At 42.0% G+C, this 144,179-nt stretch overlaps 3 protein-coding genes and 2 long non-coding RNA genes across 9 annotated transcripts; 4 read left to right on the top strand and 1 right to left on the bottom strand.

Annotated features, from left to right (window-relative positions):
• The first annotated feature begins 2,322 nt into the window (after window positions 1–2,322).
• On the top strand, window positions 2,323–18,401 carry tmem170b (transmembrane protein 170B). The gene is made up of 3 exons (XM_026156867.2): window positions 2,323–3,039; window positions 10,731–10,901; window positions 14,590–18,401. Exons 1-3 carry the CDS (start codon window positions 2,877–2,879, stop codon window positions 14,718–14,720), a joined length of 465 nt encoding a protein of 154 aa, XP_026012652.2. The 5' UTR covers window positions 2,323–2,876; the 3' UTR covers window positions 14,721–18,401.
• Window positions 18,402–43,159: 24,758 nt separating this feature from the next.
• Window positions 43,160–50,180, top strand: LOC145423710 (uncharacterized). 2 transcript variants are annotated; one of them, XR_013904758.1, is made up of 4 exons: window positions 43,160–43,333; window positions 43,594–43,682; window positions 43,807–43,860; window positions 47,813–50,180. It is a non-coding gene; the product is annotated as an uncharacterized LOC145423710 (long non-coding RNA). The 2 variants fall into 2 exon arrangements; XR_013904757.1 differs by having other exon boundaries at window positions 43,160–43,375.
• A 7,464-nt stretch (window positions 50,181–57,644) lies between these two features.
• Window positions 57,645–59,326, bottom strand: LOC145423810 (uncharacterized). Its single transcript, XR_013904853.1, has 2 exons — window positions 59,065–59,326; window positions 57,645–58,962 (listed from the first exon to the last, which is right to left on the bottom strand). It is a non-coding gene; the product is annotated as an uncharacterized LOC145423810 (long non-coding RNA).
• Window positions 58,926–126,159, top strand: hivep1 (HIVEP zinc finger 1). 4 transcript variants are annotated; one of them, XM_080296676.1, is made up of 10 exons: window positions 58,947–59,066; window positions 59,333–59,429; window positions 61,193–61,327; window positions 111,889–111,942; window positions 116,057–121,833; window positions 121,930–122,063; window positions 122,151–122,326; window positions 122,848–122,949; window positions 123,646–124,169; window positions 124,408–126,159. In XM_080296676.1, the coding sequence occupies exons 3-10, from the start codon at window positions 61,288–61,290 to the stop codon at window positions 125,503–125,505; spliced, it is 7,905 nt and encodes a 2,634-aa protein (XP_080152802.1). In that variant the 5' UTR covers window positions 58,947–59,066; window positions 59,333–59,429; window positions 61,193–61,287; the 3' UTR covers window positions 125,506–126,159. The 4 variants fall into 4 exon arrangements, with proteins under 4 accessions (XP_026012559.2, XP_080152802.1, XP_026012560.2 ...); XM_026156774.2 differs by lacking the exon at window positions 59,333–59,429 and having other exon boundaries at window positions 58,926–59,066; XM_026156775.2 differs by lacking the exons at window positions 58,947–59,066; window positions 59,333–59,429 and adding an exon at window positions 60,002–60,190.
• Window positions 126,160–130,165: 4,006 nt separating this feature from the next.
• edn1 (endothelin 1) lies at window positions 130,166–133,691 on the top strand. Its single transcript, XM_026156859.2, has 5 exons — window positions 130,166–130,386; window positions 130,592–130,742; window positions 131,023–131,172; window positions 131,340–131,444; window positions 132,654–133,691. Exons 1-5 carry the CDS (start codon window positions 130,326–130,328, stop codon window positions 132,790–132,792), a joined length of 606 nt encoding a protein of 201 aa, XP_026012644.1. The 5' UTR covers window positions 130,166–130,325; the 3' UTR covers window positions 132,793–133,691.
• Window positions 133,692–144,179: the final 10,488 nt, after the last annotated feature.

Genomic DNA, 144,179 nt, shown 5'->3' with positions numbered 1-144,179 from the left:
GCTGACATTTCCACAAACAGTAGTAATCCACTCAGGCGGTCTCTAAAAGGGAGAGAAATATTTCTTAGCATCGCACTGAATTAAACAAATGTGTATCTGATTACTGAAAGGCTGAGAACCAACATCCACACACACACACACACATATATATATATATATATATACATATATATTGCATTGGACTTTATTGGTGCCTGAGACCAATTGCAAGTAGTTGCTGCAATCAGTTGGTTGCCTACAGGTTGAGCATGCAACTCCCTCAACTTTTGTGCAACCATGTACAACTGCAACTGGGAGTGCACAGGTTGTCTGGTGTGAGACAACCTGTCTCCAAACAATTGTGGTCCAACTTCAACTGATATCAATCACTCTGTGACCTGTCTTCCTCCTCTTACCCCACCGGTTGCAGCAATGGCCCCCTCCCTGACCTTAGTTCTGCTGGAGGTTTCTTCCTGTTAAAAGTGAGTTTTTCCTTCCCACCGTTGCCAAAGAGCTTGCTCATAGGGCGTCATATGATTGTTGGGATTCTCTCTGTTTTCTTGGTACTATTGTAGAATCTTTACCTTGCAATATAAAATGCCTTGAGGCAACTACTGTTGTGATTTAGCACTGTATAAATAAAACTAAATATTATTGAAATTAATTACTGTCTAACTTAGAAATGCAGACAGATTGCCAAGATATTGCAGCAAGTCTGAGTCAGTAAGCAAATGGTTAAAGGCTAATACATAGCACGCAACTTCTAGGTGGTAATAATGAAAATTTGTTGCTGACAAGCTCCGCCTTGTTGCATCAGTCTGTATTGTTGCACATCTCTTTGCAGTAGGGACTCAGCATTAACTCGTTGCCAACTGTTTGCTGATCATTCCTATTAATTCATATGAATCATTCATATTAATTTTACAGTTAAATCGCCATGTTGTAGAGGAATTTCTGTATCAGATGTATGAAGTTCTGGCTGGACTCTGAATGTAATGTGAATTTCACTTTACTATGGTGACATCTCCAAAGCTCCCAGGCAATACAAAAGTCAGCAAAAGCAAGCGTTCTTTTATTGTCACTGGTCATAGAAGTGAATTTATAGTACACTGTGCACTATAGTACAGACTCGGCGAACCAAAAGGATAACTTGTTACCTTTCAAAAACCATCATTTAAAACAAATATATCCAAAAATGTGACATGATTAGATTTAAAGAAGTAATGTGACTACTTATTTTGGCTTCATTTGAAATGAAACGACTTACTGTGCTTTCGTCATACCTAATCACAGCTGAAATTGCCTGCTATGACTTGTTAATTTTGAGTTTTAGTCTTGTCCTTATTTGTGGATGCATAATAAACATATAGACTGATTTAAGCTAGTACACTTATGTGTATCAAAAAGATTGCTGTTTTGGAAGAAAGTGTAAATAAAGTGTTAAACTTGCCTCCTGTCTCCTCTACAGTGAACGTTCTTTAACAGTACCCGTAATTGTATTTTCTTTTGTTCCACGAATCTCCTCGTGATCCAGCTGTCTGTTTATTCCCCCCTCTGTTTGCGTTTAGAGAAAGATCTACAGATTTAAAAGATGTCAGATGTCAGACGCTTCCTCGCCCTCGTACCTCTGAACTGGGCCAGTTCGTCTTAAAATACTGCGCTCCTCAGAGAAATGTGCCAGAACATTCAGCGTCTACGTAACACCTTGTTCCCTCCCTGCCTCCCCATATCACACTGTTATCTTCTTCTTTTTTTTAAACATCTGATATGAGATGATGATGAGGATAAAAAAAATTATGTAAAGGTTCACACTTTTTAAAATAGCTTTCACCTGCTCTGATTTCTGTCTTACTGGGTTTGTCAGACTGGCTCGCCACAGAGTTTTCTGAATATTTTATTCCATCTAAGTTAAAGCTCTAAATCAGATTTAAGCATTTAGGGGTTCTTTCTTCATATTACCAGATAACCCTGCCACTAATACCCTCTATTCCTCTGCTTACTTTCATCCTGTCATATTACTTTTTTATATCAGGTGTTTCGGGGTGACCAATAAGCGCCACCTTCCACTGACGTCATGACCAACGCTGCTTCTAAGGTCATTTAATTTTAATGTAGACTTAATTTTAATATCACAACAGTTGAAATAAAATAAACATTAAGAAATCAACAAATAATACTTTTAGTGTATATGGTATTTATTTATATATTCTCTGTTAAAGTAGTCTTTAGCATTAGCATTGATTTGGTTATTCGTTCAAGAGCTAACGTTATTACGTTGCCTAGCAACCACTCTTTCGCTTTCTGCTGGCAAATACTGTATAACGTAAAATAAAAATTAAAATAAAAACATTAAATCTTTCCACAGCGTCTAAAATGATAGTTTTTATTTAGCTTTTGTCAAAATATTGCTGTTGTTATTATTAGTATTTTATTAATATCCTAATATTAGTCACAGTGCGTCGTAATTACGTTACAGCGTCCCCGTCCCCCTCGTAGCCGTCCCGAGCCGCCATGGCCACTACGCACGCTTTCTGCGCACACGCCACCGTGCTGTCCTTTGTTCCTCATTCATAAAGCGGCTTCACGAGCACGGGGATGTGTCACCGTGAACCCCTCGCACGGAAAGGACCGCTGGCCCTTTAAGGGTTATGTAGCAGGGCTAGCTGATGTAGGACGAGCCGACCGTGCGTTTCTCTGCTCGAGCTCCCGCTGCCATCCTCGTCATGGCCTCCGTACACCCGCCACCGACACCACCACCGAGGATGAACCGACCAGCCATCGACCCTTCCCTTCCCGGAGCGGAGACGGACGTCAAGCCGAAGCAGAGGCACCGGTAGAGGCGAGCCGCCCCGGGGAGAGCCGCCTCACATCCAAATGCCACCCCGGTTTCCTCATCCATGCCTTCGTTTAAAGCCAAGTACAGCTATACGATAAAGAGGGGTGCGAACCCGGGCGGCGGCGGCGGAAACATGACAACGAACAAGGATTATTCTCTTAATCTGTCGGTGCAGCAAGTGCTGAGCCTTTGGGTGCAAGGCTCGGCGCTGCACCACTTCACAGGTATGCGGAATGAAAGGTGCCGCTATTCTGCTGCTTCATTTTTTTTTTTTTTAAATGTGTTCAGTGAAAAAGTCATCACCACCAGCAGCATGTGCAGCTTCCTTTTTAAAGAAGAATATATATAAATATCATTCAAATATATGTGGTCATTTTTCTTGTAGCCAGCAGGAAGGGCATGGCTGCTGTTATGCATAGGGGGCATCTGTGTGCCACCTTTCCATCCCACCTCCCCATCTCTGTCTCTGCAAGCTGGTGTGTTTTATTGGTGATGCTGGGCCTGAACCACAACATCAACAAAACAAAACAAAATCTCACTCTTTTATTCAGGAGTCCGTCAGGAAAAATAATGACAACATTCGGCTAATTAATCTGTCTGCTTCGTGAATGCGTAGTAAATGTGGCCTCCTCCCCCTCCTTTGTCTTTCAGTAAAGGGGCAATTAGAGGGAGGGTCCTCTTAGCGGGCAGGGATGCTGTCTGGGATGGTCCTGACTCTAGAAGTAGTGAGGCTGAGTTCTATTCCCTGTTTTATTTGAATGCAGTTGAGCCAGAGCATGTCTGCTTTGATATTGAAGGTAATATGCAGCTGTAAATACGAGATGAGGGCATCTCTGCGGGCTGATGGCTGAACTGTCACTTGTTGATACAGATGATTGAGCTGCTGCCATCAATTATGTGCTTTGTACCAAAACAAAATGCTTACAAGATGACTTTCTTCCTCCTTTTTTATTTGTAAGGAGGTTTAAGAAAAGTGGAAGAAATGCATGAAAGTTCCTATGACACAAAAACAGATCACGGGGCACCAAAAAAGCAATGTGTGGGCATTTTATCTCTTCTTTCCAAGCAGAATGAACTTCCTCAGCAAGAAATATTATTACTTGCCAGCTGTTCAAAGCATTGTCATCACTTTTCTTTTTTCTTTTTTTGAGGAAGTGGACGGGGGACCGTGTGTGTTGCACATTATAGAAATTCTTGCATTTCACTCTGCAAAGTGAGGAGCCGGACGTGTAGTCATGGCTGGCTTGGCACAGACCGGTTGTCTAATATGCAGCTGACATCCTGTGTTGAGAAACACATCATGCAGGGATGGAAGGGAAAAAAAGGCACAGTTGATCACGCTGACTCAGCAGGAAGTTGCAGTGCAATGTAGAAGTTTGTGGTATCTGAGCTGCAGCGGCGAGAAGAGAGCTGTGAGGAGCTAACGCCCCGGGGCTTTACAGAATACTGTTCACAAATCTCACACCTGACCCCCCAGACAGGTGAAAAACGACCTCCTGAGACATTAAAGAAGGTCAGGGGGGACAGTTGGGGAGCCCTGAACGGATAGATAAACTTTTATCTGTGCCCCTGGGGAGTGCTTCCTGTTTATGAGGCGTGCGCAGCAGGCGGTTTCACTTCAGAAAACCAGTGAAAAGAACATATTTAAATGTGAACAGCTACTTTGAAATTGTCTCACTTTGATGAATCACAGTCAATAAAAACATGCTGTTCTTGTCACTCATTTATTATCTATCTGTGGGATTTGTGGTACGATTGAGATGCATTTAAGGAAGTGCCATTTACACACAGACCTTTCCGATGTCAGAGTGTGTAACTTTAGAAATCTGATGATCAGATAAATATCCAATTCTTAATCCAGCATGCACCAGGTGCTGTTAATCTGCCGATTGCTAATTGTGTGGCGACACAGGCAGAACAGCAGAGCTGCTCATGTGCAGCTCATGAGGAGAAAGGAGGAAGAGCAGAGAGACGCCAGCGTAATGCATTGCATATGCATAGATATTTACCAGCTGGAGGGCACTGAAATGTATTTAACCTCATTTATTACAGCAATGAGTGCTTTAGCCTGTCTTGATTAGAATAAATAAGTGTATGAATATCGGTTAAACAGGGAAACTCATACAACATCATGTTTATTTTGCGCTTTTATCCCTTTTTTTGTTTTTTTTTACCTGCTTTGGTCTTAGAAAATGAAAAATATTCAATGCATTAGCCTACTTGGGGGGTGGTTAATTGACACCCAGCGGGTTAATGAACTTGTAATAGACTTGCAGAAATCCTGTATTATCAGTTCACAATAATAATGTCAAAAGGCTTTCTTAGTTTTAATTGTTTGCCTGCTGTGATTACGCGGTGATCAGATTGCTAAAAAGTCATTTTATTATCTCACACAGTAACATGTTGTGTAGCTGTTCTTCGTGTAAAGCTAATCAGTTGTGTTCACTCTGCACGTTCCCTGATCTGCAGCTTTTTAGCTCAGCATGTCTGGTGTTTAGCTGTTTGCTTTAGCCTTTATCTCTTTGCAAACAAGCACACAAAAGCAAAAAGAGCTCAGGTGAAGCTGTAAAACATACACACAAAAACAGAAAGCGCAACTTGGCTGCTCAGTTAAAGGTCCAGATATTTCTGTCAGGAGTTGGCAGACAACTAAACAGAAGGTATAGTGGAGTTTAGCAGGTTCAGATAAAAGCATCGAGTCTATGTATGGGCACATGCAGCTATATTAGGAGTTAAAGCTTTGTGTGAATGCCAAGCAGCAACCTTCAGGATTTAAAAACATTGCACCAATGCTGAAGTGGCAAAAGCTGCAGTTCCTCCAGTGGCCACTTGAGGCTTTCTCCTAAAACAAGTCAATCCCCATAGACTCCTGTGTTAAAATAAACTTTAAAGCATTAAAAGCATCTTTACAGCCTCAGTGGATGTTTTCCCACATCATAACTATCAACACAGGCTTAAATTTTCTTTTCTTTCTTTCTTTTTGTAAATAAATTTATGCATCTGGATGCTAAAGTGAAGATCGTGGTCGCTTTGAGTGACAGGCGTTCCCAAGGCACCTGGATTTGATCACAGTCTGCTGGGCCTCACCTCCACTGCCATGTTTGTGCTGTTGGTGCCTTTTGGAGCATTTGCAGTGGCATTATCTTATTGGTCTTTTACTTTGCACTAATTAGCAGGTATGCTTTTCTGTGTGGTGTATGTGTACAGTTTAACGATACATCACGTCATAGTAGCTCGGTTCTCCGAAAAAGAAGAAGCATCATCCGAAATGGAATCAACATTAGCATAGTCCTCTTCTTGTTCTGCATCACGGGACAGAGTCACTGCCAGATGTGTCAGGCTGGCTCTCCCTCTCTCCACGTTTGGACAAACCCATCCTTCGTCGTCTTGAGAGGTGAACTCGGCAGCCTTCTGCTTCGAGAAGCTGCGGCTTCAACACGGGAATGGTTCATGTTCTGCAGCCGCCTGTGTACTCCAACCTCTGACGAGGCACCAAATACACGAGCCCCTGCTTTTTTAAAATTCTGTCCTGTTGACAGGCGAGCTCTAAAGCCGCCGTGCTGACAAAGACCTCGGCCTGTAGTTGCGGATTAGCAGAAGTTAATACTGTGCTCTCACTGTGTTTTAGCCTGTGTTCGCTCCTATCTCTGAACATGACACAGCACTTTACTGCACTCATTTCTCACCCTATAGGTGCTTCTTCATAGCCGTGACCACCTGCGCTGCCTGCTGTCCCCTGAAACTAAATGTGCACCTCACCTTCCAGCATCTGCTGCAATGCAAAAAAAATTAGCTGCCATGGATAATTTTAGTCGGCTGAGATAAATAACGAGCCTCGTGTCTCCACTGAACATTTCACCCGACCCATTTTCTCTCTAAATCGAGCTTGTAACTTATCAAGAAATGCAACAGATTTCCTCCAGCTATGCTATTAAATATTATTCTGACCAGCATGACAGGTTACTGTTACAGAAGAGAGATCACGCTGACATTTGGTCCTCAGTAGGTGTCCGGGTCAGGCTCCATCCATCAGTGATGGTGGAAGACTATACGGATTATTTTATCAGTAAGTAGAAACACAGAGTATCCCAGCTGTCCTCTCCATTTGTGAAATTTTTGGCAAAGTTGATCTCACTGAACCCTTACATATTGAATCTAACCGTGAGGTTTAGAGGAGAAACTTCTAGCATTTGCGGCCAATCAGCTTACCTGCCATTCACCGTTAGTTACGTTGAACTCCGCATTTTTCTTTTCTTTTTCTCAGACTTCTGCTAACCAACTCATTCCCTTAACTACACATAAACTAATGGTGTTTGTGATTGTCTGTTTAACCTGTGGATGTCTGTAGTTCTTTAGACCGAGTGGGCGATATCACAGTCTGTGTGCGATGATGTTAGCATTGCATAACCTCCTCCAGGATCTTTGAGTTTCATCTTTTCCAGCCTGCATTAAAGGCCGGCTCTCTCTACACGATGCTGAATCCTGATCAGCTTTCGTGTCGTCGGGGGCTACAGTTAAGCGGGGCTCTCTCTCCCTGTACTTCCTGTATGTGTGTCTCTCTTATGTCTTGGGTCCCATCACAGATATCACTCTCTCCTCTGCTGCTGGATGCTTGCAGAAAGACAGCAGTGGATACACTGCAGCGTGATCTGCGTGCTCAGTCATTTAAGACAAAAAGCCATTGTGTTACTCCGCTGTCACGTCTCTCTCCGCCTGGCCCGGCGCTCGCCTGCCGGATCAATAAGTAGATGTAGGCACTCAGTGGACTGTGGAGGAGCTCGGTTAAATGGATATGCTAAAGAGGTCCTCGTGTCCCAGAGCTCTGAGAAATACTTGGTAATAGAATTGGGCGTTGTGATGTTTACACTGCAAAATAATGTCACGTTTCCTGTTTGCATCGCGCCCACACACAGACAGCATTGCCATGCTTCGGCTGGGTCATCCTTTCTCACTTGGTGTCTTTTCTTCTTCAGTTATCTCACGGCCAGCTGGCTCCTTCTGGCTCCCACGGTGCCAGGGGTTCAACCAAAGGCCCCTCGCTGGCAAAGTGCAATGAAGCCGGAGCCTTTTTAGACAAAGCTGGCCTGTGCCACAGAAAGACAGGGAGAACGAGGAGGAGGAGGAGGAGGAAGAGTGTGATTTTTAAATGCTGTTTACTGTTCTCATTTTCAGTGGAGTCCGTTATAACGGCAGCACAGTCTGGACCCTGCAGGGTGCATTATGTGTATTCTAGGAGAACAGTCGAGTTTGGTGGAAGCTAATTAGATGATTTTGCTGGCATTTTAGGGATTATCAGCATTTTTAGTTTGCAGACGTTTGTTTCTACAATTACATTTTTTTTTTCAGAAAGCTTATCTCCAGTCAGGATGGTCACAAAAGGCGGCCGTATGCTATTGTTTCAGACGAGATTTTCCATTTACCGCTTCATGTCGGGCTCGCTGTCTGAAATGTCGCTCTGAGCGGTTTTATACATCTCCGCCACGGGTCCATCGCCACGGTCGGCTGCCTCTTTGATGAGGCTTGACTTAGACGGTGGCTGCTGTAGATTGAAATCCTCCCCTCGCCTCACAGACGTGCAGCAGCGGCTGTAGCTCTGCATCTTGGCTGAGCTGCAGTGTTTCATCTTGGAAGCACTCTTTATAAGCAGTAAATGTGAATTTTTCAAGACTAGAACGGAATATTATAAGTTGTGTCTTCCCCCTCGGGATTACTTATTATCGGCGTTTGTTTGCATGAAGCTCTTTTGTTCAGAAGAGCTTCTTATCACTAATGCGGCTCAGTAAGGTGAAGGCCTGCCTCCCACCACTGCATGACTCTGAGACAGAGTCTCACGCTTTTATTACCTCTCTTAGACTTTCGTAGCTCTTTATTTGTCGGCTCTGATCAGTCGTTACTTCGTTGTCAGCAGGCTGTAGGAAATGCAGCAGCTCGCCTTTAGACAGGAAAGAAACATGGTGATCACACCTTTTCTGGCCTCCTTACACTGTCTTCCTGTCCATCAGGATCCAGTTTAAAATTTACTTGTTTTTAAAAGCCTTATTGGTTTGGTGCCACCTTACTTAACAGAACTTTCGGAGCCTCTGACCAGATAGTCCAGTCCAGGCTTAAAAGCAAAGTCTACAAAGTCTTTGTAGTGGCAGCTCCTAACTTTTGGAACAACCAAACTTCCCACGTACAGCTCAGTCATTTTAAAACAACTGCTTATTCTTGTTTTCTTTCAGGTCTAGATGAGCAGGATAGCCTGATGCAAATACGGCCTTATTTAATTAGTTGTATTTGTTGATTTTTATTGTGTATTTGCTGTTTATTTATTGACTGTATATTTTTTTACAACCTGAGGTTGTTGCTGAAAGCTAGGATAAAGTTTATTGAGATGGTTAAAAAAAAATTAAAGCAGCTGATGTACAGATATCCCACTAAGCCCCTGCTTCTGTCTGTGTTCAGGTTGCAGTAGTAAATAAGCAGCTTTTATCTATAAAGCAGGTTTTCTGTTACAAACCTGTTGTCTTTAAGTCCTGTTTCAAGTTTCATGTGTAATCGACGTTATGCAACCCAAAGCTGACCTTTATATGTAAATGCAGCTATTTCACTAAAATAAAGGAAGCAAAATAAATCACAAGGGCTTAAATCACCGTTTCCCAGTATCGTTGTTTTGATCATTGTGATGTCAAATCAAATCACTGTACATCAAGGATGGACATGATCACTGCTTTAAAACGTAATTAGATTAAATCAAGCTTGTAATTTATCAATAAGTGCAACAGACAGACTCTGACTAAGAATTCAAATGTTATTTTGGCCAGAGTTTTACAGAGACCATTACAGATTTATCCACTGAAGGCAGATTTCACTGACATTTGGTCCTCGGTGGGTGTCGAGGTCATCCATCTGTGTTTGTGCTCCATGATGGTGGAAGGAATATTCAGAAGTCCCAATACAACTGTGTTAACTTTTCCTTGTGTTGTGTTCCAACACAAGGAAAAGCATTGTAAAAGTATAGAAAAAGAAAAGCGAAGCCTTAAACGTGCTTTCTGTTTACAGACCAGCAGGAGGCGACTTTTATATATACTCTGTGAAACGGTCAGAAACACATAAAAACATTAAAAGGTGGGACCAGTCTGCTTCAGGATGGTTTCTTTGGTAAACAATTCATAATTCATTTTGTAAGTGAAAGCTGCTTCTGTTCCTCAGATCGATATTTAATTTCATGCTTCACCAGAAATGAAAGTACTCTGTTAAAGTCATATATATTAGAATAGGGGATTGTTGTTACTTTAATGTGCCAGCTGACTGATTTTAAAATGGTGATGTAAACCAACAAATAGGAAAAAATGTAGTCTTTATGTTTGCAGTAACTATCATTATACATCATCATTGTTATTAACCAGTAAATATAAAAAAATGTGAAAATGTAAAAATATTTATTTCAGTGCAAGCGGTGATTTCTCTAATTTGTTGCCATGTTTGATGTTCAGGCTAAAAAAAATGTAATTGTCTGATTAATATTTATGAAACTAATCGATAATTTATTTGCTGCAGTTGTTACATTAAGAACCCCTAAGACATTATATCATACTGTACTGTAGTATATACTTATACTACTATGTGCTATACTTATACTATATCTGGAGCAACTACGCATTGTGTTCGAGAGATATTACCTGATATTTAACTTCTGAGGCTGGGCTGTACTTTTATATAATACTATAATATAATAGATGGTGCAGGTGGTCAGTTTAACCTTAATTCAGCAAGTAAAAGAAAAAAGCATTTAGATGAGAAAACATTTCAGCACACTGCCCCCTGCTGGTGAAAGCTTTAGTTAAATTGTACGTAGAGCACCTTTAATGTAAGCGGTAAATCCTGTGCTTTCAGGCTGTATCTGATCTGTGTTGTTGGCTCTCTCTCCCTGCAGAGATGTGGTACTGGGTCTTCCTGTGGTGTCTCTTCTCCTCGCTCTTCGTCCACGGGGCGGTGGGGCTGCTCATGTTAGTCATGCTGCAGCGCCACAAGCGGGGACGCCTCATCACCCTGGTGCTGGTCAGCGTGGGTTTCCTGGCCTCGCTCTCCGGAGGCGTCATCACTAGTAAGCCCATTTACTTCCCCTTTTGTTTTCTTGCTGACGGGTTATTTTTAGAGCGACCTCAGAGTGCGGCGTTCAGCACCCAGAAGAAGACGAGAGGTGACAGGAAGGCAGAGCGAGCGCTGGGTGAGGTGACCGTGTGTTAACTCGTGTCAACTAGAAGAAAACAGAAGCTGACAGAGAGACAGGGAGGAGAAAGATTTTTAGACTAATCTGCTTCTGTGTTTACCTGCCTGTTTGTTTATGTGGCCCAGGAAACTTCAACGTGTCGGCACGATAAGGGTTCATTTAATTTAACAACATTTTTGTGATTGGCTGGACTGTTGTCGCTGGTAGGAAGAGTTTGCACCCAAAAAATACCAACCACACACACACACACACACAAATGACCTAAACACTAACTTTGAAGATATTCCAAACAACAACAACAAGAACATTTAAAGGTACATTTTGTAAAATCCCTATTCAGATTTTTTTTTTAAATTCACGCCACTGAGTGTTAGATTCGTCTATGCACTGTAACAAAGACCTCTAACTAATCCTCACCTGACTATTACAATGTTTTATGTTAAGAAATCAAGGATATACTGTCCACTTTCACTCTGTCTCTTAAGCAGTCAGTAGTTTAACCAACCATCCCAGTGATGTAATGTTCTGTACGGGCACAAGTTCAGTATCTTTCCCATCTTTGCTTCCTCCTGGGCTACAGTTACTGCCCCCCCAGCTAGGCAGCCTCCCATCCAAGTACTAACCAGGCCCACCCTGGCCAAGATCAGCAGAGATTGGGCGTGTTTAGGGTGGTATGGGGATGAGCAGTGACATGCTAGTATAAAGTTAACAAATTACACTCCTACCTGGTCTTTGAGCTGCTTGGAGAAGTCTGGCGTGTTTCCTTTTTTTGTTCCAAATGCTCAAACGATTTAAATGTGGGTGTTTAGTCTTTTGCTTGAAGCAGACTTTTAGCTGCATCTACAGATTTTCTACATGTTGCTGTTCATCAGATGTCTGCAGTAACCTCAGAACAAATGGGGAAAAACAAAAAACAAAATACAGTCTTATTTCTTGACACCACCCCACTTTAAGTTAACAGTCAGTTCCTTTAGTCAATTCTAAGAGCTACATCATTACATCCAAGTGAATGTGTTAAGGTTTGGGCGGCTTTGAGACAAATTCTGAAGTAGCGACAGGCTGTTACAGTCACAGTAGGGAAAAACAGTGGTTGGAGAATGGAACACAACCAAAATGAACGCAGCTGACAATTTGATGTGTCAAGACGGCAATAAAACAGCAATAAGATGAAGTCTGTCTGTGATTAGATGGGGTGCAGTCAGTCGATTGAAAGTGGTGGAAAGTAAGCATGCATCCTCAGGCCAGGAGCTGTTGGTCGCTGCAACTACTCACTCAGAGCAAAACATTTTTCTTTTCCTTTTTCTAGTCGCAAAAAAGGTGCTGTCCTATTTTTACTCTAGTGTGACTGATCCATTAGGGTAAGAAGGTAAGAAGTCCCAGTGCACCTCAGGTCACGTTCCCTGCAGAGTCCATGGGTATCACATTTCAGCACTAATGATGATACCTGCAAGTCTGCATTAGAAATGAGGGGCAGCGGATCCTTGAAGACCAGGGGTAATTAGTCTGAGGCCATCTAATTCATCTCTCTTTGTTAACACTTAATATAACACAGTAGAGTGGTGCAGATAGTTATCTATAATACATGATGACATCTGTGGTGACTGTGAAGTAAAAATACCTTAAAATACTCTAAAAAGGCAGAAATCAGGAATTGTTAATCATTTATTTTCTACTGTGAATCAAAACGGTGAGGAAATCTGTTCGCTGTCTGCACGTTTTAATAACTGGCACTTGTTTTCATTGTTATACCAGGTGTGATATGTTATCTTGAGCTAGGACAAATATCAGTATTTTGTATCCAATACAGTGGGGCAAAAAAGTATTTAGTCAGCCACCGATTGTGCAAGTTCCCCGACCTAAAATGATGACAGAGGTCAGTAATTTGCACCAGAGGTACACTTCAACTGTGAGAGACAGAATGTGAAAAAAAAATCCATGAATCCACATGGTAGGATTTGTAAAGAATTTATTCGTAAATCATATTTTTGAAACACAAAAATATTCACTTTATTATTTTTTTAAACACTGCAGGTGAAGCTGATATCCAGGCTTTGTTTATTTGCCTTTACCTTCCCCTCACTGTATCAGTGTGAGAGCACAGGGTGTGTAAATAGACCTGCGTCTATCGTAGCGTAGGGCTCTGTGGATGACTCACTCACCGTCACAGATGTGAGCTGGTGCCCCAAAAATAGAAAAGCCGCTTTATTATTAATGTGTAGCAATCAGAGTGAGCTAGACTATTGACAGCGTCACCAGCCATGTGTACGCGAGCCCGGCACAAAATCAGAGTGTGTGTTTGTGTGTGTGTGTGTGGAGACTGCAAAGGCAGCAGTCGCAGCTGAGTAGAAGTAAAAGAAAGGTCATGCAGCACAGAGGAAATGTCAGCCTTTAATAGTTGTTTAAAGTCCTTTTCTATAACATTAAATGTCCAGGACTCTGATTTGAGCTACAGTTTAGAGTCTACAGGCCTCAGTTGACATGTTACATGTTTAAGTTTATGTTGTGTTTGGAAGGTTTGCATGATGGCACAGCTTCGTGTGTTTCAACTAAGCAAACCACAAGCACATTGTCCTTTAGACAAATGAGTCCAAATCGGAGATGTTTGGTAATAATGCAAAGTGCATAATATCAGCAGCACAAATAAATGTTATTGTCATGCACAATGGAGGAGGCGTGATCCTTTGGGCTTGGTTTGCAGCCAATGGGTCCGGGCACCTTCCAGTGCCAGACTGATGTTTAAGACCTGAATACTAAACCCCTGTTGATACTAAAAGCTGAAGATTTAGACACAGAAACCAACCTCTTTCTCTTTTTAATCAGGACACACGTGCAATTTTTCTTTTAGTTTTTAATACAAACACAAAGCAAAGATGAGAAACACTCCGACTTTAAAGCCAGTGTGATGCTACTTTAGAAATACTGGTTTTCCTTCTCCACACATTATTTTTTCTTTCTATCCGCCTGACGTGCAGGTTACTGAAGAGCCTTTTGTAACGCATGTAACAACATGATATAACTCTAATCTAATTGCTGAGTATAGCACAGTAACCTGTTACATTACTGTTACTGAAAAATGTAACGTGATCACTTTGTTTTCTGTAAAAGCAGCAGCGATTGCATCCTCCACACCGTAAATATGATAACCTTGATGAAGGGAGGATTCGCTGGAGCGCTGCTGGTAGCTTTAACTGGTAAACTTTGTTTAGATTTTCTCGGCCTTCGAGTCCAGCAGTTTAAAAATAGCTCACTCGGCTTTGGTGCTTGGATTAGAGAAACGTCCTCTCCTGCTGTTTGTCTCAATCACGACTAGACGGACAGCGTGCAGTGAGAACTGCTGCAGGAAGAGCAGCGAGTCCGCTCAGAGTGTGGCTGCGAGGAGGCATGCACGAACGCTCCTCCATCACTGACAGAAGGGCGAGACCAGGAGGGACATGTTTGTCCGCTGATCCCCTGACTGTGGATGTTCAGTTGGGTTTAATGGTGACAGGCAGCTGTGTGTGTGTCTTTCTCTTTGCCAGATCTTGTATTAGCATTGACTTTTAAATTTTTTTATCTCCCTCAGGCGCGGCCGTGGCGGGCGTTTACCGCGTGGCGGGGAAAGGCATGGCACCGCTGGAGGCGCTGGTGCTCGGCGTGGGCCAGACCACCCTCTCCGTCGTCATATCCTTCTCGCGGATCCTGGCCACGCTGTGAAGAAAACCCATGACGGGGTGAAAGCGGGCAAACCGAGCCGGGCAGAGACTTTAGGCCTGCTTTTATGGAAGGACATGAGGCACAAGTCCTCTGGACCTTTTGAGGGCCGGATCCAGGGTAGAGCGCCCCCCCCCAGCGTCTCTGCACTGTGCAGGAAAGTCGTCATCGTGTCAGACAGCAGCGCCGGGCAGAGGCTCGGCCTCAGCTTCTGGACCTGAAAGCCATGTTTCTGAGTTTCCAGAGTTATGCCACTTCTTCGTGCCAAAAGCCTTCTCTGTGAAAACAGCAAGCCTCGGTGGCCGACTGACTCTCAAAGGCTTTCTGTTGAACTTTTGAGGGAGGAGGAAAAAAAATCTATTTTTTAAACAGCGACCTGTAATCGTGAGCTGATGATCTTTGGCGATCGGAACAAAAGTTCGGCAAACAAACAAAAGAACAGCAGTGTCCATCAGCAGTAAAACACCTTCATCAGTATTGAACCGCCGCCGCGCCTCTAGGCCTGCATACAGCTTCTCGCTCCTTCTCCTGAGATGGCTCGAAAGCCGCAGCATCCGACTCACGAGCAGGAAGAAGCTTTGAATTTTTGCACTTTGTAAATGTTGGCGAAGTGGCAGAGGAAAACCAGCATGTGATGATCGATTTTAAAGCGTGCCAACAACAACTCTGAGCGGAGTCAGAGGAGTAGTTTGGGGAGTGTGTTTATTGGCTTTCTTCCACAGACAGAGAGAGAGGATGAGATCAATGTCACTCTGATGTCTTTACTGTAAACAAAGGTGGAGCCGGGAGACAGTAAAGTTATCTACCTGCATCTGATTTATCTCTATTAAACAATATAACATAACATAATATAACAGGACATAATGATAATCGAGTTGCAGGAATTTGCTGTAATAATAAAAATATTTTCATTCGAAAAGTTGGAAAAGAACCAGATTAGAGAAAAGAAACGGAAATTTGATCATCCAGTATTTCCAGTGTGTGTGAGGCAAAAGTAGGTGTACCTGTGCTGTCAGTATGCCCATGAGCAGCAGTAAAGGCAGCTAAGCGTTCCTGTAATCATCGATCAGTCCTGCGCATCAACTCGGAGGGGTTTTTAGCCCATTCTTCCGTACAGGAGCGTTCAGACTCTGAGATTGCGACGCGTTTCCTCGTGTGAACGCCTCGCTTCAGGTCTTACTTCGGTCAGGGATTGTATTTTCAACACATGACCTTTATTTTTCTTTGATCCTTCTTTGAGGTTCAGATCACGCACGCCTTCCTGCTGAGAGGCAGCGGGCCAGGCTCAAACCTTGACACCCCTCTTACATTTTACCCTCTAACGTCCCTCTAACGCAGTGGTAGGGAACTCCAGGCCTCGAGAGCCGTTGGTCAACACACCTGAATCAAATGATTAGTTCATTACCAGGCCTCTGGAGAACTTCAAGACATTGAGGAGGTCATTTAGCCACTTAAATCAGCTGTTTTGGATCAAGGACACATCTAAAACCTGCAGGACACCGGCTCTCGAGGCCTGGAGTTCCCTACCCCTGCTCTAACGTGTTTGATAGATCCCCTTTGTTTAAATAAATACACCTGATTGGCATCCTGTTGACTGAAAACATCCTTAGCTTCATATTCACGGTACAGACATCAGAGGGGCATCATCAAAACTTTTAGCAAGAAGGCTAATAAACGGTTTGTTGAACAAAACAGGAGCCGTCTGTAATAGGGAGTGATTTGGTTTGGCTCTTTATAGATTAATTCTTCCTTATTCAGGGTAAGAGAAGTAAAGGTGCGTCAGCATTGAAAAGGGTCACTTTGCTGCTTGAGAATCAGCATATTCCCAGAGAAATCGCTCCGAGTGAGTCTGTGAGTCCTGCAGGTGCAGATTTTCTGGAGCCCCGGTCCTCCTCGGCTCACCGTAGTGCTGCTTATGTCTGCACTGTTTCAGTATAAACTCCCCGTGGAAAGCCATCCTTCCCTCCCCGGAGAAGGTCACAGATTGTGCTGCTCTGATTTATTTTCTTCTTCTTCTTCTTCTTCTTTTATTCTATGCCTACTTTTTTCTTTATTGTTTTGTTTATGAACCCATGCTCCTTAAGTTTAACTTTGCACGTTGCACTGACTTTAATCTGCCTTGTTTTAGATCAGTGTGCATTGACCCGATGCTATACACACGCAGACACAGATTATGATGATGAAGATGATGCTTTGGAAAAAACAAAATAATGTGAAGACTGTGCTCGAAGTTACTGTATGTAGATGCCAGACACAGGCGGTGCCGAAGAAAGTTCAACTTTGCCCAAACCTTCACCCAGGAGGTCGAAATACCAAAGTATCGCTCACAGTCTAGCTTTACTCATCCCGTTTTCTCATCTTACTGACGTCAACATAAAGAGTTAGTGGTTTTATGTACTTTTTAGGGACATTTGCACATTCAAAAATATGCTCGTGCTGATTTTTATTTCTTTTATTTTTTTGCGGTTTTGTGGCTCTGAAGGTAAATTATGTAATGATGTAACAGTTTACTTTCACTACCAGCTCAGCACACAAGAGGGCGATATTGCACTGGAATGAAGTAGCAGCAGGAGCCTGAATGCCTGTGAGATGATTGTGGGGTTTGGAAATATTGAACAAAAAAAAAGGTAAATGACCTGAAGCCCCTCCCCCTGTTTATTTTCCCCCTGTACCACTGGGTTGCTCTGCACGTGGTCTGCACCGCCCGTTTGAATGTGTAAGCTCAGCCTTCAGGGACCAATCGTGACTCACCTGCTGTCGGTGAAATCTGTTTCTGCGGGCACTTTGTGCATGTTCGTATGCGGCTCACAGGAGACTGATGAGCATCGTTGTCGCCGTGTTCGGTGTCGGTCTGAGCAGTCGTGCTTGTGACTAGAATAAAAGGATTTCCATGTGTTTTCTTTCATTGCGCTGGTGGTCGGAGAAGGGGTGTGAGGACCTACTACAAGTGACAGCAGTTTTACTGTCTTTACATAAAGTGGTTTTTTTTATGTGGCGATTAAAACTGCAAGAATGGACTCGATGCTGTCAGATCTGCACATCCAGAGCTGTACATAGCCGCAGTGTGCTTCATAAACAAACTAACCGCTGAATAGCATTCGCACCCGGTGCCATTACTGGTCATGACGGATATATGTGTGTGTTTTTCCGCTCCAGGTTCTGTGATTGAGCCGTGTGACCGTGAGTGTGCGTTGTAATATCTAAAGGAGACACCCAGCAACTAATAATCCCCTCTAGACTTTTAAAAAAGTAACGCCATCACGCTGCAGGAAGACACCCAGCTCAATAATCCTGTCTCTTTCAATAGGCTTATGATAGAAGCTGCACCCACCATTCGTACCAACACAGCCACCACCTCAAGTCTGCTGTTGCCCAAATGCCACAAATCCCGCCCCCCTCTCTTCCCAACCCCGAACACATACTGTGTACCCGCCGCTGTGGCTGCATGTGCAACGCAGCTCAGGTAACATGTGAATGGACTAACATGGACAATCCACCCAGAGACAAAGCTGTACATAAAACCCAAAGTGGCACTTCTCCTGTAGATAATGTACAATATCTTCTTTTTTAATTTTGTACCAGCCAAACTGCTGATATTTATAACTATTGCCTATTTATGTACAAACTGTTCTCCTGTACATACTCAGCAGGCGGTTGAAATAAAAATCTTTTGCAGCATAAAAAGCTCAGGAGTGTTGTTTCTGCTCTTTATGGATCGTCTTCGTCTCACAGCACAAACAGGAGGAGTGCGGAGGAACCTGGTGATAATGTTATGATATGTGTATCATATTTAATGCATCAGTTTTTGATACCTCTACATCATCAGTGTGATTTGTCTTAACTGCAACCCCGTTATATGTTTTCATAATAGCCAGGAAACCTACGCCTTCTTTGGGTAAACTGATGGCCAGCAGGGGGCGACTCTGCTGGGTGTGGAAGAGTCAGCGGGGAAAGCGGCCCTCTGCTCTCTGGTTCTGTGACCTCATTGAAACTCTTTCCTGTGGGCTCAGTCAATAATTTCAGGTCATACTGAATAAAAAATGAAGTTAATTTAGTAAATTATTGGTCACTGAGTGAGAAAGGAGGATCATTAACAAGTGAGCAGTCCTTCATCAGGCCTTCACCAGCTAGTGAGTTACATTATGGTGGCTGTGTCTGTCTTTTATACTGTATGTGGTTAGAAAATAAGAGGAAGGTTTTTAAAGTGTAGATTCAGCAGAAAAAAATTAGTCTTTTGGATACTTTTGATGGAGATGAACAGTCAGGTCCAGAAGCATTTGAGTGGTGGCACTTTTTTTTCTTTTGAGCACCACCTCAGTTGATTTGAAATCAAGACTTTCAGCTTTAATTCAAGGGGTTTAACAAAAGTGAACCGTAGAAGCATTACAGTCATTTTTGTCCACAGTCTGACGTTTTCAGAAGTTCAAAAGTAATGGACAACAGGCAGTTTCGTGCCCAGGTGAGGCTGGCCATGAAACTAACCAGATAAAAGCTTTGGAGTTGATTCCAAGTGTTGTTCTAAGTGCATTCAGTATGAGGTCCAAGAGCGGGAGGCCATCATTCAGCTGAGAAGCCAAAATAAGCATATCAGCATATAAAGACCATATTATTGTCCAAATGCTTAATAGACCTGACTTTATGGGCTTTTTAAAGGCTGTACAATTTAGTGTTTAAGATCACTAACAATGGTGACTGTGCCTTTTAATCTACCTAAAAGTGATAAAAGTTGTAGTTTTCTTTAACAGTTTTATTGGATTTACTTAATTTAAATTTAAATTTGAGCAATATTTCTTCTTTTTACATATACAAGGATCAGAAATGACTCTTTAAATCTGACCAGCTCCCTGTTTTTATTCTTGGATTACTTCCATATGAGCAGCATGGACTAATAATCCTCATTTGTCCCAGAACTGGCCCTTGGTGCAGCCTCTCAGTTCATCCTTCATCTGAAACAAACTGTTTCAGCTCCTTTTGAAGTTCAAAGTAATCTTTATTAAGGGTATCTGCTCTCACTGACATCATGAAGAGCCACGATCAGAAAAACTGTGTCAAGCTTATAGGGATTACTTGCCCGTGTGCTCGCCTCATTATTTCAAACCCTTTTTAATGACAGAAAATAAGCCAGACACAGCATTTTTCTAGCTTTGTTAACCACTAAAAGCACTTAACATATTAATATGGTGCACTTTACTGAGCAGTTATCGCACATGCTTGCACTGCAGCTTTGAGCCTCTGTTATGTATTTAAACTCTCATTATTTTTTACATTGTGTTGTTGTGATTGTTGGCAGTAGGCCTGCCACATGTTTGCTGATTGCTCATATTCTGTGAAATCTGTCTTCTATGTTTACATGCAGGTACATTTAGTTGGGCTAATTATTAGCTGTAAACGTAAAGATGTCTTCCTGTGCAATCACTGTTTGTTCTTTGTGAACGCCAATGTGTCTTTTGCCCGTCGCCTCCGCCCAGTGCTCGTCTCCCGGCGTTCCCTGGCTCTGCTGTACGTGCCCTCCCGCAGCAACCATTTTTAGAGAAGGTAAAGTCATGTTTTGTCTCCGCACGGACTCGAGGAAGTTGGCTGTTTTCATTTGCTGGTATGATACCCAAAAAAAGCCTCCGGTACGTGATGCCTCCTCATTGTAACGGTGGGGGCATCGCCTCCTGAAACATTTTGATTGTGGCTGTGACTCCAACACACAATTGCTCATTCTCATATCTGATTTGACATTTGGTTGCTGTTCCAGCCGTGTGATCTGCTTTCCTCTTTGGCTTGAACAAGGTTTTCTTTCCCTTTTTTGGGTTTCATATCCAGCCCACTGCACACACGTTGCTGCTGAGTGTAATGTATTATTAATTCTGCAGGGACGAGGAGGAGAGGAGGAGGAGGAGGGCTGTGAATAACTGTGATGGAATTTAGTCAGCATTCTTGTGGGCTCAAAAGGACAAAGGTCTCGAGTTGTTATCACCTTGTTTTTTGTTATTTTATTCTTTAATGGCTGAGAACAGAGCCTGTGACTGCGGCTTTGGTTTCCACTCATCAGCCGAAACGACCAATTGGAGAGAGAGGCTGAGGTGAGCTGATAAGAAGTCAGCGGCCGCTATGGAGGCAGGAAGTGTTTCATAAGAGGCCAGGGAATGTAGCTGTTGTATTTATGAGTGTTTGATGGATGTTTGGTAAACTCGGGAGCAGAAACAATGATGTTTATGCTCTTAACTGACCTTAAATCACACTGAAATTGATGCATCGATGTATTATTACAGCGTGTCACCCGGTACAGCACATAAATACAAGCTTTTGATAAATTGTTGCAAAAATATGTGACAGGTTGGGATTTCTTTGGAAACTGTACAAAGATCATCCACCAGCAACGTATTTTCCTTATGTCACCAAAACACCTTTGGCCTGTCAGTGCTTGGAATTTGCAAGACTTCTGTCCTCTTGTATCTGAGAGCAAGACATTAGCAACAGATCCTTTGGGTCCTGTTTGCTGTGACGAGTAAACCATGTGCAAGGATGTTCAGGTAGGTGACATCCACATGTATGGCAGGACCGAGATTTTCCGGAGTTTTCTTATATCTGTGCCTCTGTGTCTCCTCCTGCCAGCACAATCTCAATCACTCTCAGTGCATGTATTGAAGGATGTCTCAGTTTCTGCAGAGGACAGGGCAGGCTATGAATAAGGATGCACAGGTGAGGCACAGCACACAGCTTGTCCTTTTTATCTTTAAGTTGTTTCATATCTTTAATGTCAGAAACTGGATGAACAAATCATCTTGCCTTTGACGTTTGTCCTTAACAGGGTCGTGGGGGGGGCTGGAGCCTCTCCCATCTACCTTAGAGCGAGAAGGGAACACGTGGACAGGTCATCAATCTGACATCCTGAACAGAGAAGCCCAAACCTCCCTCTTCCCAGCCACTTCCTCCAATTTATCCTGGGGAACCTGGGTGTCTCCTCCAAGAGAGACACCCAGGAAACATCCTAGTCAGGTGTCAAAACCACCTGGACTGTCTTCCTTTACTGTGGAGGAGTAGCATCAATACTTTGATCTGGGCTCGTCACCCTGCCTCTAAGACAGAGGTAGGATGAAGGCCAGAAGGTTAGCTCATGCAGTTCACATGCACACTGTGGTTTGGGTTTCAGCGTGTTGCCCAACATGCAAGCACAGGGAGGCAGGGATTGAACCACCAACCTTCTGATATGTAGACAGCTTGCTTAAACTCCTGAGCCACAGTCGCTCGGGATGAGGTTACCTAGGCAACCAGAGCCTAGAACACACTATCGACTAACCATCAGCTACAAAGTGATGCTCAACGCCATTTGATCACTGATATAAATAAATTAATGACAGGATTCATTATTTTTTATATCGATTCCACAGGTCACACAATTTGAATGAACTGAACAAAGTCTGTAGCTCAAAGTGCCGAGCTCACAGCTTTCTTTTTACATCAGCATTTCTTTATAGTGTCAACAAAAACTGAGTGATAATATTTTTCTTGAGGCAGTTCAGGCTGATTGATTCATAAATCAATAGTTCATTAAATGTGAATGCTTTCAGCAGCGTGTACTCAATTGATATATTCTAAAAGAAAAAGAGGTTTGGAGGTGCTGTTTTTAAAGGTTATTGGACAATAGATTTACTGGTCCAGCCCTCATGAGACCAAACTGAGCTGTATGTAGCCTGAACCAAAAAAACAAAAAACCTTTGACACCCTGGTCTTAGATAAAAGCAACACTGACACAAAACACAACACAAAATAACGCTGTGGAGCCCAGTGGTGGGCCACGGTTCCAGCGACAGTCTGTAATGATCAGCCTGCTTTAGACTTTACAGACTTTTAAATCACTCCACACCATTGTCTGGAGTTACATACTAAACTAAACTAACAGCCTAAACACACAGCTTCTCTAATGATCCTATAAAATCTAATATTTAAAAGTAGAATTGGAGACAGAGGCTTTAGATTTCAGATTCAGGAGACAGACACCATCTCTACTTTTAAGATTAGGCTGAAAATTTTAAGGCTGGAACATGTGACCCTGAATCCTTCATTAGTTGTGCTGCAATAGGCCTAGACTGCTGGGGACTTCCCATGATGCACTGTTTCTTCTTGACTCATTATGTTTATACATGATGAATAAACAGTTATTATTTTTCTCTGACTTTCTTCCACAGTGGGTTTTTTTTCTCTTCCTCACCCACTGGTCACAGCAGATGCTGCCCCTCCCTGAGCCTGGTTCTTCCTTCCTGTTAAAAGAAAGATTTTCTTCCCCACTGTTGCCAAATCAAAGCCAAAATGGGTTTGTTTGATTGCTGGGATTTTCCCTGTATTATTGTAGTGTCTTAACCTTACAGTATAAAGTGCCTTGATGTGACTGTTGTTATTATTTGGCCCTATATAAATAAAACTGAATTGAAAAAAAGGGTTAATCTTTGTTAACATTAAAGGAATACTTTAAAAATAACAACAACTGTTAAATAACATTTCCCCCCACTTGGCCTACAACATATAATTTCAAATGAAAACTGGTACGGTTATTCAATTTCTCCTTCAATGACTTGCAGCTGGAACCTTTAAAAAGAACTCAGGAAGCCTGGGGACTGTTTTGGCCCAAACACCCTTGGGAGAAAACAGGAAGGTAAGAAACAATCTTGTAGTCAATATAGTCACTCATTAAGGAATACATTGGTTTTGCTACCCCTTAGGATAAAAAATCAGGTAAAAATAAATAATATATTAATTTGTTCGATTAACCGCAATTGCTATACTGTTCCTGACATTCACCAGTACTGTTGAGACGCTGCCAGTAAGAAAACATCCAATAAAATTAAATTAAATTAAATTAAAAAAACATGTCAAACCTCTTTGTGTGAGCATATTTTATACAAATAGTGCTAGAAGTACCCATGTGTAAACATATACTGGAGAAACTAGATGGTACGGGGTGTACAGAGGCACAGACTGTACATAAAGATGGCTGCATGTTGTTTACACTTTGTCCAAACAAAACTTCTTTGCATCATCAAATTATTTCACAATGAAGCCAGATTCCTGAGAAATGCCCCCTTCGCGCTGACCACCAAGCCACTTGCTGCTATTGTCTTATTGTTTCCTCCACGGGAAATACTCAAGACTTGAGCGTGAGTGCAGACGAGGGGATTGCATGCTTGCTTTGAAAGAAACACCCTTCCAACAATGGCTGGCAGCGGGCCTAGTCTTTTGACCCTGCAGATCACTTCACATTATTGACCTTGCCTTTGTGCTGCCTGACTTGACTCCAGCTGCTCATAATGTACAGTATATAAAGCGTAGACACATACAAACAGTTTATGAGGCCAGTCTCCATCGGAGGCCCGGCCCGCTGTCAGAGCAGCGCCGGCCGTCTGGATGAAGCTGTGATCTCTGTCTGGGTTTACTTTAAGATAGATCCTCATGGACTCTAATATCCTAAACATAGAAGAAATTCTCCAGCAGTGACCACACAATGAAATCCGAGTCGGGATGTTTACAGTCTAAAAAAATGGCAGAAATCTATGTCACGCCTTTATAGTTTGGTTTTTGTGCTGTGATTTCAAAGAGGCCATTCGCAGTTTTCAGCTGTATAATGATCCTTTTGATGGATTTATCAAAGCAGAGCAGCGGCTGGTCGCAGCAGGTGATGGAGATAAACATGTTCTCGTTTCTAAATTAATAACTGAACTATAAAAAGGAACAAATACTGACACAGCCGAGGATCACTTAAGTGGCAAATGGAATACAAACACTGAAGTTTAAACAGCGGTTTAAAAGGGGGGAAATGGCAGGTTGAAATGCCACTTATGGTGGAAGTGCAGGCTGTAATTGAAAGAGGAGTGGAAGTTCAGAAAATGAAAGGTGAAGTGCTGAAAAGAAATCAGAGCAGTTTATTTATTCACTAAATGAACAAAAGCATTGGCCCACACCTCTTAATCAAATTTGGGTAATTTCAGTCCCTTTGCCACAGGTGTATATAAAAGAAAGCACCTGGCTATGCAATCTGATTTACAAGCATCTCTGAAAGGTCGTTCTCAAGAGCTCACTGAACTTACACTCAAATAAGGTGTAATAAAATGTCGCCACTGCAGTCATTTTGAGAAAAGTCTTAGATAATCCATTTGCAAAGTGGAAACGGTCACCGGTGTTCTGCTGCTCCAAACCTCCTCGGACATTAACATCAGCACAAAAACTGTGTGCTGGGAGCTTCATTGTCAAGCAGCTCCTGTAGGTGTCATCTTCAGCATATTGTTCTCATGTTACTTTGAGTTGAATTCTATGTAGATAAAACATAATAATGCTTGGAATAACCCAAACCCAACCCAGAATTAATGAGGCCAAGGCAATCAGTCCAAAAAGAGAGGGAGAGAGAGAAGAGGAAAACGTGCAAGGTCGAGGTTGAACCGCGCACAGGGAGGCGGGAAACCCGAACACAGAGAACATCTGCAGCACAGCAGCAAGTATTAACGAACAGTGTGACGGGGACCCACTGGGCTGATGTGGGAATGACCAGCAGGGGGTTAACAAGACACAGTCACCAGCAATCAGGCAACTACGGGAAGACAGACAGGAAGCAAAAGAAGAAAAACAACAAACTTCAAAGTAAGAGCCATAAATATGGACACCAAACAAGATGTACACGACAAATGGAACAAAAGGGATGGAAACACAAACACAGTGTGAGACAGAGAAAGGCGTAGATGACACACTGTGGAGGCCACTCGTACTAAATGACTGTAAACATAGAAACGAACCAAAAAGACAAGAAAACAAAACCTGATGACTACAGAAAACAGAAAATGAAACAGCAAGAGATAACCAGAACTAAAGAAGACAAAAGAGGAATCCAGAAAATATAATAAACACAAAACTTTAAACTTTATATACGGAAACACCAGGAGAACCCAAACGGGAAGCAAAACTTTAGCTTGCTGATATTTCAAAACAGACAACAAGGACAGTGTTTTACCTAATGGGACAGCAGCTTCTACTTTAAATCAAATTATTAGCATGTCAATTGTGATTTTAGGTGGTTGCCAGGCAACATGATAACATCGTATCATGCACAATTCCCATTTTATATACATAAATTGCAGGTTATTGTTTTTCAATTAAAATATGTGACATGATGCTTTTATGCTGCGTTACAGGTGCCAGATAGGTGATTTTAGCCTGTTGGTAGGTGGTTGCTAGGCAACAAGACGATGTTAGAATATATGATCTAGATAAGAACCTTCAGGGGCCTGAGATGTACCTGTGTGTCAGGTTTGGTTGCTCAAAGTTAATCGTGTACAGATTTCAGTTATTACGGTATCTAAAATCTGTGTCAGGAGTCTCTCATAAGACAATAACAATGGCTAATAATGCATTGATGATCATATTCATTAATAAAGTATTCTCATTATAATTCGGTTTATTGACTAAACCATAAAACCTAACAAATATTAAAAGAATAGATTTGACCGCAGTTTTTAAAATAGTTTTATTATTTTGTTCTTTTTACTTTGGCCAAACATGCAGTGTTTATAAGATTTTAATGGATGAATTTGATTCGATTTGACCTGCTGAAAGTAAAACCGTATAAACAGTGGACGGTTTAAGAGTGAAGGTGGATGAAGGCTTCCTGGAATTTTTAACTGGGGGTGAGAAAGCTCGATGCGTCAGCAGATAAAGGACAGAAAGCGTCAATTTTGGTGATAATAAACAACAAATGTGGGGGAAGTTGTCAATTAAAAAAGGAGTAAAATATGAAAGTAGATAAAGTGCAAACTGAAATATAAATAATTAAAAGATGAAGCAGTGAAGACAGCTAAAATAAAAGCAGTGAAAGTGATAATTAGTCATCACTTTCTGACTTTCTGTTTGTTTATGTGGAAGAAGCAGCAGCCTGTGGGTTTCTAATTATAGGTAACACTTGAGCATTGTTTCTTATCATCATGCTTTGCAGACAGGGTAACCTTTAAAGCAGCTAAAAGTAATCAGCTACAGGAACGTCTAAAAGAAACCACCTCTTCCTGTCTTCGGGACAGTTTTTCACCCCCTGACTTTTTATTTTATTTTATTTTAAATGATGATGACAATGTGGAAGAAAAGGTCTTTTTCTTCACCCCCATTGTTCCTCGGAGCGTCGGCTCGTCACTCTCATTGTTTCTCCTCTTTGAACAATGAGGAACAACCTCCCCCTGCCACGTCTCCCACCCGCCGGGTTTCTCTTTGGCGATGATTAGTTTCTGATGTGAGACCATTGTCCTGACCAACAGTGGTCGCGTGTGAGGGACAGTGTGACAAATATACAATAACACCCCTCGCTCTCTGGCTCTGTCTCCAGCAGCAGACAGGAAGGACTGCAAGCTTTCATGATTGACCAGAATCCAGGAAACTCTGAAAATCACAAATATGGGGATGTGTTATTTAGGAAAAATAGGACAGGAACTTCGTGTACCCAAACTCTTCAGTACACCTCAGATCTCTCACAACTAGCACATTCACATTTTCTAAAAACAGCCCTGTTGCATCATCAAATATCCCAATGTGTGTTTAACCAAAACCAAACAAAGCAGTTGATAACATTAAGCCTGCCATTCCAACGACTATAATCTGAAAATCTGAAAATTTTTCTTTATTATTATCATCTCAAACAGTGCATTAGTCCACCTGTCGGTGTTTTGGAGCTGTAAGCAGCAATTTGTAAGGATCAAGGGCCAAATAAGGAGCAAACTGAATCATTAAAGACCACAGGTCCTGATTCTGGAGGATAAAGGTGATTTAGTCAAAACATACCTGAAAAAAATACTTAAGAATCTACAGAATGATCACTTTTAAATTAACTAGAAACTACTACTTATTTACAATGTAATTAAACATTACTTAATCTCAAATTAAGTGATTGATCTGCTTGAAAACTACAAAACTGAGAATTCAGAGGTGATTTTTTTCAGTAAACATTTTTTAAGTCTTGCACCACTGCAGACAACCAGAAATGGCTTTGGGTAGTCATGGTGGCAGTTATTTTAAAGCACTAAAATAAAGATTAAAAAGTTTGCTAACATTATCCCAATATGTTAGCAAACTTCTCTCTGGAAGTTACAAAAATCCAACAGATTTCCATTCCAGGATTATGAAAAACCAGTGTAGGAACCTTTAGAGTCCAAATGTAGAATTCATCTGTCGTTCTCCCTAAAATCCACAAGAGGGCAGCATAACATGTCTTACAGAGCTGTGGTCTGCAGTCCAGCTCTGACTTTTCTCACCCGCTGGGACCCTCACAGTGACTCATCCTCTGTGCAGCTGGGACTAGCAGCTGAGTCACACAGCTCATCACTCATTTAGCCAGTCAATATCAGATCCAGGCAGCGATGATCTCCTGTAAATCGAGGCATCATCCTCATATTCACCTGTGGCACTGTGCTAACTGGAGTATAAACAGAGGGGGTGGGGCTGCTGCAGTGGTTCTATGGTTTATTATTATACTTCTTTTTTATGCCACAAAGGTATATTTCCACTAAAGCCTAATGCTCATATTAACTAGATACCATCACCACATAGCACATTTGACTGACTGGGACTGAGGTGCCCGTCCTGTCATAATAAATGCTAAAAAAAAATAAAAAATAAAAAATTGATTGACAGGTAATTATCTATACTGGCTTGTCCTGTGAGGCCTCCTGAGGGGCTGCAGTCTATTCCACCTGACACGTGGCGTACCTGTCATCTATCAAACAGAGAGAGGGAGCTGTTATTGTCTTAGAGTAGCTGCTTCATCTGTGCTGAAATCCACACAGAAACAAGAGGGAAACATGCAAACTCCACAAAGAGATGCCAAAACCCATAATTCAATATACATTTTCTGCATGAATTTATTTGTTAAAGCTTCTTTTAGAGTTAAAGTGGGCCTGTTCTGCTTTTCGATTTAGAATAGAATCCCCCCTTATTGTCATTTTACCTGTATAACAAAATTATAGGTGCTCCACGCCAACTTTGCAAGATTAAAATATAAATAGTATGACAGCAGGAATAAATAGCAAACAGGAGAGACGTATACAGTCTAGAGGAATATATGAAAAACAAGAGAAAGGCACACATTGGACAGCAAAGTGTTTGGAAACAGTACAAAAAGACTTGGTCTGAGTATTGAGTCTGTATGTGAGTGGCCTGAGTGTTGTGGGTTACTCAGACCATGGCTCATTGGTGAGGTGGGTGGTCAGGTGTGGGGTGTGTAGTGTGTGTTTGTGTGTGTGGAGGGGGGTAGTGTTTGTTAACAGTCCGAATGACCCAGGGGAAGAAGCTGTTTTTGAGTCTGGAGGTGTGGAACTGGATTGACCTGAGGCACTGACCAGAGGGCAGCGGGTCAAACAGGTGGTAGGCGGGGTGCAAGGGGTCACCTGTGATGGCCCTGGTTTTCCTAAGACAGGAGGATCTGATGATGGCCTCCACGGGTGACAGAGGGCAGCCAAAAATTTTTTGGGGGAGGTGTTCCTGTTCCTGTGCAACCTTCCTCTTCTCGGTTGTGGCCCGAGTACCAAACACCCAGGCAGGGGCGGTAGAAGGCCAGCAGCAGATTCTGGTAAAGGTTACTTTTCCTCAAGATGCGGAGGAAGTGCAACCTCTGCTGGGCCTTCTTTACCAGGGCGATGGTATTGTTGGTCCAGGTGAGATCAGTGGAGATGTGGGTGCTAGAAGGAAGTATTTGGTCCAGGAACCGGTCTCTGTCATGGGTCTTGAACACTAGTCAACATCCTCTAGCAGCTAAGAAAATACGGGGTCTGGTGTGCTTGCTTTCTCCATCCTGGCTTTTTCTTTTTCTTCTTTTCATTCTGTATGATGTCAGTGACAGTTTGTATCTCTGATATATCTCAGGACAGCACGGTTCAGTGTTTGAACCACCTGGAGTTTTAATGTGCTCCATCATCGGGCTACCTGTAAATCTGAGATAGCTCTCTGTTCTGTGATGATGAGCTATAGCAGCCTGTCTACGGTGTAGCCGCCTCTTGTCCAACCACTGCTGCTGGCCATTGTGACCAACCTGCTGGTCAGAGGGGCAGCCAATCAGAGTAAGTCCGCTTAAAAGAAGGGTGGTCTTCAAAGGACAAAATAAATAAGAATACAAACAATATGCTACTGCAGCACATAAACGACCCAAAAGAGTCAGTTACAAGCATAAAAAATAAATAAAATCACATCACATGAAGGAAACCCCGTAATTTTCCCACTTCAGACTCGCCCACCTCACCTGGGTGACTATTACAGGGTAAAAAAATTGAAGTCATTTTGCGGTAAAATCAAAACCCACACTGCTCAATGCCAAATTTTCCCACTTCATGACTTCATGATGTATGCCGAAGTGGAAACTGACATTTGAACGTCTACTATTTAGCAACACTACGTACGTCAGGTTTGTTCCCAAAGCCTCAAACTTGCAATCTGTGAGATTTAAATTCTGCACAGCATGAGACACCGATAGATACTTAGATCCTTCTTCCAGAGTGGACAAGCATTTGCTTCTTATCAGACTCAGACTCCCAGCTATTTTGGCCTTTCCCTTCTGATCATATCATAAGGACAACACAGCAATTCTGTACTTAAACTCCACTGCACATCTTTTTAAGCCCATCAGCTCATGTAAGTTCTGGGAATTGAACCAGCCACCATGTTGTCTTTCTCTGATATATTTCAACAAATCTCCGGAAATAGCTCCTATCTTTCCACCCATTTATTTTCATTTCAGACTGGCAGAAGCGATCTGGTGTTGTGATAAGAATCTCCATCAGATGCGGCGTGTGTCTTTGAAGATATACACGGTTATAAACACTGAGATGGTAAGACAGGGCATGTCTCAGCTGATAGCATCACGCTGCTCACTGAGCGACTGTGTCGGATGCTTCTCAGATACAACACCAAAGGATTTCCTCCTCCTTCCTCCTTGCTGCTCTGTTATGTAATGCGCTCGCATCAGTTGTAAGTGCGGAGCGCCTCGAGCCAAATCAATGTGCTCTAAACAAGCTTCATCCTCATCAATAATGGATTCACGCCGTAAACGTGTCAGACGTCCCTGCTCTTCAGGACCACTCAGCCTAACGCGACGTCCCACAAGAACAGTTATGCAAGACCAAGCGCAGGTTGAAAACCTACGAGCTTTAAATGTTTGAGTGAGCTGCTGTGTGTCTGCAGCTGTGGACACATGACAACACAAAGCCTTCCACCTCTTCATCCGGACTCTCTGCGTCATTTTGCCTTCTTGTATTTCCTTTTCTCGCTGTTCTGTTTACCCAAGCATGCCGGCACGATAGCGTGTTGGTAGACTGTAGGTGTGAAGCAAAGCTTTGCCGAGACGCGTACTCGCCACCAGAGGGCAGTGTTATAAACATGTGAAACGACCAGAGATGTGGACTGCTCTTATTTCCGTTTAAGCAGTTTTGGATCGTTTAGCTTATTATTCTGCAGTCTTTGTAAACACTGCATGGTATTTGCATTTGCTTCTGTTTGTTTGAGACGCATTTGGCCCTCTTTGTGCTCCTTTTATATCTCTTTACCTTCATTTTTCATCTTTTTGTGCCAATTTGTTTCTTATTGTAGTCAATTTGTCTATCTGTGGGATGGTTTTAATCTCTTTTTGGTCATTTTGTGTTTCTTTCTGACACTTTTGTGTCTCTTTGTAGTCATTTTTCATCTTTTGTGGTCATTTTGTGTTCTGCTGTGGTCATTTTTCATTTCTCTGCATTCAATTTGTTTCTCTTTGTGTTCATTTTTTGTCTTTTTGTGTTATTTTGTTTTTCATTGTGGTCATTTTTCATTTCTCTGTAGTCAGTTTGTATCGCTTTGTGTTCATTTTTGTCTCTTTGTGTCATTTAATATTTCTTTGTGGTCATTGTGTGTCTCTTTGTCATCATTTTGTGTGGTCATTTTTCATCATTTTGTTTTCATTTTGTGTGCTCAGGCATGTCCCTTTGGCTCGACCTCTGTGTGGATATTTCAGTAAAATGCCACAGATGAACCAGTCTTGTCTCCAGAATAGTTTGCACAATGGTGGACTCCTATCAGCCCTCTGCAGACCTGCCTACTCGGACCCTCACTCTTCCTGCCAGGCCCGGGCCCTGACATTTTGATTGAGCACACAAGGTCGATGGCGGTAACAAGCCACAGCTGAGATGTCGCTGCTGATTTGGGCTTCATCTGGCACCCTGTGACTTTCAGCTGGGGCATTTTTATCCCCGTCATTATTCTGTCCGTTGGCTGGGACGCTTACCTTTCAGGCAATGCTGTGCTGGAAGTAAATGCCGATTAGCGCTGTTGTAACGAGCAGGAATGTGACAGCGATGTTCTGGCAGGTGTGAGCTGAGCCTGCAGGTTGCTAAGCACAATGAGAGCGTTTCGGGCAGGTGTAGCATTATGTAATAAAACCTAATGCTGGATTCTTGCTGACTGCAGTCTCTTAAAATAGTGACTCTGCACCAAATCTGATCAGTTCTTGTCAGAGACAAAGAAGGGAGGGAGCGAACTACACTTTACTGTGTGTTTGAACCACTGAACACACTGGTGGGGGAGATGGTACTCAGTTTGTCATGTATACACATATTTGTGCAAATTTAGATGATTTTAAACATCAAGACAAACTCTGTCATACAGAAAATACGCCAGCATCACACCTCGACATGTGACACCGGAGCTGCCTGCTTTCAAGAGCTTTTTACAGTCCATTTTTATCTCAGTTTGGCCTTAAAACACATTTTTAATCTGTTCTAAACTGATGGTTTAGACCACCCACTGCTCTATAATCTAGATAAAAATCTGCAGATGTTTGTGATTGTGCAGATGTTGGCACTGGACAAGAGTTTTGGGTCAGGAAGCTCGCTGGGTTACATGTTTGAGCGGGCTTCGTTAGCTTATAGTTAGTGTGGAGAGCAAAAGAAATACACCCAACAAGCAACTGATAATATCTTAGTCCATTATTAGCTTGTTCTCAGTATTTGTAAACAGAGGAATAAGATAAGATACCTTAAACCAGACATCCATCATTCATTAACCAACAATCCTGGCTCCATCCATTCACTTCCGCTTATCCTTTTCAGGGTCGCGGGGGGTGCTGGAGCCTATCCCAGCTGTCATAGGGCGAAAGGCGGGGTACACCCGGGACAGGTCGCCAGTCTGTCGCAGGGCTAACACATAGGGACAGACAACCATTCACACTCACACCTAGTGGCAATTTGGATTATCCAATTAACCTATCCCCACAAGCTGCATGTCTTTGGACGGTGGGAGGAAGCCGGAGTACCCGGAGAGAACCCACGCAAACACGGGGAGAACATGCAAACTCCACACAGAAAGACCTGATGGTGGAATTGAACTCAGGACCTTCTAGCTGTGCGGCAACAGTGCTAACCACCGTGCCACCGTGCTGCCCACAAGCCTGGCTATCAGCCCTAATAATATGTCCTTTGTCCTCAGAGTGTGTGTGTGTGTGTGTGTGTGTGTGTGTGTGTGTCTGTTTGTTTGTTTTCTTTTTTTTAGGGGGGGGTAGCTTAAAGTTTTGTTCAGAAAGTGAACTGACCACTTTGTTAGGTACTTATTAGTCAAGAAGAAGTATGCTTGTTGGTCTGAGTGTTTTGGACACTGTTGACCTGCTGGGATTTTCCCACACAGCCGTATCCATGGTTTACAAAGGATGCTGCGAAAAACAAAAGAAACTCGTTACATCCGAGGTGCAGAAGAGCATCTCTGAACGAACAGCATCTGAAACCTTGAATAAGAATAGCTACAGCGTGAGTATTGTGGCTGAGCAAGTCCGTTCCTTTACAATGATGCCAGAAAGCTCAAATAATCTCAAACTGGTGTCTTGAGCATGAAAATGACAACCTTTGGGATGCGATGGAAAGCAGCAAGGTGTATCTAATAAAGTGGCCTGTCATTTGGATCTCAGCTTCCAGAAAGACATTTAGATACAGATTTACAGTTTATAGAGAGGAATGAGTATTTTCAGGTGTTATAATTTCCACCGCAGTGTCATTTCTGTGACAGTCTGACTGATGAGATTAATCTGGAATGAAGAAGTCTCTGCTCTCACTCTGATGAGGCTGCAGTGATATTTTAACATCACTGAACAGATGGGAAATTCTGAGCTAATATACTTTTTTTTTTTTTCTTTTTTACAGCTCCCTGTTCTTCTAAGAAATAGGTGGTGGGTGGGCAGAATGTGGGGTAAAAATAAAGAGCAATGAGAATGAGTCACAGCTCCTTCAATCCCAGGCTGGATATAAATACATCCACATAGACACGCGTACGTGCATACGCTTCTCCACGCGTGGCTGACATTACATAAGCTGCAGCGTGGGAGGTGTGATGCGAGGCATGTACAATTCATCAATGTGGGACTGAACTCGGGGGTATCTCGTACATCCTAGTGAGCCCCCCGAACGCATCACCGTAGTTTCATTTTGATGCACGCTCCTGCGCGGACGAACCTCGGTGTAAAATCAGCGGGTTTAAAGTGACGGCCGACCCCAAGGCTCCACGCCGCAGCACAGAGCTGTTATCAAACGTGACTGAAAAGTGAGGAGAGGGATCGGACTGTGACGGAAGTGGAAATGGGAGGATGCGCTGGAAAAATCCTGGAATATGGGGCTTATTTCATTCTGAGTCGATACAGTTTATATTCATATATGAACCACATTCACAGGTTTTTGTTTGGGGTCCTTTTTGTGTTCAATATTAACTTTGTATTAAAATGGCCTGTATTTATATAGCGCTTTACTAGACCCTAAGGACTTTACATATCCAGTCATCCACCCATTCACACACTGGTGATGGCAGCTACATTGTAGCCACACCCACCCTGGGGCGCACTGACAGAGGCGAGGCTGCCGGACACTGGCGCCACCGGGCCCTCTGACCACCACCAGTAGGCAACGGGTGAAGTGTCTTGCCCAAGGACACAACGACCGAGACTGTCCGAGCCGGGGCTCGAACCGGCAACCTTCCGATTACAAGGCGAACTCCTAACTCTTGAGCCACGATCGCCCCGCTATTAGCTCTAGTCTGGGTCTCCACCTGCTCCTTGTCTACTTTCCATATGTAACAGTCACTTAGGTTCATTCAGAATCTGGATAGCTGATATTCCCAGAGCTGAACAATTGATCAACGAGCCAAAAAATGTTTTTACATCAACAGCCTTAACTGCTTGAAATTAAGGCATCTGGACTTCTGTTTGGTTCATGAAGATGTACTTTGGTAGAGGTGGTCCTGAGACTAATCATGTGACTTTCATGATTAGTCCAGTTGCCTGCATTTAAGCACTTGAGACTACCATGACTTCGACCACTGAGAACCTACACAGACAAACTGCAATGAAAGCCTTTCGGTAGATGGCTGCTTATCGCTGAGCCTGGTTGAGCCAGAGGTTTCTTCCTGTTAAAAGGGAGTTTTTCCTTCCCACTGTTGCCAAGTTTGCTCAAGTTGGGGTTTTCTCTGTATTACTGTAGTTTTTACCTTACAATATTGTGGTGTGAATAAGGCACGGCGGGTCCAGGGATCAGTGTTTAGAGCCATTTTATTTCCATCACCTCACACCACAACCACCAACCCCTGAGTCCTCGTGTTTTTAACTTGGCGGACTGAACTGAAACAGGATACAAACTGTGGTCTCTGAGTTCACAGCCACCACCAGCTATCCTAATATCTTATTCAGCCTACCTGCATTTTCACAACTTTGAACTCACCCACTCCTGGGACTGGTGACTTCATTAGCTCACGCCTTTTTGATCTTCTAATTGGACTGAAACTAGTTAACCCAAAGTATAAGCAGTTGTAGGAATGGCTGCTTTTCGTTGAGGTCGAGCATAAACAACAGCAGGCGCAGCATTATCTATCTGCATAGATAAGTTTTAAGTTAACTTGTCTGGGGCAGCATGTCTTCCCAGCTCTAATGTGTAATGCTGGAAGGTTTGATTATGAACACATTAAACACAGCACATTTTATCTACACACATATTTGCTACTTTTACAGTAATACACATTCCTGGAATCCTCTCACATGAACAATAAAAAGTGTTATTATTATTTCAGTTCAGAATAACAAGTCTAAAATAAAAATCACAGAAAGGTTAGCAGCTTTGGCAGAGTTTCTCCCAAGATGGAGAACATATTGATATCTGAAGCAACTCAATAAAGCAGGTCTTCTTTAAAGTCTAAGACTTCTTCCGTTTTTGTTGACCTGGACTATATTGCATTATCTTGAAAGAATTATCAGGTTTTTGTATGTGTAAACTCTGTAATAGTGGATTTTTTGGCAGAGCTGCTGCCCATGTGTTTCTAATAAGGCACTCAGTCCATGTGTAGATATACACTTTCACGCAGAGTGGAAAATAACAGACAATACTTTTGATGCCTTGAGGAGGAAGTTGTGGAGCGTATCATCGTCTCGTTTTATTTGTATAACATGCATTTTATGGATCAGATTGAGCCTTTAACACACTATGATTATCAGTTTCATCTAACCTTTAACAAATCTGTCCGTCATTCTTCTTAACCGCTTGTCCAGGGTCACCGTGTGGCTGGAGCGAGAAACATGGTACAAGTATAATACAAGACTTGAAATTCCACTGATTGATCGTGTTGGTATTACAAGGCTGGATGGAAGCATGTTTTCCATCCAAAAGCTGCAGCAGAAATCAAGATTCGCCCGATCAAAGCCTTTCTGTGTTTAATTGTTCCAGTTTGTGTGAATTGTAGCCTCAGTTTCCTGTTCTTAGTCTGCAGGAGTGGCACTCAGTCTGGTCTTCTTCTGCAATAGTCCATCTCCTTCAGGGTTTGATGTGCTGTTCAATCAGAGATGCTCTTCTGCATACCTCGGTTATAATGAGTAAAGTTGCTGTTGCCTTCCTATCAGCTCAAAGCAGTCTCCTCTGACATCTGGCACTGGATATTTCTTATTTTCAAACCAGCCCATCTGACGCTAACAACAAGCCACATTCGCTTTTCTTTCTCACTCTGATGCTTAATCAGAAATTCAGCAGGTCACCCTGATCTTGTCCACATGGCTAAATACCCTCAGGTGTTGTCACATGACTGACTGATTAGAAATTTGTGTTAAAGAGCAGCGGAACACGTGTACCTAATAATGTGTGGTTGGGATGTTGTTATTTTACCCGTTGACATCGACACCGTCAGCTGTTTCCAGGGTGATTGAATTTTTATCTCCTCTGACACAGTGAGTCAATGTCCCACATCTTGATGAGCTCCCGTTTTCCAAAATCAACAATGTAATACGGACACTTTCCTAAACTTTGGCTTTTATCGAATGCCTGTGAAGACATCACGGGCCTCCTGCAGGTTAACATGCCACGCTCTGAGGTGGAAAATTACAAGTCGGTACAAAGTCGCACGGGACTAGGATGAAAACTACCACAAACAAAAGGAATTTCAGCTACAATAAAGACTGGAAAATATTTAATAACTGGGGAAAACTGGTGAAAGGAGATTCTTAAACAGGCTTTATGCTTTTTATCGGTTATTTTTGAGCCTAACAAGAAAGCTGTGGCTCAAAAAAAGACACCAGTTGATGAAGTCATGCCCACTGAAAGATGAATGATTGCTCGATGGAACAGTAACTGAGAAAACACTGAGCAGTTTCAAAGGTTAACAGGTTAAAAATCTCCCACACAAACATACTCTTTGGCCCACATTTAGTTTGTTGTGATCTGGTCACTCCGACTGCTTGGCTGCTCTTATAATTTTAATTAAATCTCCAAAGGGTTATCTACATGAGACATGAGCATTTACCTTATTAAACCATATTTAAACCAGTCCACTATTTTATAAAAAATGTGGGTAATTGTTAGAGCAGTTAGTTACAGTGTGTAAGTGTGTTTTGTCCACAGGGGGCATGAGAGCGCTTCAAACCCAGTAACCACTGTATGAATCTGCACTGTAGCTTACTCCTCAGCAGTAAACCCACAAAGCCCACAAATTGTAGAGTTTACATGATCCGGGATGTCTGCGGCACTCTCCTGAAACAGTTTAATTTTTCACTAATAAGACTGAAAAATAATATGTGGTTAAAACGTATCTTCCAGGGGGGAAAAAGCAAAAAAACTTACTTGAAAGGCAGAGTTGCTGCCAGCAGTCGTATCGAGAGAGCAGTAAAGATTGCACTGGGGAAAGCCTGTATTTGATTTTGATTGCAGCTAATTTAGTTAAACTGTATAATGTCCCATGTTTCCAATCCCCAGCCCTCAGATTGGAGTGATTTATTACCAGTGAAGATGAAGAAGTGAAATAAGTGTTGCTACATTCAAGAATTACTGACTGAGGAAACCCAGCGCAGAGCTTTAAATCAAACAGTAAACTCTTCATGTTTAATGCGTTTAAGGTTTAATGTGAAGACAAACATGACTAAAGAATATAATTAGTGTATATGGCTGGATTACAGTTTGGGAAGACCTTTAAAGCCCCTGTTTGACCCTGACAGTTAGAAATGACCCACTTTTAAACATCCTGTTTTTTGGGGGGGGGGAATACTTCATCTCATATGTCAGCAACAGTAACCGAGACGGTTTCATTTCCTCATTAACTTCAGATGACAGTGCGGTGAAAGAATGGAGCAAGAAAACAAAACAAACTAGTTAATCCCAAATTAAATGATACAAATATGTGAAATATGAAGCCGCAGCCAGTGGCTGTTTGTCTTAGCTCGACATGCGGACAGCAACGGGTAGACAGCTCGACTAGTCCGAACAAAATCTGCCAGCAAGGACCTCTAAAACAAACACGTTTGATTAATCTGCACAAGGAAACAAAGTCTGTGCTGGTTTTATGTCGACCTCATTCTGACAAGGCCGAGGAAAATTTCTGTATCGGGCTGAGAAGGTCGTTAAAAAGTTGCAGATTTTTTTTTTTTTTTTTTTTTTTGGTGTTTGAATGCATCCTTTTTTATTTTTTAGATACTGATGTTCACAAAAATTTAAAAAAACAAACAAACAGCTGAGGTCTGAAAAATACAAGCAAGATGATCTGTAGCAATGATGTCTTAGTCAAGGTTATTATATGTACACTTTTATTCTAACGTAAATTAGGTATCAAAATCCTTTAGATTTAAATGAAATAAAATTATAAGCTGGTCATAAAACCATCAGATTGGACAGTTAAACTAAATTATGAATTAGTTTGAGTCTTTTTAGCTTACAGGGCTGAAGGACCGGTGAGCTCGTGCCATGGCGAGGTGTCAGTTCATTCAAATTCTGCTGTCAGTCAAAGAAGTGTATTGATGTAGCACATCACTGATGTTCTGGTTGAATTTAGTCTGAGAATGCTTTGGCTCACTGGGGATTTTTTTTAATGCTCTGAACTTCTTATATCCTGACAGAAAGCAGCTATATTATAATAAAGATAAACTAAGCCTTTCTATATGTCTTTTGTACACATGTAAACTGAGTTTGCAAGGTCAATAAAAAATCTTCTGAATTTACATGTGGCAAAGAAAAATATAGATTTTGTCTCAAAAGTCAAAGCTGTGTACCTTTATTTCCTTTCCTTGTCAGAGTCTGCGATGTGTTATAGCTTCTGGTGCTGCTTTAGCATGCTGTTGAAAAATGCTGGATATCATTTTGTTGTGTGTTTTTCATGTAACCACAAAGAGATTTCTCAAAGTAAAAGTAGGGAATCTCTCTTTACCGTGTTCGTGTGGATGTAGCCCAAAAGATTCAAATAAACTCAACCAACAAAACACCAGTACTTGCTAGCTTGTTACTTGTTAGCATACAGGATGGTAGCGAGGCTTTATGCCATAATGCTATGCTAGCTAAACAGCTGCAGATTGATTGAGGGTACAAATATCACTGGTAGTTGATTTGACCTTTTTATAGGACATGAGCATTGATAAGAAGCCAAAATGCAGGACTTTGAAGTCAGACGTGATTGGATGATAGAGGTTGGTGTGACATGTTTTTGTTTGCTTGTTTACTGTGTACTCTGATCCCCAGTAGAAAAGATAGCTGAGCTCACAAAAACAAGATCCGAGTTGTAATGAGCAGGATTTATCTCGTAATTTGACACAAATGTCAGCCGTTCGGTGCCCCTGCGTGGGTTTGTGGAGAAATGTGAACCCCACAAAGGTCTGGCCTCAGATTCAAGATTTTCCCTCCAACTCTCAGCGAACAATTAATGACTCCATAAATTGTGTTGTGGAGGTTTCCCACTGACCTCCAGGGCTCCCAGCTTCACGCACTGTGCTGCCTTGATGCTCCCCAGGGCCCACACTCACAGGGACAGTGGAGGGTCATTAAAAGCTGTTCAAAACCCATAAATCAGCTCATAGATGAAGTACCAAGGGAGCTGCATCCGGCTCCTCCTCACCGCCTCAGCTAGTGCAGCATTTTCCAAGCAGAACCGCTGGGTTTGCTTCCTGCCCTCTTTTTTTTTTTTTTCCAGAGGAGGATCTAAAAGTAGCAACGACGCAGATGACTTGATCTTTTTTTGTTTTGTTTTTTCAATTATGCTTTTTTCCGGGAAATGTTTTCCAAGCATTCAGAGTTCAAACAAATGGCACTGGGAAGACTTTAATGACTTGATGTCACATGGAAAATGGACTTTTAGAAACCCACGCAAGCTCACTGTACAGCTTTCAGAACTCCCGACTACATAAACACACATTAATTTCAGAAAAGCCTGGGAAAAATATTTGCAGTCGTTTGAAAATTTGGCAAGAGAAGAAGTTTCACTTCAGTATTTCTATATCTTTTTTTCTTTTTAAGAAAGCAGTCCGGTGCTTGCTGTCAGAGGCATGTTTACATCAGCAAATGTGGACGCTGCAGTCAGTGGAGGCTTATTTATACACTACAGTGACAGGTAAAAGTCAAAAAAACACCTTAATAAGGTCTTTGTCCACCAAGCGCCACCAGAACAGCTTCGGTGCATCTGATTCGACGGGACACGTCTATGAGGTTACACCCGAGGTCACACATGATGTCACGGTGCCTTTAAAGACGTTGCCTAGCAGCAGCGGACAGAAGACCTGTAAAAATGAGACCACCACTCATCTAAAAAACCTCAAACTCTGGTGCCCACAGTTGCCAAGGTTTATGAGAAACAGAGAACAATACTGACAATGACTCACTGCTCATTATACGTAGGCCGGGCTTAAATGTCCCTGCAGGGATCAATAAAGACATCCTCATCCAACTTCTCCTCATTTCGAAAATGTCAGATAAGGACACTTCACCAGGTTTACCAGGTGTCCTTATTTGTTCATTTCAATTTCATTTTATTCACAAATCAATAAAAATGCAGTTATGATTATAATTCTGCATAAAAATAGGCATTTGTTAACCAGGACTCCACAATCTGTCTAAGAGTTGTTAATAAGGGCCCGGACATCAAATAACATGCATAAAACACAAATGTCTAAAGGTCTCTAAAACAAATCCTAAAATTACTGATGTACAGAACCTGCTGTAAATCTCCAAGGTGTTTTAAACATTACATTACATCACCAAAACCAGCCTGAACCGTTGAACCGCAGCAGAAATAGAGAATCATCAGATCAGGCGCCGTGTGAATTGCAGCCTCAGTTTCCTGTTCTAGCTCGGGAGTGGCAGCCGGTGTGATCTTCTGTTACTGTAGCCTGCTTTAAAGTTTGACGTGTGTGTTCAGAGGTGCTTTTCTGCATATCTTTGTGGTAACAAGTTGTTATTTGAGCTGCTGTTGCGGTTTCTAGCGGCCTATCTAAGTGTAGGCTGGCTATTCTCCTCTGGCCTCTTACATCAATAAAGCATTTTCACCCAGAGAACCTCTGTTCATTGCATATTTTCTCTTTCTTGGACCATTCTCTGTAAGCCATAGAGATGTTTGTGTGGGAAAATCCCAGCTCAGCACCATGGGTTCACCATACCTAAATGCATCTGACTGGTTGTGTTATTAACGAGTAGTCGAACACCCTCAGTCGCACAGCGTGTTACTGAAGCTGTTGTCTTAAGATCCTTTTGACAAGCGTCCTTTCAAGCTCATCCCAAACCTGTGGACCTAAGCTAGAGAAGCTGGTTGCATATCTGGCTTTTAAAGTATGTTTTTGTTGTGAAAATGTGTATTTTTTACCCCAATACCAAATATCTATCAACATAATTTACTGCCTAAGCTTAAAGGAAAACCAAACCGCTACAGAAATGGCAGAATCGACAAAGAAATCGACAGTTTACATTTTCAAACATAAAATAAAGCTGGAGAAAAGATTAAACATGGTCAGTGATAATAAACTATTCTTGGAAGGTTCTAGGTTTGAATCCGTCGCCTTCTGCGTGGACTTCGTTGACCCTGTGCTGGTGTGGTTTCTCTCTGGGTGCTCGGGCTTCCTCCCACAGTGCAAATACATGCTGATTAGGTTAACTGGTGATTCTGAACTTGCTATATGGTCTGGTAATCATTTGTGTTCCCGTGGGGATGCATACCTGAACTCTTTGAGCCAAAGAGATTCACTCAGGTACTAGAAATTTTCCAGTCTTTATCTTACCTGTGTTTCCTTTTGTTTGTGGTAGTTTCCAGTATAGTAAAAAAAAAATCTGTACATCTTGTGAGTTTGTGGTTACTTGATGCAAGTGTCCGTCTTACGGTGTTGACTTTTTATAAAACTCAAAATGTGGGACATTGTCTCAGCATGTGTGGACAGAATTGCTGTGCAGTCCTAAATGAAGCACACCACCTGTTCAGAGTAGCTGCAGACAGTCCTCCTCCTCCTCCATCTGTACAACTTCCTCCAGATGCTACCATCTCTAAAGTTTCTGGAGGGTTTTCGCTGCCGTTCCTGAGATTGCCCAGACTTGTTCACAGCACCAGTGTTTACACCTGGCTCCACATGACCGTGTCTCCCTGCACACTTCCTAATGCGAACCTTTGTAGGTTTTTTTTGTTCTCTGTCACATCAGTGCTAAACCGTTCATCCGGTGAGTCAAAAAGTGAAACTAACGGGGGAACACCATGCACGAAATATAAACAAGAAGGGAAGTGGGAAGGCCTCACAATGAGATCGTGACTCAGAGGAAATCAGCCTTTCAGAATGATCAACAAAGAAACTTTTTCCCCCTCGTTTGAAGTCGTTTCAGACAGTTTATGGTGTGCTTTGTTTTTTTAATTTGGTTCGGTTTGGTGGTCAGAAACAGAGCTACTGTAATGTAATGCCGCAAACTAACAGAGATGCACTGAAAAAATACAAAGCGCATGTCATTAGCTTGATAATATGGCCCATTTGAAAGCAGAGGTGAATATTAGACGTGGCAAACCTAACATCAATCGTATAGCTAAACAATTATATTTCAAATTAGATTAAAGAAGATAAGATACTGTCTGATAAGCTGCTTAGTCTAGCATTATCATAATTAACTGCCAGGTGTAAGCATTTCATGCACATCAAGAAGCAGCTGCGAGTCTTCAAATGTTATCCTCAGAGACAAGCTCGGTGGGATTAATGGATTAGATGCAAATAAACAACCTGAAGAGATAAAAAGATGATAATTAACCATTAAAAACCCAGATTAGACATGCTATATGCTAAAATGCTATAAACGGCTAATGGACTTTATGATTTTAAACAGCCCGTGTGCTTTGGTCCAAACATGCAGCTATGTGTAAGTTCTACTTTTACCCAGCCTGATGTGATGCTACTACAGGTACTATAAAATAATGCTATCATGATTTCTGTGAAGTATATTTGCAGTGTGTATGCATATATAAAATATATATTGTTTTTTTGACATGATCTAGCCGTTAAGCACAAGTAGTGTACTGTGAATGAAGCAGGATTTACTTTGATATATTCAGGGAAACTCAGGTGTTTACAAGGTTACAAAGACGGCTCACTTCTGTCATGGTAACCTGTGTTGCTCAGGAGCAGGTTATGTTTGAGAAAAGAGATCCAACCACTGCGTCACAAATCTGGTAGAATCCCTCGGACCATGACACACGGGCTCTCTGAAGGTAGGTGTTCTCTTTCCCTGATGAGCATAAATAAAAATATTGATGGAACAGTTTCAATCATTAATGTTTCCTTTTCTGTTGGCTGCAAGAACTTATTTTAACGTCTTTTTTTTATTGAAAGCAGAGATAAACAGGAAAGGGTCCAGGAAAGACTTTGCAACCTCCCAGGGTCATCCAGGTGAGCTACAGCAGCACTGAGGTTTGCTGCTCTCTAGATATGATCCTAAAACAGACCACTAATGCCTTTTCTTTAAAATATCCAAGAAGGCTAAACCTTGTTATTGGTTTAAATTCATCTTTGATATTGCTCTTTGTTTAACACCGCTGGGGCTGCAGCTGGAAGAGTAAGATAAAAAAAAATGTCTTATGAACATCTAAGCAACATGTTAATTTAATTGAGGACAAAATTAATTACAGTCGGATCCTGTTGTGTCTGTGATACTGACACATCTGTTACAAACACAACACAGTTGCCATCTTTTGTTGGCTTCAATTTTTGGCTTCAAATCGGCTAAACTTTGTTAATACTAAGAAAAACACTTGAAGGACACACACATTCATGCACTTTCCCTCTCGCCCTCACACAGCGCTGATTTGTCTGCAGCTGCTGTGTTGCTTTGAGCCTGTAGCGAGTGCGTAACCTCTTCATATTTTCCTTTTCTAATAGCTTTATCCATCCATTTTCTTCTGCTTATCCAATCCGGGTCAACGAATGTATTGTAGCTGTCATAAGGCAAAAGGTGGGGTATGTCTTGAGTGGACCACCGATCTACATCTTTGGGAGGGAGCTGGAATGCCTGTTGAGAATCTGTAAACGCCACACAGAAAAGCCCCAGGCAGGATTCAACACAGGATCTTCTTGCTGTGAGGTGACAGTACAAACCACTGCACTACGTCAACCCTAACAACAAAATCAGTTGCTCTGCCATCGACAGACCTGCCTATGTTTCTGATTGGTCAGACGCTACCAGTGCTACACCTTTATCACAAACCTGAAACCGCGGGTTGACTTCTGTTGTCTAATTCCTGACGTTAGGCCAAGTGAAGGCCCAGTCTTTGGTTTAGTGGTAGCTATGGCTCTGTTTACAAACACTGCTGTCTGAATATATATTTATTTTTTGGCTCCGAGTCCTCTAATGAAGTACAGCCCTCTTTAATATGTCTTTCTGTTTATGTTTGGATGGAATATCTGAGTGTCTTCTCCTGCTTTCCTCTCAAAATACTTTATATATACTGTCATCTGACACTCAAAGCATTTTTCCTCATTAGTACTGCCTGGCCTTCTTGGCTGCTGGGATTTTTCCCTCTGTGGCAACGTCACTGGAAATGTTGACACAACACAAGGCTTCTCCTGAAAACACTCTTCAACTTAAGGATCCAGGATTCCGGTCTGGCCTCCCTCACCCCACATCCTACTCGGCGAAGCCGCTGAGATGTCGTCACGGCCCCGGCTCGGTGTCGTGCGCCAGTTTGCAGGTTTGTTTCTGCAGCTGAATGGAAAGTCTGCCAGCGATTCACTGGCAGGGACTCAATAAAGGGCAACAAAATCCGAGAGAAGAAGAAGAAATATGTTGGCCGCACTTTAAAGACTGGCTTAAAAAACATTTGATGTTTTTTTCCTCTGGACTCATATGTGTCCAAGGGAACAGTGAAAAAGGAGAATTTATTTTTCCTAAGGGCTCTTTTTGCAGTTCTGTGGAGCCTAAAGAGGCCACAAATACAGCGCTTACCTCAGCTATATATTTTCCAAGGAGGGCTGTGTTTAACGCTGGCTAAGGTGATTTCTTTGTCAGCATGGATTAGAGCAGAGTGAACAATCTCTGTGACATCTTTCCACCGTCAACTCCACATGCTGTACAACGCTTAAAGTCAGCGTAAAAGGTGGCTTTTACTTGAGGTATTCCAGCTTTAACCAAGACGGTTTGCACAAACATTTAAATAGGTAGAGACGTCAGTTTCTGACCACAGTGCTCGATTACTCTGAGCTGTCTAGCTTTGAGACTCTTATCATGCAATCACTGCGCAGCTCAGCACACCATGATGGATGACATAGGTATACTGAGAAAGGTTCAACTAACATAAACTTAATTTTTAATGGTGAATATTTCTCCACAGAAGTCCAAAAAAACACATGTAGACTGCTTGGGCAAATTACCGTCCGCCTTCAGATATTCTCAAGAGGATAAAGAAACCGCATTGTTGCTCCTGCATCTGAGGTTCAACTAATCAATCAAGGTTCAACACCCTTAGAGTTAGGGTAAAGCGCTCAGTCATTCAAAGGCTACTCTTCCACACTGAAGGAGAGCCAGTTGTGGTGGCTCGGCTATTTGATGCATCCTGCGCGAGATGTTGTGGCGATGTTCTACTGGAACGAGTCCCCGGGATAGACCCAGGACACACTGGAGAGATTATATCTCTTGGCAGGGAACGCCTGGGTGTTTCCTCGGATAAACTGGAGGAAGTGGCTGGGGAGAGAGAGGTTTTGGCTTCTCTGTTTTTCATGCTGCCCCCGCAACATGGCCCCAGATAAACAGAAGAAAATGGATGGATGATAAATATTTTTGGATCTGTGAATGAGACTTTTGGGAGAGTTCAATTAGAAATTGCCAAGAGATGTCTGCAAAAGCAAGACAATCCCAGGGTTAATTTCTGTTTCTGTGAGACAAATTACCTATTCCACACAGGACCAATCAGAATATTAGCCAAGGAGAACTAATTCTAACTTGATTTAATTATAAAAGATGAACGCAGCCACCACGCCATCCACCTCTGGTTCCTGTTATGAAGCCTGGAGCTGAGGGGTTTTACCATTTTGGCATTTTGAAAACCAGACGAGTGAGGGATGGATACTCATGTCCACCTTTTATATACAGGCTGTATATTGTGTTATTGTCCCTTGTAAGAAACCTAAAGTAGCTCGGTAACACTTCATATTGCAGCCTGTGACTTATTGTGTAAATTCCCAGCCTTTGTAATTCTTCTGCATTCGTGGTGCCATTTTCATTACAAAAAATTCCTGATGATGCTAAAGATGTAGGTTAGTGAGTGGGAAAAAAGGAATAACAACTGGTGGCTTGAAAGGAAAGCAGAAACAAATCATGCTCCAAGTATCTGTTTGAGTAATGAGTACCTTTTGGGTTGTTGGTTTTTCTTTTTAAAGGGACAGAGGTGGGGGTTTGCTAATTGTATCATAAGAAAGAAAGTGATGGGTAGTTTTGGAACATTTTAAAAGGAAGGACACATGCCATCTTTTTAGTGTTGGGACTTGAGTAAAGGAGAAAAATGTACCTTAATTTTAAGATGTGTCCTCCAGCTGTTGGCAGCTGTGTGCCAAAGCCTACGATTTCGCAGATGTGGTCCTCTGAAAGTCTTTGGTATTAGTATCGAACAGTCCACAGGCTCTAAACTTAAAGTTAATTAGATCAGTGTTACTGATTTTTATCCTCACGTACTCTCAGTATCAAAGTTGCTGAACAGATTGCTTCATGTCAGGTCTGGGGTGAATTATAGCCTCATATACTGCTGTGAGTAACAGGAAAAAATACAAATCATGGCACGTAATAACAAAATAAAACTTCCTTCCTGAGCCCGGTTCTGCCAGAGGTTTTTTTCCTATTAAAAGGGAGTTTTTCCTTCCCACTGTCACCAAAGTCATTGATCACACAGGGTCATCTGATTGTGGGGGTCTCTCTGTCTTCAACTTCAACTTTAATATGAGGCGCCTTGAGGCAACTGTTGTTGTGATTTAGAGCTACATAAATACAGTTAAATTCTTCTAAACACCAAAAGGCAGCACAAGCTGTGGATGTAAAATAATCCATATTGATTAATAGATCCGTTTGCTTACAGATATCATTTTCTTATCCTTACATGTCTTACATTTAGTAAGTCGTTTCCACAATTTTATTTTGCTTTCCTGATTTATAAATAGCTCTTTAGATTGCATTACATTTATTGTTTTTCATATACTTTTATGGTATTTTATTTAGATTTTTAGTTATTAAGAAGCTTTCTTTAATATAATTTTTATTACTGAGAATTTATTTTTTGTATTATTATTTGTATTTTTTGTTATAAGTTGTGTTTAATCTGTTTGGCCGCTGTGTCACAGGAATTTCCTCACTTTTCAGATAAAATATATCTTATCTTTGCTGTGTCGGGCTGCATCCTGGACAGGTCATTAGATTATCGCACAGCTAAAACAGGGAGGAGGGAGAACCAGTTATGCTCACATCCACGCTTATGGCCATTTAACCAAACAGAACATCTGAAATGAGTATATCAGAGGGACCGGGAGGGACAGTCGATATAATGGACAAAAAACACACAAAGGACATGGAAGGAGTATATGCAGAGGGTCGGTGTGATCGAGGAGGAAGATGATCTGCTGTGGGAGTCCCCAAAAGGAGCAGCTGAAAGCAGAAGAAGAGGAAGACCATGATAGTGATTCTCAAACTGTGTGTGCTGGTGTGCAGACAGAGGACAACCTCCAGAGTTTAAAAGTGAAGCCAACACTGAAGTGACAAAAACTGCAGTTCCTTTTCTGGCCTTTTGAAAAAAAAAGATTGAATTTCCATAGTCTAATGTTAAAAGTGCAACATCATACCATTAAAAAGCATGTTTACAGCCTAATAAAAACACTTCCGCCTCTATGGAAAGTTTTCCCTTTCAAAACAACTCAGAGTTGCTAATCGACTTATGGGTGTGCCTTGCTGTTTGACAGGTCTCTTGACTCACTGGCAAGTGAGCTGATCGGCCTCATTCACTGGATTGCTGCTGGAGCCTTTTGGAGCGTGTTAACGGATTATCTCGCTGGTGTTACGGCTCACTATGGGGAGCAGACCATCCCGGGAGATTGTACTTTACTTTTGGTGAGAGAAGTTCTGGGATTTTTTTTTTTAGTCTAAAACTTGCCAACTTATTAACAGATATGTGTGTGTCTGTGGGTTACACCAGTACAGTTTATGAATGGAGCTGGCAAATCTTAGCTGATATTTAAGAGCTCCACACTTTATTCCATATAAGGTAAAATCTACCTCCAAAAAAACAACATGCCGATGCTGAAGCTTCAAAATGCGAGTTCAAAACTGGTGGTTAATGTCACCATGGCTGTTTTTGAATACCCTCTCTTAAGGTTTTGAAGTCATATGATGGCTAATCACATGACCACTAACCATGTCATTGTTTAGACCCTCTGAAACCTTGTTTCTTCCACTGAAAAGAAAAATTCATCCACATCTCAACATTTTTAATTTATAAATTTTACATTTTAAAACAGTAATTCAAAGTTTCGAGTTACCTCTGCCAATCAGGAAGCTCTATGAAGATACATCATTTCCTTGTTTCCTGGAAGAAGTAGGCTGAAAGCCTCAACTGTCCAACAGTTTGATATGAAGACATTGATCCACACGTTTATGCTGTTATGATTTGTTAGAAGGTATTCAAAGCTGAGGAACCTGGCACCAAGTTGTTCATGTTTGCTATGCATTGGTAGCTCGCCAAGGATGATTCTTCTATAAGTGCCCCACTCTGCCTTCAAAGTAAAAGTTGCACATTTTGAAGAACACTGATTACTGCACTGAGACACAACTTTTAGTTTAGAGTTGAACATGCTCCGTTTGGCTGGTATTTGGCGAGTGTTTACAGAAAGGTCGACGTCTTCCATGCAAACTACAGGCAAACGCAGCAATCTGCTTGCAACCACCAGAAACTATTTTTCAATAACCACTTTTCCCCAGCAACTGGTTATTATGCATAACAATTAATCGTGTTCACATTTCAGCTTCCAATGAAATGTTCACTGCATAATCTACTGTAAGCTTTAAGCTCTCATTGTTTGTATTGTCACTGCTGCAGTCCAACATCGTCTCTTATTTAAATAAGCAGGAAGGCGATAAAATTACCAAGCCAAATCTCTCTGGACAGACACATTACAAACAATTTTTAAAATATGTCAGATGTGATCAAAACTTTGAGAAGCCCGACTCCATGGGGAGCGGGACCATTGTAACCTGGAACAGAAGCCTTCTTGCTGAACTGTCAGACGTGAATGGCGCTTTGAGACAGTGCTGAGAGCTGAGAGAGTACTCAGTGCTGTACCTTTCAATACAAAGAGACAGCTCTTATGTGGGGAAGTCTGTTATTGTATGGCTCAGGAAGCCAGGAGTGCCTCCTTGACCTTGAATTCATCTGGCTGAGCTGATTGCTTACACACAGTAATGAAAGCTGACACACACGGTTGCCATTCACCCGCTGACAACACGCGCATTGTACGGGTTGAGAGCTTACATCACTTTTTCTTTTCTTTTTTTTTGTTCTGTTGGCTGTGCTCTGGTTAAAAGCCATAAATAACAGGACTGTTCCTGCGCAGGTAGTAAAATGTGGTGAATGTTTAATTTGTTTATCAAACAACACCGCGGTGAGCCATCATAGCGGAAAGATGTTTCTCCTCCGGGTGACTGTTAAATATCTCTTAGGAAGGAGGATTTCCAGCCACCAGAGAGAGGCCGTCTTGTTAGTAGCGTGGAATGCCATGGATGTTAAGTCGTGCGGTCCTGTTAGTCCAAAAAAGTGTGTGTATGTGTGCATGTACACATGTGTGTGTCCAAAGTCTGGTTGGGTAGGGAAGGGGTGGAGTCCTGGTGTTGCCGTAGCAACAGCCTCAGTTATGTAATATCATATGATGTGTTGTAAACAAAGCTTCCAGCAATGTGCACACCCCACCTTTTAGTAGTGCTGGGGAGGATACAAACCAGTGAGTTACATTTAAAACCACCCTGCTGTGCCCAAGGATCCTGCATGGACACAAATTAGTCTGAGAACAGGTGACATTACAGCCTTAAAATTTGCCTTTTACAACCATGCATGGCACCTTTAATTGGAAAATCCTGAAATGTAGATGGAATCATTTGCACTCGGCTTCCTGACTCTGTAATGGTGCTCAAGTGGAAAACCGGTCCGGGGTGATATGCGTGTGACGCACAGCTTGTCTCCACAGGACAGCCTGGGCGCCAAAACCATTGTACTGTAGTTGTATAGGGTGTTTATGTGGAAATGGGAAGTGTACTGAGAAATGAAGAGGGGGGGGGAATGAAAGGACAGCAACCTATAAATACTTCAGCGACATAAATCTTTATCCAAATGCCTCTCTGTGTGCCAAGAGAAATAGGACACTCAGGCATTCCCTTATGAATACACTCTTTCTTTGGAAGGTCGCATTCAGTAAATATCTATTTTTTAAACGAAGAGAAACAAAGAAAAACATCTCAAGAAACCCCATGAACATGGGTTACAGAAGGACATACACAGCAGTGCCTTCCCTTTACATAAGAGCCTATTGTTCAGGAGGACAGTTGTGGGCAGCTGTGCTTTTATTTATTTTTTTCTAGCCACTCCAGGATATTAATAGCCCTGCCGCCATTCACTAACACTGATACAGGAGCAATTGAAGCAGTCTTATTCTTTTAATATAAAGTGCAATCATCCTGCTAGCCTGTCAGAGGTTGATCTGACTTGGCAGAGTTTGGGAATGTCAGGGAACTCAAGCTACTTTGGGCTGCTCCCTCATTCACAAGGGGTCAGCACAGCAGTTGGCTCAGCATGTTTCATTTGGCAGGATTTTATGCTGCCAAATGAAACCCCACAGCGAATACGGGCAAAAATAAAAAAAACAAAAAAAACCTGTATTCAATAATTACATTCAGAGAGATGGAAATGAGACAGAAAGGGAGCCTGCTTGAGTCTTAGATCCTTCCTGAGTTGATTTGCATTATCTTTAAGGTATGTAGGGTCAAGTTTTCAAACTCTGTTTCCTTCTGACCTTCGATTTGGATAAGAAAGGACTATCTAGCCGGTAGTACAGAAGGGCAAGGAACTGACATTCAGAGTGAGTTTCTTGTTTACACCATGATTCAAAGATTTCTACAGCCAAATAGGGTTGTTAAAAAAAATCAATACTCAGTAATTTTTAGTATTGATTAGTGTCTATCAGACACTCATTTACAGCATTATCGATACCAACACTGCTGGCTATACTTCCTCCAGCAGAAGCACAACTTCCCTGGCCACACTACTCTCTAGCAGCTGAAAGTAACATTCACAACACTAAACAACACTTTATGAGAAATTTTGTAAAGTTCCTCTTTCAGCATCACTGAAGTATTTGTTTTCATTAAGGTGAGGCTGGCTGGCACACATGTTACTGTTAGCCATTTAACTGTTAGCAAATCTCCAATAACCACATTAGCCACCTGTTAAGTTGTCAGTAAGGTGGCGGCTAGTGATGTAGGAGTAAAACAGCCGGTAACAGCCCTGCCTTTTGGTACCATTATTAAATTAGGAAAGCATGTTTCTGCTAATTAAACATTTTTTGACAACCCAAGAGTCAAAATGTCAGTTTGGTATTTAGACATGTCAATTTAAAAATTACAAATTATTTCCAAATTCCAAGTTGTGTATCTTAAGAATTAGACTAAAAGCCATTACACACTGTGTGTCGTCGAAAAGCAACACAAAATTCAGAAATTTCCAGATCAGATCTTTCTGTCTAATGTAAACATAAACCAAATGCAACTAAAAAAAAAAAAAAACCCCACTGTGATAGAAATGAAGTCAACATCAGACCACGATGAGCTCATCCTGATTTATTTAAACAGGAAAAGCAAGAAACTGAGAATCTGGGTCCAATTCACAGGAGAAGGCCATTACTCATAAGTAGGTGCAAATTTGGAGTTACTTAGTCAGGAAGTTAAAATATTGAGATAAGACTTAGTTAAACCCGGTTTGCTTTTTTAAACTGCGTATACAAGCTTCCATAATAGGTGTTATTTTACCATGATAACACAATTATTACCCTATTTGACTTGCAATGACAGTTACACAGCATTACCTGTTTATTTTCTTAAAATCGTAAAATATCTTAACATATTTGTCACATATATAAAGGTGAACAAAATACAGGATTGTGTTTAATAAACACAATCCTGTATTTTGTTCACCATATAAGGCAACATATGAAAACTGCTGTCATTGTTTGTGTTATTCTAGATTTTATAGAAGACTAGAACAATGCAGCCAATGTGTGGCATCACACATGGTATTGAGTATTTTCTTGGGTTATGCTATCAAGTTTGAAATGCTACTATAATGACAACCCTAGAGCCAAATATAATGTCACACAGCCCCCAGACGTCTTTTGGACATCTCTGTAGTTTAACTAACCCATGTGCGATCGGGTTAGATGGATAATTGATGCAGTTTTCACCTAAAGGAAGCATGTTTAACATAAAAAGAATCGGTCCCAACACAGAACCCTGTGGATGCCCATGATTAACTTTTGTTTAAGAGATGATTCTCTGCTAAACAATTGTATATAAATTGGAATCTATCAGCTAAATAAAAAGAATAGGAAACAAACAAAGCTGCCCATGTCATCATTTGCACATGCCTCAGTTTCTATCTGTCTAGAAAAGCTCAAACACAGATCTTGGCGTTTTCAAACAGGGTCAGCGGCGCTCACAAGCTTGCTTACAGTCCTGTAAAAACCCTTTTCCTCATGAGTGTAGGGCCTTTTTAAAGCGAATGAACCAAACAAGTCAATTCACACCTAATCAGATAGAACCTACGCTACAAGTAGATTTGCATGATGAATTTTAAGCTTTCGTGACAATACCTTGTAATTGTGAAACTGTGCCCCCTCAGAAAAACTGACTAAGAAACCCGGGGGGGGGGGGGGACTTAGACAAACAGGCAATAAGAAGCAGTTTTTCACTATAGCCAGTGCAAACCTCTGTCGGCACGATCAACTGTCTTTACAAGCAGATTACATACACTTCAGTATACTTAATCCAGCAGTCACAATTCATTCAGGTTTTTATTTGTTTGATAGGTCTGCAACAGCGATTTCTGCCTTCACCTGTTGTAATACTATAAATCTAAACAACCTTCCAGGCTAATAACACATTTCTGCTGATCTTTAGAGACACACGTGGATCGGCTCTAGCTACAACCACAAAATTATTATTCTTTTTATTGGATCCCTGCTTGCATTGACTTTGGCTAACACGGATGCATCTGAGGGCTCAGTTCATAAACAGTTGTTCTACTCTTGGCGTTTGGTTAGCTCAAACCAAACAAGCTATCTTCTCGGGAAAAATGTGGTTATGTAAACACACACACACCATACCCTCCTCGCTATATTCATCTTGAGCTGAAAACCCCAAAACATTTCAGTTTTAATGAGAGTGTACAGACAGCAGTCTCATAGAGAAGAATGAGAATCCTTTGCAACAGCAGCCGCTGCCATTTTAGCTGTTAATTGACAAAAAGCCTTGTTGTATTCAAGAGAGAGGAACCGAATCACCTTCACGACAGCCCTCGTTCATTCACAGAAGATGAACCACACAGAATCACTGCAGCAATTTTCAGATCTGACTGTGAAAAGACAACAATTTGTTCCTCTCCTTGCAGAAAAAAAAGTTCCACTATTCAAATGTGCCATTTTAAGTTGTTACAGTTGAAACAGGTGAGTCATAAAGCTGAACTGAGCCAGGAGTCCTACTCTGCAGACTGCAGGAAGCCTGTGATATGGTGGTGGGCGGCTGTCACAAAATAACTTATTAATGGGTAGATTTGCCTCACTGCAGCAAAGTTTCTTCGAGTGGTGGTGTGTTTCTCAGAGACTTTTTGCAGCATATGCAGCTACTGACATATTGAACAATGAGTTGAAGATGCATTTTATCTCATTGTCATCTTCTTTTTTTTAATACACTGTTGCAATAGGATGGAAATTATACCAGGAGGCTTCTTAGACATAAACTTGCTTTCCTAATGCACTTCAAACAACTGGTTACCGGGCGAAATTATTCATTTTATTTATGCATTTATCTGAGAGCTATTTTGGTGCATGGGGTAAAAAAATAAAAATAGCATGACCTTTTGCATTCAGTGATGTATCATTGCTGGGCTGGACCAACTCACACTCACCGTGACTGTGGAGCCAGGAATACAGACATGGGATAAAAATAACAACACCAGTGCACCCAGGCAACTGCTGCAGAGCGTTCTGCTGCGGATCACGTTAAAACACCCACAGCCTAAATAAATAATAATAAAATATATCATTAGAGTCGTTTTAACGGTTTGTGTTGCTCCACAGACCTCTGTGTGTGCCTGAGTGGGCTGTGAGAACATGTAGCATTATTGTTTCATGCTTATTAAAGGAAACTGAGCAAGAAGTAAAATTTCCCTCCATGCTTGCAGGTTTCTCGTCACCTAAATGGCTCGCAAAGATGAAGCTGCAGTGGAAAATGTGAGTTAAAAGCTGTGTGTAAAAGAGAGTGTGGAATCACAAAGGTCATGTAAGACATAGCACATTTGACACTGTAGAGAGAGATTTATACGTTTTGTATTATTTCTGTTAAACAAACACAAAGGCAGTAGTTTAACTTACCGTTCCTGTCAGGTTCGGTCTCATTAGGTCACATTAGCTGTTATTGTTCATTAACTGCATTTAGTGAGGAATTTAACTCAAAAATCAACAAAAAATATTTATGGTAAGAATATTTTTTTCATCTTCTTTTTAATAATGCAGTTTATTGCCAATGTATATGAATTTGTTTAAAAAAGGAGAGCTATTACTTAAATCTCTTGGTTGCCTTCATTAGCTGGTGGACTGATTTCTATGCGACGGACATGGGTTGAATTTTATGCAAGGAATGTGACGCCTAGTGAACAATTCCAAGTGAGGTCCAACGAGCTCATGTTGAGGACGAGAAAATAAAAAACAATATGTATTTGGGTAGTTCTTCCCCCGTGATAAGTTTAGCATGCTAGGGTTAAACAAAAGTTCAGCTTTAGAAGGAAATGGGTGGCCAAAAACACAGGATGTTGATGTGATGATGGGGTGTGCGCATTGACAACAGGCTGGCAGAACTGGAAGATACAAACAGCCTTTATACAACAGGTGGGTGAGCAGGCGCTATCTCCTGAGGAAGCTGAGATGTTTAAAAATATGCAACAAAATGCTGGAGATTTTCTGTCAGGCAGGTGTGGAAAAGTTTTGAAATATTTTAATTTGTTATAGTTTTTTAAATTTAAATGTACACTTCCAGTACCGTGCAAAAGTCTGATTTCTTTGTGTTATATTAGGCAGTAGCTTCATTTTACAGCATGACAGTGAGCCCAAACACAGTGCCAGTAGAGTAAAAGCATACCTGGATAGAAAAACATACAACGAAACACTATCAGTCGTGGATTGGCCAGCCCGCATCTCACCAGTACTGAAGCACTGTGGAGTCATTTTGACAGAAAACAGAACAAAAGGCAGACAAGATTCAGAGAAGAGCTTTGAATTAGCTTCAAGAAGCCTGGAGCACTTTTCCTGAAGACTACTTAAAGAAATGACAAGGAAGCTTAACTAAGAGGTTCAGGCTGTGTTGGAGAGTGAAGGAGGTCATACCAAATATGGACTTTCAAGCTCATTAGGATTATACAAACTCTGTTTTTGCCTTTTATAGTGCATTTCCATTGATGTTTGTACATTAAATTAAATAGCTAAACCTAGTTCTCATTTTCCTGGTGAAAATACAGTACTGTACATATACTGCTTAAGCCCTGTTCACATATACATCGATAATTTGGTAAATATTATTTGGTGACCAAAAATTATTCTTCTTAAAACTCCTTCGAGGGTGAAGATTATTAGAAACTTGATTTTGTGCGCACCTTTTTTGATTTATTATTATTTTGTTGTAGTGTGTGTCAGTATTATTTGTGGGCTTCTAATTGACCAACACTTCTATACAGTGTTGCTTTGGCATGTTCTTTACTGTGCTCAACATCATTTTTGAGTGTTTAATGTAATTAGCAATTAAACAAAAAAGGCAGAAAATCTGTTTAAAAAAACACATGTATGCATTATTTAAGCTATATGGTGTAATGGTTAACATATTCGGCTAACTTGCAAAAATTCCCAATTTAAGACTGAGAGATATAAACTCTCCTGGTTTACTCCTAATGTTTGTCTTAAAGCCTGGACAAATGGGAGGACTGTGTCAGGAGGGGCTTCCTGTGTATAATCAGATATGTGAATCCATCAGCTATGGTGACCCCTTGCTAATAAAGTACATTTACTTTGTTGAATTGAATTTTTAACTCCTGTAACAAAGGAATTTCCGACTTTGATATAGCTAATCTATCTACTGTCATTATCTACTCAATTAGTGGTGAAACGCCTTCACGAAATGTAAAGAAGTCCAGTGCTTTCCAAGCTTCTTATTAGAGAGAACTACATTCTACATCAGCGAGGGTTTAATGGAGGGAGTGTTTAGTTTTCAGGATCAAATCCAACCTTGTTTTTCTTTAAGCTAATGTTAGCTAATGCTAGCCCACCTGTTAGCTTTCCTGCTGACGAACTGCCGGCTAGCTCAAATTTCTAAATACAGTTTTGAGTGGATAATGTTGGGTAATTAATCCAAAAGAATTGCTTTATGAACTATAATCTGAAACTTTAGTGTCTGAACTGAATATATATCGTGTCTGTAGTACGCATGTTATCGAGACTTTCTAGAGGGAACGCATCAATCCAAAAAAGAAAAGCGGTGTCACAAATTGTGATACGTAGACATTACCGCATTAAATGGTTTGTTATGCTTGAAAACCCACAAGCAATCACATAAAAACAGCAAACAATCAATTAAACCCTGAATATTGAACAGATGAAAACCTCCCAGCAGAGATGAATTGTTTATCAAACTTTTCCCTGTCAGCTCAGGAGAACTGTGGTGCTTTTTAGGTTACTGTGGAGGAAATCATAAGTCACATATAACAAGGGCCAGTAAAACTCTTACTGGCCCCTTCGATGCTACAGCTACAGACTTAGAGTACATATCTGGAGAGACATGTTCATATTTCAAACAGACATATGAACACTAACTGAAGGAAGGACACACCTGAAACCACTGATTCAAATCACATTTAACATTTTACTCACTCAAGTGCAGCAGCAGCATGCTTCCTGTTTTTACACAATGTTGTTTTAATTTTTGTACAGCAATGTCATTGTATTTGTGCTGCAGAAAAGGGGCCTTTAATGAAACCCTTTAATAGTTTTATAATAACAATATGAAATCAAAATCAGTCCTAAAAATAGATTTCTGCCCTGGAGTATTAGTATAGGACTATTTTCTTTATTATTTGTATTCGTCAGGAGATCAAGCACAAGAACTAACACTGAATACAAAATACAGATACATAAATATGTAAATATATAATATTTTTAGATGTTTTACATTATCGACACAAATAATTGAGACCCATCTGCAAAACAAATAAGAAAAATACTAAAGAATTTTTAAAAAATATATATATTTTTTAAATTTAAAATTTTAAGCATCTGTAACTGATAAAAAATTGTACAGAGCATGCAATAACAAATAAAGCTTGCAGAAAACGAGTCACTATATATTTAAATTATACGTAGGAAAAGATTTTTCCAGATTTTCTATCTTTTTGAGGCTTGTGGAAAATATTTAATCAATTTTTTTTATGGTTTAAATTACATAACAGGCTGAAACCCGATCTCCCACAGTTTCAAATCTGATTTAGGTTTCAGATGGAGATTCCCAGTCTAGGAATTAAACCCATATGAGGTAACAAAATCACTTGGTTTGTAACTGGGAACCCAAAGGCACCTGAATATCCACACTTTCACTGGTGTTTGTGGCTTTATATGTTAGTGGAGGAAGAAATCCCATAAAATAGGCCTTCTCGGTGAGTCATTTTGAACTGTATGCATTTCAGAGGCTGTTCGGCACCCGTGCAGACCACGGTTTATCCTTCTCCTTTGTTTACCGCCACGGACAGCGGTCCTGGTGCACGAAGTCCTCCCACCCCCCTGTTCACGTCCGTGCAGCTGGATCCGTGCACGGGGAAGCCCGGCCGGTAGTGGCGGAGGGGCACAACGTGACCTGACAACAAGGAACCTCCGGGAAAACCGTCAGTCCTGAGCTATGTGCAGAGGAGAGGCTGAGTGGGGGTCCGGCAGGGGGGTTGCAACAAGCGACGCGGAATGCGGCGCCTCACCTGCAGACGTGGAGGGAGCGAGCACAGGGAGGAAGAGGAGGAGGAGGTGCGGCTCACTGAAGGGGCATCGACGAGGAGGCGTCGGGGCCTGCGCTAACGTGGCGGCCGTCGGGAGCCCCCCGCTGGCCTGGGAGGACACCCCTCGTAGCTGGGAGGCGGAGACGGGACCCCCGCTGACGTCAGTAGGCCTGTCTGTTTCCTGCAATAGAAAGTGAGAGAGAAGGTGAAGGGAGAAAAAACAGCGGATCCCCTTCTTACTCTAAAAGGTGTGCTGCGGCCCTGACACGAGCCAAACCCGCACCTGTGAGTATCACCGCGTCCCGCGCGCTCTCTTTGCTCCCCCGCGCGCGTTTGCGGCTGCTAAAGGTCGAGCTCGGCTGCTGCAGCCGGAGACAGTCCGACATGCTTTTATAGCTGTGTGTGTGTGTTGCCCGGTTTTAGCCCGTCGCTAACTTTGAGTGGGGGGAGAAGGAGGGGGAGGAGGAGCAGGAGGAAGGGGGGTCTGTTACTGAGAGAGGAGAGGTGTGAGTCTGTTTGTGCATTTATTTTATTATTTGTTTTTTGCGCAGTGTTGTTTTTGGACCCTGCAGCACAGAAAAAAAGAAAAAAAAAACTTGCGCTTGCCGGGGTCGCCTCTCTGCGCAGTGCCCGCTGTTGCACTTGGAGGTAAGCCAAGCAGCTACACCTGCTGCTCCTCAGTGTGTTTGTGTGTCCGCTGTTGCCGTGACAAACGTGTGTATTTGTGTGTGTGGCTGAACTGGAATCTGACTGCATTTTGTTGGATAAAGGGAAGCGTCCCATTCGAGCGCTGTTGCAGCGACAAGCGAGGGGTTTTCCCTGGCTCCGCCCTCCCTCACAGGGCGTTCACGTGTTGCAACAGGCACAAAATACGCTATTCCCACGCATTGTTTTTGCTGACTTCATTGCGCACAGTTAAATGCCAGTAATGCCCTTTTTTCTTTTTAGCTCTGCTTCTAATGACTGCACTGCATGAACCCGGAGCACACATGCTCCTGCAGCCCGCTCTGCATCTAATGCTTAATATTTCTCAGTCTTGTGATTAACGCACTCAGAGCCAGTGGGGGCTGCTTTTGCATTTCGCCCCTCAGGTGTGAAATCATCACTCTTTGGTCACCTGAACGGGACGCAGCATTGTATGTGGTTCTCCCTCGCTCTCGTTCTCTCTCTCTCGTGTTAGTATCGGGGTGTTTCCTCGCATATCTGTGCGCGCACAAACACACAGGCAAGCAGTCAGGCTGGCTGGCAGACGGACTGACAGACAGACGAAACGTCTCTCTCCTCCTGCTCCCCTAGCTCGTCCGCGCCGTCGACCCCTGCGCTCAAACACCACCCGGCGAGGAGCCCCTCTTCATGCGTCTACTGAAGCCGAGCTTGCATGTGTTTTTGTGCGACCTGCTGCAGCGAGTGTGAGTACCGTGAGATGATGTCATTGCTCTAGCGCCACATGTACCAACTGTATGGAGACAAAATATCACCATCATCATCATCATCATCCAGTTGTAGTAAGTGTTATGTAACATTGGTGAGGAAGAGAGGAGGGGGGAAGAAACAAAAGACTTGATTCCTGAAGCACTGCTGCTCACTGCAACGTGCACGTCTCCTGCAGGGGTAAGGGGGGTGTTTTGGGGTGGAGATGATGCAAGGGCAAAGGAAGGCTAATGGTGCCATTAAATGAGAGGTTTTATTCATGATTTTTAGTGATTTCCTGTCTGCGCAGAGGGGGAGCGTTTGCTCTGCGGCTGCTTGTGCATGTCAGGTAGCACTGTGGGTTTGACATCTGGGTAACATTTAACTTGAACACCAACCTTTTTCTGTCAGCTGGAATTTGCATTGCAGCCATAATAAGCTTCTAATCTTCCATTTAGGGAAAGGTCATCGATTGATATCAGTGCGAAAACAATCGATGGAGGATGCAGACCTGCAAGACTGAACTTTGACAGAAAGATCTCTGACACTTCTGTGCCTGACGCTCAGAGGGGGGGGGGTTGTATAGTTTGCATGATTTGAGATCCACGCTGACGTTCGTTAAAGTGATGAGCAGTAACTCTATCATTTCTGTGTCAGCCTCGAGATCAGAGCGGCAGATAGCAGCCGCTGCAGGGTTATGTTGATATCGACAGAATGTCTTCACACCTCCTCCCCTCTGACGGCAGAGAGCAGGCCGAGCCTCACCGCGCAGCGCTGCACGTAGTTTCAAGGCGGCCCTGAAATGGGGGAAAAACTCCGACCCGGGCACCTGTTTGAGGAGCACGCTCAATCAGCCGCTCTGTCCTGGACTCCCAGACAGCTGCCAAGTGGGAGCAGGAGAGGCTGCACAGTGCCTCATTGATCTGTGGAGCTCATGTTTGGCCTCTGCAGACTTGATGTATTCACAGTATATGTGTGTGTGTTTGTTTATTCCCCTCTAGATGTGCCAAGACTGCTCAGGAGTCGACTCACCTCAAGGTTAACAGCCACTCCCCCCCCCACCCCTCAAGATGCACCTGTGAACTGAGGCGGAAAGATGCCGCGCACCAAGCAGAACAACCCCAAGAATTTAAAAGGTGAGTTAGCGACCGTCCTGCTTCGAGGTTTCCTGAGATACTTTCGGCTATAAGACGCGTTGGTTTGGATGGAATTTTTAAGGGGACGTGCTCTGTTGACTCGCCACCTGGTTGTATTTCTTCCTTCAAGATGTGTGATTCGATTGAAAATAGCGTCTTTATTTCCTGAAATGTCAGGCGTAGAAGAAGAAGAAGATGAAGAGAGGAGCAAGGCATGAGCTGAATAAGAGGAAGTACAGCCTTGCTGGTTGTTGCTGTGATAACATTATTTATGCTTATCTGAGAACTGAGTGTAGTGTTGGAATAGCTCTCCAGTGTTTGGGTTAAGTTGTGCTGTTTCTCCTTGAACTCCTCCAGGATTTTTTTTTTTTTTTTTTCATGAGATGGTGAAGTAGTTTTGGTTCCTCCATTTGCTGTTATCGTCTTCATGCTGCGTACAGACGTCAGTGCGCTTTGTTGCTGTTTTTCGGGCTAATGCGGTCGCCTTGTGAGAGTATAATTTACAGTCTTTGTGCTCATTTGCAGCCTAAAATTTGAGATTTTCTGCAAAGTTGGCCTGCTGACAGCTCGTGTACCGGAAAAGTAACCCTGATGCTGGTTTTGTGCTCTGTGTTTCTAGACAAACAAAATAACCTGTGTAATTTACCAGTGCACAAGTGGTACATATACCTGCACTCACAGCGTGCACAGGTCAGCAGTTTGCCTTTACACCGATCTCCTGATTTTCTTAGTAATGTTGCTCTGCAACCATCAGTGCAGCTGAACAATTGCGTTGCTTTGATCTCAACATTGCAACTTGGCATTGGACGCGAGGGGACGTTAAACCCTTTAGAGCTCTTCTGAAGACGAGGCTTTGGTGGATAAAAGGCTCAAAAGCAGAACTTCCTCCCGCGTGAGACTGGGCATTGTGTCCCGTGTGAAACCAAAAGCAAATATTAAATAATAAATAATGCCGTCAGTAAAATTCATCTTTAATTTTAATTTTGTGCATTTTTGTAAATCACATTAAAAGTAAAAAAGAAAAGGGACTAATCTAACAATAAATATAATAGAATTTTAAAATATTGTATGGTTATCTTTATGTTCCAGTGACATGATGATTGTGTTTCTGACTATCCCGGTTACCCTTCATATTACGGATCGAGTTTAAGGTAGATGATACACGACTTTTCAGTAGTTGCTGCTTTATTGGAGTGCCCTCCCTCTGGTCACTGCAGCGAGACAAACAGAGAGGCTTATTTTATCGCCGGTCGGTTATCGGTTCACCTGAGACATCCTGGTGCTCCCTGCCACCAAACGCTTCGTGTAAAACTTGTATCCCCATTTTCATTTTTTTTATTTTAAGTTGTGATGTGATGCATTTTTGCTTTCACATCTTTGTGTCCCGAGTTCATTAATGTAAACAGAGAATTGTGGCTTTTGTTTGCCTTTCAAAGCGCAGTATTAACATAAAGCAAGCAGTGTTTTGCTTTTAATCTCCCTCAGTGGCACTCATGTCCTCCAGGGCCTGCCACCTCACACAACGGTGTGTTACAGGCGGTTTTTGGCGCTTGTGAATGTGCAGATATTTACTTGAATACATACATTTAACAAAGTTGAAGATTAAAGGCCTGATGGAGGCATGCTTAAGTCAAAGCATCCTCCCGCGGAGCACCAATTGGCTTGAAGGATTCCTTGTTATGTCGAGAATTGACAGATTTGTGTGTCAACAGACGTTTGCAGTTCACAGATCGACAAATGTGCAGCGTTACATGCTGGGTGTGAAAATGTGCATCACTGCCATTCCCCAGCAGTCAATCCTCACAGATTTGTCCACGAGCAGCCAGCCAGAGTCCCTCTGTTTATCTTATAAACACTTCCTCTGTGTGTGTGTGTGTGTTTTGTCTTTTTGCTCCTCGTGAAGCCTCTTTGGACAAACCACATAAATAATTGAGCTTTACAACAGTTCATTACTTTGCCCGACAGAGGACGATAGAAATGGCGGTCGAACGATGCTCGAGTCTGTTTAAATGGTGTTGGTGCAGACGGCGGTGCTGCAGCTGCTGCAGTGTTTGTGGAATTTGAATTTCAGAATTTCAGAGGATGATTAGCAGAAATTTGATGAGCGCAGCTGATCGTTGTTTCAGGGGTGTGTTTAGAAGATCTTGAACGGCCAGAATTGTTTGTTTTTTTTATTTTAAGGAGTAAAAATGTGCAAAGAATGAAATTCTTGTCTTCATAGTTGTGTTTTGGCTTCTTGAAGTTGTCCTTGAAGCAGAAAGTGACCTGAACCTGATGTTTTTTGCACACGTATGACTCAGATCTGTTCTATCATGACTATTTGAACACCACAAACCACACCGAATCTGATATTTTTCACTTCTGATTAGGGTTGCTTTCATATGTGCTTCTTATATTAGTTGTATACAGAACACGTGACCTTTCCATCGCTCACCTGAGTGTTTTGCCACGAGTCTTGTGGCGGAGATGCTGACATGTGTAGGTAAAAGTGACCTTTCACTTCATGAAATTTTGGTTTCAGTAAAGCCATTTGTGTCAGAGTGAAACCGCTCCCGGCTCCAGCTCCTCATCCACACGCAGCTCTATATGGGAGAAGCTCGTAAGTTTAAGTTGACTCTGTTTATCCTCTTTAATCTGAATCAGCTTACAAATGAAACCGTGAACGCTGGTTTTGCCTGTAATGCTCTATTATTGTGTCAGCTCAGGAATGTTTTTAAAAACAAAGGAGAGAAAACCAGACCGGAGCAGCAGTGTGAGGGTAGCCTGCACATTTATTCTGTTTGTCTGGGTGATGTCTCCCTCAAGCCATTTTCTGTGTTTGAACTTTTTTTTTCTTGCCTTGTTAAAGTTGATTTGTGGTTCTTTGTGTGAAAGATGAACTGATTGTGGAAATCTGAGCCGATACAGGTGCTTTTAAAGAAGCGGGCTCACAGCTGATGCTGATATTGATGTTTTTAATTGATTTGTGTCTGTGTGTTTTATCAGCTCTTCATTTTTCAGCATTTATCCAGTACAAATGCTGATGTTGGTTTTATCATTACTGCCCAGCTTTGTGGGCATATTTTTTATATTTTCTTTTAGGTTTTCTGATCATCTTGACTCTTTGTGGGTTTGTTTGATGTATTCAGCCCACTTTAGTTGATTCCCAAAGTTCAATTTGCTTTTTTTTTTTTTTTGTGTACAGCAAATGTATGAAATGTGAAGTTGTGTTGGCTGTGATATTACAGAGATAACATTTGGCAGTGGTGCAGCTTTTCATTGTTTGCTAGTAACCTAGGAGGAGTTTCCACAGATTTGGATTGTCCTTATAGCAGATAGTTGTTGGTGTTTTTGTGTATGTGTTGTAAGAAACACAAGTTTTCCTCTGCAAATATTTCAGTCTGAGCCCCAACTGCACAGTCTTGGGCTGCAGGTGGAGACAGGAGTCCCTGTTCTGCTCTGCAGCTTTGGTTAGCTCGGCGTAGCAGCGCTCTGAACCAGCCTCTCCACCTGCTGTAGGTTGTGGTCAGAGAGGCCTTCAAGCTCATAAGTTAATCACATACGGTGCTGGTCTGAGCCTGCCTAGGTGAAGTCTATGTGTAATTTCTGAATGAAAACTATAGCTCGAGACATTGTTTTATGGCAGTCTGCTCTAATAAACTGTACATTAGAAAAGGCTAAAAGGTTTTTACTTAAATGGAAATGTTAGTTGTTCGGTGGGTTTCTGTGGCTGCTCGGCTTATTGTTGTTCAGTAGGAGGAGAATTAACTGTTTTGACATTTTAATGTGGACGCAAGTGTAGAGACAACTGCACTGTGGGAGGATTTTTACATAAAAGTGTGTTCAAAATTTACGATTTGGCTCTTTATTTTTGGTCAGATGTTCTGTTGTGGTGGTAAAATCAAACCTTACAGTTTAAATGCAACTCTTTACTCAGTTTAAAGTAAAGGTCTCTCTGTGTTTCTCATCTTTTAAATGCAGTACAGTGTCAGCTAAGTGCTGACTTATTTCCATCCTCCATTCTTGTGACATTTCTGAACATCTTGTGGGGAGTACCCACTTCACTTCCTCATCGCTCGATGACTTGTTGGCGTCTCCTCGTGCCTTTTGACCCAGTTCATCACCTCTCCTCAGGGCTCTGCTCTCAAGGGGTTTTCTTTATCAGACAGGAAGTGCTAATTGCATGGCGTGCAATCACATGCTTAAACACTGCTGTGGAGAATTTCTTTTTCTGGAGACTCAAAGAAGCCTCTTCAGACTGCCCTGAAGCTGTCACATGATGATGCTCAACGCCTGCCTTTAACACAGAATTTCCTTTGCATATTAACACTGCAGTAATTCATCAAGCAAGGAGGTGCTGTTTAATTCTTTTCTCAGGTCCTCTCTGCCTTACAGGCTTGGCAGCATCTGCCTGGGATATAAAAAGAAGCACAGTAAAAAATTTTCCCTCCAGTCAACTAAAATCTGACTTGACAAACATTATACTGTTAGGAAACAAAGAACGAATGTTTTCAGAGTCTTGGTTACATTATTTCTGTTTTCTTAAAGTTAGTTTTTATTGTTTTAAGCCATATTTTACAGAAGTGTGAGCCCCGTGGTGAAGCTTTTAGTGGAAAAAGAAAAGCGAAGATGAGTTTTAAGCTTCATTAATTTATATACTTCAGAGAGGAGGAGTTTTTTGTTTTTGTTTTTTTAAGGCTAAGGCTCAGGTGGTACAACGTGCTTGCGACTAACCTCAGTTTAATGGTGGTTTTGTCCCCGCCTCTTCCACATGTCAAAACGTCCTTGTGCAAAACCCCAAACTGACTCCCAGGTCTGCTCTGTGTGTGAGAATAACTGAGAAATGTAAACTACTTTAAGCACCACGGAGGTAGAAGTGTTCTAAAAGTGGAAACCATTAATCATATCTGTTGCATTCATTTGCGTGTTATCTTAAGGTTAAAATCTAAAAAGACCAAAGCATGAGGATTTATTTGAAAAAGAAACAAGCACACCTGAGAACAGCATTCCTCCTCCAAGGCTGAAAATGTGCCCCCAGCTGTGCATGAATCCAGATTAGTTTGTGCCAATTTGTTGAAGTTATGATGGCAAATGTCCAATATAGCCTTTTCTCACAGTGGAGATGAGTCCACATCAAGATCCTGGTAGACTGGCCCAACTTAAAAGTGATTAACTTCAATCTCTGGTTAAATCCATCCATAACTTTTTGAGTAATCCAGCCAAGCAAGCAACCCACCCACACACACAACCTTCTTGGCGGAGGTAGTTATAGCCATGTATCAGTGATGTTTTTCTGTGAGTGAGACTTACCCGCCAGTCGAAAAAAGATGATGTTTTTTCATTTTAAATTGTCTGTCAACTCATCTTTTCAACCCACAAATGTCCAAATCTTCAAAGTCGCAGTTCCTCTAGTGGCCACTTGAGGCTTGCTACAAAAATGAGCTTTTTCCCACTGACTTCTGTTTTAAAATGTCAAATTTGTTTAGAGCAAACGTACAAAAAACAACCTGGTATTAACACGTAACGCCCTCTTAGAGTTTTTCATGCCCTCAACTCTCTGCTTATTGGAGTCACAGAGCTGGACTTTTTGACTGTGTTTGTGCCTTTTGTAGTGCTTTCAGTGAAAATATCTGACTAATAATACGGCTCGCTGTGTGGTACAGACATCCAAGAAGTCCGTGCTTTAGCGTTTGGCGATTGAAAGTTAAATATTTTATTGGTTTGTTACTTGGCGTGAATCAGCAGGTATCTATGTCTGTGCCGTGCCCATGCATAGATGTTCAAGCTAGCGAGCAATAACTCAGAGACAGTATGGGTGCAACTACCATGATGTCATCCGCTGGTTTCTGAATTTCTGTTATGACCCCTTTGAGTTGAAGGTTTCTGCTGTGGCCATCTTGATTATAAGAAACGGGACGTGACAATGAGGGGTGGGTCTGGGTTGGAAACTGCTTGCTCTTTGGCTGACAACTTGTGACTGACAAGTCGTCAGCCAATGAGCGAGTGGAAAATTTAACGGCTAATGCTCCTTAAAAAATAAAACTGAATAAAATGGGTTATTCAGTATGACCCCAAATCAGTGACTAAGCCTGCAAACTCAGCAGCAAAGTGTTTCCAGAGTTCAAGAAAGAGACATTTTATTTTTTTCAGAGGCCTTTTATAGGACCTGAAGTCTTTTTGCAACCACAGCTATTGCTGGTGCCTTTCAGACAGAATGCAGGTTTAAGGGATTTCCACATTGGCTTAATTTTTCCGAGCAGGAAGCAACAACCATCTAACTTAGTGGTCTACCCTCTTGTGTGACATGACCACATGACCGCTCAAAAAAACCCCAGCATGCTAACTTTCGGTCCAGACACCAATGAGTGATGCCACAGTGGCTACGTCCTACTTTTATATGCAGTCTCTGGCTACCACAATCTATTTTAAACTTTAAACGACATAAAATGTCAGTTAATCATGATTTCTATTGGCTCATTGTTACTAGGATTTTTTTTGTTGTTGCTGTTGCCAGTTCAACTCTGGTGTCAGACTGGACTTTCAGCATTAAACTGGATAAAGAATAACAACCAACTGATGTTCAAAGCAGGATCACTGATGCTTAATTTCTATAAAAGAAAGAAAGAGAAAAATCTTTCAACACTATAAGGAGAGGGTGTTCAGTTTAAGATGAATAAATACTTCCAGAAGCACTTGGAGGACCTGGAGTGACTGATAAACTGGTCTCTTGGTGTTTAACTGTGGGACTGAATAAGAAACGCGCAGATCCAAACAAACGGCCGAGAGGAAGGAACTGTGAGTTTGTTTTGTTTCTGTTGAATCTGTGGGCTGCTCTGGGAGAGCGTTCGCTGGCTGTATTTTTGTCTCAGTCATAACAAACCATCGCACACAGAGCATTTTTCCTCCTGTGAGACACAAAGAAGGAAAACCCTGGTCCCAGGTGAGCAGTGAATCATTTACCCTCATGGGAAGGCTTTAAGATTGATTAAAGAAGCTGAACTTCCAAACTAAATTAACTTTTTAATTTTCTTTACTGCCAGGGTTGCATCAGGCTCCCTTCAGTATATAGATCATGTGTTTGTGTGCACAGTCAGGAATGATCTCGTGACGCAGGTTGTGGGTAACAGTGCAGGAAGTTAGGAACTCCTGTCCTCCCTCCTCTGAGTCTTTGTTTACTTTTGTCAAACAGCTGCTCTCTTAGCTCTGCTGCAGTGGTTTCCCCTTCAGAGGAACACACACGCACACACAGAAATGCAAGCAGCAATACAAATAACAGTTGGTGTGCTTAGTTTTGTTAACGTAAACAGTACAAGTGCATCAACCTCAATTTATCCACTGTGAATTTATCCTCAACGATTAAAAGTGACTTGCATACTGGATTCATGCCCTAAAGCTAACAAACTAAATGGAAGTAATGCTCGTGCACTTCTGCTGGGAGTCTGTGGTTCGCAGCTTAAATAGATGTTTTCAAACTGTGATACTTTCTGTTACATATCAGCTGTCACAGTGGGAATACTCATATTAAACATGGCCAAAACTTCAGCTAATCAAGTCGTGTATAAGTAATCACTGTTAGTCATTAGCTCAGGCTTTAAATGACGCTAAAGACTCAAGTTTTCTTCTCTCTCCGTGTGATGTAGGTGAAAGCAGATGTCCCCAGTATGGTTAACTTGGGCAGCTCTGGGTGTGAGCACAGAAGCCCCATGTTTAGGCTTTTTTTTCTGTGGGGCAGCTAATCAGGAGACAGATCTAAAGAGAGAGCAGATAAAGCAGCTTGTTTCAGACAAATATTACCTCAGAGGCTCCAGCAAGGCCTGATGTAAGAAAAATAAGGATTACTTTGAACTTTGAGTCATGCAAAGCTAGTCCAAACGAGAAATGAGCATGTATCATCTTTAAGCTTGTGTTTACAGTTGAGCGATGGCTGGTGAGGAGAAATATTAAAATTCAGAATATCCTTTGAGCCAAAAGAGTTCACACGTCTATAATAAAGCATGTAATACTAAAATGTTTAACATCAACCTACACTGACTGGCCTATCAGAGCTTATAGGATTGAATAGGACAAGCTTGGTAGCATCCAGTGTAAGGTTTCTGGTGCTTCAGACAAAAACAAATAAAAACAACAAAAATGTCGTAACTGTAAGATACAGCTCGTCTCGCACTACGTTGAGGCGTCGGCCGCTTCACCCTTGGTGGTCTGTTTTGTTTTGTTTTTTTCCTTTTCCAGACCTGGTGAAGAATCACAGCCACAAATGTCCTTTTGATCCTCTACATTAGCAAGGAGGGAGGTCGACAACCTCAACAGCGTCACAGCGATGAGGAAAATCCTGCACCATCTTCATGATATTTTTGCACTCATGTAAACAGGCGGGGGCAGCGAGGCTTAAACGAGCAGAGCTACGACTCCAACCTCAGACCTTCAGTTAAATCTGGACACTTTAGTTTAATTGTGCACCTATGAGCCTTCACTTTAATAATATTCAGATTTAGAAGCACAATAAAATTCTTAGTTGGTCATTAAGTTATTGCATTCGACATTCCATCGTATGTTTCAAGACAACTGCCTTTTATTTTTAAAAGTTATAACTTTTAAGCACAAACAACTTTATCAGTTAGATTCAGGTCATAAAATGATCAATGACATTTAAAATACTAATTAATTAAATGTGATAGAGGTTTTGTTTTATAAATTTATACAGTACAGTTGCCTTCAAACCCTTTATAATGTTGTTTCACACTGTACAGAGTGGGAACCAGGAAATGTGAATAGACAGAAATAGTTTGTGAATTTTAGCAGTTCAATTACAAAGTTAGGTCTCTGACTAAAATGTGATCTATACATAGCATCCCTTTCTCTAAAAGACGTGCTATATGAAAGTGTAGCACAAAAAAACAAAAGTGTAGAGAAATAACAAAAAACATAATACAAAAATGTTTGTTTGCTTTGGCGTTTGTTGTCAGCACAGTGTACCTAAACTTGATATTTAAAGTTCAAGGAGGTGGGTGAGATATCCTGTGCTCTATACTGGGAACTAGGGTGACCGTCTACATGTGAAAGTACTGTTTTAAATGGTGGTAAAATAAACACCTTCACCTGAGCGACAGCTGTGAATGTCAGCTGTGTTGTGCGTCTAAAATAGGATGTTTGACCTAGTTGCAGTGGAAAGTGTGGCCTTGAATTCAACTTGATTGAGAATTATTATTATTATTATTTTTTTAAATCTTTCTGACAGTGTGCACCGAGCTGCGTTCACTGTCTGTCTTTAAAGTATTTATGGGCCATTTTTAAAAAGTCTGAAAATATCTTAAATTCACAGTTACTAACAGAAACACCTCAGATTTTCTTACATTGCATTTGGAGTTATAAATGTTCTTAGTCACGTCACAATGCTGAAGGTCTTGCCTGGGTTGATTTTAGGCTCAGTGGGCTGATGCGCTTTCAGTTCACTGGTGGAAACCCTGAAGATGAGTTCAGCGACACATGGCTCAATAAAAATTCAAATCAAATTTTCAAATTTTTTTATTTGTCACACACACGCAACCACACACAGTATGACATGGGGGTGAAATGCTTGTAGCTGTACAATGCCTGACCATTAAATGACAGAAAAAAAGTTTTACAATATTTACAATTTACAGGTTACTACAAAATTTACAAATTAACTTAGGAATTTACAGTAAAGAATGTGCAAATAGCAGAAGAGATTATAAAGGTTATGAATTATAGGATTATAGGAAATGTGTGGTAATACTCTTTGTATTTAATTTGCACTGTGTGTGCATACTATGAAATATTTTCAATTTTAATTTTTTACTGAAATTCTCATGTTTCACTTTTTTTTTTTTCTTTTTTTTTTTCCCCAATTGCTGGTTTCAGTTCAAGTGGTTATAAATGTTTATGAAGTGCAGTATAGGAAGGGTTTGCTCTTTTCCCGATTTCTTGGGATATTTGTCACTCTTACACGTTTCGGATGTAGTCAGATTTAAATCACATTGAGATTATGAGGCTTATTTTTGTCTAACATATTTTTTTTTCAACCTTGGAAACAGTTGAGTGGGAGAAATTTGCAAAGAAAAAAAAAAAGAAATCAAGAAGAGGCCAAAATGTGGGGTACCTAACTGTAAAAGGAAGCTGAAGTTTTCATTCTGCGATAGTCTTCTTAGACAAAAGCTGCTGTTTTGTCTGATGATCATTTGTGTTTCCGTGGGGATGCCCTCATAATCGTCTTTGTTGGGCACAAGTTTCTGTCGCATTCAAATAAATGACAGAAACAGGAAAAACCTTCTGAGAGTAACTTTCCATCGGTTTCACCCAGTCACCAGAAGTTTCCCAGTCTGTATTTGTAGCTGTACATCCTTTTTGTTTGTGGTATTTTTCAGCGTAGTCCACAAACGTCTGTGTGGTGGTTTGTGGTGTCTTCTAATTTCCCCTCTCGGGGGAAGCACATGTAGAACCAGACAGTGAGGTGTTGACCTGCAGGAGACCCTTTTTTATTTTTTTTATTTTTTGCAACCATTTAATAAAAGGCAGACTTTAGAAGTGTGCTCATCTTACAGTGTTGGTGTTTGAAAACTAGAGCCAATCAAAACGTGTCTCAATATGAGGGAGAGGGGATTAAAAATGCTGTGTAGTCCCAAATAAAGAAGCACACCAGGTACCTGTAAGACCATCTTCCAGATGCTACCTTCCATGTGGTGTTTATTATCCGTCTGTGTGGTTTCTTGGGTTTTCACTCCCGTTCCTGGACAAGTCTGCCCCTGAAAATGCCCAGACTTCAGTGTTTATTGAACTGACTCTGCATTCCTCGTCTTATACAAAAAAAAAAAAGATCCTTACACCGAAGCCCTACAGGTCTGGTTTTAGCTTTAGCGGGCATCACACTGTGTGATTAATGGTAAACAACCGCAGTGAATGCGGGTACATTTAACAAGGTGGAAAATGTTTACCCTGTGAAGCTGATGCAGGGAAAGGGAGACAGTGTTTCCCATCCCTCGGTGTGCTGACACAGATATAAATAAAGCTTCTGCATCTTATTACTTTAACCTGTTGGCTGATTAATGTGTAATGTGTGAGGATGGGGACTTAATTTTGCATCTGCTTAAAGAGTAATAATCTTTACAAGCCAAATTCTGGATTTGATTTGTCTTTAAGCTTGTGGTGTTTTTTTTGTTGTTGTTTTTTTTTCTCTTTTCACTGCTGCAGTAATTTGCAACAAACTGCCATCAGTTTCCTGTTAATGATCAACCACTTCTCTGACCTCAGCACTGACTGTGGTTAAACATCCACGTCCAGAATCGGCTACAGCAGCTACTTCCCTTAATCACAGTGGGCACGCTAACCAACCCAAGGCCGACACTGAACACAGGAACAGAGTTGTTTGTTGCTTGAAAGCTGCAACAAAAGTCGAGCTTCTCTGGTCTCGCCGCCTTTGTTTTTTAGCAGAACTGACCTTCTTCTAACCCTCGGGAGTGTTTTGCGATGCCTCTTTGTCAGCTTTCTGCACTGGCCTTGTGCTTTGGGAAGGAAATGCATAGCAGGTCAAAGCCAATCTCCCTTAATCACAGAGTCACACTAAGGTCAGGGTTTCTTGAAGATTTTCAACTGAATGTAAATCATTAGGCTTATCTAGTAGTTTCATTTTGCATTTAGACTCAAATTAAAAATAAATCTGATGTAAAATCTTAAAAAATGGTGTCTTGTATACCAATAGGAGGAAAAATAAGTTGGTATTAAATTATATTTTAATGTGAAATTGTGATAAAGAGCTTCATTTGCAGCTCAGATCACTATAGTAAAATTTCTCTCACACTTTCATAGATTTGCTTCATTTTAAAGGTTTAAAAAAACACCCCTACAGACCACCTGCTCAGCACCACACAGCCTTAAGACACAATGAGCTGTTGAACAGAGTGAAGCTGGAGGCAATCTCTGCCAACCATTCCACTTCCTGCTAATCAAAAATACAGAAATTTGGTTGCACAACAGGGAGCGCTCCTAAAATCGTATTCCTTAAATACGAGAGAATGGAGGAGTTGCTAAAATAATTATATAAACCTGCTTCTAGAGAAACAAGATGTTATTTCAGTTTTCAAAAATAAATTGTCAGTATGTCCAAGTAATTCAGATTTTGTCCTTTAATTTTTTTCCAGCTACATTTTAACCATAAAATATTATTCTCATAATACATATGGCAGCAGTACTGAACCACCTACACAATACAGCTGCAGGAGCTGCTTGTCCATGACACGAAGCTCCTGGCATACAGTTTTCTGTCCTGATGTTAATAACAGAGGAGGTCTGGAGTTGCTGTGGTTCCAAACACTTTGCAATAACACCAGTAATTGATGGTGGAACATCTAGGAGAGAAGAAACTGAATTATTGCTCTTAACTCATTCTGTGAAGCACTTTGTGATACCTGTGGTTTTTTAAATGTGCTATATAAATAAAATTGTATTGTATTGTACTTGTTTGTAACAGAAAGCTCTTCTGTGAAAGAATGAGGTTCTAATTTTTGTAAAGGCAGTCTGCACGGCTGGTTGTTTGTCTGTGGCACCTGTTTGTAGACAATAACTAGACTTTAGAAGCGTAGTTAAACTACAACAGAAACTTTGATTTCATGCCTGAAATCAAATTGGCAGATCCCGTAGAGTAGCCTATGGTGCTGTGGTGGCCTTTCTACTCAAAATTAAAATGTGAATTATCCAATGTTGTAACAGCTTTTATCAAAAATATTTTCAAAAATGAGGTTGACTTCACTCTGCACGAATGAATGTTCCCTATGAAACTGGAAATCCAAAGAGTGGAAAATTCTAAACTTAGAAGTTCTTTAGTGAAGTGTTTAGATACTAAAAGGTCACACATTTGACCCAGGAGTGGGCAGAAACCCCAAACAGAGTTAAGAGAAGAATAAACACAACTGCAGAAGAATAACGATATTGGTGTGTGTTTGCTGGATGTGTATAATAATAATAATAAGGTGGGTTGTTGAATTTAAAGTGTTGGCCCTTCTTTATCTCGACTGATCGATGTTGGGCCTTAAAGCAAACTGTGATTACTCTGCTGTTGAATCCTGGGCTCTGAATATCACTGCAGCAATATCAGGAGAAAGATGCATGAAGGGTAGGTTAAATGTTTGGCATGTAGAGTTTTTTTTTTTTTTTTTTTGTCACTACGCTTGTCTACTGAGTGTAGGGGATTTGTGAGCATGCACTTGGGTGCTTCAGACTGCAGGAGAGGATACTGGGACAGAGCCATGATTTAGGGCAAATACAGCAATGAGTGTGCAGGTGACTCAATATGAACACAGACTGATGTCTTGTGGGAACGTCTGAAGTTGCTAGCCCGACTAGCTTCTGTTTTCTTTGCAGAAAACAGAATCTGGCTTCATCTTTGCAACCAATCAGGGCATTTATTGAGAAGTTCCTATCTAGAAAGCAAAACACAAACACTTAAAGTTTAAAAAGCATGTTTTTTCTTACTTCTACTACAAATGTGCTCACAATGAGCTTATCATAGCATAGATCATTCTCTTTTCTGACACATAATGACCAAAAATGTAAAAAATGAAGATGATATTTTATTTGGTAGGACTTGAAATGAGGGCTTGAACCCTAAAACTCATCAGAGAAGTGTTTACAGAGGTTAAGTGTGAGGGTTGTTTTTCCTTAGACTTCCTAGTGCCAGAAGTCGTTGTGCAACCACTGGTATCCCCTCCTTCCCCTCCCATTAAGAGTGTAGATTTTAAGCACTTCCGCATTGGCTTCACTTTTTAGACATGGAAGCTATGTCCATCTGTTATACTGTCTATGGTAGATATGCCTGGCATCACATGTCTGAAATGGTCGTCAGCATCAGAGCAAAACAAAAATTAAAAGTGTCCTATTTAGACTCTTGGCTGGCTGGGGTGGCAGGGGGTGAGTCAAGCGCCATCTTTGCTGTTATGAAACTCTCACGTTTTCATTCAGGGTTCGTGTCTCTCTTATGTCTTTAAATGGCACAGTGGCCTCTTCCAGCTGTGTGTCTCAGTGACACCTTAAGTTTCATAGTATTCATACTAAGTGGTATTGTGGTGGTGGTGGTGGGAAACACTCTGATTGCACATTTGAGGGAAATACCAGAGATATTAGAGGTTTTCTTTTCACTTCGCCTTATTTTCAGTTACTTAATAGAGCGGGTTTGCTCATTTCAGTTTAGGTTTATTAGTGTCAGGGTTATAGTTTTTTGTAAAAATACAAGGTGGGCAGAAGTTAAAAGTAGATGCTGCCAGATAAACATCACCGTGTGGTAAAGGGCACGACCTCCTGCCGCTTAAGGGTCGTGAACCTGGTGCAGTGCTGCAGGGAAAGGGTTAACATCCCGGCCTGAGAAAATGGATTTTTACGTGTTGTGTCACGCTTAGGCAGCCAAACCAGTGTTTCCGTACAGTCCCTTCAAATTACAGTGTGCGAGTGCAGCGAGCTTCACACAAAGGGAACTTCTCTCCCAGAGGCAGGAATAAACCGGGGTTTTAGCAACAGTAACTACAACAGACAGGCTGCGACTAGTTCAGGGATGCCTGTTTAACTCTGTGGCAACCTTGGAGAAGGTTTCACTTTGACACTGGCAGAGCTGGGCCGGGGAGGAACCCGCCGGGGAGGAATTTTTATGGCCATATATTGTGTGAAATTGAATATGGTGAGAAGAGGAAGGCAGCTGCTCCCTTTGCCATCCCGAAATGTGGGTTAATGTCTATTCCTTGTTTTTAACAAAGGAATAAAGGCTTATATTTTAGCCTCTCCTCACAGTGAGCGAGCTTTAATGGCAGACACACAGGCTCAGAGTTCAGACGCTGTGCAAAATGAATTTTTGATGATGGAAAGTGATGACTATTGGAGACCAGAGACTTTTGCCCTTTCTTCATTTGCTATGAACTCTTAATGTGAGATGAATCTCGCAGATGGCACGGTGGTTTTAATCACCAGGGGCTAAGTGGAGGGCGGTTTCTCCCTCGGGGTAATTACTCTGTGGCAAACCTCCTCAACACCTGGTAACATCTGTTTTTTGAGGTAGCCAATTTGTCAGTTAAGTTGTTAGGACTTGTTTATGTAATTTGTTGTTTTATAATTAGTTTTGCATGTTTTTCAGGGGTTTATGTCAACACAGTAATTCAGAAGAAAAACAAATTTACAAGTTAGTCAGTAAATGAAGACATATTTTATTTAATAGATAGACTCAAATCACTATCTTCTAACCTGTTACGCCTTTATTGTCCTGGTCTGATCATGTTTAACACCCAAAAGGCTAATGTGATTTGGCATAAAAGCCTTTGCTGGGAAATTTAAGGATGCCCTCTTATGGTCTGCCTTATTTTCTGTCATAAATATGCTGCTGCAATGGTGTAAGCTCATATTTTACATGGCCAGAGTTTCAGATGAGGTCATCTAATGGAGAAATAATCCATGAGAGGCAAAAGCTCAGCTTCAGACAGTTGTTTCTACTTTAGCCTGTATGATTTCAGCAAGGGGGATATGGCCAAGGGGGTCATGAGGGGCAACCAATGAGAAGTATTTTGCCTTAAAGGAGGAGGAGCTTAAACAGAGGGGCTGTTTAAGCTCAAAGGCCCCGAAAAGACAAATAAGGATCATTTTGCACTGTGAATCCTGAAAAGCTGCTCTTGTAGAGAAAATATGGAGCTTAATAGAACCACAATCATAGATTTATCGTCATTTATTTAAGTATTTTCATCATTGTTTTACTGGAAATGACTGACATTTGCACATTGTATTTTGTGTGGATTAAATGCTATAAATGAGAGCTGTGATTAATTATCACTTTTGATCTAACAGTTTCATGCCTGATTTCATATTAGATTAAATGTCTTTGTTTTTCAGACCGTGAAATATGGAGTTTTAATAAAATTTGTGCCCATAGTTTGATCTTTTGTGGATCAGTTATTAGTCATCTGTTATTTGAGGAAATAATCAGGATTTATCAGCTACCACGTAATTATTTTTCAATTTTTTCTGACATGTCACAGTGCCCAAAGTCACTTTTATGCCCTGTAGATCTCTTGTTATGAGCTGATATTCACCTCCTTGATAACACCTCCTTGTTAGAACAGCAGACATAATATGGAAGAAATCTGTGAATCGTAATAGAGCTGATTAATTATTTAATTTACAATCACAGCTAGTTAAGCCCAGTCAATCCTGTTTTCAATATCGATTTGCCTGCTGAATATTTTTTTCTATAAAATGTATGTAAAATGCCACAGGTGATGCAGTCTAAACTCAAAATTGTTCAGTTTTCAATCATATAAGTGTAAAGAAATGTGCAAATTTGATAAGAAGAGCTGGATGGTGGTGTAACTCCTCATTGTGAGCTTTAACTTGCAGGTCTGTTTCTGAAGGGTGCTGTTACAGTTTCGTGGTTGTGCTTTGGTATGCTGATTTTTTTTTTTTTTCTGCTTCTCAGTCCTACTTCAGCTTTTCTTCCTCCCACCTCAGCTAAACCCATTCGCCGTCTGCACACTCTCAGTTTGAATGTCTGTCAAACTCCTGCCTGTTTACCAAACGTTGGTGACTAATACTGTAGCTAACACTGCCCGCCTCCCTGTGCAGAAAAGGTCTCGCATGTGTGTTTCTTCATTTGTTAAGTCGTGCACCTTTTTCATCTGCGCTGCGAGTGTTACTCTGCGGAGGCACACGTGTATTCTTCTCCCATGAGACAAAATGATCAAAGCGTCATTTATTAGCTGCCTGTCAAAGTCTTTTCTTTTACCTGTTGCAGCTAAGATCCTCAGATCTGCCACCACCCACTTTGGCATTTACGTAGGGGCCCCCTGAGGACGGCTGACCTGTGTGTGTGTGTGTGTGTGTGTGTGTGTGTGTGTGTGTGTGTGTGTGTGTGTGTGTGTGTGTGTGTGTGTGTGTGTGTGTGTGTGTGTGTGTGTGTGTGTGTGTGTGTGTGTGTGTGTGTGTGTAATGGGCTCCATTTTGGGTGTGTATCAGGAACTTCTGTCCAATCAGTCAAATTATTTGGCTTAAACTTTTCAAAGTGAAGCATTAGTGAAGGGCTCAGTTAAATTGGAGCTAACGAATGCTGACCTTCTCGGACTTGCTTGGTGCATGAGTGCACCCCCCTCCCCCCCGCCCCCTACATGCACCCTCCCACCTCCACAGGTAAGCTCTTGCAGCCTGCTGAGCGACTTCCTGGAAACTTGGTTGAGCAGCATTGATGTTGGCAACCCAGAAAGGTGAGCATTGGCGTCGGAGCGGGAATGATGAGGGGAAAAAACAGGGTGGGAGCCGGCGGGATTTGCCTCTGCTCACGTCAGCACAGGGGCCCAGAATAGTGGAAGAAATCCTCCCTGCGGTGGCGAAAAAGGACCGGTGCCGGGGCTGCGTGTCACATTATTTTGGAGATATGCTCATGACACAGAGAGGAGGCGGAGAGCTCCTATAGACTCTGAGGATGTATGTCATCTGCAGAGAAATGCCCCAACAAAACCTGCATCTGTTAGACGGGGGCTGCTGCCTCCCAGGGGGTCCGTTTTTATGATGTGTGGGGAAAATGTGACGCAGGTCAGGCTGCTGGAGTTGAAGTAAAAAGAAAAAAAAATAATAATAAAAGCTTTGGAAAAACTGCTCAAATTAAAAAAAGAAGTCTGCCAGCCGGAAAACCCTTAAAAGGGTGGCTGTGTGGGGGCGCTCTTCAGTGTGTGCGTGTGTGCAGCTGTGTGTGTGTATGCAGAGCTGGCATTGCTTAATGGTTTGCACAAGCAAAGCCCAATGTAGGGGTTGCCAGGGAAACAGAGCAGCATGAGTCTCGCTCTGCAGGTGCTGTTCTTGTGTCCGACTGCTGGAACCTCCTACGAATGAGGAGGGGAGGGGAAGGGGTCAGGGAAAACTGCTAAAAAACACGTCAAATTGTAAAAAACAGGGTAAGTAAACAATATTAGGACTGTAACGTGTGACGAGAGCAGGATAAAACGAGAGTCTGAAGCGAAAATAACACCTCCTTATAGCTGTTTTCACACATAAACTTCAGACAGTTCTGGGAGAAACATTTGCCAAAGTTGTCCTTACTCAGATTTAGCACAGCAGGAAATAGTCAGATTCAGACATGTTTGCACTGGGAATGCAACATTTATGGTAAATTGAGTGGAAGGGAAGAAATTGGAGAGAATGATCAAAAAAAGTAAAAATGCAACACAATGTTTGAGGTTTAATATCATCGTTTAAATGCATTTTTCTATAATCAGAGCTGGTTTAATGTGGCACTTTGCAGCACATAACACCGCGCGCACACAATGTTGGATTATTTTGGAGACTGACTCACATTACAACTGTAAGCTTTTTTATTTTTATTTTATTTAACATAGACTGTAAATAAGGATGCACATTACCACTGTGATATCACCCACTGGTTTGTGAAGGCTCGCTACAAACATCCTCATTCCCAGAAATGTGATTGAACAGCCAATGCCCTGTCTATTCCAACACATCAATAAATATGACCTGAAACCAGTGACTGAGCCTCTAAAGTCATCACGAAAGTGTTTGCTGCGTGTGTAAACGTTAATTTGCTAAATACTAATAATACTACACTATTTATCTTAGTTTGTAGCTTGCTGGTTTTATAAAGAGGAGTGCTGCCCTGCGCCAACGCTGCAGTCGTAGCTAGAGGGAAATGACCCCATAACTTCTTGGAAAATATGAGTTCAGCAGACTAGTATTTCTGGTCTTAACCAGCAAAATTTGAATATTTATTTGGTTATTAAAAAAAATGTATAACAAAAATAATAACTAGCAATTGCTTACCTCACTTGCAACTGGCTCCAGGATAGCTTGCTAGCTCAGAAATTTAGACATTTAAATAGAAACTTCCATCCCCGAGCTTTTTTTTTTTTACGCTACTTAACATCTAAGGGATGACATTCGCTAGTCAGACATAATGAGGATCTCATGTGTCTCAATCTTAGCTCAGCTCAGCAAAAAAGGAGGTGGAGGAGAGATTCACCAGGAAGGAGGTATCCTTTGCAAGTTAATTTATCCCATCCCTCCTGTGTTTGAACCGTAATGGTTACATAAATCCAGCCTGTTGAAGGGCGTTACTCTGAGGACTGTGGCCATTTTGCAGAAACCAAAGTCAGCCATGTGTCGTCGAGGGAGGTTGGAGGGGAAAAGAAGAAACGGCTCTTGTAGGAAAGAGTTTCCTGCCTGAGAGTGAAGTGGTGAGATTCTGCAGAGAAACGGGTAGAGTTCGTTTAGATGCCCAACAATGGCTGATTCTGTGGGGAAAAGGCGCCGTTTCCCCTTCTGCCCTGACGGTGACAGGCACGCAGGTCCATTCAGATTCGTAGCTCAAAAACAAGCTCCTCACCTTGTCATCATTTTTCCAGGCAGGCTGCTATCAGATCATGCATTGATTCATGAGGCTGCTTGGAGAGCTGCTGACTCTCATTTGCCTTTTATATGTTTATGAACACTGCTAGACTGCTATTAGTATTAATGGAAGCAGTTTGCTGCAGCACTATAATACCTCACCGCGTAATTAATTCAATTCCAGTGTCTTTACATCCATCTGGGACATTCATTTTCCTCCCTGATTACACACATGCTGAATTTGCGCTCAATCGTTGTATTTAAGTTTGTCCTTGACTAGAAATGACAGGCCCTCTGCTGCTGTGCGAAGCAGATGTTGTGGTGGAGGAAGCGACAGGTGGGCAGATGGGTGAGAAGGCAGAGGTTGAGTGTGCGGTTTCCTTAAGGTCAGGCCGTGGGCTGTATTTATCAACACTGACACTTGCTGTTTCTCTGCTGCGTGGGTCGTCTGCCATCATCAGCATCGCTGCGGCACATCAGCCAATCAGAGCGCAGCTGTGGGCTTCTGCTTCTCGGGAGTCACATGCATCGGGCAGGGGAATGACTAACAAACAGGCCTCGTGGGAGCACAAGCCGTTGCTTTTCTTGCAGGCGACAAACTCTGAGGTGACCCCCCCCACACTCGCTTTACACAGCACGTTAAAACTTGTCACCTGACATGTCCGTACGCTTTCTGAAAAGCCTCCACGCGGCACGTCTCTGCTCTATTACAGATTATCCACCCCCTCGCCTCACTCGGCCTGCTTTCTGTCATCCAAGCCTGAACACTTTTGATCTGTGGAGAGTGAAGACGCCCATAAGAAGGCTGCATCACAACAAGCAATTCGAAATGATTAGAGAAAATTGCAGCAAGCTCTTTGTGACGTGCAGTGAAGGATTTTTCCACTGTTTGTTTGTTTGTTGATGCAGCACTGCAGAGACAATAGCGGCTTAATGGAACTGAAACTGGGTCTGCTTTTACTTAAAACCAATACATTTTGAGTAAATGGTCACAAAACAAAGAAACAAAAGCAAACATGATAATTTTACAAAATTAGAAACTTAAAAATGAGAAAATCAACATATTCAAGAAGCACTTGAATATGATGTGCTGACCAGTTTTGTAGGACCTTCTGAAAAATTCTTTTCTGTTGGTTAACTGCTTGATTTGTTACCTGTTGTATGGACATATGTCTATTTAAGAGCTCATTTTTGATTGTGTGACTTTTTGCCCAATGATGTCACGTTAGTTTGCTGCACATGGCTAATGTTATCAGTGCAAGCAGCCTGCTTTCCTTGCAGGTTAACGTTCAGCTGTGCAGGGTGAGATTTGCTGCTGGGGATGCACGGGATCCCCCCCCAACCCCCTCTGGTCTATATGTCCCTGCCTCTGCTAAATACATTTTCTTGCACGGTTGCGATAAAACTTTATTCCACACTCAGATTTTTATTGCTGCATCTTGAAACAATCTACAGCACAAATGTCAGCTTTGACTTTCAGCGCTCTTGATGCCATTACGGTGGAGATGACGGTGCGTAATGATCTGGATCGGTTCCGCTCCAACGTTTCAATAAGCCAGAAAGCATCAGTGTCTCAAAGTGAAGACTACGCAGACAAAATAAGAGCATGAAACGGATTCAGAGTGTCTGGAAACTCAAAACAAATTCTAGAGATACTGTGTGTCAATCACTTGCCTGATTTCTGACATCAGAATTCCCTACAAAGGCGAGTTGCAGCTCTTTTTTTTCTTTTTTTTCTTTTCTTTTTTTCTTCTCCAACTTGTTGAACTGTGTACCGTGCACACCGTGCACCGTACCGTACCACATAATGGAACACTTTGTCCAATAGTCAGAGGTGGAAGCATACACTGGATATCTTTCTGAGGACATTCATTGACAAGTCTGTGTCCTGAACCTTAACTTGGACAAAAGTTTAACTCTAAGCCTAAAACAAGTTAATGCTCACCCTGGTCTTTGAAGCAGGGTAGAAAAGGCTGACTAAAATGTCTTAACTTTTACAAAATCTCATCACTTTAAACGGCCAAATACACCCTTCACTGTTGCCCCCCGAACCGCTCCACATGCTAAACATGGCGTGACACATACTTAAATCACCATTTCAGCGGGTCGTGCATCTCTCAATAGTAGTGCACGATTGTGTTGGATTTAAACATTCCAACAATATCACTGCAGAAGCTCAAAGATTTCCAGATTACACAGATGCCTGAAAAGATGCAACTTTCTGGAGACATTTCTCTTCTTCCAGTTTTGACTTCTGCTCTTATTCCAGCGCCGATGTGTAGGATTTTAAGTAGTGACACCTATTGTTCAGGCAAATACTGCACTGAGTACCCATTCCCCTCAGTGAATAGTGATGTCATTGTTTGCATGCAATGAGACAACTGTAATGGGACCTTTCACTGAGGATGTGGTATATGTTCAGTGTCCTGTTCAAGGTAGTTGTAGAGGAAAGAGCAGAACAGGTTTCAACACTTCCACCAGGATGTCTGTGTTGACTTTATATCTTTTACTTGTACCTGAAGAGCATTAATAGACCTGTAGATCTGTTATGGAGGTCAAATGTCAGATAAGCTACCTACAAGTTAAGCAACTGTTTAAGAACTGTTTCACCAGATGTGTCAGCTTGGATGGAAAATTGTTTTCCAAAAGTGTTTTCCTCCTGTGGTCTCCATACAAAATTAAACAAATGTTATGTAATTCAGTTAATTATTAGCAATGGAATTCCACATCTGCTGCCACCCTTCATCAGATATTTGCATGTTGGTGTTGTTCATAAGGGTCAAAATAGCTACTGAACCTTTCTTCTGTAACAAATTTCAGGAGTTTTCTTTATTAATTTACATGATATAATAAATATATTATGAAGTTAGGTTTCCTGTTAGCCAAATTTAGGTTACTCGTGGTGGTTCGCATTAGCTAACTTCTACCAGAAGATCTACTGCAGTGATGTCATTGGTCCGTTGCTATGTTGATCTTGGGCTAGCACTGTTTTGATGATGCAGGAGGAACACCAACACAGTGATATCAGTGCAGTATCATGCAGGCAGTCAGTGTTGGGCAATGTCAAAGCGCAGGGCGTGCTGCGTTCACTGCAAACAAACTCAAACTGATCTTCAGAAAGCTAGCTGGACATGTTGCATTTCATTTAGTTTTGCCTTTGGTTTCCTGCGACAAGTGACATCACTCACTCACTCACTGTTTCGAGCCATTTTCAAGAAAGCTGCACTCCATAATGAGCACACTTTGCATGCTTTCAGCAGGAATACACACACACACACACACACACACACACACACACACACACACACACACACACACACACACACACACACACACACACACACACACACACTCAGTGAGTGTGACCCTTTTCAAAACAGTGACTTAATGATTGCCCGCCTTTGACATGTTTACCTGTTTTATGCTCTCCCAGAACAACCTCGGCACTAATTTATCAAAATAGTCGCCATTGCTCGACACTAGCAGGCATAGAAAAACTCCCTAACCCTGCTCCGGTTCACCACTGAGCCACACTGCAGGTCTAAAAGTTACTCATGAATCCTTGTGACTGTTACTTTAGAAACGCGCACAGGCCTCAGCAGACAGTCAGCAGAAAGCAGGATGCTGAATAATGGAGCTGAAAGCTGTACAACTCCAGACTGTGGGCATTTTATACGAATCGCTGGACCCTTCGCATGTCAGCAAACAAGTTCCCTCCGTAGGGCCTCTTTAAAAAAAAAAACAGGAGCCCTGCCTCATATCACGGAGCGCTGCTTGTTCATTCATAAACTCTGCTCTTTGTTTTGATTGTTTCCGTGCTGCTTGTGCAGGCCACTTGCCATCAGCAGGAAATATGTTGTTTCATCTGTGTGGTTTGTGTTTGTTCAACATCGACGGAGCCAGGAGGCGGAGGAGGTGTGGGAGGAAGTGAGTGCTGTGTGCCCTAAAGGGTCTGTCAGTATCAGGGGAGCAGGATAAGTGAAGGAGGAGGTCTGTCCTTGGGTGTCCGGACCCAGTGGACTGCAGCGGGTCGATGGTGAAAGATTGAAACCCCCTAAACAGTCACAAGGGTCAGCAAGGTCGGGTCGATATTTTAATGACATGCGTGCAGATATTTGACCGTTACTGTGTACGCATACACGCTTTCAGAGAGGGGGCGGAGCTTACCATGCATGATCGGTACAAGAGAAAGGGTGTGAGAACTTATCTGTAGGTATTTACACACACTGAGCAACTTTGAAAGGCCCAAACTTCAAACAGCTTGTAAAACTGTTTTTGTTTTCACCATTATCCTGTAGTTTGTTCTCCTTTCTTTTAGATTCATACATAGAATTGTTCTTAACAACACAGATGAACTAGCTGGCTTTTTAAAAGTAGCCCAGATTCAGAGCTACGGGGATTATGGCTTTGATTTTTTAGCTTGATACAAAGATTGTCAGTAAACTGCTGTTTATATACACATGCAGCCGTTATCGAGCAGTTCTAAAATATATTTGGACTCTGTTCCTCACCAACCTTTTGCTTTGTTTTTGTTGTGTGCCAACTCCTGAGTGAAATATTCGGCTGAATACTCAACATTTTAGTTGTTTAATGCTCCATTATGGTTACCAGGTAGTTGTGTCAGAAAGCCAGGAACTTACAGGAAATTACAACCTGACCGGACCTGCTGAGCTACCTGATGAGCCGCTCTCCTGGGCTTGGCTCATGGGTGGAGCCCTGGTAACCCTTTGCCGGACAATGTCACAGGGTCCAAAGATATTACAGCATTCAATGCCTTGAAATCATCAGTGCTGATAACACATGCTCTTCCTATTGTTTGAAAATTGTTTTGTGGACCTTTCTTTTTGCACGTAGACAGCAACATTTGAGGAAGAGAGTAGAGAGTTTGCACACCTTTGGGCAGTTGTGTGTAATGCACTCCATTTTTAATAGAGAAATTTAGTTTGCAGACATATCTTGTTAAAATCATCATTATTATTTTACTGCAGAAAATCATTTTAGGCCTAGTTCATTTCTGATGTTACTCATATGCTTTTAATATCATGCATGCACAAACCACGATGCAGACGTACACCACAAAGATGAAATATAAAAAGTTTAGATTTTAACATCATAATTTATTTACTTACTTTTTAAATGGTGGTTTACTGGTAAAATATCTGTCTATGTGGGAACAATAACTTTAGAGAAACCGTTCTGCAAAAAAAGGATCTGCTAGGAAAATAGTTATTTAATATAACTCTATTTCTATGAGTGTGTGTGTAACTGTCCAATGGAATTTACTACTTCCTCCACCCCCGCTTCACATAAGTACACTTTTGAATTTGTGACAATAATCAAGTGGAACGATGAACCATAACGGCAAAGTTTTAAGCAGTGAAAAGTGTGCCATGAAGCTGTGAACAACCACGCTTCTGTGGTTGTGGTTTGGAGAAGTCCTCAGCGAAGATCACCAAAGAAGACATCCTCCAGAAGCAGCAGTGACTGAGCATTTAGAATATCTTGAAGATTGTTGTGGTTATGCAACTGATAGGCTTGTAGTGACCAGTGGCCCATGAGCTTAACTGTGTGTACTGGGATCCCTTTGTATGAAGTGGAACTAGCTGCTCAGATATGGAAGAATGGCTGGAGAAAAGATCAGGAGAAATTCTGGACAATGAGAGAACTTGGTGATTCTGGTACCGACACGGCCGGACTCGGTGATGACAGAGAGTCTGAAGGTGAAGTGTGCTGGGCTTAAGGTAATGGGCTAATGGCTTGTAAGGGCTCCGGGGTGAGTACGTCTTAAACAGAACATGGATGGGGGGGTGCTGCCTAGTTGGTAAATGAGAACAAGCACCCTGTAGTGTGAGAAGGCATAGTCAGATATGTAGTCAGAATTGGTAGGGGAGTACTGGGGTGTGATCTACCTTCTAAGATAAATGATCTCCAATTAATACGTTATTATAACAATGTTAATGTCTTAAACTAATTGCTGGCTGTAACTACTGCCAACTACTTTCTAACTCTGGGTGTCAATTTTAGCAAAAACTTCACACCATCTTCTATTTTCTGCCTCTGGTGTACTTTTGGTTTCAGGGATTATTGGTGTACATAACGAGGCACTGAAAAAGTGTTATGCAATAACAGATCAGTCTTGTCTCTGCTTGTTTTCCATGCCATTGTTATATTCTAGTCAGTGTGACACACAAACATGTATTAAAGTTAATTGTGTGTGGGTTTTAAAAAAGGTCTTTAGCTTATCGTGGTGAACCCTGCAGAAACTTGGGTCAAGCGGTCACGCTGAGCCTCTGAGCAATTGTCGTACGAGCTATCAGGTCATTTGACTGTAGCACCAGCTTATTTTTTTTTTAAATCGAAAGCCGCTCAGGCGTGGAGCACCAGCAGCGGCGTTTCTGCAGCTTTGGACGAAGATGAATGCCACCCACAGGGGAGTGAAAGGGAGAAAGAAAAGGGGGCAAAGCAGCGGTTGATAATAGGGAAGGGAACGGCGTGGATGGCAGCGTGCCAGAGTTCAGCGTGTGAAAGTGCGAGGGAGAAAGATGTCTGGTTAGGAGAGCAATGGGGATAAATGTAAAAACGGTTAATAAGGAGGCTGTGAAAATATGTGTAGGAGGGTGAGGAGGAGGAGGAAGGGGTTCTGCCTACTGGAAAAGCTTCTTCCTCTTGCGTAACATGGGCCATCTCTTCCTTTAGCTGCTGTTGCCATGGGGAGAGATGTTGGCAGTGGAGGGGAGATTTCGGAGCTCCCGATGCCTCTCGGGTTCAAGAGTCTCTCGGGAATTCTAAACCACGATGATCCCCGACTTCCCTCCTCCTCGTTAGGGCGCTCACTGAGGAAAAGCTGGAGGAAAAGCTTGATTGGTTGTATTTTTAGACCTTGCTTTCAGGATGATTTAAGCAAATCTGCTCCCACCCCCAAACCCCTTTTTAGCTGGTGCCATGTGAAACTCTGTGAGAGGGATGAGAAGTTGTGTGCGGTGCTGGAGGGCCTCGATGTGTGACTCAGGCTTTAGTTCAGGTGTGCCTCGTGAAATGAAATGCAGGTATTGTTTATTACTGTACCAAGGCTTTATTTTCCATGTGCACAGAATGACTAACTATGAGTCTCAGGCAGCGAGTACAGGTGTTCAGAGGAGAGAAGCTTATTCCTGGGGGTGAGTGATGAAAGAAAGCTTCTGTGGTGCTGAAATAATTAGTTAAAAAAATCCTTCCAAAACATTAACCCTCAATTTGGTTCATAGCTGCTTCTAATCTAACTTTTTGTAGAAGTTGCAGTACCATTGACTTCAATCACTGCATTTTCTACTGCTCATCTAGATATCCTATGTGGGGTTTTTGTTAAACTTGACTGAAACGAGACATGAGACTTAATTTGTCCAGCGTGTTCTGGGTCTACCCAGCCTCCAGGAGGCTACTTAGTCAAATACCAAAAATATTATATGGCTTGTTTCTACTGTTAGCCCCATCTAAGGTGGTTTGGTACGCTAAGCTAACATATCAACTGCCACATGAACTACAAAGCACCTGCCCCTTATCTAATCTGTTCTAATGATAGAGAGTGGAAATCTCGAGCAGTCTTTGTATGTAGAGACATGACAAGTGGGGTTAACTGCTAGCTAGTCTCTTTTAAAGTTTATAAAAAGATTTATATCCTTGTAATTGTAGAACACGAAACTTTGCGGAGTCTCCATGTGAATGGTCCTCTCTGTGTTATCCCTGCAGTAAACTGGTGGCTCCAGTTTAGGCGGGTACCCCGCCTCTCGCCCTGTGAGAGCTGGAGGCTCCAGTCCCTCCAGCGACCCTGGAGGAGGTAGGATGGATGGATGATCAAAAAAGTAACACTCAGAAAACACATTTTAATGGCAGAGGTTAAAGTCAGTCTATAGGAGTATTGCATATATGTTTTTAGTATTTGAAACTGACTACTTTGGATTTTTAGATGCCTTTGAAATGTGTGAAAAGTGGATGTGTTCTGTGGTTTCTGGCCATTGGCATTGGATCGGTCAGGTCTGGAGACGCAGTGGCTCGCTCCCAATCATGTTGGGACGTATTGGTTTTGGTGGCCAGTTTAAGCTTTTTTTAGAGCAGTTTGCGCATTTTTCTTCCTTTGGGGACCGTTGCCAAGTCCACGGAGGGTGTGCTCTGTCGGAAACGATGTTTAGATGGGCATGCGTGTTTCAACGTAACAACCACAGAGATGCCAGGCATTGTAATGAAAGCTCAGTGTTGTTCACGTGTCTGCAATTTTGATGTTGTAACTGATCGATGCATTTCACAAAATTCTATCCCTCTGAAAAGACATCTCGCAATGTTTACATGGTGGCAGAGCTGCGCACGGTTCAGACTGAAAATGTTCATCACACATCCCGCAGACATTTGTGTTTCAGCGTCTTCATTAGTCCCTACAGTCGTCTGCACAGATCAGATCAATGCACAGAGCAGATAGACGGGTATTTATAGCCTCTACGGGGGTGTGGGAGGTTGAATGCCCAATGTAGGTTAGCGGATAATCTGATGTGGACTGTGTGTGTATATGTGAGCCTAGGGGAATTAGGGACCTGTGGTGTTTATAGAGCTCCCATCCTGCTTTGTTTTTTTGTTTGTTTTGGGGGGGTTTTTCTTGCAGGAAGAGAGCACTGATACACAGCTCGGGGAAGTCAGTTCTCAGGCAGTGAGGGCTTTCCCAGATTTAGAGTAGGGATTAGAAAAAAAAAAGAAAGGAAGGAGAGCGAAGAGGGAGGAGAGGATAGGGGGGAGGAACACGAAGCCAGGCAGGGAGGAGAAAGAAGCGTGGTTGCTACACTGACAGTAGAGAAACCAGGCAGAAGTGAGAAGTGAAAGCACAGAGACACAGCTGTGCGTTAGTGTGTGAGGACAGACGGCAGCCAGACGCTCGGCTTTCCGCTCTGCAGTGCCGATTCAGTCTTGTGCTTTTCTTTTCTCTTCTTCTCTCTGGGAGACGGAGAGAGCACAGAGGAATGTCAGCGGGTTTTGGTTGGGAAAGTGTCTGCCGTCTGGGTCGGAAATGTCAGGTGTTTCCCCGTAAGCGTGTCTGACTCCAGGAGGGAAAACCAAGCGGGAGCAGCCAGCTGCTCTCTGAGAAAGTCTCGACTTTCTTTGGTACTCTTCTTCCCTCCTATCAGGTATTGTGCAGCCGCTGCAAGAGCTTGTCTTTGTGCTGATCAGTTTGTATTTTATTCCTCGCTGCAGGCTTTTGTTTCAGTGTGGGCTGCTTCATTGTCTGCTTGTTTCTGTCTGTACCTTCCTACTCATTTGCTCATCTAACCACAGGTTTTTGTAGAAGTTTGTAATTATTCCTTAGTTTGTCTCCCTTTTGTTCTAGCATTGTTTCATCCTGATGTGTTGGGAAAACGAGTTTAACATTTATTAAGATTCACCTGTTTTCTTGTGTTTTCAAAAATTCTGCCAGTAGCTCATAATCTGCTCATTATTTTCTTGACATAATGCCAGAAAATAGCAGAAGATATTCTCCATAACCTCCCCAGAGCTCAAGATTAGCTGTTGCCTTCACAAGTGCAACAAGTGCTGCATGGAAATGATGCATAAAAATGCTGAATTAAATCAGAAAGTCATCACATTTGAGGAGCTCAAATTTTCAAATGCTCTGAAGCGGCAAATAATTTCAGCTCTCTCTCTCTCTGTCTTTTTTTCCTTCGATGGTTAAATTAAAAGAAACTGAGTGTCTGATAGTTTCAAAACTTTATCAGCATTGACTGAAATATGATCTAAGTTACGACGACTTCGGTTAAGGGGTTTAACTCACTAAAATCCCCACCAGCAACCCAGCTCAGACACTCCAGCGCTCGTCTGGGGCAACGAGTTCGGCCTCGGTGGCCGGACAGCAGCAGCTGACGCACAACATGAGCTAGAGGAGAGCGTAAGCTTGTGAGCTGCAGTCGGAGATGAGCTTGGAGGCGTTACGCAACAGCTCGTCCAGAGATAGAGTGAAGCTGAACTTAGACACTTTTGGCTTCTTCTTCTTCTTCTTCTTCTTCCACACAGTATGACATCATCACAGAGCTCCTCTCCTTCCCCCGCTGAGCAGCTTCATGCAAGAATAGAAATACCTGTTATGCTACCAGAGTGTTTAAGAGTTACTTGGAGATCTGTTTATTTGCAAGGTTTCCCCCCTTTTGCCTTTTTCTGCAGTAATTTTATTACGTGCATCATCTCGTTAGCTCTCCCTGAAGCACACGGGTCAATACTCCGGTGCCGGACGGTTTCCTGTTTACCACACTCGCTCGCTATGTGTGTCCGCCAATATGGAAATAATCAAAATAAATGATGATTTACTTGACGCTGTGTCTTAAAGGTCCACTTAGTACATTAGGTTTGTTTCACCTGTGGTGTTTTGAAGCTACCATCTTGTTGCGTGATCTTTTTCTTCGGTGGTTTGATGGCAAAGACTGTTTTACAGCAGTGGATATAAACTGGCATAAACTTTTCTTGTGTATTTGATTTGATTTTTTTGCTTCACGCTCAATGGATGCTTGGAGAAATACAATGCTGATAGTTGGCTCACCTTTTGAAATTAATTGAATATTATCATCAATGTTGTCAATAAAACCTAATTATTGGTTGTATACCACACATATATGCAAAGAAATCATTCTTATTTAGCTACTATTATACCACAATATCATAAATAAACAGAAAGTAACCTAGGTCATGTAGACAACCTGGAAATACCAGGTAGGTCTTATGACCGAGATGTTATGACCTTTAATTTGAGTACACGCTCAAACCTCAAATCAAAACTACTGATCATTCTTTCGCTTGAGTCAAATGACTTCCTATTCATGTATAAAGTGAAAAGCAAAAAATACAAATAAAGAAATGAAAAATGAACAAAAAGGAAGTGGATACACATCGGGGACTCCAAGCCCAAAACGTGAAAAAAAGCACTACTCTTTCTAGAAATAAAGAAAGAGTAGTGCCACTACAGGAGCTGCAGGATCAAACATAAACTCGTGCTCCCTGGTTGGACACAAAACAGGAGAAAAAAAGCTTAGAAATGTATGGCAGATAATTCCTGCTGAGCTCCCACTGCCTTTTTCTGTGGGGATTTAAACAACACGAGAGAACAGGAGCTAAGTTTACACATTTGCAACAAGTTACTTTCACAAACACACAATTTGAGTTCAGCCACATAAACCTAAACCCAATAACCACCAAGGAGGAGCTTTTCTAGTGAACAGATGCTGCAGAGCTGTGGCATTTGGGCAAATGTGAAAGACAGAGTAGGGGCAGCGCTCTTCTAGCAAGAGGCCAAAAGGTCAGTGTGCGAAGTCTGTTGGCTGAAATTTACTGGATTCAGGCTACTGGCTGCTGAAGTCTACTTACTGGGGATGTCTATGTGAGTATGGGAGTGATGACCACTGATAAAAGGCTGTTAAATGTCCATTAATGCTGGAAATAAGAGGTTTACTGATATTATTGGTCACAATAACTCTGAACTTTTCTGAAGATTAGCTGTTGGAGGGGTGTGTGTGTGTGTGTGTGTGTGTGTGTGTGTGTGTGAGATTGTCAGCTGTATGGCAGCTAACAGTTTGGTGAAATTAACCTTCTTGAGCAACACCATCGCCTACACCAAGCAGAGTTGGTTTAGGCTGAAGCAAACTGCATCCTAACTCGGTTTTTACGGCACTATCTGGACTTTTTTTTTTTTTTTTTTTGAAGACTTCTTTAGTGAGAAACTCGCTTGCTGCCAATCATATTTGGACTCAATCTCAATAAAGAAACTCTCCAGAAGCTTCTTTACTTTATGAATTAAACTTCTATTGCAAACCCAAATTGAGGTATAGCTGACTGGATTGGTTCATTAATCAATTCGACGACTGAACTGTGATTTCGAGCTGTTCTGGTAATTGCTGATGGTTCCTAAATGTGAGAATTTGCTGCTTTTTCTTACTTGCCTTACATCGGAGCAAAGTGGATGTGTTGTAGGTTGGAATTGTAGGTTCAGGAGTTTTTCTGCAGCTTTCTCACAAATATCATTCAATTTACTTGGATTGATTGTGAAAGAATTATTATATTTGAAGTCGATGGCAATAAAAGACAGAGGAGTGGGCAAGAAGCGGAGAAGATGATGCCGGTGGTGGTAGTGATACAAACAGGGAGGAGGATGGGAGGACAAGGTGGTAAATTTGAGGACTGAGAATGAGACGAGGAGGAGGAAGATAAAAAGACAGTGAGGGAACGCCATGTCTCTTTCGCTTGGATTATGTAACATTACCTCCTGCCTACTGCCAATGGCAGAGGAAACGCTCAGAAAACAGTGAAAGGGGCGGAGGTGGAGGTGGGCAGCGATATCAACATCAGAGAGGGAGAAGCAGCAGCAGTGGTGTCAGTCAGACAACCACAGCTTACCTAAAATAATGCTGGCGATCATTCAGTTAGCTGATTAACAGACATTGTCCTAGTTTAATGTGCCTTAATGTGGCATTTTTATCTCTGAAAATCTTTCAGACTTGTTTGACAAATCATTGAAAATATCTTATGGAGCCCTGTTTTTGCTTGTTTGTTTGTTTTTAAAACATATATATCAACATGTTGAGCAAAAACTACCAACTGATTGAAGATTTGATGATACCAAGATGATATCATCTCACACAGACGTTTTTGGGCCTTTCAGACCTTCATTTAGTTTCTGTGAAAAAATCACCAGCCACATTGTGAGGTACACTTGCTCAAATGCTTGTTAAAGCAAACATCTAATCGCATGGACGCGACCCAATGCATTTATGCACGTAGATGTGGTTGAGACAACCTGCTGAAGTTGAAACCAAGCATTATGTATGCAGGAGATATGTATTGTATTGTACATATACAATATATTGTACATATACAATATATTGTATATGTACAATATTCTTGGCACACCTTGGGCCCTCTGTCGGAGTATTGTTGTTGACCATGTCACACCCCTTGTCATGAAGCTCAAACTGGTTTCTTGAACATGACAATGAGCTCACTGTACTCAAATGTCCTCCACAGTCACCAGATCTTAATCCAGTACAGCACCTTTGGAGTGTGGTGCAATGGGAGATTGACATCATGTGCAGCCATCCAATCTGCCGCATCTGTGCGATGCTATTGTGTCAATATGGCCTCAAATCTCTGAGCATTGTTTCCAGCACCTTGCTGAATCGGTGCCGTGAGGAAATACGACAGTTCTGAAAGTACGGTGAACTCATTGTCATGTTCAAGAAAACTGGTTTGAGCCGACTCGATAAAGTGTCCGGCGAGTGTTTGTTCGTTTGTTTTTTTAGATTTTTAAATGGTTAAATAGTTTTGATTTGATTTGTTTCGCTGGTTGACATACACAGGGCTGTTTGTTGTGGCCTCTGTTGAGACATGTCCCTCTGTGTTTACATTCAGCACCAACCCCGTATATGCAAGAACGTGTATGTGCTAAATGAGCTATAAAAGCAGATGGTTGTCTGGCGGCATCTGCAGATAGAGAAACCAGAGAGAGCCGCAGAGCAGCTGCAGGAAAGCCCTGTGGGAGTCTACAGCGCCGGCCACCGGTCTCTCCGAGCGAGCCGATGGCACTCTGTAAGGAACAAGCACACTTCTCGGTATGTAAAAAGACTGCAGCTGTGGTGTCGTCACTGAATATGTTTTCAAAAAGCTTTGGCTCGAGAAAGCCTTCGTAGTCTTTATCAAGTGGCTTCTTGTTAAATGGTTTTGTGCTGCTTTCTCTAGAAGTCGCGAGTCAGTCAAAGATCACAGAAACTTGCTGTGACATGTTGGTTTCATGTACGATTATGAAACGTGTGCCATAAACTGAGAGTAAGGCGTTTGAAATGGGTTATGGGAAAGCTCAGCTTCTTCAGCCTCTGGTTTTTCAAAATTATTTTCTTGCAGTGGATTTATTTTGAATAATGAAAATATCTCAAACCACCATGTTTATGCCAAAAATCTGAATGAACATATTTATGTATAAATGTTTACTCCACATGGCTTTCCTGCATTTCTTTCAAATTTAAAACTATCAAAATATTAGAAAAAAGTCCTGAAAGGACCTCAGAAGAATTGATTTATTGTAAATATGCAGATATTTACATATGATATATGCAGCATTTTAGACTTGAAGATTTGTTGGTTTCAGGAGGATTAAGCAACATAATCCACCAAATAATTTGTGTACACAGCAGCAAATATAAAAAATTAGTTGGGCTACAACTAATATTTAACCTGACAGTTGTTATCACTTCATAAAATGTCAAAATAATAATAGTAACAAAGTGAAAGTTCCCACAGCTCTACACGATGTCTGTAAATCTCCAAACGCCAATAATGTAAAAGAGAAAACGACAAGCAAAGTAAATGTCTGGCATTTCCACTCAGCCTAAACAATCACAGATCGACTAATTGATTAAACCTTTCAGCCGCACACCGGGTTCAAACTGAAACAACAGCAGCCTTCATCCTACAGTCGAGAGGAGATTTGTTTAAATTAAATCATAATGGATTTTCATGCCATTAACATGCCCCGTGTTTCCACATCACAACAGCCCTCATTAACATCTCAGCTCCTCCCCTGAGGGCAGCAGTGGGAGGCAGCGGGTGGAGGAGGGTGTGATGGTTGAGAGACGAGGCTTGTTTTTCAGTATGCGCAGCAGGAAGGAGGGGGGGAGACAAAAAGAGGCGAATAGGTGAGAAGAAGCCTGGATTCAGAAGCCGAGCCTGAGCAGGATCCTGCTGCTGTTCTGTAACATGATCAATGACCTTGCATACTGTCAGATCCCGGTTTCCTGCACGCGCTCGCTGGCTTTTGTTGCTCTCTGCCTCTCACTGTACTCAGCCCCATAAGCTCCAGATCTAATTAAGACTTGTCTCTTTTCCTAGAAGGCTTGGCGGCTGTAATAGTCTCTCCTCCTGTAGCGAAGATGGCACTGTGATTAGATTCAGAGATACGAGAGCAACAGCTGCCAGCTGGATGAAACTTATTGGCCTGAATCGCGTTAGATTCCTCTGATTGGGACCACGATTGCGTCAAAGCCTCTGAGTTATAAATGTGTGTTCAGAAGTTTTTCTACATTTCCTCAAAGATCAGCCTCAGCAGAGGGGTGGAAGATGTACTCAATCAGCCGAATCATGTTTTTGTAGTATTTTCAGCAAATATACTTAGTTTCAAAGCAGTCAAATTAATCGTTGCAAAGCCAAGAGGATCTATTATGGGCATTTCCACCCTCTGCATTTATAGTCTTGGATGCTACTAGAGCAGCTTTGCATGATGTGCAGTTCAGTTTTTCCTCATGCAGTCCCTTACTTTATCTACTGTATGAAAAATAACTATTTGTAAAACAGAAGGTTTGAATAGCAAGTGGGCGGGGCCAAAAGCCTCATTATTTTGGCTATATGAACGTCCTCCACAGTCCTTGATCAGTCAGTTTCAGGAATGTTTTCAAATCTTTTACGAGGTTTGTTAGCACGTGTCTGTGTTGCTCATTTCTGTAAATTCCGGAAACCACTTAGGTCTCTAGTTTTAAATTTATTCCTTGACGTTTTTGGCATTTTTCCGAACACATTGTAACACAGCTTCATACACTATACACTAATACGGTCATCTCAGGCACACAGGACTGACTGTGAGCACAGAGGCCACACCCACCTGCAGTTCAAACCCCCTTGTTTATGAGGGGCAGCCAATCGTGAGAAAGTAGACTTGTTTCAGACAGTGGATGAACTGAGCAGTAGGTGTAATGGAGGTCGCTGTTTTGGATTTTACATTTTACTGTTTACTCTGAAATATCTGAAAATATGAATCATGAAAAAGAAAAGACAAATATCTGTTTAGTGGAAATAAAAACCACTAATCTGACATCTCAACCAAGATAAGTTCACTGGTATTGGTAGTATAATCTTAATGTTATCTATGTTTTTCTTTGAGAGCAAAACACAATATTTGGCTGCATAGTGTGGTGTGGTGAAATGAAAGTAGCATAAAATATAAGTATATACAGCGGATTTTGACCCTTTTGCCAAAAATCTGCTCGTTTCCGATGAGAGTGTGTGAACGTGGTTTTTGTGCTCGGCTGAAAAGATTTCTGATCGCGACGGTATGCATTTAAAATTCGAAGATGAAGCCAAGAGAAGAAATTTTCAACGTGAACTCCCCAAACAGAAAAAGCCAGAGAGAAGAAAAGCCTCCCAGCTCTGTGACTGCCCTGCTCACGTGGTTTTTGATTGGTTTCAGTTTGGTATTTGGAGTATGAAGGGTCAGCGTGGGCGACTGCTTGTATGCAGCATGGATTGGAGACTTTTTGGCAGTTGAATTCGTGGCTGTATTGAGCTGAATGGCTGTGGTAACCCTGATTGTGCGAGTGTTTGTAGATATCTTAAAGCTAATGGACAGCCAGCACACACACACACAGGGACAGTATTAGAGGTTAGTAGCTGGATTACTTCATTCAGGCTGTGCTGCATTATCACCAGCTCGGCTGTCATTAACTCAGATGTTCCCACAGAGATGAGGCGCAGTGTCCTCCACTGCTCCACTCACACACAAAAACACACAGTGATCCCTCTTTAGGTCAGTTTTAAAGACAGAGGAGTTTGGGCGCTTGGCCGTCAAAAGTGAGTCACTGCTTATTTTTGCTTTTAACATGCCAACACCAACTTTTTATGCTGCAGCTTTGGCCGGCCTAATTACAGTGTGCCGTGTTGATCCTGGAGTTTTTGCCTGTGAACTGTTTATCTTCTTTACCCCGGCAATGACACTGCAAAAAGTGCTTGGTCACGCTGCATGTTGTCCCTGGCCTGGATAAATATTTATCTGATTTTCTGAACCTCTTTTGCGGCCAAACTGTAAAACCCTGAGAATTCCCCATAATGACTAATACAAAAATAAAGCAGAGGGAGCTTCCTCTTTTTTCCCAACCAGACCACAGTACAGTGAGGTTAAATGTGCAGGCTGGCGTCACTTAGGGAAACACTTTTGTCATTTAACTGCCCGGCTCATCGCGTTTATGTAACGCAGGAGGCCAAGCACTTGTTGGAAGTCTGCCTGCTGTGAGCGGGGTGAATCCCCTCCTTTTAACTATTGACTCTGGTCACTTTAAAAGCTCGGAGTGAGCCCTCCCACAGCGACCTGCAGGCTGTTTCTCACTGCGACCTTGCAGCTTTATCTCACCCCCTCAGTGTCCGTCAAGTCAGCTTTGCTCCGCCTTTGGGGAGCTTCAACTGAGCAACACAATTTGTTGTTGACTTAAAAAATCCTCACAAGATTCTGCAGTTTTCACGGCCATTTCCAGAATCTTGTTTTTTGTTTTTCGCCCACACTCAGCCTTGAATGTCTCTTTTTTTTTAAATTTTGGAGTTGAAAAGAAAAACAAAATTGCCGCTGGGTGCCTCTGAGAGCGGCAGCGGTTTGCTGTTGTTTAAGGCAAAGTAGAGGAGGCTGTATTTATAGCTGGGACACTTCAGGCAAATGAAAGAAAATCGCATTTGACTCTGCTCTCCAAAGAGGGAAACTGACCATCAATCATTTCAAAATCACATTAGGAAAAAAAAGTCTAACCCATATCCCTTCAAAAACCATCACTTGACTTCAATAACTCATGATGGCAGAAGATGGAAAGTTTCTCTGTGCTCATACGTGAACATACCAGCATGAATTTCAGAGGCCAGTCGACTATTTGAGCTGATTAGTTTAGATTTAGTTTCGTATTTACAAAATTGGTGTATCTGTCATAACATTTGAGAAGCTGAAACCAGAAGTTGCTTAAAAATGCACACATTGTTGATTCATTTCCTTTTAATTCGATTGTTTACTTTGGCTTATCCTGGAAACCTTGAAACAATATAAAGTCCTGTATCCAAAACACAAAAATATTGGCATATGTAATGTTAAAAACACACATTAGACAGCTTGTTTTTTTTTTTTTTATGTCTGAAGAGAATAATGTATTAGGATCTTTGTTAAATATCATCAAATGCATACACACTAAGTATTTCCTGAATAACGTGTGCGTAAAAGCAGAAGCAGTCTCTGCACAAAAAATCAAAACCATGGTGTCCTCAGATGGGAAAAAAGCTCAATTTAAGACTCATGTAATACTGCTTCAAATGAAATTTAGGATTAAACACTTCAAAAGTTTCCCTCAGTGTGTTGATGTCGATATGAAAATGAACAGTGGTGTGTGAATGATATGCTTTTTAATGTGAAAAGGAAAAAAAAACACCTCAGACTAACGTGCAGCCTCATTGTCAAAAAGGAACTGAAAGACTAAGGCTGTGATGTTTAAAAAACAAAAAAAGGGGGGGGATAAAAGCAAAGTCCTCTGGTAAACACCTCAGTCTTCTTTAGCCCGTGAGTGAGCTGTTAGGCAACCAGCAGTTGGCAGGACGCTTTAAATTCCTCCGAGACAAACAGAGAGAGGGAGGGAGGCCGAGAGAAGGATCCCCTGGAGGGTGCCAAAGCCGGTTTTAGTGACGTCAGCCGGCCTGCACTGTTGCTCTGTTTGGCCGGGCCCTCCCTTCCTCCTCCCCCCCTCTCCCTGGGCCTTACAGGAATTCCCCTCCTCGTCACATTATTCTGAGGAAACCGCAGGCAACGCCCCGTGCTGCTGCGCAGCCACAGCTGATAGGACGGAAACGCAGGCTTGTGACTGCTTGTGTTGACACAGACTTAAGTATGCACTTGTTGTTCTCTGCAGAGTCTCCTTCTGTCTCCTGAACAAAAGGAGTTCACATCAGCAGCGTCCAGCAAAGAAGTGAGTTTTTGTCCCGTGAAAGAACCCACTCGTCACGCTCTCGGGGATTCTCGGCAGCGTTTCCTGTTTACCCTCTGAGGTCAGAGGTGTGAAGTTTAGCTTTTGTGGGGGGGGGGGGTCGGCGAAGGCTTGTGGGACACCTTTTCCTCAAGTCTGAGTTGTCAAAGCGAACGGCATAGACAGGAAGCAGTCAGTGAGCTGTCACTCATTCACGGCGCCTCAGTAATCAGCCAAAGTTGGGCATCGGGGCAGTCGAGCCTGAGGGATCCAGAGTGTGTTTGAAAGTTGTTTTTATCTTTGGATGTTGCTGTGACGGGAAGCAGCGCTGCCATCTGGTTTGATGTGCCACACTCTGTGCAGGATTGCAGGAAACACAGCAACAGATTGATGTGTAAGTCTGTGATGAAGTTTCACTTTTTCTTAACTTTGAAATGTAAATATGTCATTTCTAATCTGCGCTTAACTGTTTTGCATTTATGCCGAATGAAACCAAGTATTTATCTGACACGTTTGCTATTATTTTGGCTTTTCTCCCCCTCCTCATCATTGTTTTGCCTTTAGTCAAAAAATAGTGAAAACCCTGCACCACAGATTCTGCAAACTGGAGGTGACGTCTTTTTAAAGTGGTTAAAAAATATTCTGTGGATTTCTTGTCATCTGTTAAGTAAATGTTGACCGCACACTGTGATGGCTATAACGTGCTTGCACCTTTGTGCATTTAGTTTGGTTATTCATAAGCCTCATTTAGCTTCCTGTTGCCGCTTGGAGGTATAGTTGGCGAATATGCTTATTTACTTTATTTCTGACAGGTGTGCGTGCGTAGTAAGCATATACACCTCGAACCGGCAGATGCTTGGCTTAGCATAAAGAGCGAAAACAGAAGGAAACGAAGTGAATCCGCATTATCGCACCACATTATCACACATTATCCACCGTAAAAACAAGCCATCGCAAAACAAAGAAAAACAGACTGCTGCTCATTCTTCCTCTGCAGGACCAGTAACGTCCTAGAGCCTCTGCTGGCTGCAAATACAATATAGCTTTAGTGAGGATAAGAGGCGGTTCAACCCCAGTACACTGAACCCAAGTTTTCCTCATTGCATTCATCACAGTAATGTTTGTGTTTGTAAGAATGGCTGAATTGTAGTTAAAAAGTGCTCAGTGAGAGTAGAAAAGCACTTTATAAGTACCAGTCCATTTATTATTTACTGCTGACTGTACCAGCATGATTTGGAGAGGACGATACTGGTCCTGTGTGGAACTAACAATTATTTCCAGCTTGTTTTTCCCACTATAATTAGAATTAACCTCATACTAAGATAACTACCTGCTCACTTCAGCTTCAGATTTACTGTCCAGATGTGTGAGAGGTATTCATTTTCTTACTGTCACAACATCATCAAAATATTCTTTCATTTTATTCCTCCTGTTGATGAAATGCTCCCCTGCTCTGAACATTTGCCTGCTAATATTTTGTCCAAAAGTAAATAAATATATAATGCTCGGCATTAGTTATACTAAGTGAGTGTTTATGTCAAATATAAGTCCATAAACAGATGGGAAATCTGCAGTAATAATGACAAAGTAGCTCAAGAACAGCTGCTAAACTAACTAATATTCAGTTTTAATTCATTTCAAGACAAATTTAAGGAAGGATCATATTTGAAAAGCTTAAATTTGAGGTAGCGTGGTCTGCTCTGAGCAAAAAAAATCATAATGAGAATTGAATTAGGTGGGTTGATTGCATTAATCTGAATATTAAATGCCTTAAAGGTCTTTCAAAACCTCAAATTCTTATGGTCCCCCCCGCCTCCTACCTCCTCTCCTCCTCCTTGTTGCTTGTGTGACGCACGGAGCTCACCGTACGTGTGCAAAATTTATTTTCACGCTGAAGTGACTGAAATGTGCTTCCTGTCCCACACGGCCCATCGAGGCGTCGCTTGACGCCACATCGGCCGTCCGTCGCCAAGCTCAGTAAAGCGGAACCGCCGCAGCGTTGTTTCTTCTGTGTCACAGCCCCTCAGCAGCCAGGGGGAACTCGAGACGCTGACTGGATGCAGTTTGACATGCAGCTTGTTTTTACTTCCAGTTTCTTCTTTTTTTAGACTCCTCAAAGAAAGAAGTGGGTGTTTGTGTACAGTTGAGAGCTCGCTGCTAAATTTCAGTGACTGTTTCACGTCTTATGTGAAACTGTCGGGCTCAAACGGTGACATCAAATCCAAACTGAAAAGTTGCTCACAGTTCAGTTAAGGGTTTTTAAGGTTTTTTTTCGTCACAGAACAGGAAATGTGTGCTAGAGCTGAAACAATCAGGAATTGACTGATAACAGTTTGATTTGATTTTAGTGGTTTGAATGATTGAATAAGCATTTTAATATCTTTTCAAATGAATAGTTCAAACTTTACTTCCATATTTAAGAGTTTACATGGTGTCGAACATGAGAAGAGTTGTGTTGTTAGTTGGGGTTTGAGTGCTCTTATTGTGGTAGATCACCGTAGCTGCAGGGGGAAGCTGTTCCAGCTGAGAGAGCTCTGTCGGCGGCGAGAGCCAGACGGGAACTGGGAATACTAAAAGCTTCTGGTCGATGGATCGATGGATAAATAACCCGGGGCGAGCCCGTGCATGTGTTTTTATGTGACGAATAATATTTTAATACTAATTTAATGCTGATTAACCAAATCGCTGATGGTCCTAACGCTTTCTACGGCTGATTAAATATTTCTTGATTTCAGCTTCTCACATGTTAAATGTTTCCCTCGGTGTATTAAATCACTGTAAGCACGGTGTAAAGTATTAAGCTCTGGATGGCTCTAATGGAAATTTCTCACTAGTTTCCGATGCTTTCAACCCAACAATTAAGTGACGGATTTAAAACCCAAATGAATCTTTAATAGAAACAAAATGAAATAATTAGTCGCAGTCGTGTGTAAAGTAGTTGTTTCATTGAAATTAAATAGTGGTGTTATATTGAGAGTATGTTATATATAAACAGATTCAGCATATGAACAACAAAGTGGAATTTGAAGGCATAAGACGTGATTTTTGGTACTGGAAGTCTTCTGAATAGGACCGACCAATCAGCTTTGACTGAATGCAGGTGAATAATTTCTACAAACAGACATTGGCTGAAATAATGTCTTTAATCATTGGGCTTATTCTGATGTTGATTTATCTTTTTCAATTTTATCTGCTTTCATGGTTGGACTGCAAACGGTAACAGGAAGTCTTGACCAGAAACTTCAGCTGTTACACCCAAACCTGATTCCACTTTTACTTTAGTGCTAGTACGTCTACGGCTCTGCTGGTTTTTTTTGTTTGTTTTAAAACTCTGTAAGTTGAATATATTTTGTTTTTTGGTCTGGTTTTGTTTTAGTTCTGACACCTGGTTAAATTTGTGTTTCAATGCAATTTTGACTTCGCATTTTGGTTCAAGGGTTAAGGAACAACTTTTCAAGCTTTGACCAACAGTGAAACAAATCTGCAGAGATCCAGAGAAATCACAACTCTGCACGACTCAAATTTTTTTTTTAAGATTATTTTTGAGCTTTTTATCTTTTTTGACAGTTTGGCAGCAAAGAGGGAGCGAGTACATGGTAAGAAATGCAGCAAAGGGCTGCAGGCCGGACTCGACCCCTGGCTGCTGCCCCACAGCCATAAGTCATACAGGCATCTGCTCAACCAGTGAGCTAAACTGGTGCCTGTATCTGTCAATTCTTTCTATTCGTTTTAAGGAAAACCATAAACCGTAGAAACTACCTTGATTTTTTTTTTCTAAAGTAAAGATTAGAGGAAATTATTGGAATAAATTAGAAACAAATAATAAATCTGGGATATTAACTGCAGCAGCATCTTAATTTTCTTGGGTAGCTTGTTAATAATTTTTCTACAAAACGAGCTTGACACCTTCCGTGATTTGCAGCTGCGGGATGGAACGCATCATTTATCGTGTCTTGGCTTTGCGTTTGGAAGTCTGGTTCTCTCTCGTCTATTTTGGTGCATACAGCTTTTTGGGGGAGAAGGTTTTTAATGCGTGCGTGGACCGAAAAAGATAGAAGAGGATAATATTCACGTTCACGTTCATCTCCGCCCGCACCATTAAAAACCCCTACACATGAACACAAACACGCACTCTTCTACCCACCCGGTAGGTTTCTCGTTATATCAATTTTTCACAAGGGTGCCCACGCGGTCCCAATAATCAGTGGCCTCCAGTCTGCTGCTTCTTCCACCTACAGTTTCCTGCGGAGGCAGCAGTACTGTACCGATAGCGCACCAAACCTCTGTCTTTGTCTGTGTGCAGGAGGGAGGGTGTGATCTATTTTTCATTTGTTGACTGGGTGTTTGCAGCTTCATCACTGTGAGGATGCAGTAGCTTTAGCTCTTATTAGCATTATTTTTAGAGGTAACTAAGACAAGTGCACCTCTGTCACTGCATTGTTCAGCTTGTGTGTGTGTTTGCTGCCCTGTGTATAAGATCCTCATCTCTCCTCTCTTGATGGTGATACATTATTAAAAGCTGCCCGCCTGAAGCTCCAGTTGATGCCGGGGTTTTTAAAATATTTTTTTTAACTCTTACCTGCCCTGCTGCTGTCACTTCCACTCAACACGCTGCTCATAAACAACACGGTAAACAGCTCTACTCCTGCCTCCCTTCATCCACATCCCTTCCACCTTGTCGCCCCCGCTTCGTGGGATGTTTAGCAGACAGCAGCTGATCTCCAGGCTGCGGGGGGGGGGCAGGATAGGATGAGGATCAGCAACCTTGAACCACTTTTCCAAAAAACTGATGGCGCACTGCGTAAAATGTAAACATGAAGAGAAAATAATGATTTTAAAATATTTATTTTTAGGTTAAAAAAACGTATTTGTTCAGATATAAATGGGGTTTGCAGAAGTAAAAACTGGGAAGGAGTCTCTGCTTTGACTCTGAGGGCAAACAGTCCCAGCAATTAAAACATAGCATTTCTCCAAGTAATATGCAAATAACAGCCACGTATCTGTGGTACGCAATATAACTGAAGGAGTCAGAAAATCAGAAGGAATCTCTGTAAGGGACAAGTCTGTGCAAGCACTGGGACGGCTTTACGTTTGTAACCTGATTCTGCGGCTCACTCAAAAACCAGTAACACAGTCTGTTTCTGGATCTTTTCCTTGTTATTCGTTTTATTTGCATAGTAAACTTTTACTTTGCATGTGTGGATGCAGCAGCACAGTTGACCTCCCTGTGCCCCGGTGCAGCCACCGTTAATGCTAAAGGGTTCTCTGCTATTCAGATGAGGTTTGGTTTGGGTTTTTTTTTCCATAAAATGACTTACTTATTACAGCAAGACATTTTACATACATCACAGCATCTGTATTAAGAGTTTATGTCCAGCCCGTAGCCCAGACCCACTGAAAACATTTATTAGGGAAAAAAAATAGATCAAAGGAGGCAGTGAGATATTAAATAGTCAACATTTTGCATCTAGATGACTAAAAGCATTTACCTTTATGAACTACATTCATCTCGTCAACTTCTAAATGCGTACAGAGACTGCTTTTAAAGAAAACAATCGAGTCCAGTCTTTACAATTTTGTAAAATTCGTTTGTTATGAAATATTTCTACTTCATCATAAAAATAGGCTTATTTTATGTTAGTGTTCACCTGAGGCAGATCATTTTTAAAATGTATATACATAAATAAAATTATATACATTTACATAATATATATGTAAATTTATAATACATTTATAACACATGCATTCAGTACATTACTTTCTTTTAAATTTCCTAATTTAAAAAAAAGATATATATCTCGTAGCCTTGCACTCAACGATCCTAGTGGTCTATCACACTTGGGGCTTGCTACCCAATCTCAGGTGGGAGTGATGATATCTCCCCCCTGACCTGTCGTCCTGGCTCCCCCTTGCCATAGCATGTGTGTGCAGTAGGCTCGCATGGGGGGGTCTAGCCTTAGGACCCTTACTGGATACAGATGCCCCAGGCGGGAATCAATTTTGTGACGCTCTAGAGGCGTGTAGTCTTACCACTATGCTATCTATCTATCTATCTATCTATCTCTCTATCTATCTCTCTATCTATCTCTCTATCTATCTCTCTATCTATCTCTCTATCTATCTCTCTATCTATCTCTCTATCTATCTCTCTATCTATCTCTCTATCTATCTCTCTATCTATCTCTCTATCTATCTCTCTATCTATCTCTCTATCTATCTCTCTATCTATCTCTATCTATATATATATATCTATATATATATATCTATCTATCTATATATATCTATCTATCTATATATATCTATATATCTATCTATATATATATATATATATCTATCTATATATATATATATATATCTATATATATATCTATATATATATCTATATATATATCTATATATATATCTATATAGTCCAATGATTAAAGACTGAAATTTGCTTAAATTTTTGGAAACCTCAAATATTTAACTGGTGTATCAATATTAACGTGCCAATAACCATAATTAAAATAATCAGTCCTAAAAAGAATGAAACGTGTTGCACACGCAGTATCACGCTATGCAGTTGAAAGGTTTATTTTCAAAGACCTGACTTAACGGCAACAGAGGAAACTGAACCTTCTTCAAGTATAAACTAAGAATCCGTCCAGAAATTTGATCTCAGAAATCAAGCAGAAAAACACTTTAAAGAAATTTTAACCCGCATTAGATTTTAGATTCGATTTTTGTCCCGAGTCTTTATGCTCTCTCCCTCTTCATCGGTGTTAGGTGTTCCCATCATTCTCTCTGTGTCTGTGCTTTTGTGTTGATTAGATTTGATAAAGTGAGAGGGAGCTAATGCGAGGAAGGGAGCGGGAGTGGCAGTCGCCTCGCGCTGAGCTGACTGGTGATGATGATTGACTGCAGGGTAATGGGACACTCAGTGCGATTGGGGATTCCTCTGCGCTTCCTCATCTTTTGTTCGGTCACTCAGGAAGCACAAGCTGTACTTCCTTCGAGTCGTTTCAGTCTCAGTTCTGCATTCAGATTGGCTCACCCTGCTCGAGACCGCCGGCAGGCTGTTTTCACGGGTGTGTCCGCGATGATAAAGAATGTGTCACGCACTGATGACAACCCTTATGGACACTTATTGCACCGGTCAGCTGCTGAGGACAGCAAAAACTCAGTTTCTCCTCTGGAGGAGACAAAGATGAGATCGACAGACTGCCTTTAAAGGTGACGGCGAGTTCTGCACAGCTCATGCATCTGCCAGCTGTTGTTATGAGTATTGTACGAGGGGATGCCCATGTTTAATAATAGCGTCATTGTCAAATGAAGCCATTCAGGGAGCGATCAGGATTCTGTAGAAGAGAAAATATTGTTGCCTGTACATCTGTCATTTAAACTATAATTACATAAAAGAACAAACCGGGCGTTTATCAGAGTTGAAATGGTTCCCTATTTGGCTGCAGACGGCTTTATTTCCTACAGCTGGTGCAACTGGCATGATTTCAGCCTTTCTGTCTATTAATCCTGCTCTAATCAGAGGGAACCAAATTAAAAGACTGTAAGGAGAAGCTACGTACAGCACAGCTGAAATACTAATTTCATTAATCTGCTAAGTACTTTGTTGATTAATCTTTTTTTGCAAGTAAAGTAATAGTAATTAAAAAAGATGTTTATGTTGCCAATTTTTCCTTAAAAACAGTTCAGGAACCCATATTGTTGGAATTGGTATCAAATGAGACACAACTGAGAGCAGATTTCTAAATATTTTATGAGGAAATAAAGTAAATTGTGGATTTTGTCTGTTATCTAATCAATTAAAGGACAGATAAGCTTTGATTTCTACCGTATATGCCTGTTTTATCTCTCACTTAATGCTGACAATCCTTTCTTAATAATTTTTGCCAATAAATTGATTTCTTGGCCCCCTGAGCCAAATGTGAAACTGCCAGATTTCTTTTAAAAGCTGCACAAGACAAACAAAAGCAGGAACATTATCTAAACAGCAAATGTCTTACCCACAGTTACCTGAATAGGTTCAATGCTTTAGTGCTGTTTCGAAGCAGGACTGCAATAAATTGTTTTTAATCTCAGTCAATCTACTGTTTCTTTTAAATTGTTATTAATTCATGAATTCATTTACCTTTTTTAATATTATTTAGTTAATGATCTGTAAACAAAGCAGAGAAAACCAGCTGGAGGAAGGGAATGTGGAGTACCATATATTCCTTAATAAATGACTTAATTATGCATAAATGATCAGTGTGCTTTATTTGCTAATTAGCGTATGGTTGCTCAACTAATTATCACCATCGATTGCCCATTTTTACGGAGTTGGAAAATGTCCTCGTCTGTGAGTGAGCGCATGCATCAGTTAGTGTGAGGGTGTCTTTGATGGGTGTTTGATGGTAGCGTGTGAGTGAGTGTTTGCACAGAGCCGGGTGGGTACAGCAGGCTGGTGGAGGTGCTCGAGTTACATAATCCCAAACTCCCTCCCGCGCAGTGACAGCGAAGAGGGGGGCAGCTGCCGAATCCCATCTTGTCATCTCCGCTCTCCTTCTCCTCTTCCTCTCCTCTTTCCCGTTTGATCCAGCAATAAGCGCCCGCTGTCCTCCTGCTTCCTGCTATCATCCACACATCAGCTTCAGGCACTTCAGTCCACCTATCTGGATCGAACTATCACGGACACGACACCAACCGTTTCCACAGAATTTGTTTTAATTTAGTACCTCAGACGTGATTAAAAAGACGGCTCAAACTATGGTCCAGCAGCAGTTTTCGGGCTTCTCGTTGGTGTGCTGGTGTAGTGTCGCGCATACTGATGACACCTCAAACCCCTCGCAGATGCTGTTTTTGTGAAAAACAATTATCCCCCTCCCCACACGCACACATCTTTGATGCTATAACAGGGGAAGCTGAAGCCAAACTGTTGGGGCCATCTGAAACACGTGAATTTTGTGCATATGGCTGCCATGAAACGCTGCCACAGTGCTGTCGATGGCCGCCATTTGGCTCGGCGAGGCCCAGCAGGGAAGGCTGTTGAGTAAAATATGAATTTTTACAAGCTGGCAGTGACGGGAGGAGGGTGTATGAGCCTGGTGGTTATTTGTTGGCCAACAGGCAGAGGGACTCTCAGCGGGGATCCAGTGCCAGGGAGATGCAGTTGTGATGCTGCTCGATGTAGGGTGAAATGTAATATTATTATTATCCATTAGGAGGGTGGGGATCTAGTTTGACATAGGTTGTTTTTTTTAGAAGTTTAGATCATGTTTAGATCTGCAGCTCATCTGTTTGGATGGGCTTCCCCTCCTACCCAACACTCCTCCCCCCCCACCATAAGTGCAAGGTTGTAAACTCACATCAGGTGGGCGCTGGTATCGAAAGGTGTGAACGTTTTCTTTGCCGTTACGTCATCTTTGCCCTGGGGGTAACGGTAATCATATTTCCTAGTCATCGTAGACAGCACAGAGAGAGGAGTGGGCTGGAAGATGTCGAGCGGGGGGGGGGCATTAAAGATTTGTGGTTGTCATGACAGCAACCAGAGAGGAGACTGACTCCCTCGCCCACTAACCTCAGCCTAATTGACATGCACCCGCCCACTCGGGCCTCTCCCAGCCTGATCATATCCTGAGATATCACGTTTTATAGATCAAAGATCAGGAGTCGGCACCCTCGAGACTGAGGGTGAACTTCCATCTGCGTTTCGCTGCTGTCCTGTTGTTTCATTTGTAGGAGAACAGAACAACCTGTACATCTCTTTACAGTCATCAGCTGCACATCAGACTCCTTTGTGATTTAAGTAAGACAAAGTACCACTGCATGTTTAAGTTGCATATCGATCCATGGTCCACTAAATTATTAAAGCCTCTTGCTTACAGTACAGTCTACTTAAGCGCACCAAACTCCCAGGGCAGCAGCCCAATGTGCTTTGTAAGGGCGATGATCATTTTTTTGTGTTTAATGGTTAGAAGGAGCCAAAAGAATTGGAGTATGTACAGCACAGTGTTTTTAAAAAGCAGTTCAAGGATCCTACAAATAGTTTTTCTTCCCTTCTATGCTCTGTTTAAAACCACACTTGTAAGCAGTTGCCCTATAAGTGGCTCTGTCTGACTTTAATGTCCTCAAACTGTGTTGTCTTTTTGGTTTTCTCGCTTCCTTCAAATTTTGTGGTCATGTTACACAATGCAGCGCTCTGCTTTTCATCACCACTAACATTTTGTATGGATTCCTTTGTGCTGTTTTTGCTGAGGTTATGGTACAATTACACCAATTTTTTCTTTTAGATGGCACTGGGATGGTCGTAAAGCCCACATGTAGCCCTCACCCACACTACCTCAGCAACCCCAGCAGCCATAATGAGGCAAATATGAGCAACCCCATAATAATTCCCTGCTTGTTTAATAATTCGGGCGCTCTGAGTAGAATATTTTTCTCGTCCTTATTGAAGGTAGTGCTGCCTCGCCCCTTTCCATTCACCCACGCTGGGGTTTCCTGATCTTTTCCATGCTCCAGAGCTTGACTTCATGGGTGTCATTCAGCGCGAGGGGGTCGTGTTTGCAGCTTGTTATGTAAGAAGAAGAATATGCTCTATGATAGCTTACACTCCGCTCTCCTAACATACACAACCACTAATAAGATTTTTGGTGGGCAGTAATCACTTACGCCCTTGTTTGCCAGCGTGCTCTAATACGAGACATATGTATATCACGCTGTGTAGACTATGAAGCATATGCTCTCTGAAGTCTACCTTGGAACCTCCCGACCACTAAAATAAGCATTTATTATCTCAAATTGGTTTGCAGCAGCACAGATATTTACACGAGGAAGCCGTGAGGGTGAGCCGTGGTAGCCATGACTCTGAGGGAAGCTTCGGGATCCTCTCTGTTTGGAGAAATACCGTGCCGCCTTCGTTGCCAGGAAAACACAGCAGTTCCTTTGCCTTTGGATGCCAAGGGCGTTCACGTGGTCATTTATATGTAAACAAATGCGTACCTCTGTCTTTGCTCTCTTTCTATCTACCATTTTGTTAAAGATGTGCAGATAAACAAACGCTCTACCCTCTCCTCGTGTGCCTCGGTTGCTGTGTTTCTGCTGGCAGGGTGCCTTTGTTTTGCTCTACAGCAGCGCAGGGGTGGGGACGCATTATGTAATTCGCGGCGTGTGCCTGGGATATAGAGAGGGAGAGAGACTGAGAAGGGTGTGACTATAGTAACACAAACACACAGAGATGATGACATAATCCCTGACCTCCTCTGTGGCCTGCTTGTGTCCTCCCCTCTGAGTATTCCCGGCATTGGACTGTAAATTTGGGAACCACAGAGGAACATCCTCTTTCACTCTCCATTAACATTTGTGCAAAATTACTCCCACCGGTCCTCAAGGACTCCGCTTGCACTCTAATGTCAGAAGCAGGGCATAGAAGTCTTTGTGGGTTTGTTTTTCCATCCAGTTTCCATGGATGGTTTGGGAAGGCACGGACATGCTACAGTAGTGGCCAGGCTCTGGTATTGTGTGTTGCATGCAGAATTTTACATTTTGCTTATAGAAGCCTGCAAAAAAAAAAGTCAAATTACTGCAGTATCCAGGAAACAAAGCTGTCAAAACAGCTCAGAATATGTTTTGCATAATAGAAAGTGAGGAAAAGAAGAAAGAGCTGCTAATGGTCCATCAGATTTCCTGAAAGTAATGAGTTTGCACTTTCATTTTTCATATGAATTTTTTTATTGTTATGGTTTTAATGAATAAATATGTCTGCCTGTTGCTTGAACTTGGAGAAGAAGTCAGAGTTTTGAACATAAATTAGAAATAATGAGTGCTGGACACGTACTTTCATATTCTGTATCCTTCCTCACTCCCACAGCCAGTGGCAGTGACCCTGCAGGAGCAGGAAACCAGAGGATTTAACTCATCTCTTTGCTTCTATTCCACTGTGTATAACCCACTCACGCCACAACGAGCCAGTCTATATAATTAATATTGATTACAGTACTGCGTCACCTCCCACACATCCATATGGGTCATACAAAAACAGGTTCTTAACCTGCTGGATGTGGGTGATATGCTGTGACATATAGAAGAGCTGAATTGAATACTCTTGTGCCCCCCGAGGGGCGTAAACTGCAGTTAAATATGCAAATTGATCTGTGGGTTAGAGCGCACACTGTGATAATGACAACGAACCCACCTTATAGACTTGTTTGCAAACTTAATCTGTGTATCAAACACCCTCATACTGCTCTTTTCTGTAAGTGGGTGTGCCTGCGTGATTGTGTTTTTGTGTGCGCCCCCCTTCATATGATTACAGTAGTTTCCATAATGGAATAGTGCACTCTCTCTGCTATGGAAGAATGTCTGTTTTTCATTTGAAAGACCTTCATCCTGCTGCAGCCGTGTGGGAAGCATCCCCAGAATCATTAGTTCATTCTGCACTGCCTCGACTGTCGAGCGCGCTGCTCTGTGCTGAAAATGGTTTCTGTTCTTGTGTTGCAGATAAAATCGAGGAGGCACAGAAAGAGCTTAAAGACCCCAAAGGCTCACAGAAAGGTAAGAGATCTCTTATCAAAACTTGCAATTTCCAGAGAACTGCGAGGAAAGCTCTCTCTTTCATTTTTAATGTAGAATATCTTCTCTTTCACCACCTCAGGGTTTAAAGTGAATTAAATAAGTAATTTAACCTAAAATAAAGCACAAGCAAAAAGCGCAAAATAAATGCAAAATCACTGATGTGGAAAGGAAAGATTATTACATCGGTCACATCAGTGAGGCACGGCAAGCACATTTCACCCAGAGGAAACCCAAAGTGCTTCAGGGTACGCGGGCAAAAACACTGAAAAAAATTATAATAAAAAAGTAAAAACAACAGTGATTTACTGTTATTAATATGAATAAATCCTGCATTTAAACAGGCAGACTCATTAAGGTTTTTATGGTAATAAAGTGCTTGAACTCATGTTTATTGTAAGAGGTACAGCTAATGTTAGAAAGGCTTGCAAACCTGATATAAGTACTGTATTTAAAGGTAAAAAGAGAGCAGAGGTAACTGCCCTTATAAACATCATGTGTGGGGGTTTTTATTTTTTTATTTTAGTGAAGACTGATGCATTTATCATGTCTTCTGAGCATGAAAGCAGATATTAGTGGCAGATGTTTATGTGGTTGCACAAAAATGTCCCATTTAAATTTTAAGGTTTTCTTTAAAAGCAATTAGATATTTAACTACCAAGTACTGTAGAGCTGTTGATGCTTCCAGGTTGGTGTGAACTTGTAATTTCTACCTGGTCTCCAGTGAAATGTGTGATTTATACTTCTGCAGTGAATCTATGTAGAGCCTACGACATAGCCTTTCACAGGTGTGTGACGCTGTTGCCAAATTCAGCCCCTAAACCACGATGGGCTGCCAGCGATCTGGTGGATGGAGTTTATTTATTTTTTTGTTCACGATCCATTCATAATCATGTGATAATGCTGCAGTTAAATTGAAATAAAAAAATATATATAAATTATTATTATCCGTCTCCTCTAAAGATGAACCCGGCAATTAAATTGGAGAATTGCGTCATCTACTAATCAGAAGATCAGGGTTTGATCCACAGCTCCTGTAGCCCTCTGTGTTGATTTTCTTTGGGCAAGATGGTGTTAGAGCGTGTACGTAAAGGGTAAAAAGGGCTCAACGGCAAAGAAGAGTGCGCTGTGTGCGCTTAAGAGGACTTTAAGTGCTCAGTAAGAGTAGAAAAGCGCTATATAAGGACTAGGGCTGCCACGATTAGTCGACTAGTCACGATTACGTCGACTATCAAAATCGTCGACGACGAATTTAATAATCGACGCGTCGTTTGAAGCTTTGTAAGATCCCAAAGACGCAGGAATAAGTAGCAGGATTTAAGAGTGTAAAAACGGACTGAAACAGAAGATGGCAGCACTGCATGTACAAGGATGCCAGCTGCCGTTAAACCCCGAAGAAGAAGAAGCTGTATCCCAGAATTCATAGCGCAGCCCAGCTCAGTTTCCAACAATGGCGGCAGCTAGTTAGTTTTAACTTTACTCTTATTATTCTTTCTGGGTCACAAAATAAACGTTTAACATATTTTCAGGCGAGAATGTAGCTGTGTAAACCTCAAATATCTGCTCAGTTTATCAAGACACCACATATTTTCAAAAGCGCTCCGACGTTTTCGGAGACGTCTGTTACCCACTAGCTCGATAGCTAGCCGGGGGCTAGGTCACTAGAGCCGTGAGAACACCGGACTCCCGGCAGATCGTTTTCAAACCCACCACCGTCTTTCGCTACTCAGGTTAAACATGATATATGAGTCACTTAGATAACTTGAAATGTTATTGTTTGGCTTTTTTCAGTATTTTATTTGTTCCTGAGTAAATCGGTTTGGCTGAGATTAAAGTTATAGTTTTTACACAGCTGAATAAACGTCAAGCAGACAGCTGATTATCAGAAGTGTGAGATGCTCGAGAATTTACTCCGGTGTCCTGTTATATTTTAGATAGCAAGGAGTTTATTAAACTTCACCAAAACAATCTGCAAACTTCATTAAAATTTAATAAACTATCATCTTGTCTTTATATTTAGTTAGCACAGACCTTAAACACTTAAAGCTGTAAGCTAATGATAGTTATATAAGAGCAGATGCTGCTGGTGCAATAAGCTGTACGTTTTACGTCCAATGGATGATGATCTGATTAGTCGACTAATCGCAAAAATAATCGGTGACTAGTCAACTATCAAAATAATCGTTTGTGGCAGCCCTAATAAGGACCAGTGTATTTACCATAAAATGTTTCCTTTGTTTTGATCTGTGTGCATAAATTCTCAGTAATCTTTCCATTGTGCCCCGACTGAACACACGAACAGTTTCTTTGATAAGTGGACTGTTGTGTAACTACATTGAAATAGAAAAGCCAGTTTGACTAAGCTGTGCCTGAGAATCAGCCTGCTGTGCATTTTCCTTTTAATGACACTCAACCTTTGATTGAATCATCCACTGTAAATGGGATTGGGTGGTGATTCTAAACAGGGTATAAATATCTCAGTCCACCTCTTAAAGTACAGCAGGTAGTTTTATCACTGCCAGTAAGTCAAAGGGTAATCTCTTTGGCAACCTGCCTTATGAAGAAGTATGTCAATTGCCCTTGGTCTAGATAACTAAAGGATCGCCTTTATTTTACATTAAATATATTATTTTAATGCAGTTACAGGAACATAAGAGTGTTTAGAAATGAGGAGAAGGTTAACAAAAAGGGCTTCTTTTATCTCAGTGACTGTTAATGATGGAAAACTTGTGGTGAAGTCACGTCCCTTTTTTGAGAACTGGTTTGTGTAGTTTGGATGAATAAATATTGCCTTTCCCATGTCTTTTAGCTACAGTTTGTACAAAGATTGTTTTTAAGCATCAATTAGAAAAGGTTATTTTAAAAAACAGGGTTTGTTCAGAAGACCTTGTTATATTGATTGCATGGCAGTTTTAAAGCCTCTCTAGTTGCATGGTTGCGTGGAGAATGGATTTACTTATGTAAAGGGAAGCCCTTGAAAGAACCCTGAAGTCATCTTGGGAAATACCTACACAGGCCAGGAAACTGTGACAGGCTGTGACACTGCTACTCTTGTGCAACATGCCCATGAAAACACTTGCCTCAGTCATTATTATGGGACACCATTGCATGGGTGTGCCCTTTTTAAAACAGTGCACCTATTATTATAAGAATGCAGCTCAGTAAGCACGCAGATGTACTTTGTTATACGCTAGTTATTTGCACCATTTTCTGATCAGCCGAGCCTTCATAGGTCAACATTTCTTATCAACAAGGGCAAGAAGTGACTGTTACTTGCATAATAAAGCGTGGGTCTCTGTGGTATTAGTCACACAGCTAACGAGTGCGAGGGCGAAGTATCTTCACTGTAGTATACGTCTATCATTATCTAAATAAAACAAATTATCGATAAGCTGATGGAAAACAAAGTAGGCTGCAGAGAAAGCTTTCACAACTGGAATGTTGAAGCTCTCAAAAAGCTGTTTAAGACATATTTTTATATATAACAACCACAAATGTTATGTATTCGTTTTACAGTTGGATTAAAATGATAACACATGTACATGTAAATGTGCAGTATGATCCAGAATAGTGTCACTATTTGTCACTGGAGATAACACAGCTTATATAGTACAGAATTAATAGTAAAAGTAGTTAATTTATTTAAATAGTGGGAAATAAAGCAAAAACAGAACAGTCAGTAATTTTAATAGACTGCAGTCTACTTGTTTTATTGTTTCCAGTTGGAAGATGGTGCTGGTATTGAGATTAAAGTGTGTTTCAAACATTCTTCATGCGCTATAAAGGGGTAAAACAGAAGCACTGTAGTGTGTGAGCTGTTGATCTTTTTCTTTTCCTGTGTGCATTTTTGTTTTAGTTTCATGGAACAAGAAGAGTTAGTTATACGAAAAATATGATTTTCAAAATGGCATTAGAGTTATTTCCTGTGTCCAATAGAGATTACATTTAAACTCATTTTATAAGCCAAGGTTGTCAGCAGTAGAAGTTAATTTTTTCAATAATGTCATTTGTGCTAACTCTTTGTGGTAGCACTGGAAGAGAGGAGATGAAGGAAATGGTTATTATACCACCTTAATTATTGTCTCTGTCTCCACAGGGCTATCTGACAGCAGTCGAAGAAATGCGGACAGCATAAAGGGTCTTAAGAGGAAGAAGGTTGTTGCAGAGAATCAGCTAAAGAAAATTCCAAAATCTCCAGTGAAGAAGCCCCTGCAGTCAAAAACATCTGCTGAATCTGCTCTCCGAGGATCTTCGTCCAAGGAAACTCCGCATTCTTGCTCCTCCTCCTCCAACAGTCCTTCCCACAATCTTTCAACATCGCCCAGTGGAGAAAGTGACCAAAAGTATGCTCAACCAGTTGCAGCGTCCCCTGACAAGGGGTCATTTTCTGCTGAGGCTGAAAGGCTGAAGCAGGAAAAATCATCTTCTAGGCCACCATCGCTTGAGCTCACAGCTGGTGAGGAGGACACTCTGATTACTGCTAAAGGAACTCTAAAGCCTAAAGAAAGCAAAAGCCAAGACTCCAGCTTTGACGGAGATCCTTACGCCAACAGCGCTCCACTTGATGTTCTACTTAAGGCCATGGAGCCTGATTTTAGCACACTGGCTGAGAGGAAAGCCTCGATGCAGGTCACAGCCATCGGTAAAGCCAGTGGTGAAATCACAGCAATGCCAGGTGTCAATGTTGGTCTCCAGACCCAACCTTCCCATATGCAGACCTATTATATTGACAAACAGGGCAATGTCATTGGCATTGCAGCGCCAATACAGGGAAATCTACAAACAGGTCCACAGGGTACCGCTCCCCTTGCTACACCGCATTTTATGCCCGTTGCTTCCAATCCAGAAAATCCTAGCTTGCACATAAACTTTAATGCAGGACCATCTACTATAACTCATGCTCCTGTTCCCTCTGGCTCAAGTGCTTTGCCACAAAGCCAACCACCAGTTGTGCACACATGCCAGTCCCTCTCAGCCAGTGTTCCCAGCAGTATTCAGGTCCCAGTTACACCAGGCAGCAACCAAGTTCAGATGACCACTGTTATGACCTTTGGTGCTGAACAGGTTTCCAAAGACCAAAAGCCTAAAAAACCAGGAAAGTACGTTTGTGAATACTGCAACCGGGCATGTGCAAAACCCAGTGTGCTGCTCAAACACATCAGGTCTCACACAGGAGAAAGGCCATATCCCTGTGTTACTTGTGGCTTCTCATTCAAAACCAAGAGCAACTTGTACAAACACAAGAAATCACATGCTCATGCCATAAAACTGGGTCTCATTGCACGCTCCGAATCAGGAGGTGGATCGCTATCTCAAGAGTCTGACAAAACCACAGGAACACATTCAGAGGCAGAGGAGAGTGGAGACAGCGATGAGGAAGGTAGCACTGCCGACTTAGACCCCGACTCGTCACAAAGCAGCGTGGCTGCTTTGTCTGAAAACAGTTTACTGAGTGCAGGTGGAACACAAGCCAACCATGGGGAAGTGGACTTATCCGGTGTTTCTGACTCAGTCAAATCATCCCCAGCTCAGAGAGCTCACGAGCCTAAAGTAACAGCTGCACTCCCAAAAGTTGTTGTGTACCCAGTTAATGTCTCCCCTCTGAGGGCGGATAGTCCGAGAGTTACAGGAGCAGCACCTGAGCAAGCTGCTGCACAACGACAACGAGACTTCCAGACTGCCAGTCTGAGATCGAATATCACAGTCTTGTCATCTCTGAAAGGGGTGGATGGTGCAAATCCCTTACTAGAAACCGTCAGTGAAGATGAAGACCAACACTGCAAGTCTCCACTGTTAAGTGGGCACGCACAGCTTCAGCGGCAACAAGCAACAGACTTTTCTCAGCAGCAACAGCCTAAGTGTCTACTTAGTCCACGTAGTTTGGGAAGCACTGATTCAGGTTACTTCTCACGTTCTGAAAGTGCTGATCAGGCCATGAGTCCACCCAGTCCATTTGTAAAGATAACTCCACCAGTAGATGTTGATATTGCCAAGAACACTCTTCCTAATGTCCCTCCTGTGGTTGCCTCAGTCATGCATGTAGCACATGAGCAGAGACCAAGGGCGATAGACGGACAAATGCGTCCACGATTAGAAGCCAGTGCACGCTCTTTAGAAGAACGAATTACAAAGTTGATATCTGATAATGAGATAGTAGTTGACAACAAGCAGCTGGACAGTGTAAAGCCAAGGAGGACCTCTCTTTCAAGGAGAGGTAGCATAGACTCCCCGAAGTCATACATATTTAAAGACTCTTTTCAGTTTGATCTTAAACCAATGGGAAGAAGGTCAAGTTCCAGCTCAGACATCCCCAAATCTCCATTCACTCCCACAGATAAATCAAAGCCAGTATTTCTTCTTTCTGTACCCCCCCAATACCCACCGATGGATTGTTTGCCAATAACAAGGAGCAACTCTATGCCTACTACACCAGGACACACTGCTCTTCCCCTTAATGTTGCTGCTGTCCCCCATCCTTTGCGCAGCAGCCAGTCATGTGATGACAAAATTAGTGCACTAAATGACGATGTATTTTCATCAGCTCCATCAACCCCAAATCCTGCAATGCATTCTCGTACCTTGGTCAGACAAATAGCAGTAGAGGACTTTTCCCACAATGAGAGACATGGTCTCCCCTCTGTTCGCTCCATGGATGAGGGCTATATCGGACAAAGCAATTCTGCAGAGCACATGCAAAGAAGCAGGTCTTTTGAACACAGTCAGGAAAGAAACAGAAAACCTCAGCAGACTAAAGGCACGATGTATGAGTGTGAAACGTGTCGTAACCGGTACAGAAAGTTAGAGAACTTTGAAACTCACAAGAAATTCTACTGCTCTGAACTTCATGGTCCAAAAAACAAACCAATGGCTGCCAAAGAAACTGACCAAGATGTTTTTCATGTTAATTTACAGCAGCCCATAGCAGGAGCAACCACAACTGGGCCAGGGGTACTTGATCAACAGACATCATTCAGGAAGAGGAGGAAAATGAAAAGTGTTGGTGATGAGGATGATCAGTCTCCAACTGATACTAGTGCACCTTGCTCTGTTAGTTTTGAGCTACCAGCAGTTCTGGCAAACAGGAATTTTCCTCACCATGCTGTAATAGTAGATATACAACCCAAAATCAACCAGCCAAAGCTACCTCAGATACAGCTTGTAGCAAGAGGCATTAATTCTCCAGATTCCAGACTTTCGCCAATACGAGAGACCCAGATCAGTACCCCTGCTAAAGGAGACTTGCAAAGGCAAGGCAGCGGCACTTCAGTCATCAGACACACCAACTCTCTCAGCAGACCCAATTCCTTTGAGACAGAGTCTATTGACAGGATCTCTCCTGTTGATAGCATGGAGAAGGATCCCCTGAACAAACCCAAATCAGATGTGGCATCTGGTGTCTTAACTGATGGTTACCATGAAACCATATCAAAACCTAAGAGCACAGATTATGGAAAACAAAGAAAGGAGCAGTGCACTGATAGGACAGTGGCACCAGTTGGTGAACACTCTACTCCTATCCATCAGTCTCGCCTTGTTCGTCAAAATAACATTCAAGTTCCTGAGATTTTAGTCACAGTGGAACCGGACAGAGAACATGAAACACAGACTGCTGAACCAGCAGATAAACCTGCAGATCAGTTCAGCTGGCCTCAGAGAAGTGAGAGTTTGTCAAAGCTCCCAGCAGAGAAACTTCCCCCTAAGAAGAAGAGAATTCGTCTGGCTCAAATGGATCATTCATCGGGCGAATCCAGTTTTGAATCGAGCCTCTCACGAAGCCTCAGCAGGGACAGCAGTCTTTCTCGTGGCTCCAGCATCTCAGCCTCTTTTGACAGAGATGAGCCATCTAGATCGGAGAGTCCTTCTCGAGGAGAGTGCGTTGGTAAAATTCCAGAGACTCAGTGTTTGCCAACAGCTTTCAACACCCTTGGTGTGCCTGGAATGATGAGGCGTGCCGCATCTGAACAGATCACATGTACTCAACCCTCTGTGGAGATTTCATGTGACTACCGCAGCAAATCCTTTGACTCTGGCAATGTATCTCCAAGTAGATCTCTGTCACCTGCTGGACAGCCAAAAAGTGGACAACTCTCCCAACTTTCCCAGGTGCCACTAATTGAAAGGAGACGGGGGCCATTAGTTCGGCAGATGTCTTTAAAAATTGGACCTGAAAGTCAGCAACCTGTTAGGAAAGCTGCCGCTCCTTTAGATAAACCTCTCATTGGAAATGTTAGCTCTTTCACTCAGAACAGACCCCAGCAGATTCACATTACTAGCAGGCGCGCAGTGCCTCAGCCCTTTGTCCTGCACACAGAAGAACCACCACTGCAAAAGAATGAGCAAATGGTGCAGAGCATTAATTTGGGTAGCCCAACTCAGCAGCCTCAAGTCCATGGCCTTCCACATCCTTGGCACCAAACATCAAGGGTTCAAATTTGCCAAAAGATACAACAACCACTAAACCAGATCTTGGTTTGTCGAGAGAACATCCAAAACAAACCAGCTGACACAGAAGAAAAAAAACATTTTGTGCCCAAATACCAACTACAGTGTCCAGCTCTGAGAACAGGCCAAACCTTTTCCTTCTCTGGCACACAGGGAGCTCAGATAGCCCTGCCAGTTTTAACAATACCAATTGCCAATCCGATTTTGAGCATTTCAAAATCATCTGATGTAATCCAAAATTTGTATGTAGCTCAACCCAGTCAACAGGCTGCAGACAGTAAAACACAGACGGTTGTTTTGTCGGGTGAACAGCGAAGAGAATCATTTGATCAAACCCAAGGAAGTGCTGTACCACTGCCACAGATCTTGATAACTCACGAGCAGATCCACCCTGCTCACTCTGTGCCCAATAAAAATAGTCTGTCGTCGACTCCCAGTGTGGAAAGTGATTTTCGTGTTGTAACAACTGCAAAGAAAGATAGGACTCAAGCTCAGACAGGAGGCCCTCATAACCGCACTGTAGAACAAACTCCTCTTGGGTCTTTACATTGCACGCAGAAACTGGCATCAGTAACACTATGCCCGCAGCAGGAACCCACTGCATCAAGCAAACGAATGTTGTCACCTGCAAACAGCTTGGACATCTACATGGAAAAGCACCAAAAACGAGCTAAAGATGAGCATGGTGTGGCCTGCCTCACCGATGGACGATCAGTCAATTATCTTAATTCCAAGATGTCGGAGGTGACCCGACAACGGAAGCTGACACTCGTTAGGCAGGTGTGCACAACTGAACCAGTGGACAGTCCCATTGAGACGGAGGCCCCACCTCTGCCCCAGGTTAAGTCAGATGGGGAGAAGGACTCAGAGGCTACTGATGATGTTAAACCTATGTCACCTGATGGTGCTGGGATAGAAAAAGATACAATAACTGTTATTCATGAAGAGACAGGCCCTATCCTGAATACTACACTTGGTAGCCAGGGAACCTCCATGCCAGCCAACAACAATCTGAAGCCTCAAGAAAAAGCTGAGGAACAGAGGTGGACTCCAGCCAAATCCCCAATTAGGCCCTCCAGTTTCCACGGTGGTCAAGTGAAATTGACCACATCTGTGTCTGTGGTTAACACAAAAGACAGCCACCGCCTGTCTTTCCCCAGCCTGAAGACCACCACCACTTTCACATGGTGTTTTTTGATGAAAAGGAAACCTCTCCATGTTCAACAGACCGACCTGAAGACTTCAGCATACGCTACCTGGACAGCCAAACCCAACAACCCTAACCCACTGGGGTTGCCTACCAAGGTGGTCATGTCTTTGTTTGACTCCAAGCAGAGCTCCAAGAAAATACACTACACATCAGCCATAAAAACAAGTGGGAAATCGGACATCTTGTCTTACTCAGGCAAGCTGAAGGATGTCATGCCCAGGGTAAGACTAACTTTCTGCAAAGTCTGAAATATCATAATGTTGTAATGATGACTTGTTTCTTGAGTCACATCCAAAAATATCATCTTTTTCCTGCAGTTGCCAGTAACCCAAAAGTCTGTATCAGTTGAAACCAAAAGTAAAGTGCAGCCAGAGACTCAAGCCAGCAACGATTCAGACAAGGACTTGGTCACTACAACAGAACCGAGGCGAATCAAAATATTTGATGGCGGGTATGAAACGGAACAATCTGATTATATTCAAAATGTTAGCAACATTATGTTAGATTTTGTGCTCATGGTTACATTTCAAACCCACAGGTACAAATCTAACGAGGAGTATGTTTATGTACGTGGCCGTGGGCGAGGTAAATACATCTGTGAGGAATGTGGGATTCGCTGCAAGAAGCCGAGCATGCTGCGCAAACACATCCGTACTCACTCTGATGTCCGGCCGTACCATTGTGTCCACTGCAATTTCTCCTTTAAGACGAAAGGTGAGTGTTAAAGCCATGTGATTATAGTTCGTACAATGCAGCTGTATAAGTCCCTTTTAAATGCAGTACATGCATGTATGATTTTTCATTTGCCTTGTCTTTTGATAATTAGTGCAGCCTCGTATAAACAGGAACAAATGTAGTTCTGTTAATGTCTTTAAAAGTTATAGCTCTTTCTCACGCCTGATTTTGCAATATCAAACTCTGTATCTGTAACACACAGGAACTGAAAGAATTTACTCTTTCCTTTTACAAGCTGTGAAATTAAAAATGTTATTCCACCATCTCTTAAACCAAGACAGTATGATTCACCATTCTTTATCGAACTTGCCTACCCACGCGACACTGCAGAACAGTACTTGGTGTCAGCAACCCACGTTCATTTAAAAATGTCTTTATCAGTTACTCACCCTTTACATAGAGCTTTCCCAAAGACCGCATACTCTTACATAAACTCCTTCTGTGCTATTGTTCAAGCTCTACCCACCCGTAAGACCTCATTGCCTCCCTTTTTGTTATAGGCAATCTGACCAAGCACATGAAATCCAAGGCCCACAGTAAGAAGTGCATGGAGATGGGGGTGCCTGACGGTCTAATTGACGATCAGGATGCTGAGGACTCTGGTACGGTGCTTTGCTCCTCGGGGTTTTCCTTGAGGGAATTGCACAAAAGCCATAACTTCTATAAGATGAACAGTTTGTCTGTAAAATATGAGTTTTGTATTACTACAGTTGCATATATAATATTGACTTAATTCAGATTTACTTATACAGTCAGCTTTGATTTCTAACAGCAGGATTGCCCTTCTTTTAATAGTTTAATGGCATGAAATATAAAACATGGAGTGTCCCTGCTTGTGCTCTGTTGCTATGTCGATCAATGGCTTTGCCACGGTCTAATTAGAAATTCTAAATGCAGCTTCTTCCTCTTAACTCAAAGCGCATGTGGGCGACATGCACAGCGTTTAGAAAGAGGAAATTGCTGCATCTAATTTTAGAAAAAAAGAGAGGGAGAGAGAGGCTGCCTGAAAACATTCTGTGGTCCAAGTCTCTAACAGCTTATTTGTTTTTCCTCCTCTGCCTGTGATGGAGCTCAGGGGCGTATGGTGGTGTAGGGTGTGAAACACTGCAGCAGCAGTACAAAACATCCACGAGTAGCGGGATTTTCAGTGCTGTTTTTTCTCACTTTAAGAAAGAAATCTTGGATGATAATCAAAGTTATTTAGTGAATGAGTTTTTTTTCTAGCTGTGATGACGTGTAAGTACAGCAGATTTCAGAGACAAGAATTCAATTTTTCTTCTCACGTATTTCCTCGGCAGGAGACCGCAGTCAGGTGAGCAGTGCTGACCGCCAAGATTCAGATGGAGATGACTCCGATGGTCCTGATGATGAGGAGAATGATGACAACGAGGAGGAAGAGGAGGACAGCCAGGCAGAGTCGGGACTCTCTACCAATCCTTCTGTGTCTGCAAGCCCGCAGCACATCTCTTCCAAAGAGGCTGACGTTCCTCCTAGCGCACTCCTAGCCCAGATGTCGATCAGCTCCATCTCCCTCCCTCTGTCCCAGCCTCCAGTTCCCGAATCCCACACAACATACTCCGAATCTGTCCCCATGATGAGCCCCGTGTTCCTGAGCAAGCATTCGGGGTCCTGCTGCAGTCAAATGGCTTTCCTTCACTCTCCTCCACCTGTTGCCACCACATCAGAGTCCTACACCTCAGACACAGAGTCGGTGCACATGATGAGCCCAGTGTCACCCTGCAGGCAGATGTCCATCGACTACCCAGACTTTGATGTGCCCCCTAGTCCCCCAGTGCAAGGCAAGGGCTCCAAAATAGGCCAGGTGAGACCCTTATTTTCTCACTGTGTCCCCCCCCATCCCTCCCTGTCTGCTTCCCTTCTTTCCTATCCATACCCTTACTTTGACTCCTGCATGCAAGGCACTTCCACAAAACTCCTCTGAATTCTCTGAGCAAAGGTGAATAATCCTATAGGTCTACTGGACTCATCCAGATATCTTCTAAACTTGGGTTTTGCCAAAATAATGTCAAGAAGTGACGATATTTTTTTTCCTTTCACAGGACACCTCTGCGTCTCCTGCTGTGGCAACCAGTGAGTCAAGTATACCAGTGGACCGGGGCACACAGACTTCCTCCTTTGGTTCTCAAGTTCCTTCACACTTCCCCCTACAGGGTGTATCACAAACACCGGGAGCAGAGACCCAGACTCACCTGTTCAGTCACCTGCCCCTGCACTCTCAGCAGCCATCTCGCTCCTCTTACAGTATGGTTCCAGTTGGGGGGATCCAGCTGGTCCCTGCTGGCCTGGCGGCTTATTCTACCTTTGTGCCAATCCAGGCGGGCCCCGTCCAGCTCACCATCCCAGCTTTGAGCGTCATTCATCGAAACACGAGCCCGTTGCCAGCTCCCAACACTCCACCCCAAACGGAGAGCTTGCCAACTCAGCCACTTGTGGTCCAGGAACCAATCAGCAGTGTTGTACCCTGCTTCCCTCTAGGGCAGGTTACTGGCCTGCAGGCTCAAACGATCCAGCCAGTGGGTCTGGAAACACTTAACCTCATGGGACTGACCAATACAGGCCTGGCATCCACACAGCTGCTGCCCCAGCAAGGCCTCACCCTCAATGCTGCCCTCGGAGTGCAGGTTTTAGCTGCCAACCCCACCTCCCAAAGCGGCACTGGGCCGCAGACACACGTCCCAGGCCTGCAAATAGTAAATATTGCCCTGCCTGCCATCATTCCTTCGCTCAGCCCTCTGTCCACCCTCAGTCCCCTCCCCGGGTCCTCTGAGAGGCAGGGAAGCCCTGAAGCTCTGGGAACACAGCCACCTCATGGTGAACACAGGCTTGGTTCACCACCCACCCCTTTTAAGGTCAGCTCCTCTCCAGAACTGACCTCAGGCAGCAGGGCTAGCCCCGGAGGTAACAGTGGAGCAGAGCTCACACAGACTGTGGCGAGGGATGAACGAGAAAAATCCCTCCAGCAGAATCCATCACCAGCTCCTGAGAGTCAAGCAAGAAGCCCCAAACAGCCTGCAGCTGAAGGAGCTGGTGATCCTGCACCTCTACGACCGCCACCAGTGACCAGCTGGCAGAAGGTAGTTGAAGACTATAATGAGGCCTCCAGTGACGATGAAGACCGACTGGTCATTGCCACCTGAAACCCTCAAGTGGAAACACTTCTTCTCCTTTTGTAATTCTTGTCACTTTGTAAGACTGAAAACACTTTTCAGGGGTTTGTTTCTCAGCAAATCACCTTTCAAAGCACAGATGCTGACATTCATATTGTACGTGCAATCATATGACAGTTATGATGATGATGATGATGACCAATCATTTAATTTTTTTTCCAAATTGTCAGCTCCAGACAGTTTTTTTTCTTTTTTTTTGTACATGTTGTATAGACAATTGTGCCTTTATGGAGTTTCTTGTTTAGGAATCTGTACATAATTCCTTATAAATTCAGTCAATGCTTGTGTTTAATTCAAAAAAATAAAAAAGAACCATAATACTGGATGATATCAATTTTATTCTGGAGGATTCGTCATTCGTAAATTTATGGAATTATAAATGTTGTACTTGTATATGTACATTTCTATGGATTATCGGGCAATGTTTCTGTGTACAGATGTTGTGTTCAACTATTTATTATAATCCATCTAGTGCCCATTATGACCCATAAGTCCATAGGTATGTGCATTATGGTAGCTTTACATTGCTGTATCAATATTCTTAACTGTATCAGTAAAAAAAATTGTTTATAAACCTTTAAACTGTCTTATACTTGATTGATTAAACACTTACTGCATTAAAAAGGAGGCTATTCGTCCCTCTGATCACCTGCAAACCTCACTCATTTCCAACAGTAAACATCAGTTTACAGGCTGTGCTTTTATATACTGGAAATTGATGGAAATGAGCCAGAAAAACACACTCCTGTCATTAAATGTAGACTTTAGTTTGCTTCTTTAATAAAAGCTACTTTCATCACAGCAGGTAGCTCCACATGTTTGATTTGGCAGATTTATTTATTTATTTAACACCTGATCCCACCCCAGAGGAATTTGGAGCCTTCACGTGTTAGGCAAATGTGTAAACCACTACACTATGGATGTATAGTTAATGAAGCCACATCAGAAATGCTCCAGTTAGTGAAAAATGGATCTTAACGTACACTTTACACTTCATGTTACCCTCATCTTACGGGTGACTCAGTTACATGAATTATTATTGGTCTTCTCAGACTTGTAGCCATTACTAGAGCAAGATTGTCATTAGACAATTTTTGTGTCAGACTTGTGAATCGGTTACAGGTGACAGGTGGAGTGTTTCAGTCTAACAATAAATAAATCAATTACATTTCCTGGAAATACTTTAAAGCTTATGTTTTAAAACAGAACTGGATTTGCAATGATAAGCTTGGTTTTTAGGGTTTTTTGACTTTATTTTAAAACTCGGAAAGTTTTGCAGACCAAACAGGAAAAGATCTGAAAGATGAATTAATGAGCAGCAAACTGTTTGTTACAACTGCAAATAAAATAACCCACTTGCCCAAAGGGATTTCATTACGAAATGAACACATTAAATGCGTGTCATTAATATCTGGTGCCCCAAAGCAATTACATCAAACTGCCATGTGAAGCACACATATTAATCTTAATAGTTTAAACCATGAAAATATGCTCTGCAGAGCCAAAAATGGAGCTTCTTAAATTACAAGTAGGTGGTTATGTTTGTTTTCAGTGTTCAGACTTTAGTTTCTTACCTCTCAGAAAGATGATGTTGCACACGTTTGCTTCAGCACTGTTCTGTGTTCTAACCTTTGCATAGACCTGAGCAGAATGAAAATCAGCATGCTCACTGGGCTGTGTTAAATGATGAAAAAATACTGCAACAATCTTGAACCATAGTTCAATCTTTTTTTTCTTTCCTTTTTTTTTTTTAAAAATGTATCACTTACTACCACTCTTTAATGATAAACATTCCCTAAATATTGCAATTTGTTGATTTTAACGAGTAGAATTCGATCTAAACTTCGAATTGATTTATTTTATACAAATAAAAAAGTGACGATATGGAGAGCTCAAACATGGCAATCTGGCCTCAGTGAGGAAAACTTCCCTGTCGTCTTAAGAGGTTTTCAGTGATAACCTTGTTCTTCACCATTCAGAAAGGTGACTCATCCATCCACACTGAAGACTAATCCTCCCACCCCTCCTCCCTCAGGGCTGGCTGCTGTGGGTGAAGCTATAGCAAAGCAAACAGAGACCCCTAGAGGTCAAGATCTGCAACACTGATGAAGCGAAGAGCCAAAACAGAAGAAAACCTGGGCTGTTTCTAAAGGCTTAAGCACACCATGCATGATTTAAACTTGAGTGCCAAAATTTTTAATCCAAACCTTACAAATCTGCTCGTGGTGCAGCTCCCCTGCTTTGTTTCTTTCCTGGACAAACTTGTTTTCCCAGCAAGTGGAAACTCTCGAGGCCAGTTTCTGAGTAGGGGCATCAGAGCACGACAGGATACTTTACCTAAGACTTTTCCACTATGGGCATGCACACACATGCAAACAAGACCAATTTTCCACTGCTGCCCACAGCAAAGTGTGTCTGAAAATGAAGTACCCCTCGGTTTCCACGGTTTATTACAACTGGTGATGGAGGGAAACCATCAGATTAAGTAGTCTGCTCCAACTTGTGATCGCAAGGGGTGACGCAAGACAACAGACAATCACAAAATACCCTACACGCTACAAACATGTCATATGTGGAATTCGACTACAATTAATCTGTAAATAGGACACTCCATTTGGGCCATACTTATCAGCTGAGATGTTTAATCTCCGGCAAAAATCATGACCAAAGGGACCCCAGAAAAAGCTGTTTGCTTCGGTTATGTAATGTATTGTTTCAGGCAAACAATGCTGTGAAGAACAGAGAGAATGACTCACATTAAACTCACTTCTTTTTTCCAGCTCATGAACAAGCAGACCAACATTTTGATCTGCAGCCGTGCAGATTATACAGAGAGTGGACGACACGAGTCCCAATACGAACACATGCTGGCTTCTTAAGAAAATGCTGGAATATCTTATTAGAAGCTGTGATTAAGTGGATGCAGCGGACAATACTTTGTACTGTTTCACAGTCTTAGATATTGATATGTGTATTAAAGTAGGAAATGAAGGAAGAAACAAATTGCATTGTGCTGTAGAGGTCTAATCGGGTTCATACTCCATTTAAGCTTGCTTTGAGTTTATTTTCCCGTCATGAAACAATATGTGAGAAAGTTTTTCCACTAAAAATGATCATGCTGCTCTCTGTTTTTCACAGGTTAAGTCAGTGAGTGGGTGTATTCATGGTTAGAGTTTTACAATGAGTGTATATATTCACTCATTGTAAGGTCATTTTAAAAAAGGTACACTTACATTTTTAGACTAATTTTTACACTAATAAAAATAAAGTCAAATTTTTTGGGTCTTTTCTTGCGCTTTGATTTTGGTTTTTTTTCCCCCCAATGTGTAGATCACAGGTCAGATTTAAGACACTACAATTCTAAAGAAAAGTTGAGATCATTATCTAAGTTAAGGGGAGGTGCAGTAAAAAGAGTGCTGGAGACTAAACCAACTGCTTTAAAGCCTTTGTGCCAGTATGGATGGCACTGCTTTTTTCAAATTGTGTCTTTAAGCTGTTATGCTGCTGTAGTTTGAAAGAATTATTTCACTTGACTGCAGACACAATACGGTGCATTCGTTATCAATAGAATGTAAAATTATTATGCCTGTTATACTTTTACTTGACAGCGTTTTTGCCAGCTGTTATTTTTAAAGCTCCAAAACCATATAGTTTCTCTCCATCACCTGAATCTCTGATCCTGCTGAAGGCACATACCTTATACCTACACGTACCTTTCATGATGGTTTCTAATTAGTCTCTACCTCCCTTTGGGTCATGGGTACTCTGCAGGTACCTGTTGTCTGCTTCACACAAGAAAATGAACCACTCCTTTTCCCCTTCACAAAGTTTGCCTCCTAGTCACCATCAGTTGCGACCGTTGTTGCCTACAAATAAGATAAAGCTAAAGAAAATTAATTCATCCTCTCATTAAAAAAGGGCATAAGGCACTTTTAAATTCCACTCATCACTTTTTGTGCAGATAATGCACAAAATGGTATATTTAGTACTAAATACCAAGTCACGTGTATGGGAACCAAGGCCTTACTTATTGTTGTTTATCAAAACTTCCATTATGTATTTAATTGTTGAGAATATTAAGCCTGGCTGTTAACATGTTTTTATTATAATCCTGGGGACATTTTTTAATTTTTCAGAAAAGGCTAAGGCATCTTTATTGAGGTTTATTTTATAATGCAGGAAAAACTGAGTAATTTTCAGAAAGAACTCATGCTGATACACTTTAAGTGAAGCATCAACATTTTTTGTAGTTCTGTGTGCTTCAGCTATATTTCTGCTAAATAGCCCCAAGTCCCCTCTGACGCTGATGTATTAAACGTCTACAGTGAATATTTGCAAAAGCAGAAATGCTGTCACTAGACTGCCACCTGCTGTCTAATCAGAGCACCACTAGATGAGTACGGCTCAGGTCGCATTTACTCGTCTGGAGTCTCCCCCCACACTCCCCACACCCCCAAACTTGGAACCAAAGCATCTCAAACTCCTCAACTTGGCCTGCACGGCCCCTTATCAGGGACCGACTGCTAACAAACATTATTGTCTGGGTACAAGCCAAAGGACAAAACTGTACAGCGCTGCAGGGGGAGGAGGGGAGGTGGGAAGCACTTGTACTATAAAGTCAAAGGGCTGCACATGTGGGCCCACACTGACAACAGAGACTGTAGACCGACTCTTCTGCGCTCCTGCGCGAATCTCCGAGGACTCTCGCTGAAACGCTCTGAGGGATACACGCTCGTTTTCTCACCTCTGAGGGATTATTCATTTTCTTCAGCACTACTTTACTGCAAACTATGGATATATACGTTTGGATTTCCGTGTTATCAGTGATGTACTCCTGGATTTCCTCCACAGGTAACTTTTGCGAGATTTTTTCCAACCACTTATAAACTTAATTTTACGTAAATGTATATAAACACCGAGCAAACCACTCACCATGCTGAGTGAAAGCAAATCAAATCAAAAACATCCCCAGCCTGCAGTTATGCAGATTAGTCTCAACTTCTCTTTAGTTTAATAGCTTGTAGATTGTGTTTTGATAACGACGCTGTAATTACAGTCCTGTCGGCCCCCGCCGGAGACGCGCTCACTGCCTCCACCGTCAAAGAGGGGCGCCATGTGCGGACCAAACGCTGTTCCTGCGCATCGTTCCAGGACAAGGAGTGCGTCTATTTCTGCCACCTGGACATCATATGGGTCAACACACCTGAGTAAGTATTTTTAAGTGTGGTTAGTGGTCTCCAGCAGCGTGTAAACATGTGTAAAGAGAAAGTAAATCGCTTAGATTGATGTTTGACGAAGTTTTGCGATAAATTATGCGTTTTTACTCTCTTTAAGCAATCTCCGATTATTTGTATTTTTGCACGTGAAAGCGAAACAACAAAATTGAATCGCATTCAACAGTCTTCTGATATGTTTTTAAGCATGTTTAGTTTTCAGTTTTTGACTCTTTTAGTTTTATGATTCTAACTGTGTCTCTGTCGCATCCAGGCGCGTGGTCTCGTACGGACTCGGCAACGCTCCGCGGACGCGGCGCGCGCTCGCGGACTCCAGCGCACCCAGGAGCGTACCTCGCTGCCAGTGTGTCCGGGAAAACGACAACACCTGCCTGAACTTCTGCCGGCCTGAAAACCGCCTCAGGTGCGCTTCACACAGCCAAAGCATATTTACTGACAGTGACACCAAAAGACGCTCCCAGTCTGTCGTTCTGCATTGTCTCCATCACATGTGGCGACAGGTTTTGTGTAGAAAATGAATAACTGAAATGTGATCCTGTTCTCATCGCGTGTTTCTGCTCCCGCTCTCAGGTATGAGACAACGGCCGACGTGGTGATTCGCTCCCCCGGGGGCGACGACGGTGCTGGGGCGCAGCGCAAACACAAGCTGGCAGCAGACACGGACAGGATTAAGAGGTAAAACAACACGCTTGCACTAAAGAGGGATAAACACCGCAGTATTTGCAAAATAAAGTGGCAATTACAACCAGGGACATTAAAAGGATTTTTTTTTAAATAGGGAGGGACTGGAAGGACAAAGAACAAGAAGAAAGAAATCAAAATATTTGATTTGAAATCTATAGAGGGCATTGTTCTCATGCTCCCATGTGGCCCTGTGCAATAACACAGGACAAAGTGGCACAGTGGAAACAAGCATTTGATCTCTTTACTTAAGAAAAAGTCACAATCTTACTTAACATTCTCAAGGTTTTAGCATCAAAATATACTCAAAGTAAAGTACTTCCTACACAGAATCATATATATGATACTGTGGGTAATAATTCTTGTTTGTTACTTTCATCCTGCAGCTGGTGATGATTTTAAATAATTTAAATACTTCTGGGTATATTAATTTATAATAACAGCAACATTTCTTAGTTGATTCATATTTAAAAATCACCATTAGTTAAATTAAAGCTTTGAAAAAAAATGACTAAATAGAGTAAATAGTACTATATTTGTATTAAAATGTAGTGGAGTAGAAGTAAAAAGCTGTAGATACATAATTAAAAGTGCTTTAACACTCTTGTCCAATTCTAGTCCAATAGCACTTTTGATGCTGGTGGGGCAGCAGGGGGCCGTGCACCACCCCATGGCCACCCTCTATACTCGCCCCTGTACAACCTCACAGCAACACGAGGCCCCTTTGTAGCGTGAAATATGTCAGCTCTTGTGAGCGTAACACCCGTGAGCCTGCAGGATAAAAACAGCCAGCACATGTTCAGAAGCAGAAATTTAGAGATTAACCCCCAAGCGAGGAATTCCTTGAAACTTATGATGACTGAGCTGCGTTATAAATTCCATAAAACTCCTAGGATCGTGTGGAATTCACCTCGAGTAAGCTCTGCCACTTTACGTCGCTTAACTGTGGGAGCCGTGTGGGTAAAGGAGCCGCGTTCATGTGCTGTCATGTCTCAAAGTTTGCGGCGCCACATGTCTGTACTTTCTCACTTATTAATAACTGGAATCATAAAACTCCAAACATCCATCTTCTCGAACCACTCAGGAGTAACAACTTTGTTTTGAATGTGTTTGACTGACTGCTCCAATTCACACACCTGCTTTTTACATAATCTGCAAAGTCACCGGTTTGCATGTCTAATGGCTTTATGCCTTTATCTACAGGTTGAAGAACAACAGTGATAAACGGGCACCGCCTCCAGCGCTCAGGGCTGCGCTGAAAACCCGCCTGTTCCTGGAGAAGTGGAGGGTGAGACAGCACCACAGAGCGAGAGCATGGGAGGGCGAGAGCGTGGCCTCCTAAAGAAGACTGCTTTCCTCTGCACTGTCATACAGAGGCAGGAAGGGGCTTTAAACCTTCTCTAAAGCCAGCGGGGACTTCTGTGCAGCAGCGCCCCTCAGGAAGGAAGCGGGTAGCCCGCATAAGGCCGGCTATAACCGACTCCATGTCGGTTTCACGAGTGCAGCAGAGCAGAGAGCACAGACAGCTCGACCGGGCTGCACTTCTTCAGACGGCAGAATGACGTTAGAGACATTACAAGGAGTTCGGGTGAAAGGAGACAAGCTGAAAAAGAGAACTTGGCCACAATCTGCAAAAATCAAGGACACTCATTGATCTTTTCAGATGTCACGGTCAGAGACTCACGCTTATTGACTTTACAAACAAACAAACAAACAAAGCAAAAAAAAAACAGACACCAAATAACATTTCATGAACCTGATATTACAGAGAGGAATGTACTCAAATCTTTCTAACAGAATAAAAAAAAATCTCTGCTGTATATTCTGAAAATGCCATAGTTTCTTTTTCCTAGCACACAACTGCAATAACAGATCATCTGTCAGTAAAAGGGATTATGTGCCTTGTATCATGGCTTTGCTCGAGACATGTTTTCACTGACTGAAACTGTATTTACCTAACAGGGTGTCTCCTGTGTGTCAGCTGCTGGGAGCCTTTTTTTTGTATTCCAGATGTTATCACTGATTTCTTGCCATTCACTCATCATAATTTATGTTTTCAGTAACTTTGTTGCTTACATGTGCTGCTCTCTATTTATTTATCATTTTTACACATTGTAATTAGATGGCCATATTGGTCGATCCTTTGTTTGTTTGGTTTGTCATTTCTGCGAAATGATTGGTCGCCAACGTGCCGAATTCTGGGCAAACTTTAATAAATTTGATACGTTTATTTAAAAGCGACGGATCGGCTCCTTCATTTTTTGTCACGTCAAAGGTTCATTTTCCGCTGAAGAAAGAATGAATGTGGGATTAAAGTTTCTGAACTGGGACGAAAGCTGCATGTGTTCAGTATGCAGGGTTTTAAGTTGGTAAATAAAAAAAGGGAAAGTCAGAAAGCAAAGTGTGAGCAACAAGATAAAGACAGACAAACTGAGAGGTAACAAGAAAGTGCAGGCAAAGAGCAGTCAAACGCAGCTAAACATGGCCTTTCATCTCGGCAACAAACCTGTGTGTACAGTGCAATTTCTAAACGAGCTGAAAGTGGACGTCGGGTTTCTTCCAGCAGCTCGCACATCCAGCACGCGGTTTATGTTCAACCCTGTAAGATGTGTCTTTTATGTATCCACCTCAAAGTTTCCACATTTTACCACCAAGTGACTCAGCAAAGTACAGCGCGTGTGTCACTCTTATGTAGTTCTCATTCCAACCTGCCACGACCTCCCGGCTCACCTTTAATGATCATTACACATACAGGTCATTACGTACGCTTGCTGTCTCCTCGTCGACCTTTACCACTCCTCCTCCTCCAGGGGCAGCTGTTCTCCTCTCAGGAGCTTCCGTGCATATCTTTTAATTTAATCTTGGCTCGCGAGTCAACTTCGTTTTATTTCAGTAAATCATTCATCCAGCTATTATCACTGCTGCAAAAAGAAACCCTAGAGCCATGGAAATGTCAGCTTTGAAGGAATTAAGAGAAATTAGTGTATGAACTTTTGGGCTAGTACTGATACTGACATGAGACTGATATTTGACATTTTAAAGTTTCAGAGTTCTTCAGCTCTTCGTTACAGTATTTTTAAACATTTAGCATGACCAAAATTGACTTGACACAAATAATAAGTATCGGCCACTGAGAGTGGGGATGCAGATATTCAGCAATGTGCTGGTGCATCGTTTAAAATTAAAATCGGTCTCAAATGCTTAGAAGACAGATGTGGACTGTGGACTGTAACCTTCATCATCAGCTGGGATTCTCCCACAGACAAGCAGGTTGGAAGAGCACAAGCCAACTGCAGCTGCATGGTTCAACTAAGTGGTCAAATAGAGGTCATAAAGAAAGCTGACTGAAAACCAAAGTGTTGAAAATATGTTACTCTAGGATCCATCCATTTTCTTAAGTGCTTATCCAATTTAGCATTGGATGGGCACTGGGCTCTCTCCCAGCTGTCATAGGGTAAAAAGAAGGGTACACCCCTGCGCAGGTTGCTAGTCTATAGCAGGGCTAACACAGGAATGAACCCAACATCCATGTCTTCAGACTGTGGCAGGAAAAATTCAACTGAAAAAGACCTGTTACCACAGATTTTTAAGCCCAGCTCCTGTATAATTTGGAATACTTTAGCTGTTTATCCCCATTTCCTTTCATCAAAAATGGGTTCATGACAGCCACCTTTACCCCTCAGTGAACATCTGAAGGGCCGGACACATCGCTCAGGTCCTCTGCCTGGTCTTTTCGCGATTTGCATGATTTGATCTTTATTTGATGTAAATAGTTTTTTTTAGGTCTGTCCTGTTTTCGATCTCTACTAATCCAGTTTCCTCAAATTTTTTAAAGACACACTACACACCATGCAGATATATGCATATAAGTGTTTGAAATCACGTTTTTGGTACAAAACAACAGGTTGCTAGTAAACAAAGCACTTAAAGATACAGTTTAAAATTGGTTCTTTCTTTGTTGTCTGTTACGTTTAGACACAACGCTGCTTCACCCCTTGACTTAGGTCTGCAGACTCCTTGGAAGGAAAGTATAAAGAAATGATGGCGAGCTCAAGACTTTTGAACAGCATTGTATAAAGTCATTCGGGCTAAAAACATCCAGGAAAATTAATGCTAATTGACAAAAAGCAACATTTCAGCCCATCTTTACTCACTTTCACGACATGTCAAAGTGACATGATGATAAAATGTAGCTTCATTAACATCCTAAACTTATAGTTTAAAAAAACGTACCTGATTTTTTTCCACATTTTGTCGATTACCTCTGGAATGACCCTGTAACCTGACGCCACATATGCATATGCATGCATTAAACTCAGTAACGAAGCAAAACTTTGCTTCGTGTCTAGTGTGAACACACCATAAGCTTCACAGTAATACTGGACAGGACTCACAAAAACAGCTAAACCTACAGTTATATCATACATTAAAGATCTCCAAGCACTTATTCTTGCAAAGCAGAGATTAAAACGGCGTGAATCTGCTGGATTAATCTGTCAGACACGTCCCTGCTCTTTAATGAACGTGATACAAGTTGTTCTTGGTTCGGCTCAAACACTGGCATGCCCAGATTGTTCCGCCATCACTCATCGGAGAGCTGCTTGAACTAGCAGCTAAAAAACAATCCAATGCAAATTGGGTGAAAAGTCTTATCTATCCAGCCCATTTAGCAAACAAATCCGCGGTGGTTTCTGTGCCTCGGGCGTGCTGTAAGAAACACTGCTGTGTCCTCCCGCGCTCTGAGTCCAATCATAACAATGCTGAAGTCACATTTTCCACACAGACCTACTGTTTGTTTGCAAAACAATTTGGAGGCATGTCTGCTGCAGGAGACAGTCAGGACCAAAGATTCAGACAATAATGAGAAAGTTTAGATGACACGCAAAAAAGCTGGACTTAATCCCAGGTGCAGTGGTCAGCGCAGCCAAACAAAAATCCTGTTAATGGAAGCAGAAGCATGGATATGTCTCTGTGAAATAGAAGTACTAATGTGCAGACAAAATAGGCTTACATCTCTGACGCTACAGGCCCTGGTTAGCAGGAAGCAACAATATATGCAAAAAAACAACAAATGAAAGAGCACAGCAGCACAGCTTAGGTTTAAAAAGCTCAATTTGAACAAACCACAAGACTTCTGGAACAATGTTTTAGACAGACGAGACAAAAGCCAAGATCTTTGGCCATAATGCAGTGCAGCATCACAGTTGGAGAAAACCAAACACAGCAAATCAGCAAGCACAACATAAATTAAGCACGGTGGTGGAGGTGTGATGATTTGGGCTCATTTTGCAGCCACGAAGAACTCGTCTGTATACCAAAGCACTCTCAAGTCCCAGCAACAAATCTACAACAAAATGTTTGAAAAAGGTGTTGCAATCGCCCTGCCCAAGTCCAGACATCGCCTCGACTGAAATACTGTGGGAGGACCTGACGAGAGCTGTGGATATGTGATTACCTGAAACAAAGATAACAATGTAAAGAAGACTGGGCCAAAATTCCTCCACAATAATGTGACAAACTGATAAAGTCATAAAGAAAACAATTTGTTCAAGTCATTGCTGCTAAAAGTGGTTCCACTAGCTACTGAATCCTGGGGTGTACTTAGTTTTTCACACACCGCATTCTTGCTTAGCTTTGGGTAAATAAATACTGACACACTGTCATATTTCCTGTATTGTTGTTCATCTGAGGCAGTATTTACCTAATCTTAAGACCTGCTAAGGACTAGATCATTTTTACCTACCTTTGAGCTAAAAATTAATTTTGAAAGACAGACGTGGCCAAACCAGCAGCTGTACAAACTCTCAGCATATTAAAAATGGAACAAATACAATGAAACTCAGCATATATGCAGACAGCTACAACAAAAAACACACGCTGTAACAACCGCAGGCCTCTTTTACCACAGTCTTTAAATTCAACAATAAGCGTGTTTAACTTTAGATTAAGTTAAGATCTCATGCGGTGAGCTGAGCAATATCTGAATGCTTCTTCCACAGGTGAAAATGAACAATAACAGCAATCCATTAAGGCATTCTTCTACATGCTCAGTCAGGTTAACGAATGTAATCCATGACATAAAGGTGATGCACAACATCAGTGTTGGGTGGTGGCAGAAGGATTTGGATTTTGTAGTTGTGTAAAAGTGGCTACATCACAGCTCAGAAGGAAATTAACTGGAATTAAAATGTATTTAATCGTCTTTGAGTATTGGTATGTATGTGGCCGTCGTTAAAACATAAACTTAAATTCTTATTACATTAATGCTGCGGTTGGTAAAAATGGAGTAAGGTAAAGTAGTAAAGTAGTAAGCTCACCGTATGTTTTGATGGTAAGATAACGCTATGGAAAAATCAAGTGCTAAAGTATTGACAATATAAATATTAACAGACTTCTGCTGAAAAAAATGTTATATCACTTTGGCTCTTTTACAACAGTGACTGTACAGTTTGTTGTCAGATTACTTTTATCAGCGTGATTGTTGCATGTTTACTTTTATGACTCTGTTCTTATCTCCTCAGCCTTTAAATGCCCTCGATTTTACACCATGAGTCAGGTGTAGCTTTATTAAGTTTTCAGGTCTGCAGGATAATTGCTAAAAGGAGATGCCTCACTGTACCTGCACACTGATCAGGTTAACAGCATGCCAACGGACAGGGGGGTCTGAACACAATGGCACTGAGTCTGTGCTACGCAGCTCTGTGCAGAGAACTCCCCTGAGACATTAGCTTTTGGCATAACTCATTAGTCTATTCAATAGAGCGAGCACAACATAATAGCCCATTACACGTGAAGGAATCTCCTCGACTCGACAGGAATTCTCGAGCGCGGGAGCCGAACAATAGGAACCTGTGCGAGGAACGTCTGGGCAGGGCATGGTGGCCTCTGCTTCTGACGTGTGCCCAACGCTTGGCTCTCCCTCCACACGCCCTGTTTTTCCAACCAACACTCCCAGGTGTGCGAAAGCATCACGAAACTCGGCTGCGGCCCCACCAGAGCGGATTAATTACCCTGGCTGCATGAGCCAAACTCAGTGTTTGGCTGAGAAGGTTATCAGGAGTGGGCTGCTGGATGATGGAGCAAATGAAACCAGTGTGGGAGGTTGAGGCTGAGGATTCAGGGTTGGGTTTGTAGTGGAAGATGTTGGCCTGTGAGGGTGAGACTGGAAACTGGCACGCTGAAGTGAGTCTCGATTTGTCATCACATCTTGGCGAGGAGGCCTGAAACACTTGGGCTGATTATTGGTATCTCTCAGCACTCCTGTAATCCCACTCTTAGTCCTGCCTGACCCTCCCTGCCTGGCAGGAGCACGACAAACACTGAGGAGCATTTTCAGAATATCCCTGAGATATTCTGAAAATGCTCTGCTGCTGACAAGTATGTTTGTGGGGATGAGATGAGTCGGCACTTATACCTCTGCTTTTCCATCACGGCTTTATTTAACCGTGCTGCGCCTGTCTCACAGTGTCACACACATTTGAGGAGGAATGCTCAGAACGCAAAGAATTATACACAAACTTTCAGAAACCAGCCTCGGTGTGAACTCCAGTGTATAAAATTAAATCAGTCAAAGTCAGCAGGCGATGAAAAACAGATTCGCCATCAAAGTCTAAATATATACAGATGACATAACATGTACGCCCATCCGCCACAACATTAAAACCAGTCACAGCTGTTGGGGTAAAGCAGGAGAGCTGAGACAGCGATGAAGAGCCAGGTGAATATTTTTGTGATAAAACGATGAAGCAAACTAAAAACATTGCTGATCACAGGTACGCCTTTACTGTCTCGTACTGGATGATCTGCGTGCCATACCACTGTGTAACTATTAAAGAAAATGAAACTCTTAAAACAAAGAGATTAAACATATTAAACTTTATGAACATTAACATCTGCTAATGGCAAAAATAATTAACTTTACATGTTTCATTGCAGTGAGTCGTTGGTATCACATGTGTATTTCTGTTATGAATAAATACTGAGCTTAACTTCTATTGTAAATTCCTTGGTTAGTTTATGTTGTGATGCTCTGCTATTTTCCCTTCAGTGCAATGCATGATGGTGTGCAAAGCTTGGGTACTGACCATTGGTTATATATCACTTTTCATGAGGAGTTGTGGGAATCTTACCTATAGTAATACTGCACATACTACACATACTACTACTACAGAGTCCAGGTATAATCGGACACCAAACCCTCTCCCAACCCACATTCACTGTGTTTGTCTCACTTGTTGTGGACCGAGTATGACACATCTAATATTTAATCTGTGCCAATGGGAGCTTTTGATGTCTCGGCCACGGGAAGCACCAGCACGACGCTGGAGATGCACTGTTTGCTTGCCAACACACAAGGCTTTATTGTATTATTGTACACAGTTTGACTGATCACTGTTGTACTGGACAGCTCCAGCACTCATTGTGACTGTTGGGGTTTCGTTTCTTTACTCTGCAGTAGAAAAGGCTTTAAAGTGACTGTTGCTATATTAAAAATAATGTAATTCAACTGAATTAATAACAAAACCATTAAAGAGTGACTTCACACATGAGCTACACTCATGTGAAGAGGGAGGGTGTAACAGCTGGACTGAATCAAGGCCAAATGTAATAAACCCAGTTAGTTATTTAAAATCATTAAATAATTATCTAATCATTCAAATATTTTCTATTGGCGCAACCAAACCTGTAAAACTGATCGGTGCCAACGGAAAAAATATGATCGATCAATAAAATAGTTCTTTCACCCTTACAGGAAGTCTCCCTGTGAGTAATGACAACGACCTTTAACCCATTAGATAAAGTGAATAACATTAATCATCTTCTTATAATTCAGTGTTCTGCTAAATGGCTTTGAGCCTGAAGCTAAACTTGACAGATTTTTTTAAATAGATGTTTTCATTTGAATGTGCTTTTAAATGTTTGTTTTTTAGTTCATTTTTGCCTGTTTCGGTTTAGTTTCAGTATTAAGCTTTATCGTTATGGATTATAGATGGATGCGTTTGTCAGAAGGGTAAATTTTTAGATCTCGGTTGGGTTTTTTTGCCATTTTTATAAAATACTGTTTAACCTTGTCTTCACTTTTCTACTCTGTCCACAACAGTTTCAGTTAACTAAAATGTTTTTCATAAGCAGTTTCAGTTTCAGGGAAACAACACAAAACCTGCTCAGGATCGGCTCGAGCAAAACAAAGAAAACTCCTCAGTGCCCAATCTGAGCCCCACCCGTTGACCAACGGGCCCAAACGATACGGCGCAAAACACTACAAAACATCCTCAGCAGAGCAGTTTCCACGCAGAGGTGCTTCTAATGCTGCATCTGATTGTATGCATGAAGCGACCAAAGTTAAAAACATCATGAAACTTCATGCATACAAAGTTAAAAACATAATAAAATATTTATTTATGTGGGAGTTGAAGTAACTGTTTGCATTTTTCTGTTTGCGTGGCTAACAGCTGTTAGTCTGAGAGCATTCCTGATCCAGTAATTCACCCACCCAACATTCATCATCCTGGCTGACAAGACTCCGCCTGAGGGCGAGCTACTGTAGAAGAATGGCTTAACGTCAATTAAAGCTTAAATACAGAAACATTTTCAGTTATTTTTAGTTTAGCAGCACCATCGCTTTAGGCATGGCAGTGTCAGTCGCTAAGACCACCACTTTCATGACTCAGGCATGTCGACAACAACAAGACAGATTGGCATGAATGTTTTTACTTCACTACCCAATAGGACAAATTCCAGTGACTGCTGTGTTCCTCTCGAGTTTTCCGAGTCAAGGTTTTTACCTTTATCTTCTCAATGAAATGTTGGTGCATTCATGGTATCCAGAAGATACATCCCACCGATCTCTTGGGTTTACATCAGCACCACCAGATAACAGACTCTGTTTAGAACTCTTAAAGATGTTGAAGAAGCAAGCTCCTTTAAGCAAGTACTTTGGTGTTCCTCCACCTCCAAAGAAATGTCAGAAGGAGTCCGAACCACAAAAGAAGCGCGCATTCTCGGGAAAGTGGTTGCAGGAGGTGAGCTGGCATTTGTTTGAAGCCAGCGTTAAGAGTTCTAAACAAATGTCTGTCCTCCTCCAGGAAATCTTATGTACGCAAACGCGCGTTGCAACTTCTTATCTGGTCCGCGTCTTTTATTTTGACAGCGCATGCGCACCTGCGGACCACTTATGTGCACCCCTGGCTATGATAACACGAAACCATGGGAAGTCTATGGGAGAGTTTGACCGTGATGGAAGCTTTTAAAACCTTTATTTTGGGGAAAAGTCATTACACTGTTATTATCATACTTGAGTGGTGAGTCTAAAACAAGCACTTTTATGTCCGTGTGACATCTGAAATTAAAGTTAATCTGGATAATGCGTCTAAATAACTGCCCACACAAGTTTCTGAAGGTGTTTTCAAGAGCCTTTGCTTCTAGAAGGGCTTGGATTGAATATCGAGTTTATCACTGGACTAATGACACTCTCCTCAGCCTTACTTGCACTTTACTTTCTGCCAAATGTTAGCATGCTATACTAATAGACAGTGTTAAGGATGGACTGATGTCGGATTCCTTTAGTCATCATCAGTCTGAGGTGTGTTTAAAAACACAGAATGTAACATATTCGCCAACAGAGGCTGGTCAGTGCTCTACGTATGGCTTGATTGGCTACTCATAAATACACAACAGTGGCATCTCAATAGTTTTACAGTGTTACTAATGTTTATGTGTACTGCCGTGATCAGAGATAGTTATGTGGGGGGTTTATGGCTGTTCCAACCTTCAAAGAGAGTTGCAGTTGAAAATTCTCACTGGGAACTCAGTAATTTCAGCTCCACCACACCATAACATTATCCACTGGCTAGTGAGGTCCTGTTAAAAAGCTTCAGGATGAGCATGTTTGTCACTGGGATCTGGGTGTTTTGAATCAAGATGTGAAGAGGGAGTAATACTGCATGCTCATTGGCTAACTCGCTAATTGACAAGTCGATAGCCACTGAGCATGCCCTAGCAAATCATTTCTTTTTCAGTACTGCTGAATAAGTAGTGTTGGAGTCCATTTTACCCCTACTGGTTTAAAACTATGCACATTTCTACACTGCTTTCACTTGTCACACAGCTGGAGCATCTATTGCATAAATTAAGTATTTTTCCTGCAAAACATCAGCAGCTCTTAGTCAAACAAGCTGATGTAAAAATATCCTTTTCATTCATTGCATTTAGAATTAAACTGATTCAGGTTTATCTTATACTACAAAAAAAAAAAAAGTGCCGCTGACTGACTCGAGAATTTTAACCCATATTCCTCTCACTGCTATAAATGCCAGCAGCAAAGTGCTGACACACTGGCCCCTGGATAAACCTCACATTATCAGCAAAAAACACTCCCCTGAGCTGACCCTGCAAACAGACAGATTAAGATTTGATTTCAGTTACGAGGGATAACCTGAAAGAGAAACGCATGAAGAAACGAGGACATTCACTTACAGTATCAGTCCTGGTAACATGTTATTAATAGCATCTGCTGTTTGTTTTGCTCTCTTTTGTCGGCATGTTTGCTTACATTGCTAGGCAGGTGGAGATGAAACTCTTATTGTGCCTCGTGAAGGACGCACAAGGTAAACGTTGATAGATGGGAACGGTGTGTACAAAGCAGCGAAGACTAGGCTTTTGTGTGTAAACCACCTTGAGAGAGACATTTCATCAACAATTAATGCCATTACCTCTGTTTTCATTTGTTAATACATTTAAAGTATCAAAGCCTTCAACATACTTCAGAATAAAAGCCTTTAAAACACAAACTGCCTTTTTTCATGTAAAAAGATTTTCATTTGGATTTACTGCATGAACACTTTTCTAACACATTATGACAGCAATCAAACATTACCGTAAATTCTGCAAAGCACCGTGCAGAAAATACCTGCAGAATAAAACACATCCGGGGCTAAAACTTGAGCAGAAATGCAATCGAAACAAGTAGCTTCTAGTTGTGAGTATGTGCTATAAATAGCTTTTTTTCAGCCATTATTAACGCCCTGGGACTGGTGTTTGAACTTGGCTTTGGCTATATACATTTAAAGTCTACATCGAGCATGGCCTCTGCATAAAACCTTTCCAGTACTTCAAAATGCCAGTAACTTGGTTTGATGTTTAAATGCCTTAAAAGCACAACAGCAGGTGAAAGCGAAACTGAAAGGACAACTTTAGAAATACTTTAGAAGCTGCACATCATGTTTTGTTATTTGGACTATTCTCTGGACAATAATACAGGTTATATCGGGAACCTTAAGGAGTGTAGGGGGGCTGGGGGTCGAGGTGCTGCACGAGCCATATGTGTGAATGTAATGATCGAGTGATCAAATTGTTAATTGCATAAAAATGACACAAAATGAAGTCAGTGTGTGAAGAAGTAATTCCTTTGAACCAAAAGCTCAAGATTCAGACTGCTATTAAAGTTGTTTCAAGTAGTGTTTTTCTGACTCTTTGCCCCAAGTGAGGATATCCCACAGTGTGTAAACACAGAAGCTCCACCCACCCGCTGATCAAACCCTCTGTTTGTGAGAAGCAGCCAGTCAGAAAACAGCTGGTTTTAAACAAGTGTTAAAGGTAGAAGAATTAATACTGCTTGTTTCAGAAGGTGGAGCTACTAAGGGTTTGCACCAGGGGCCAGTTTAAAGATTATTTTGACCTGTGCATCATGCAAAGCTACTCTAGTAGGGTCCAGCAATATATATGGAGTTG

Source organism: Astatotilapia calliptera, chromosome 22, assembly GCF_964374335.1.
Source record: "Astatotilapia calliptera chromosome 22, fAstCal68.1, whole genome shotgun sequence".
Lineage (NCBI taxonomy): Eukaryota > Metazoa > Chordata > Actinopteri > Cichliformes > Cichlidae > Astatotilapia > Astatotilapia calliptera.
The sequence above is the reverse complement of the archived record's forward strand: the minus strand, read 5'-3'. Positions and strand labels throughout refer to the sequence as shown.

Excerpts from the sequence above, each read along its gene's own strand:
- tmem170b (XM_026156867.2), top strand. The coding sequence starts at position 2,877 with ATGCCTTCGTTTAAAGCCAAGTACAGCTATACGATAAAGAGGGGTGCG. Across the intron at positions 3,040-10,730 it reads GGCGCTGCACCACTTCACAG|AGATGTGGTACTGGGTCTTC; the intron begins GTATGCGGAATG and ends CTCTCCCTGCAG. Across the intron at positions 10,902-14,589 it reads CTCCGGAGGCGTCATCACTA|GCGCGGCCGTGGCGGGCGTT; the intron begins GTAAGCCCATTT and ends TATCTCCCTCAG.
- edn1 (XM_026156859.2), top strand. The coding sequence starts at position 130,326 with ATGGATATATACGTTTGGATTTCCGTGTTATCAGTGATGTACTCCTGG. Across the intron at positions 130,387-130,591 it reads CTCCTGGATTTCCTCCACAG|TCCTGTCGGCCCCCGCCGGA; the intron begins GTAACTTTTGCG and ends CTGTAATTACAG. Across the intron at positions 131,445-132,653 it reads GACACGGACAGGATTAAGAG|GTTGAAGAACAACAGTGATA; the intron begins GTAAAACAACAC and ends CTTTATCTACAG.
- hivep1 (XM_026156774.2), top strand. The coding sequence starts at position 61,288 with ATGCCGCGCACCAAGCAGAACAACCCCAAGAATTTAAAAG. Across the intron at positions 111,943-116,056 it reads CCCCAAAGGCTCACAGAAAG|GGCTATCTGACAGCAGTCGA; the intron begins GTAAGAGATCTC and ends CTGTCTCCACAG. Across the intron at positions 122,950-123,645 it reads TCAGGATGCTGAGGACTCTG|GAGACCGCAGTCAGGTGAGC; the intron begins GTACGGTGCTTT and ends TTTCCTCGGCAG.